Source organism: Podarcis cretensis (genome assembly GCF_951804945.1).
Source record: "Podarcis cretensis genome assembly, chromosome: Z".
Lineage (NCBI taxonomy): Eukaryota > Metazoa > Chordata > Lepidosauria > Squamata > Lacertidae > Podarcis > Podarcis cretensis.
The window spans coordinates 2,589,782-2,703,098 of NC_137184.1; the positions used below are offsets into that span (position 1 = coordinate 2,589,782).

General features: G+C 46.3%; 1 protein-coding gene across 3 annotated transcripts; it reads left to right on the forward strand.

Annotated features, from left to right (window-relative positions):
• Window positions 1-4,081: 4,081 nt before the first annotated feature.
• On the forward strand, window positions 4,082-112,995 carry ABCA2 (ATP binding cassette subfamily A member 2). Of its 3 annotated transcripts, XM_079961864.1 has the most exons (50): window positions 4,082-4,193; window positions 4,431-4,703; window positions 35,137-35,230; window positions 40,594-40,705; window positions 41,934-42,100; window positions 43,562-43,689; window positions 45,349-45,447; window positions 46,149-46,334; window positions 48,357-48,575; window positions 50,653-50,981; window positions 53,241-53,400; window positions 54,065-54,193; window positions 55,467-55,634; window positions 56,945-57,041; window positions 58,673-58,846; window positions 59,883-59,985; window positions 61,110-61,224; window positions 65,242-65,432; window positions 66,787-66,937; window positions 67,741-67,945; window positions 68,737-68,901; window positions 69,508-69,688; window positions 70,867-71,079; window positions 71,990-72,186; window positions 73,211-73,393; window positions 74,620-74,804; window positions 80,040-80,160; window positions 80,797-81,087; window positions 82,371-82,583; window positions 83,590-83,692; window positions 84,245-84,573; window positions 85,309-85,522; window positions 86,143-86,248; window positions 87,191-87,302; window positions 87,884-87,944; window positions 89,886-90,060; window positions 91,374-91,489; window positions 92,476-92,623; window positions 93,120-93,243; window positions 94,203-94,335; window positions 95,971-96,088; window positions 97,452-97,630; window positions 99,376-99,517; window positions 100,238-100,372; window positions 100,808-100,911; window positions 101,127-101,219; window positions 101,860-101,962; window positions 102,794-102,931; window positions 107,839-108,045; window positions 109,829-112,995. In XM_079961864.1, exons 2-50 carry the CDS (start codon window positions 4,638-4,640, stop codon window positions 109,862-109,864), a joined length of 7,518 nt encoding a protein of 2,505 aa, XP_079817990.1. In that variant the 5' UTR covers window positions 4,082-4,193; window positions 4,431-4,637; the 3' UTR covers window positions 109,865-112,995. The 3 variants fall into 3 exon arrangements, with proteins under 3 accessions (XP_079817990.1, XP_079817992.1, XP_079817991.1); XM_079961866.1 differs by having other exon boundaries at window positions 4,145-4,703; window positions 80,797-81,006; XM_079961865.1 differs by lacking the exons at window positions 4,082-4,193; window positions 4,431-4,703 and adding an exon at window positions 20,292-20,402.
• The last annotated feature ends 322 nt before the right edge of the window (window positions 112,996-113,317 follow it).

Below are 113,317 nucleotides of genomic sequence, written 5' to 3' on the forward strand. Positions count from 1 at the left end.
GTTGGAATATGCACTGTGTGAAGAAGGACTTCTATCTGTCCTGAACTTCCCCTTTTCAGCTTCATTGGTTGACCATGGTTTCTAGCATGGAGAGGGAGAAAAGCTTTTTTCTGTCCACTTTCTTCATGCCACATTTAATTATACACACTCCTATCAGGTCACATTTTACTCACCTTTTCTCTAAACTAAAAAAAGGTCCAAATTCATTTCCCCATAGGGGTGTCATTCCATCTTCTTGATATTTTTGTTTACCCATTTTGTTTACCTTTTCTAACTCTACAATATCCATTCTGCGGTACCTCTGATCATGGACATGAAGGCCTAAATAACTGTCCTTGTTTGAAGGAACTGAAGGAAGGGATTGAAGGAATTGTTGTCTGCACCACAAAATACCCATTTCACAGAAGGAAAAATGGTGATGGCCAGGATGCTGTAATGGTTAGAGTGTCAGATGATGACCTGGGAGACCAGGGTTCAGATCCCCACAGCCATGGAGCTTACTGGGTGACCTTGAGGGACCAGTCATTGCCTCTCAGCCTAACCTACCTCACAGGGTTATTATGGGGATTAAATGAGGAGGGGGAGAACCATGTGCGCCACCTTGAGCTCATTGAAAATGCAATGCAATGGTGCTCAGAACGCCTCCCTTACAGCAGGCAAAACACCCCACACCTCCAAAACAAATAGACAGCAGCAAACACAGGGGAAACAAGAACACCTTCCTCTTCCTTCCCCCCCAAAAAAGAGGGACTCAGGCCAAACCACACACCAACCTACTCAATTAAGAAGAAATAGTGTTGGGCAGAGGGTTTTTGTGGGTCCCCAAAAGCTATATGTGAGGTCACTGTAGTACCCAATGGGTGCCACGTTGGAGGCTACAGAACTAGAGGCTGTACACTGCTGTCATGACTAGTAACCATCTCAAATCTGGCAGTTCTCGACTGGGAGAGAGTTGTGACAGTGAATCTGGTTTAATACCAGGTTGCTTTTCATAGTACAGACAGAGCTTGAATGTTCTCCCCCTGCAGCAGTGGGGGAGAGTTTGACTTTTAGAAAAGGATGCCAGCGTCACTTAGCTGTGAAGAGCCTCAAATGCCTCTGTTTTGGAAGTGCAAGGCAGTCCATAAATCCCCAAATGACAATAATATCAGGAACAAATAACTTTTTACCTTTTTCCTCCATCATCATTTTGTGAATGTTTATTGCTGAATTTTGTTCTTCCTCTCTGCTGCGTTGAGGATAAGCATCTGTAGACACAAGTGAGAAGCAAATAATGAATTGGACTAATAGATAGGAAGGCAGAGATATTCCCACACTTCCAATAGCTTGGTTCTTCCAGTGCAGAGTGTGAGCAGGTTGCTATGAGGCATGTGGATGCTACATTTATTTTCATGCTGGCTGGGATTTGGTTCTGCTTTCGGTTTTAAATTAATATTTATAATGGGTGCAGTTTTTCGAAAGGTTCCCCCCCCCCAGAAAAAGAACTCCCTTTTAGAGTATTATTAATTTAGAATTCCTAATAAAATAAACATTAACCAGTATTATAAATATAAATTATCATCCTTATCAATTAAACAACAATTGCAGAGGGTTGGACGGGATAATCCTTGGGTAAATTCAACTCAACAGTTACATGATTCTAATTTAAAAGTACAGAACATTAAGAATGAGCTGTGTATGCAACCCAGCTATATTTAAAAGTAAACCCACTGAAAATAAATAGATATTAAAAAATTAAAAAATGTCCAGTAGCACCTTGTTGTTGTTGTTGTTTAGTCATTTAGTCATGTCCGACTCTTCGTGACCCCATGGACCAGAGCACGCCAGGCACTTCTGTCTTCCACTGCCTCCCGCAGTTTGGTCAAACTCATGCTGGTAGCTTCGAGAACACTGTCCAACCATCTTGTCCTCTGTCGTCCCCTTCTCCTTGTGCCCTCCGTCTTTCCCAACATCAGGGTCTTTTCCAGGGAGTCTTCTCTTCTCATGAGGTGGCCAAAGTATTGGAGCCTCAGCTTCAGGATCCGTCCTTCCACTGAGCACTCAGGGCTGATTTCCTTTAGAATGGAGAGGTTTGATCTTCTTGCAGTCCATGGGACTCTCAAGAATCTCCCCCAGCACCATAATTCACAAGCTTCCATTATTCAGTGATCAGCCTTCTTTATGGTCCAGCTCTCACTTCCATACATCACTACTGGGAAAACCATAGCTTTAACTATACGCACCTTTGTTGGCAAGCTGATGTCTCTGCTTTTTAAGATGCTGTCTAGGTTTGTCATTGCTTTTCTCCCAAGAAGCAGGCGTCTTTTAATTTCGTGGCTGCTGTCACCATGGAACCCAAGAAAGTAAAATCTCTCACTGCCTCCATTTCTTCCCATTCTATTTGCCAGGAGGTGTTGGGACCAGCGGCTATTCTCTTAGTTTTTTTTTGATGTTGAGCTTCAGACCATATTTTGCACTCTCCTCTTTCACCTTCATTCAGTAGCACCTTAGAGACCAACTAAGTTTGTTCTGGGTCTAAGCTTTTGTGTGCATGCACACTTCTTCAGATATACTGAAACAGAAGTCACTAGACCCTTATATATAGTGGGAGGGTGGCGTGGGGTTTTCTCAGGAGGGTAGTGGGAGATGGGTGGTTGACTCAATGGTTATGGTAAACCTGTTGAAGACTGTTAAGCACTGCAATTAGTCCTACAGGAAAAAGCAAGGGATCATATGCAGATGACTAGCATATGAGACAGGAATCCAGTATCTCTATTCAGACCAGGTCTCTCCATAGTTTTCAGTTTAGTGAAAAGTTGTAATTCTCTTTCAAGTCTGTTTCTGAAATTAATAATAATAATGATAAATTTTATTTATATCCCGCCCTCCCCAGCTGAAGCTGGGCTCAGGGCGGCTAACAACAATCAAAATAATCCAACGGTTCTAAAAACATTTCATTATAAAAATTAATTAAAATCAAATTGATGGCAACTATTAAGCAAAATTCTGTGCAGATTGCCAGAGGAGGGGGGTCAGGCTGCGCCCTGACCAAAGGCCTGGTGGAACAGCTCTGTTTTGCAGGCCCTGCGGAAAGATGTCAAGTCCCGCAGGGCCCTAGTCTCTTGTGACAGAGCGTTCCACCAGATTGGAGCCACGGCCGAGAAGGCCCTGGCTGTAGTTGAGGCTAGCCTAACCTCTCTTATTTTGTCCTAAGAACCCCAAGTGAATCATGCCCATTCAATGGGTCTACTCTGAGCAACACTATCATGTACCACACACCCAAACCTGCACAGAAGCTTAAATATGGATCTGAACATTAAATTCAAAGCACAAGTCTCTGCTCCCCCCCCCCACCAACCCTGGAAACTGTACAGTGGTACCTCGGGTTAAGAACTTAATTCGTTCTGGAGGTGTGTTCTTAACCTGAAACTGTTCTTAACCTGAAGCACCACTTCAGCTAATGGGGCCTCCTGCTGCCGCTGCGCTGCCGGAGCCCGATTTCTGTTCTCATCCTGAAGCAAAGTTCTTAACCGGAGGTACTATTTCTGGGTTAGCGGAGTCTGTAAACTGAAGCATCTGTAACCCGAGGTACCACTGTATGTGCTTCGTTAAGGATGTTGGGAATTGTAGCTCTGTGGATGGAGAAACTAGAGTTCCCAGGATTCTTTGGAAGGCGATGAGGAGTCCTGGTACTTTATACAGGGGCCGTGGTTCTACCTCAACAACCTAAAAAGGTTCTAGCACCTTAAATGCGAACTCATTCCCTATTAGGGCAGAAGCTTCCTTGTGCAGCAGCCCACGCCATCAGAAGCAGGATGGGTTATTTAATTAGCAGATTAATTGTGACATATAATCTTTCAGGAGAGAGGGAGAAGCGGGCGGCGGAGCAGCGGGTATCTGCAGGAAATGCTTTTTAAACAGGGCTGCAGAGTGAGAGTCAATCTGTTCCTCTCCCGCCACCAGGTCTTTGTCGGGGCGGAGGGGGGTGACGCCGGCTAGTAATCCATTCGGTGATCCAGGAGCGCAAATCTTCCTTTATCCCTCCCCCGGAGTCCGTGCCCCCGCCCAGCTGAGCCGGAGCTGCTGCTGCCTCTTTAAGAGGCCGGGGCCTGGCGCTGGGATAGGGGCGGGCTAAGAGGCTTGCAAGGCAATGCAGCAACAGCAACAGCAGAAAACCGGAGACTGGCAGGCACAGGCAGGCAGATGTGTGCTCGGTAATGAAAAGGGGAGATAGCCAGGGGCCCCGCTTCCTTGCAAAGCGAAATGGACCGGCAGTTTCTCAATTGCATGTTAGCGGGGTCGTCTGTTTGGGTTGTTGTTGTTGTTGCTGCTGCTGCTGCCGCCTTGCACCGGGTTGCAAAAGGCTGATTCCCAGTCCTCCCAGCCCCGCTCCATTTTTTTAAAAAGGGTGCCTGATAATATCCGCTTTCCTTCCCACCCCTGATCTGCAGGAGACAAAGCCGAAAGCTCGCCAGGCCGCCGCTATTGCCGCTGAATCAAAAGCCGGCTTTTATTTCAATTTCGGGCGGGGGGAGCCGGGGAGCGACGGCTCAGAAGACCTCTCGGTAGGCCGGGCTGTGCCCCCAACTTCTCTCCCCACCGATTTGCCTCCGCTGCCCGCAATGCTTTGCAGCTGATGCCTCGCCGGAGCAGCCAAGATGGGGTTTTTGCACCAGTTGTATCTCTTGCTATGGAAGAATGTTACCCTCAAGCGACGGAGTCCGGTTAGTAGAGGGGGGGCCCGGGGGTTGTGCGGGTGGAGTTGGCTGAAATGTTTTCTTTTCTTTTGGGGGGGGGGGGGGGGAAGAGTTATCTTCAAAGACCTGGGACTCGAATGCTGGTGGGAGTGGGCGGGCAGGATTGGAACTCACCCCCCGCAACACCGTTCCTTTTATTTTTAAGCACCGGGGCTGCAAAGCCCCCGGAGGACCGGGCAGGCTGTGAGCACGTATGGTTTGCTTTTTTCTTTAAAAAAGACAATTTTCTACTGGGGTTAGGAAAGACCCTTCCCCTAAAAAAGCCACAACTCTATTAAGGCCGCAAGTGGGGTAATGGGGTGCTGAGAGAAAGCCACCCCTTCTGATTAGTCTGTGTTTGGGACAGGGGTTTCTCACCTTCCGCCCCCCCCCCGCCCCCCCAATTCTGGTTTGACTACAAGAAATGAAATTTGTAATGATGCTTCCATCTCCATGCTGCTTTAGATGCTCCTGTTTTAAAATGAGAGGGGGTGAAGTGATAAGGGAAGGACCCCCCCCTTAATTGGGAGGTGGTTAGGAGCTCAGTGCTGTTTTGGGTGTTCTGGGGGGGGGGGCTTCTTGCTTCCTCAATAGACCCTGCCTCCCCCCACTAATTTTTAGTTATTTCTTGCAGTTGTTGTGGATTAACCTGCAAAAGGTTGGTGAGGTTGAATCTTCCAGTTTCGGAATGTGGTCATTCAACATTGCATCCACATTTGGGGTGTGATTTCTCCTTGCTTCTCCCCCCCCCCCCACACACACTTTTCACCTCCTGAATGTGAGGCAGAAAGGTGAACAGGGCTGAAGAAAGCTTTTCCTTGCACCACACATTGTTAACCTGTGGAACAGCTTGCCCCATCGTGCTTACGTGGCTCAAAAGAAGGGATAGATGGGGTTATTTTGGGGAGGGGTATCTACTAACTGCACAGTTCAAAATGTATCTCTCTTAAAATATTTGTGGGTTAAAAAAAAAAAACATCGTATCCAACCATTTTTACCCCACTCTCCTATGTAAAAGGTATGAGAACCATTTAATGGGTGCATTCCAGTTACTTAGCTCAGTTGGTTAGAGCTTGGTGCTGATGATGCCAAGGTTGTAGGTTCGATCCTCATTTGGGAAAGCTGCATATTCCTGCATTACGGGGTTGGACTATATGATCCTCGGCATCCCTTCCAACTCTAGGATTCTGCTTATTTTTTGGGCAGTGCCACCCCCTGTGTGTGTGGCAAGAATAAGTTTTAATTTTTTAGGAAGGCTGTAGGGCTGCCCTATAACATTTTGCCTCCTTAAAGAGTCTGGCAGTGTCTGAATGGGGCTCTTTGGGTCCCTCATATTGTCTTGAAGAATACTGGGGTGCACCATTCAGATAGCTTCACTGACACCTTTAAAAGTTGGGTCATTTTAGGAGGATGGAGGCTAAGGTGAGATTTAAATCCAGTTTCCCCCCTGGACTGGGTCTATATTTAGACTCGCTGGCATGCAGAACTCATTGCCACAGGAATTCTTGATTGCTTGTAAAATTCATGTGTCTCTTTAAATAAAGGTTAAAAGGAATAGTCATATCAGCAGCCGCTGGTTATGGTAACCTTCCAGCCTCCTTTACCAGAGAGAGTAAATTTTCTAGTTACTAGTTGCTGGGCATCAACAGCAGCATGGGATGGATATTCCCATCATGCTTTGCTTGTGAGCCTCCCTGGGACATTTGATTGGCCAGTGTCTGTTGGCAGAATACCGATCAGATGGACTGCTGATCTGGCTTAAGAGTGCCTTTTTTTAATGAGGGATATATAATTCTCCCTCTTTCGTTTACAACTCAGAGTTGCCTGGCCTTCTAAAAATAAAAAATATAAAAATATGGAGGCATAGGTTCTGTGGTTTCCTTTCCAAAAGTGAAGCACAACCAGCCCAGATCCCAGGCAGTTGCCCTGTCCCTAGACAGAGCAGGATAGCGCAAGGCTATGGAAATTTTCCTGTGGCACGCCATGGCCGCCTTGGTTGAGATTTTGGCTGCGATCTGTTTCCCTCCCTCTGACGGCACAGCGGCCTGGTGGCTGCTTGGCCTCCAAAGCCTGGCAGGTGGTCTATTTATAAACAATATAGGATAAAGAGTGGGGGCAGGGAGGCTGCTAGCACCCATCCATCCATCCCAGTCTCTGCTGTGGGCACCACCTTTGCAAAAAAGCTCCTGCAGCTCTCACCTGTGCATAGCCATGGTCCAGGTGTGCCCCTCCTCAGATTTATCAACAACCTCTTCCATATGTTGTTTGGAGAGAAATACTTTCTGTTGCTGCACAGATCGGGCTGGCCGTGACCAGCTGCGGGTCCCTGCTCTGGGGTTCCTCTTAACTGCCTCATCTCCCACGTGCCACCTGCCCAAGCAGCCAGGTCTCATTGCTCCGCCGCTCCCCCCCCCCCAAATTCCCTGACTGTGACAATCTTATGTGGGTCAGGTCTGTCTCCCTCCCTCCCTTTCCATTTATTTTTTAAAGTCTCTTCTTTCCCTACTTGTCAAACCATCCAGTGCAGCTTTGCTTGATGTTAGATATGAGAAAGATTGAGAGAGAGGTATGAAATGATTGGGGCTTTATCCTGACCCTTGCTAGATTCCTCCTTCCTTTCGCCCCCACGCCGCCAAGTGTATGGATTCACAATACTTTAGCCGGCAACCAGATTTGCTGGAAGGCTGTTTTGTTGATACCTCTGAGTTGGCGCCACCAATGCCTTTTAAAGGGGCTGGAATTGTCTGAAGAGTTTTTGACCTTTCATTTCATCCAAAGTATGGGGGTCTCAGGGGTTAGGAAGAAGAGCTCTCTGCATCTGCACTGGGCACTCGAATAACAGGGCAGGGCTCAGGTGTTGGCCTTTCTTCCCGTGGTTTCTACCTGCGTCCTGTATGAGTCTGGGGTATTGCCACATTTCCTAGTTCAGCTCTCTTGTCACTGCGCTGGAATCCTCTGCTGAAGCAAGGCAGCAAGGGGCATTGATTTTCCTTTCTTCCCTTTAATATATGTGCATTCTAATGAAGGACTTTTGCAGGATGAACCCAGATCTTCCTAGGTAGCCAGTGTAATATTTTGCTTCTGGGGTGATTAACTCTGCAGAGAGCTTGTTAACAAAACAAAAGTAGACTGGGGCCAGGCCCTCAGGGTTGGAATCTGTTTCTGGGGGCTGGATGGTACAGAGAAAGTACCTCTGAGCATGTTCTGAGTACCTTGGTTTTGTCGCTGAATAACTCCACACAGCTAGAATGTGGAAATGGTGCTTGTGAGTCTGACTGCGGCTTCCAGGAGGGTTTGATCATAGAATTGTAGAGTTGGAAGGGACCATGAGGGCAATCTAGACCAACCCACAACAATGCAGGAATCTTTTTGTCCCATGTGGGGCTCAAACCCACAACCCTGATACTAAGTCTCATGCTCCGCTGACTGAACTATTCCCATAATTTATTCTCTTGGAATAAACCAGTGGTCATAATTGCCCAGTGATGTTCAAGCTTGCCCATGTTGTTAGATAAAGAGGCATTATCACCGAAAGAGGTTCAATTTCTGCTTCAGCTAAGAATACATGGTGGCCTTGTTGCCCAGAGATCTGATTTCTTATGATTTTTGACTTCTTCATAAATGATCCAGAGTTAGGGGTGAGCAGTGCAGTGGCCAGGTTTCCTGGTGGTACCAAATAGTTCGTGGTGGTTAAAGCAAAAAGGATTTGTGAGGTGGTCTTATCTCTCCAAACTGGGTGAATGAGTCGTAGAATGGCAAATGCAATTCATTGTAAGCAAGTGTAAAGTTATGCACATTAAGACACACAAAAAATCCCTAATTTCACTTACACACTTGTGGGGTCTGAACTGGTGGTGACTGACCAGGAACGAGACCTGCCAGTATCAGAATTATATAAATCTAAATAATTGCACTTGGAATGCTGCATACAGTTCTGGTTGCCCTGCATCAAAAATGAGATTGTAGGAAAGAGCGAGCAAAATTATTCAGGGGGAATGTTTGACGCTTTTCGGTTTAGGTGTTGGGTGTAGAATGTTGAGTAAGCCTGCGGTGGAAGGTTGGAGGTGCATGATGTAAGTAAAACGATGCATTGTGTGGAGAAAGCCAAGAGGGATAATATTAAAACCTAGCTGGGGCATCAATGAAATCAGTTAGCAGTCAATTCAGGACAGGTGAGAGGAAGTTCCTCTTCACACAACACATAACTACAACTACAAGTAGAATGTGAAGATGCCCTTTTGCCCACGTTGTGTGTTTTTGTGTGTGTGGCAAGGTGTATTTACCAGCAGTGTAGAAATTGAGCCTTCCTGTGCAACACATTGCCTTTGTGGGTGCAATGGCGGCCTACTGCTATATTGGGTTTTCTGCCTATTGGTAGGTTTTTATTCTGTTTGCTGACTTGGTGCGTTATTGCATTCGCGAGACGTGGTGCGCTCTCCTTCCGTGGAGGTTTTTAAGCAGAGGTTGGATGGCCACCTGCCATGCAAGATCTAGTTGAGATTTCTGCATTGCAGGGGGTTGGAACTGATGACCCTCAGGGTACCTTCCAACTCTACAGTTCTGTGGTTCTGTTCTTCCTCCTGCGGTTTCCAGGAACTGGCATTCAGAAGCGCTACTGCAGGGGTCAGCAAACTTTTCCAGCAGGGGGGCGGTCCACTGTCCCTCAGACCTTGTGGAGGGCCGGACTATATTTGGGGGGGGGGATGAAGGAATTCCTATGCCCCACAAATAACCCAGAGGTGCATTTTAAATAAAAGGACACATTCCACTCATGTAAAAACACACTGATCATCTGCAGGCTGGATTTAGAAGGCAGTTGGGCCGGATCTGGCCACCGGGCCTTAGGTTGCCTACCCATGTGCTACTGCCTCTGACTTCAGAGGCAGAGCACAGCTATTGTGGCTAGAAGCCATGGCTAGCCTTCTCAGTGAAATTGTGCAATCCTCTCTTACAACCATCTGAATTGGTGGCCTTCACTGCTTCCTGTGGGAGTTCCATCGTTTAACTATGTGCTGCGTAAAGAAGTCCTTTCTTTTGCCTGTCCAAGATTCAGTTGCTTCATTGGATGTCCCTGAGTTCCAGCGTTAGGAGAGATGGACAAAAACTCCTTTCTAGCTCCCCACTTTTTCATACGAATGCTTATCTGTATTCATCTCTCTCGTGCTTTCTGCACCTGGCTTTGCTTTTTTTATTTTCCCTTAGCTAAAAAGGCCCAAATTTTGTAACCTTTCCTCATCGGGGAGTTATTTCTGCCCCTCATATCATTTGGGCTGCCCTTTTCTGCACCTTTTCCAGCTCTATGATGTCTACAAATCCAGCTAATTGTGTGTGTTTGCAGTTTGGCTTAGGTGCTAATTAATTTCTGTGTGAGATATTTTTGCTGGTAAACGTGTGGTGGAGTTAGCATTGCAGGGTTGGGCACTAGCCAAGTAACAGCTACACCCCAGCAGGGGGGCCTTTTTTTGCAAGAGTCCCTGGGATCTGCTTCAAAGAGCGCATTGACCCCCTGAGAGACAACACTGACCCCCAGGGAGTGGGACCTCTCGCAGGGGTCCTCCAAGCATGAGTGAACAGTGTTATGCAGCAGCAAAAAAAGCCAGTGCTATTCTAGGCAGCATCAATAGAAGTCTAGCACCCAGGACAAGGGAAGTAATAGCGCTGCTCTATTCTGCCTTGGCCGGATCACACCTGGAGTTCTGTGTCCAGTTCTGGGTGCCACAGTTTAAGAAGGATATTGACAAGCTGCCAGAGGAGGGAGGCCAGGATAACCCAAGGGTCTGGAAACCAAGCCTTAAGAGCCACGGTTGAGGGAGTTGGATTTTGTTTAGCCTGGAGAAGAGGAGACGGAGAGGCGAGGGGATAGCCATCTTCAAATACCTGAAGGACTTGTCACATAGATGATGGAGCAAGCCTGTTTTCTTTTGCTACAGAGGGTATGATCTGAACCAGTGGATTCAAGTTAGAAGAAAGGCAATTCCGGTTAAACAGTAGGAAGAACCTTACTACAGCAAGAGCTGTTTGACTGTGGGCTCCCTTGGAAGCTAGTGGCCTCGTCAGTGATTCTTTGGCTGTGAATTATTGCATTGCAAGGGGTTGGGCTAGATGACTCTGTGGGTGCCGTCCAACTCTACACGACTGTATGGAATGCTGGAGCCGCCACTGGAAAGGAGCCAGTATGCCCTGAGAGCAGGTGAATGTAATGGGGCCCCTCCCGAGAGAGTGCCTGGTTGCAGCAGGGGGAGTCCAGCCTGAGCTTCTGATGCCTTTTGAAGGGAGCACCTAGGGCCTTGCCCAGCCTGGCCCTGCATCCCAGAGGTGAGATGGCTGTGACCTTGCTGTGCTGTCACTGTTTGTGCTGCCTCCTCTCCCAGAAGGACCCTGGGGCTCACTCCACAGTGAATTCAGCCACGCATCCTACTGCGACAGCCGTGTCCTCTCTCTCTCCTCCAGCACCGAGGTGCAGCACTGAATCCATCAGGACAGGACAGGCTGTAGCAGCAACAGCCAGGCCACACAGCAGCTTCAGCTTGGAGACTTTTCAGGGGTTTCTTTATACTTGAGAAATCAAGGAGTCAGGACGCCTGATTTAAGTGCAAGAAGAGGCTGTAGTGGTAGCAGCAGTAATGGAATAATATTTTTTAAAAGAATTTTTATATTGCTGTTTCAGAAAATACCAAAGAAGTTTACATTAGAGCAGCAACAAAATTCAAATAAAAGCAAAAGCTCTTAATAACACCAAGGGCGATGGCAGAGGTTGGGTGGCCATCTGCAAGGGATTCTTCAGTTGTGGTTTCTGCATTGCAGGGGGTTGGGCTAGATGACCCTTTGAGTCCCTTCCAACGCTATGATTCTGTGATTTTAGGAGCCTGCAGGAGTGGGTCAAGGGGAAGAATGCTGGTTGAATAGAGGAGATTTTAGTGAGTGGCTAAACACCCAGCTGATGGTGCTAGCTGAATCCCAGTACGGAGTATGTTCTGTGTGGCAGGGGCCACGAAAGACAAGGCCCTTCTCCAGCTTCCCACCCAGTGGACACCTGCTTAGGCGCAGTCAGGGAGGGCACCTGCAGACTGTAGTGGATAATTTAGTCTTCCCCTGTCTCACTGCTCCTACTCTCTAGAAGTTCACAGCATCATGCAGAAAAGCAGGGAGATGCTGAGAGGTGTCCCTGGAGACCAGAGAGCGACTAGAGGCTCAGGGAGCTAAGTGGGGCTACGATGAGTTTGGTCTGGAGGCTGTAGCATCTGGTACAAAATACAGAGGCAAGGTTGATTGTGGGGCCCTACTATCACCAGCATAATAAACCATTGCTTGTAGATTTTCAATGGCTGCCAGTGTGCAACCGGGCCAAGTTCAAGGTGTTGTTACTAACATACAAGGCCCTAAACAACTCAGGTTGCTTGAGAGAGAGCCTTCTCCCTTTATGCACCCAGTGAATGGCTGTGGTCTGTGGGAGAGTTTCTCCTGCAAGCTCCAAAGACCTCAGGAGCCAACTCTGCAGTAACTCGGAGCAGGGCTTTTAGTGTGGCTGCCCCTGTCCTGTGGAATGGCATTCCTGTTTGAGATACTGCAGGTGCCCACTATCTGCACTCGCGAGAAGAAGTGGGACAGATTTTTGCCCCATCAGGTTTTCATCCCAGCTGCATGAATGGGTCTTCACCATGAGTGTCCTCTGGTTATGGTTTTAGCCTTGGTTGAAATGTATTTGTTCTTGTGTTTTTAACTGTTTTTAATAATCCCATGTGTTAATTCAGGCATGTCCTAATCCGGCCCGCCAGTCGATTTAATCTAGCCCCCGTGGCAGTCTACCTCCTGGGGTAAAATCCTAAAAAAAGCTTAAGAACTTTGGTCGGCCCTCATGCATGTTCACTTCATCAAATCTGGCCCCCTTTGAAAAAAGTTTGGGCACCCCTGTGTTAATTACATTGAGAAGTTTAGAAAGCCATTATTAAATTAATTGTAATAATAGCTTTTAACAGGAGCTACAAGGAATGGCAAATGTGCCTTCCTGACTCTTAAAATCCCTTTCTCTCCGTAAAAATAGTTATCAGCTATATCCCTGACCTTGCCAATGGCCCCCCACACTCCCACTTTTAAAGTGGGGGGCGGCACTATGAAAAGATACGTATTGCAAACTCTAAGCACTTCTGGGCACCACAGTTCAAGAAGGACACTGACAAACTGGAACGTGTCCGGAGGAGGGCAACCAAAATGGTCAAAGGCCTGGAAACGATGCCTTATGATGGAGAAGAGGAGGTTAAGGGGTGATATGATAGCCATGTTCAAATATATAAAAGGATGTCACATAGAGGAGGGAGAAAGGTTGTTTTCTGCTGCTCCAGGGAAGCGGACACGGAGCAATGGATCCAAACGACAAGAAAGAAGATTCCACCTAAACATTAGGAAGAACTTCCTGACAGTAAGAGCTGTTCGACAGTGGAATTTGCTGCCAAGGAGTGTGGTGGAGTCTCCTTCTTTGGAGGTCTTTAAGCAGAGGCTTGACAACCATATGTCAGGAGTGCTCTGATGGTGTTTCCTGCTTGGCAGGGGCTTGGACTCGATGGCCCTTGTGGTCTCTTCCAACTCTATGATTCTATGATTCTATAAGATTAAGGAGTTTCTGCACCATCTGCTTTTGACTTTGATAGGGGAAGCTGAGAGCAGGGTCTTGGTACAAGCAGCCCCTCCACTCCACTCAGTGTTCTCCTCCTTCTTCTTCTGTTCTTACAAAGCCTGTTTTTATTCCAATAGCCAGAATTTGGTAAGCTGGTGCTAGATGTTTAATAAGCTTGCGACCCAGGACCATGACACAGATTGGTTTTGAAAAAATTTTAGATGAAAAAATAGGTTGAATTTTGGGGAAGGGGATAAAGCCAAGATCTGGCTAGCAGAGCTTACTCTGATGAGATGCCAAGAGGATTTTCTGGACCCAGTATGCTGTATGTGGTGGATTGGGCCCCCTGCCCCGCAGTCACTCTTTTAGCCAGAACTACTAGATACGTCTACAGAGTTCCTCTGGGCAATCCAGAGGTCTCAGTGGGCATCACTTTTCATTTGCAATGCATCTAGTTACCCTGGAAGCATCTCACAGATGCCCACCCAACCTCTGTTCAAAAGCTTCTAATGAGGGAGAGTTCACCACCTTCAAAGCACCAGAAAGTTCTTTCTAACATTTAGTCAGAATCTCTTTTCTTGTAATTTGAATCCATTGGTTCGGGTCATACCCACCAGAGCAGCAGGAAACTAGCTTTCTCCATCTTCCATGTGACAACCCTTCAGATATTTGGAAATGGCTAGCATATCACCTCTCAGTCTCCCGTTTTCCTGGCTAAACAGACCCAGCTGCCTTGACTGTTTCTCTTAAGACTTTGTCTCCAGACCCTTGATCATCTTGGTTTCCTTCCTCTGCACACCTTCCAGCTTGTCAATATCCTCCTTAAACTGTGGTGCTCAGAACCAGACACAGGACTGCAGGTGGGCCTGACCAAGGTGGAAGAAGGTGATACTATTTCTTACCTTGAAAGTATTTGCTTCCTACCTGAACGTACTTAAGGATTAAACCTGGGGTTCTTTGCATGCAAATTGTATGCTCTTACAATGCACTTTGGCCCTTGCACGTCCATGTATGTTATGTGTTGCTGTTTTGCATGCAACCTCTGAAAAGTGCCCTAGAAATAAATAGCAAAGATGGTAGAGATTTGAAAGTATTCACCAGCTTGAAATGAGTCCCTTTGTTTGGTTATTGTTTTTATGAAGGTGTGTGTGCGGGTGTTTGCTAAAGTTGGCTTGGCAGCAAGGACAAAAGAGGATTTGTTTTTACTTGAGGCAGCAGTAACTGCAGCAATGGGTCCTGCCCAGTTCTGCCAGGGCAGCTCGTGTGGGTTGTTGAAGGCACACTGTGTGTTTGTTCCGTGGGCTATCTTCCCAGTCAGAAAGCCGAAAGCATGAGGTTTTGAAGCCATTAAGTGGAGTTCCTCTGTGTGGTCGCTGCCTGGTGAATTGTTATTTATTTAAGGGGTGTTCGAAATTAGCCAGCGCCAGGTGCATTTGCGACAAAGTGAAGATGCCTGGGTGTCAGGATGGTGCCTGACATCTCCACCATCTGGGGATCATTGGATCCGGAGTGTTTCCAAACACTAGCGACACATGCTGTAGAATTCTATCAGTTCTGTTTTATCTGCACAATCAGAATGAATTTTTGGAACCAAAATGCTTTTTCCGTGCAGCCTGAGCAGGAGCAATCACCATTAAGAAAAAGAGGTCGAAATAGGCCAATATATATGCAGACTGGCTCTGGATCAAGTGACTTTAAGTTCTCAAAGTTCTCAGCCTAGCTCAAGCTTGTCATCTGAACTAGCCAAGTGTTTAACTCAGTACACCGAGCATCAGAAACAGCTCTCTGCCCTGAGGAGCATCCAATCTAAGCTCTGGTTTGAGGTGGGGGCGGGTGGGGCAAGTGCAAATTCGTGTTTCATCTGAGGGTGATGAATATGGGGTTAATTCATTGGTCCCCTAACTTTTTCAGGCCATCAGCCTCTCGGTTCCATGAACTCATCCCTAATGTCCCCTACTTTATAAAAAGCGTTGTTCAGAATACAGTCGTACATTGGTTGACGAACACCTAGTGACTCAAACGTTTTGCCTCCTGAACGCCGCAAACCCAGAAATGAATGTTCCAGTTTGCGAACTTTCTTTGGAACCCGAACGTCTGACACGTTGGTTTCCAAACGTTTTGGAACTTGAACGGACTTCCGGAACAGATTCCGTTCGACTTCCGAGGTACAACCTTGCCTCTTAGCCCCCCCCCCCACCCGCAATTATTCCCCTGCCCACTTTGGAAAGCACTGGATTAACATATGTACAGTAACTGTCTTTAACCAGATCAAGCCAATTCACTTCTTTAGCCTGGTATTTTGTACCCTGACTGGCTGTGACATTCCAGGACGACAGGCAGAGAAGGGTCTATTCCTCCCCCACAATCTTTTTACCTGGAGTTGCCAGGAATTGAAACAGGGACCGTCTGCTTGCACAACAGGTGCTTTGCCTCTGAGCTACAAGCCAACTTCCTTACGACCACATTTAAAAGGTGGGGGGTTCTGAAGCAGGAGAAACAGTGGCAAACCATTTCTGGTCAGTGCACAACTGGGGCAGATCGCTGGTTCATTCTCTCTCTCTTTCCCCCTGCAACCCGCTTCCCCAATTGCAGGAGCAAGTCACACCAGCGCTGGGCCCTATTGCCATCTGAATGGTTTGACTTCCCTTGCTGGTAATGAACCAGAAGGTTGAAGGCAGTTTTAAAAACAAACAAAGGAATTTATTCATAACTCTTGGAGAGTTGATTGTGACGATACTTGGTCCCTGTGAAATAGAGGCACTGATTTCTGTGTGGCATACGTGTGCGGTGTCACACATGCAACATGTGTGATGTCTCACACATCAGAAGGAGGTTGTGAGGCCCAACAAGTCCCTCTGCTGCAGTGGGAAGGCCCGACAGGACCCGGCACCTCAAAATTTGGGGTGGTCTCAGCCCTGTCCCCACATACTGGGGGGACAGATGGACTGAGCTGTCCTCAGCCCCATAGAGTTGTCCTGTATGCTGTGAAATGTCCTTAGGGCTCCAACTGAACTTGCTTTATTAAATTGCTAGTGACACCCTTCTTGAGTTCAGCTGAAGTTGGTAGTCAGATGGGTTAGAGAACATTTCCTTAATGGTTTTGAAGACTGGAAAGCAGTGCACAGGGCTGACTTGTGGGCTCTGGAGCAGGGGAAGCTGCCTTATACCAAGTCTGACCAATAGTTTACAGTGTGCACCGACTGCCAGTGATTCTTAAAAGGTTTCAGGCAGGGTTCTCTCCCAGCCTGGAAATGACTGGGGTTGAAGCTGTAACCTCCTGCATGGAAAGCAAATGTTCTACCACTGTACCACCGAGCTGCAGCTCAGGTTTTGGGTTACTGGGCAGGCAGCTGGAGGCGCTGTTTTGGAAGAGAAAATCCTTAAGCTGCATTTCCCCACCGGGGTCTACTCCTCACAAAACTTTTGTTTAGGCTGAATTATTCTTGAGACATGCAGCAGCAGCACCACCACATACACAAGAATCCTTGCATGTAGAAAATTAGCCTTTAAGAGGAAATGGATTGCGTCCAGTGTTAGTCCTCCGAGTAGACCCATTGGAGTTTATGGATGTGACTAACCGAGGTTCATTAATTTCAGTGGTTCTACTCTGAGTCGAGAACTTAGTTGGAGACAACGGAATGTTTTTGTTATTTTTTATGTATATGAAGAATTATTTAGTTGTGTGAACCCCCACCTAAGAACACAGCCTGGCTGAATCAAGCCAAAAGGGGTCTATCTAGATGAGTATCTTGTTCCCTCAGTGGCTAACCAGCTGTCCCAATGGCAAGCCCACAAGCAGGACCTGAGTGGGACAACAGTGCACTTCCCACTGATGTCCATTCCCCGTCTGCAGCCTGAAATTGCGCGACTCAGGCCACATTCACACCATGTACATAATTCACTATGTTGCCCCTTTAAACAGCCATGGCTTCTCCCAAAGAATTCTGGGAGCTGTAGTTTGTTGAGAGTGCTGAGAGTTCTGGGGCGACACCTGTTCTGTTCCCAGAACTACACTTTCAAAGTTACCCATGAAGAGAGATTGATTGTTACACTATTCTTCCAAACTGGAGTCACCAAACAACTCTCAGCACCCTTAACAAACTGCAGTTCCCATAATTCTTTGGGAGAAACCATGGCTGTTTAAAGTGGTATCATAATGCTTTGTGAATGTGGTCCCAGAGGGGGAGTATAGTCGACTGAGTGCTGCTCATTGAAATTTAATGGATCTAAGTTGGCCATGCCCATTACGCAAGAGGTTTGCTCTTGAGTAGGACTCGCACTGTTTGAGCCAACCGCTTTCTGCTTTCGCACAAAAGAGCCATTAACTTTTATTACCGTATTGGCCCGAATATAAGTTGCACCTTTAAAATTGTGGGGGCGGGGGGGAGAAAAAAATACCCAAACTCCTGGTGCTGTTTGCCCCATACTCCTAGCTGCATACTGTAAGGTTGCGAATATAAGCTGCATTTTAACTTTCCATGGTCGGAATCTGGGGGGAAAGTGAGGCTATAAGCCAGGCCAATACAGTACTTTAAAAACCCGAACTGTTTCTAGGTCGGGGTTCCAGCTAAAAGGCATTGAACACCTGACTTGTTCAGAGGAACAGGTGGCCTAGGGTGGGCACCACTCTCCCCATGCTGTTCCCATGGAGATGTGAGAGGGAGTTTTGAAAAAAACTGTCACTTAGTAGACGTCCATCTCTTCTCCTCCTCCCATCTGTGTGGGAGCTTTGAAACCATTTCCGCACCTCACAACAAAAGTGGAACAGGTGCCGACTCTGGGCGTTGGTTGAGGGAGCAAAGGTGATGTTGTTTTGATAGGAGGGGGTTTTCCCTGGGCGTGAACTGGCTTAGGAACAAGGAAGGGAATGTTTATCACAGCCCTGTCTGCAAGCAAAACGGGGTGAAAAGGCATGCTCATATTGCAAAAGGGCGACCTTTCTCCGAGTAGAGGTGACATATTGAAAATCAGGCCTTTGCCTTTGCCATGCATGTAACATCCACTAGAAAATACTTAAACGGAAACAAAAACCACTCAGCTGGATGAGACCAGCATATCTTGTTTCTCACTGCTATGAACTTTGAACCTCTGGGGAGCCCAGAAGCAGAGCAAAAAGGCATGGTCTCTTTTCTTGCTGTTACCCCTTCTGCACCTGGCATTCTGAAGTAGACCACCTCTGAACCTGGAAGTCTCATTTTCTCATAACAGCTATTTTCTTGTCTGTATCATTCTTTATTGAATTTATATCTCACCTTTGCTCCTCTTGAAGGCACACAACTATTACAAAGCAAAGACAAAGCAAAATCATTCTAAAACAGATCAAGAGGTTCTAAAAACAGTTACAGATATCAGGGTTGGCTGGAACACGCTTTTTCAGCTACCAAATGCCTGGGAGTCTTTTTAACACTCTACTCCTGGAAGTTAATAATGATGGGGACAGACACGCAGACCTCACTAGGGGAGGGCATTCCACAACTAGGGAGCCACCACTGAACAGGCCCTGCCATGGGTCAGTGACAACCTGGCAGCCTCCAGTGGTACCTCCACCAAAAAGCCTCATCTGCTGATTGAAGGGTCCAAGGCGGTTGGTATTGAGAAAAGTGCTCTTTTAGGTATCGCTACAGATAAAGACTTCCTCCTCGGTTTGAATGTGTCCTGCTCCTTTGCCAAAGCAGTGTGTTCCGTAAGAACTGGAAAGGCCTCTCTCTTGGTTTGCCCTAAATCTACTGCAGGTAAATCTTGCTGGTGCTGAGCCACTAGTTACAGTATTGCAAGTTTCCCCAGGTGGATCTGTCTGGCCCTTGATGGGGGACGAATGCAGAGCTAGATGAGCTTTTGCTTTAATTCCAGTGAATTACAGTACTACTATTATTATTTAACCACAGAGCCACCCTACCTCCTGTAGCCTCAGAAGGGGAGGGGGAGGCAGAGGAAATACCGCAAATCCTGCTATTTTCCTCCCCACCTTTCATTTTTTGTTTTGTCTTCAGAAATAGAATCCTGTCTAGAAGGGTTTCATCCTGCACCCACCTATAGGGTTGACAACTTTTTACTGGCCACTGCTCCTGTGTAGTTAAACAGCACCACCATCTACAGCCATTATCCAGGCATGGTGGCATCTCTCTATGTGCCAAGAACAGCTTCACCTGAATTTGCACAATTCAAGCAGCTGTTGCAGGCACAAGAACAAGCCTGGTCAGTAAATCTTTTGGCTGGTTGACAACCGTGCCCACCTCTCTTCTCTGCCCTCCTTTTTTGCCTTACAGATTTTTTTCTTAGTCGTAATACCAACTTGACACACCATGTGACTTTGTGCGTGTGTGTGGTTGTGTTGTTGGTGATGAGTGTTGTGTGCTTGTGTGCTGCTTGCAATTCTAAACCGGATTCTGTTGCTATGGAAACGCAGCAAAGAATATCTTCTTTATAAGGCTGGGGCTTGTTTTGCAGTGGGAGCCAGCAAGAAAAAGGGCTGGGGGGGGTGGGGAGAGACTGGTGGGATGGGGAAGAAAACAGGGTCAAGAGTTGCTGTGACCTGAAACAGACACTTTTTTTGTCTGGAAGGTGTATTTGTGTCCATTCCCTGCCAAAACAGTTTCACTTGAACATAGACAGCAATTATCAAAGTTAATCAATAAGATGATGGAAAATTCTTAGCTTTGGGTTTATGCAAAGCTCTACTTTTTCACATTTAAAAAAAAAAAATATGAAAAAGTTTCCATTCTCCCTCCCCCCTGGTTTGGTCCTTGTAGTGCAGTTTATTTTGGGGGAGGGGGTCAAAGAAGCCCAATTCCAAACAAACAAACAAACCCCCAACCAGACAAAGATCCCAAACACATCTAAATTCCAAAAACACACCTTATGTGTTTGTTTTTAGAAGTAAAATATTTATGGAAAGAACTGCACAATGTGGTGTTTTTCTTTTGTTAAAGCAGCCTTTATGAAAACTTGACACACATTTTGAGGTTGGCCTACTTGTTCTCTCTTTTGGTGCAGTGAAATGGCCTTTGTGGAGAACTGACATGTTTTCAAACATGGGTCCTAAATTGGCGATCTTTCCATGTAGATTTATGGAGTGGGTGGGTATTTGTACATATGCGTGTATCCACAAGTCCAGTTTTACCACATGGCTTTTGAAGGCTGGATTTGCCTCAAGGTTGGGAATGTGGTTGGGAACGATTGCTCCTCTTCACAGTTTTTTTTCTTCTCCCCATCAATGGTTGTGATAAGCCAGTCCTCAGGCATCCATTTTAAGGTGTAAAAATCATGTGAAATTAAACACATTCATGAGCTGCGACACGGTTTCCACATCCTGTGGAAATATTGCCTTGTGGTTTCTTCAATGTTTTAGTTGCCATTTCAAAAATTGTACCTGAATCCTCCGCATTAAGAATGCCACAGATTTAAAACTGATTTAATAGTCATTTCTTCTTCTTTGAGAACTGTATCTTTGGGGGGGGGGAGAGATTTCTGCCAGAAGAGTCTCATCAGCCTCATCACGAGGGTTGCCTTTTACATTCCCAGAATCCTTTGGGGTGGAAGCCATGTTTTCCTCCCTCTTTTTATTTGTTTGACACATAGAGACATTGCTTTATGAGGGGTCCCATAAATATGAAAAGTGCCATTGGAGCTGGCAAGGCATCTTTTGTGAACATTTTGGCAACTTGTTTTTCACTGCCCATGGCAGCCATTTCGTGCTGGCACCCACACCACTTTTATCAATACATGAGTACTGGCATCTCAAACCCCCACCCCCCAAAAAAGCATAGGGAGCCTAGTATAAAAAGTACCAGCTGCACATAACTCTTTACTCATAACCACTACTTGTATTTTAATAGATTTGTTTGTGCCTAGTGCTTTGCCAGCAGAATTTTATCATGTGCTCGTTAAAGGGTTGACATAGTAAAAGCGGGAAATGCTGTATCAATATATTTAGTTATATATGGACGGGGTCAGATAATAAAGTTGTGAAGAAGACAAAAATGATATTGGACAATGTGAACCATAAATAGCTTTCTGTATAAACTGTTACTTCATATAAACATTGTTTAAATTGCTCATGCATCTGTGCTTAACAAATCTCCCCGTAGTCGTTAGATCCAGCAAATTGTTAAACTTAAATCTATATTTTTCTTTTCTTCCTGTATTTGGGGGGTGGGGATAAGAGATAAAAGCTTAAATTGTTTTAATTGTCTAGATGTGTTAAAATTTTCCTTCTCTGAATCTCAGATAAATTATGTCACTCCTAATCACTTCATTTCTCTTTTCACTTCCATGTAACAGGAATTTTTCAAGTACTGAGTTGATATTATTAAATGCTCAGCTTGGTTATCTCTGTTCCTTGCTAGGATGTTGCAAGGAATAGAGATATGTGATATGAGGCCATGATTATCCCCATATCACAGCTGAAGCTGACCCAAGAGGGGTTTGTGCCAGCAAACACACAGATTCAAGGCCTTTGCAGGTCATACTGCTTTGCAACTCCAGCTCTGGGGAAGCAGATCAAACCTTGCTTGCCACGTTGCAGTATATGGCAGATGACCCCATGGGGACTGTAACTACGTACACTCTGGGAAGTGTGCAGTTGGTTTGTTGATTTTGTTTATACCCCACCTTTTTCCAAGAACCAGGTCTCAAGGAGGCTTACAAAGAATTAAAACGAGCATGGCTAAAACGCAGAAACATATAAAATATGGTTGTTTAAAAGTAATTAAGCTACAGTGGAATTAACATATAATGTAAAGCCTTCTCCCACAAATATATTAAAATACAGATAATAAAAACAAGTGGTGGACATTGCTTTACTGACCATCTGCAACAACCAACATAATCCCCTCCAGATGAATGTTTATTTATTATTTATTCATTGCATTTATAACCCCCCTCTTTCTCCAAGGAGCTCAAGTTGGCGTACATGGTCCTTCCCCTCCTTGTTTAATCCCCCAACAACCCTGTGAGGTGAGTTAGACTGAGAGGTGGTGGCCAGCCCAAGGCTACCCAGTCAGCTTCATGGCTGAGTGGGGATTTGAACCCTGGCCTCTCCCAGGCCCTATTCCAACACTCTTAACAACTACACCACACTGGGCTACAACTCCCATTAACCCCAGCCATTATGATCAATGGTTGGGGGGGGGGGAGTTGTAGACCACTGAAACTTTCTCTGTCCTTCCAATATCATTTCCGTGTCCAGATTATGGTTCCTTGTGGGCGTGTTGCTGGGTGCTTTCAAGACATGGGAGCAACATGCCTGTGGCGTATTCTAGTTTATATGAGAAGGTGCAAGTTTTGGCTGAAGCTTCTATTTATTTTTATTCCATAAAATTTATATACGAATTGATTATAACACACGCAAACACCGACCGCTGCCAAAGAAAAACGCAGAGTGGTTTATGGAAAGAATTTTCGTGAGAAAGAAAATGAGAAACCCTGGCTTGTTGCTACCAACACATACCATTCAGTGAGAGGTGCTTTCAGGATTTTCTAGGTACACTGTAGTGGATTGGGCCCTCTCCCCCACCCACAATTTGTTGACAATAACCTGTTCCTTGTGCACAAGTTAAAGCTGGAAGTCTTGCCTGGCATCTTAGCATGATTCCTTTCTCACTCAAGCTCTGCCTACCCCCTGCACCCAGCTATTGCACACTCAGTATTTACAAGGCTCCTGTGTACAGCAACCACAAACCAACATGGCCAGAAAGCAAATTTAGGTGGTGTGCAGTCCAGCCACCTTGTAAGCCATGCTGTTGTTGCTTTAAAAGTTGAGGGGCGAAGGGACAGGATATCCAGAGCTCCACACAAAAGAATGGGGCACCCCCTGCATTGGCCCTGTCTCCCTGCATCTTGTGACTGTGTAGTGAATTGGTTCTTCTTCCTTATACACCTGCCTGGACCCTTAAAGCCAAAGAAGGTAGGAGGTGAGGGAGGGCCTTTTCAGTAGTGGCCCATGATTACAGGGTGGCCTCCCCAGAGAAACTTGCTTGGTGTTCACATTGTTGTCTTTTGGGTGCCTGGTGAAGATCTTTGTATCCCACCACACATTTTACTGAGGGTTTTTAAAAATTATTTGCACTGTTCTTGTTTTCTGTTTTAAGATTTCACAGGGAACCTTTTGTTAATGAGTAATGAATAACAGTGGGTAGGAAGAAAAACCTCTTCGGTCAGTGAATGAGGCTGTCCTTACATGACTAATCACAGATGCAGCCACTGTATTATAAAGGATGGTGTTTGCAGTTCTGGTGACTAGGGGTAACCTTTTCCCAGTTATTCTGTGCTCTTTGTCTGTAAAATATTGGTCTGCCTCACAGGCTTGTGGATAAGTTGTTATCATTATTAGTCTTGGTGAAACCTTCTTTCTTGCTTTTTCCAAAGCTAGAGCAGAAATGCTAGTGACATGAAATCTCTGAAATCTCAAAGCAAAACAAGTTTACCCCACCCTGAACTTGACACCGCCTGGCAGAAGCTGGCAAAGAAAATGGGTGTTAATGTTTCATGGCACAGAGTGGCAATTGTCAGAGAACTCTCCCCTCCAACAACAAGTAAACAAGGGGAGGGGCAATCTCCAAGAACAATGGTTAACACCCAAGCTGGGCTGGTTGCAGAGAGGAGCAGATTCTGCTTCCCTGGAGGAGACTTTGGAATCATAGAATCATAGAATAGAATCATAGAATCATAGAATCATAGAGTTGGAAGAGACCACAAGGGCCATCGAGTCCAAGCCCCTGCCAAGCAGGAAACACCATCAGAGCACTCCTGACATATGGTTGTCAAGCCTCTGCTTAAAGACCTCCAAAGAAGGAGACTCCACCACACTCTTTGGCAGCAAATTCCACTGTCGAACAGTTCTTACTGTCAGGAAGTTCTTCCTAATGTTTAGGTGGAATCTTTTTTCTTGTAGTTTGGAACCATTGCTCCGTGTCCGCTTCTCTGGAGCAGCAGAAAACAACCTTTCTCCCTCCTCTATGTGACATCCTTTTATATATTTGAACATGGCTATCATATCACCCCTTAACCTCCTCTTCTCCAGGCTAAACATGCCCAGCTCCCTTAGCCGTTCTTCATAAGGCATCGTTTCCAGGCCTTTGACCATTTTGGTTGCCCTCCTCTGGACACTTTCCAGTTTGTCAGTGTCCTTCTTGAACTGTGGTGTCCAGAACTGGACACAGTACTCCAGGTGAGGTCTGACCAGAGCAGAATACAGTGGCACTATTACTTCCCTTGATCTAGATGCAATACTCCTATTGATGCAGCCCAGAATTGCATTGGCTTTTTTAGCTGCCGCGTCACACTGTTGGCTCATGTCAAGTTTGTGGTCAACCAAGACTCCTAGATCCTTTTCACATGTACTGCTCTCAAGCCAGGTGTCACCCATCTTGTATTTGTGCCTCTCATTTTTTTTGCCCAAGTGCAATACTTTACATTTCTCCCTATTAAAATTCATCTTGTTTGTTTTGGCCCAGTTCTCTAATCTGTCAAGGTCGTTTTGAAGTGTGATCCTGTCCTCTGGGGTGTTAGCCACCCCTCCCAGTTTGGTGTCATCTGCAAATTTGATCAGGATGCCCTTGAGTCCATCATCCAAGTCGTTGATAAAGATGTTGAATAAGACCGGGCCCAAGACAGAACCCTGTGGCACCCCACTAGTCACTCTTCTCCAGGCTGAAGAGGAACCATTGATGAGCACCCTTTGGGTTCGGTCAGTCAGCCAGTTACAAATCCACTGAGTGGTAGCATAGTCAAGACCACATTTTACCAGCTTCTTTACAAGAATATCATGGGGCACCTTGTCAAATGCCTTGCTGAAATCAAGGTAGGCTACATCCACTGTGTTCCCTTCATCTACCAGGCTTGTAATTCTGTCAAAAAACGAGATCAGGTTAATCTGACACGACTTATTTTTCAGAAATCCATGCTGACTATTGGTGATCACAGTATTCCTTTCTAGGTGCTAACAACTGTTTGCTTAATGATCTGCTCCAGAATCTTCCCTGGTATTGATGTCAGACTGACTGGGCGGTAATTATTTGGGTCCTCTCTTTTCCCCTTTTTGAAAATAGGGACAACATTTGCCCTCCTCCAGTCTGCCGGGACTTCGCCTGTTCTCCAGGAATTCTCAAAGATGACTGCCAGTGGTTCTGAGATCACATCTGCCAGTTCTTTTAATACTCTTGGATGCAGTTCATCTGGCCCTGGAGACTTGAATACATCTAAACTAGCCAAGTATTCTTGTACTATCTCCTTAGTTATTCTGGGCTGTGTTTCCTTTGCTGAATCATTTGCTCCAAATTCTTCAGGTCGGGCATTGTTTTCTTTATCAGAGAAGACTGAGGCAAAGAAGGCATTGAGGAGTTCAGCCCTTTCTGTGTCCCCTGTTTGCATTTCACCATCTTCTCCTCTGAGTGACCCCACTGTTTCTTTGTTCTTCCTTTTGCTACAAACATACCCATAAAAGCCTTTTTTGTTGCTCTTAACCTCTCTAGCAAGCCTGAGTTCATTCTGTGCTTTAGCTTTTCTGACTTTGTGTCTACACGTGCTGGCTATTTGTTTGAACTCCTCTTTGGTGATTTCCCCCCTTTTCCATTTTTTGTACACATCCTTTTTTAATCTTAACTCAGTTAAAAGTTCTTTAGATAGCCACCCTGGCTTCTTTAGGCACCTTCCATGTTTCCGTCTCATTGGTATTGCCTGAAGTTGTGCTTTTACTATCTCCCTCTTAACAAACTCCCAGCCATCATGAACTCCCTTTCCTTTTAGTATTACTGTCCATGGGATCTCACCCAGAAGGAGTTTGCCTCTTAGGATGAAGGCCAGTTTAATTATGCCAACCAATCTGCATGACTTCTGAGTACAGTTTGCTCCAAAACTAGCGTAATGAACACCAATAGGTACAAATGTAAGGTTCTATGTTTAGGCAGGAATAACCGGCTGCACAAATATAAGATGAGGGACACCTGGCTTGACACCAGTGTGTGTGAAAAGGATCTAGGGGTCTTCACAGGTCACAGTCTTGACCTGAGTCAACAGTGTGATGCAGCAGTAGAAAAAGCTGATGCTATTCTAGCTGCATCAACAGAAGTCTAGTGTCCAAATCAAGGGAAGGAATACTATCACTCTCTTCTCCCTTGTTCAGACCACACCTGGAGTCCTGTGTCCAGTTCTGGGTACTGTAATTTAAGAAGGATGTTGACAAGCTGGAAGGTGTGCAGAGGAGGGCGACCAAGATGATCAAAGGTCTGGAGACAAAGTCTTAAGAGGTATACAAGATGGGGGAACACCTGGCTTGTCAGTTGTACATGAGAGAAGGATCTAGGGGTCTTGATGGACCACAAGCTTAACATGAATCAACAGTGTGATGCTGTAGCAAAAAAACCCCATGCTGTTCTAGTCTGCATCAACAAAAGTATAGTGTCCATATCAAAGAAAGTAATACTACCCCTCTATTCTGGTCAGACCACACCTGGAGTCATGTGTCCAGTTCTGGGCACCACAGTTTAAAAGGATACCGACAAGCTGGAAGGTGTGCAGAGGAGGGAGGCCAGGATAATCAAGGGTCTGGAAACCAAGCCTTATGAGGAATGGTTGAGGGAGTTGAGGATGTTTAGCCTGGAGAAGAGAGGACTGAGTGGGGATATGATAGCCATCTTCAAAACTGAAAGGCAATCCCATGAAAGATGGAACAAGTTTGTTTTCTGCTGCTCTGTGGGGTAGGACCCAAACCAATGGATTCAAATGAAAAGAAAGGAGATTTCAGCTAAACATTAGGAAGAACTCTCTGATGGTAAGAGCTACTCAGCAGTGGAACAGACTATCTTGGAAGACTTTCCTTAATTGGAGGTTTTTAAGTAGATGTTGGATGGGCAGCTCTCGTGGATTCTTTAGATGCAATTCCTGCATTACAGGGGGTTGGACTAGAATACTTTTGGTATCCCTTCCAGCTTTACAATTCTATAATCATATTCTATAATTATTCTATAAATATATTCTCCATGCACACATCTACTTTGTAATCTCCTAGATGCACAAAACATTTCCTCAGAGATGAATCAGGAAGAGATGGCTTTCTTGCGGCATTCTGCCCTTGCCTGTGCCCCTGCCCTTGCCCTCTGGCTGAACCTCACAATGATTGCATTGGCGTGGAGGGCAGCATATAAGATAATGCATCCCTTCCAGGCAGGAGGGGGAAATCTCCACCTGTGCGTTGCATCTGCACATGGGAGTACGAGGTCAGGGCAAGGAACAAAGTCACACGCAAAGATTCCACTAGCTGCTAATCTGGCAGATGTTTCAGAACAAGCATGCAAGGGTTTCTGGTAATTTATCTTCCTGTCTCTGGCAAAGTCCTCTCAGATAAGAGATCACAGCACTTCAGTTGTCTTCCAGGATGGATAATTCCTTTACTCCCTCACAAGTACTGACTCAGAGGATGGGCAATGTGGTTTCCTGTGCCAGCTGTGTCATCAGTGGGAGGCTCCCAGATTTGCCATATTGTTGGACATCTGCCTTTCTTTACTATCCATCTTAACAAGTGCCCCTTCAACTGCCTCATGAAACTTGGCCAGATAAGAAAATAGGAAGCGAATTCGCCCTCTGTGCTATTGGTTTACATATTCCTGGAGTTTAGATGGCAAATTATTGCAGCACCTTATACATAGGGCTTCCTTTGAAGATGGTTCAGAAAGTTCAGCTAGTGCAGGATTTGGCAGCCAGGTTGCTCACCAGGGCAAGACGGGTTGAACATATGACACAGATCCTGGCCTGACTGCACTGGCTGGCAGTGAGTTTCCAGGCCCAATTCGAAGGTTTTGACCAATGAAGCCTTCAATGGCTCAGGACCACAGTACCGCAAGGACTGCCTCTCTGCATGTGAATCTACCCAGATCCTGCAATCATCCTCTGAGGCCCTTCTTTGTGTGCCCCCTCCCTAAGAGGTCCAGAGGGTGGCAACATGAGAAGGGATCTTTTCAGCACTGGCTCCCCATTTGTGGAATGCTTTCCCTAGGGAGGTTCGGCTGGCGCCTCCATTGTACACCTTTAGGCACCAAGCGAAAACGTTCCTCTTTAACCAGGCCTTTGACTGATTAAACAGTCTGTGGACTAGGGGCGGGGTGTTATTGTTTTTATTTGTTACTAGGTTACATATTTTTCTGCTTTTATATTGTAAACCACCCTGTGAACCTCTGGTGAAAGGTGGTATAATTTTTTATTATTATTAATAATAATAATAATAATAATAATAATAATAATAATAGCTGTCACCTGCCAGCAGTCATTCCTTCAGCTCTGCTGAAAGACCAGCTCCATCAGACACCTCCTTTCCCCCTAAATGTTTTTATACCACCTGTTCATTATAAGTACTACTGTTTAAGAACTGGAGCCTGAGCTTGCTTTTTTCCTCTTCCTTCTCTGCTCCCTTTTCCTTGTGTGTTGTGCTGCTTTAGATTATAAACCTGCAGGCAGGGAATGCCTTGTTTTAACTTGACTACACTTTAAGCCACTCTGAAAGCCTTTTTGACTGAGGGGGGGGGGAGGCGTGTTGGCTGACTCAGTGTCTCTCCTGAGAGTACCTGTAGGTGTATGGGAGGGGATGCAATGTCTTGAAAAGAAAGCTATCTTTCAAAGTTAATCCAACAACCAACCCTGGCGGATCCCCCAATGTCTCTTCACCCCACACACATACATATTTCCAGAAGGCATATTAAAATCACCACCTGCTGGGAAGTGGAGCAGCACTGGGAGGGTTGGGAGAGAACTTTCTGTATTAATTACAGCAAATAATTCTGTGGCACTCTTAGAGACAAAAGTTTATGCTATCATGAAATCTCTAAAGACTGCTTCCCAGCTGCTGCAGCTGCTTTGCAGGTTGGATTCAAACTCACACCGGCAAAATCAGAGTGCCCAGCTGAAGTGCATCAAGCACTCTTTAAACTAAATCCATTATTTTTAAATTTGCACTTGTAACAGAAAAACCCCTGATATAATAATTGTGATAAAAATAATGATTGACAAAAAGCCATTACCAGCTGACGTTAACCAGAAAATGTTCCATCAGTTACGTGAGAGCAATAGAACTTTTGAGTTGGAAGGTACTCAAAAAGATTGTCTAGCCCAATGCAATGCAATGTAGGAATTGCAGCTAAATAATCCCTGATAAATGGTGGTCCAATTTCTGTTTAGAAAGTTCTAAATAGGAGAGTGCATGACCTTCCAATGTGGTCTGTTCCACTGCTGAACAGCTCTTACGTTAGAAAGCTCTTCCTAGTCTCAATCTTCTTTTCTTTTGTGTGTGTGTGTGCAGGAAATTGGGTTTGGGAGGGTGCAATTTAGAGGCTCCATTTTTCAAATGAATAGAGAGCAGTAGATGTAGAAAACACACAATGAAAACAAATTTTTGTCGTTCAGTGTGGGAAGAGAGTTTTGTACAGTATATCTGAATTTGATGTGTAAGAAAAGAAACCCCTCCAAATGGCTTAGAAACGTTCCGAGTCTTCCTTACCCTTAGAAATGTGTGATTTGTGAGTTGTTTTCATTGCGGTAAATCAGAGTCCACATATTCTTTCACTGCACCGAGACCTTTTAAAGTCCTGCAGTGCTTTCCAATTACGGAGTGAAGAGGTTCTCTCATTATAGCCAACACCCACGTAAGAAGTTCCTTAGGAACATTGCTGTTTGATCATCCCACAAGTTGAGAAGGGCAAGTTGTGGGAGGCTTGAACGGGGCATATAAAAGTTCATGATAAAGTAAAGGTAAAGGTACCCCTGCCCGTAAGGGCCAGTCTTGACAGACTCTGGGGTTGTGCACCCATCTCACTTAAGAGGCCAGGGGCCAGCGCTGTCCGGAGACACTTCCGGGTCACGTGGCCAGCATGACATCGCTGCTCTGGCCAGAGCCAGAGCCAGAGCCGCACACGGAAACGCCGTTTACCTTCCCGCTGGTAAGCGGTCCCTATTTATCTACTTGCACCCGGAGGTGCTTTCGAACTGCTAGGTTGGCAGGCGCTGGGACCGAGCAGCGGGAGCGCACCCCGCCGCAGGGATTCGAACCGCCGACCTTTCGATCGGCAAGCCCTAGGCGCTGAGGCTTTAACCCACAGCGCCACCTGCGTCCCATGATACCTCTTCAGAAACAGCAGCCCCAAATTTGCATGCCAGAGGACATTCTTTCCGTAAGTGGAAACGGGTCCTCTGCAGGGAATCATTTTGTCCAAAGCAGCACCCCTTGCATTTAGAAATCGGAATTCTGAATCTCAGTAGGCCTTGATAGGAAAGTGTTCTGGATTGCAGTGCAGAGATGGAGGACACCCAAATTTATCAGGTTGACAGTCTTATGCCAGGGTGTGGCTGATTGTTGTGAACCCCCACTCCCGGGGCATATATAGTTGCTTTTTAAATGAAAAAAAAAAGAGGTGCTGGTACTCCTTACTTGGTGAGTACTGTCACAATCTGGATATATGGTGGTGGTTCTTTGACGCTGTGCCTTGGCAGCACGAAGTGATTTGGATAAATGTGCTGAGTCATCACGGCAGTGCTCTTTAATGTGTCAGGATATTCTCCTCCTCCGCCTTCTGCAAAACATGCTCTGAATTATTTGGCCTGTGCCACACACAACACCTCGTTTACTTATTTATTTTAAAAACGTATTCTTTCCCCCTCTGTTGCGACACTAGCTTCTCTGTTGTGGCTGGGCAGGGCCCCAAAACTGACCCACTTAACCAGTAGCTGTCATCATCCATTTAAAAACCACCCAAGATTAAAAGAAAACACAAAAGCCACATAGCCAGTGTCAAAGTGTGGGTCTTTTTTTCTTTTTTGCTGTGTTTCTTCTTGTCCAGTATTGTACACATCTGGAGATACCACTGAAGTCATGGGCATCCAAGGAAGCAGAATATTGGAAGATTCGGGAGAGATAAAAGCCGTGCAGAGTTGAACTGTCAAACTGGCTTCTTCAGGAGGCAGTGATGGCCACCAACTTGGATGGCTTTAAAAGAGGATTGAACAGATTCTTGGATGAGGATAATAATAATAATAATAATAATAATAATAATAATAATAGTAGTAGTAGTAGTAGTAGTAGTTTATTTATACCCCACCCTCCCCGGCCAGAGCCAGAGCCAGGCTCAGGGCAGCTAACACCAGTAAAATTACAATAAAATAGGGGGGAAAGGGGGAGAACCAAATACGGGTTAAAATACAGTTTAAAATGCAGCCTCATTTTAATAGTAGCCTATAGATCAAAACCATAAAGGGAGGGAAACATAAGGGTCAGACTGAGTCCAAACCAAAGGACAGGCGGAAGAGCTCTGTATTGCAGGCCCTGCGGAAAGATGTCAAGTCCCGCAGGGCCCTAGTCTCTTGGGACAGAGCGTTCCACCAAGTCAGGGCTAGTACTGAAAAAGCCCTGGCCCTAGTTGAGACCAATCTTAACTACCTTGCGACTTGGGACCTCCAAAGTGTTGTCATTTATGGACTTAAGGTCCTCCGTGGGGCATACCAGGAGAGGCGGTCCCGTTGGTACGTGGGTCCTAGGCCGTGTAGGGCTTTAAAGGTCAAAACCAGCACCTTAAACCTGACCCTGGAGTCCTCTGGGAGCCAGTGCAGCTGGTAAAGCACTGGATGAATGTGATCCCGCGGCAAGGACACTGTAAGGAGCCTTGCCGTGGCATTCTGCACCCGTTGGTTGTGCTGTTGGTGGCTCCTAACCATGATGGCTCTGTTCTGCCACAGTGGCTGGAGGCAGCAATGCTTCTGAATACTAGTTGCTTGAAGCCACAGGAGGGGGGAGGGCTCTTGAGCTCGATTCTAGCCTGTAGGCTTCCTATAAGGGCATCTGGTTGGCCACAGAAAGGATCCTGGACTAGGTGGGAGATGGCGTGGTGACATACTGTGCACTCTGGCCATTGCATGTTCTTGGTGGGATGCAAATAGGGGTGATTAATTGCTGGCGGAGTTTAGGAGTGGTTGTGGCGATGCACTTGCCAAGCATTTTAATTTCAATAAGTAAATGAAAGGAAGGAAAGAAAGAAAGTTGACAGAGTTTTCATTTTAGCTCAAAACAAAAGCTTTCTATCTTATTGGTTACCTTTGAATGTGTTGATCCTGCTTTGGGGCTGCATAAACGATATGTCAGAAGCTTCAGGCTGGGAATTGAGATGGGATCTGTTAATTACAGCACAATTAAAATTAGCACTTAAGCGGGAGCTTCTGATGGTCCCAGCGGCTCAGGACTAGCTGGCGAAGCTTCGGTAGATGGCAAAAGAAGTGAAATCAGAACCACCGAGTTGGAAAAAGAAGAGACCAGGGTTTGATTGTCCTTGTACTGTGCGTGGACTTAGCTGTATCTGTGGGGGCAAGGGAACCTGGGGGGCTGCCTCACACTGAATCAGAGCATTGGTCAGCCAAGGTCAGTATTGTCTACACTGAGCGGCCGTGGCTCTCCTAGGTTTCAGATGAGGAGGATCTTACAGTCCTACTTGGAGATGCCAGGGATTGAATCGGTGACCTTCTTCATGCAAAGTGGACATTCTACCACTCAGCTATGGCTCTTCCCCATAGGAGGGGCTTGCTTGCTATAGCAGCCACCATAAAGCTAAGGAAAAAGGGTAAAGATAGTAGATGAGTTCACCAAAGATCTGTCTAGCCCGATGTCCCAATTCCTGTAGTGGTCAGCCAGTTGAGTTGGGGAAGACAGAAACTGGGCAGGGGAAGCAACAGCCCTTTTCTCCAGCATCCGCTATTAGGCGATAGACCGCTCCTGAAAAGGGAGGCTCCATACAGCAGTGAAGCCTAATACTCACAGATAGATAGATCCTTCCTTCCTCCCTCTTTGAATTTGTTTAATTTCTGTGAGCCAAAGGCCTTCACCATGACTTATGTCACTGAGTTTTGCAAGTTAACAGTTTGCATTGTGTGGAGCAATTCAGTGATTTACTTAAAAAAAACAAAACATTTTTATTGGTTTTTAAACAAATGCAAATTAGTTGTATTAAACACTTATCCATCAGTACATCTAATGATGCTTGTTCTATCCATTCCCCCCCCCAAAAAAAAATTATTCATTTTATAACATTTTATAACACAAATAAAAAAAACAAACAGAAAAGACAAACCATACAAACAAATTCTTGTCATAGCCTTATTTTTCTAAACATTGTTAAGTGGGCTTCCCCAAGTCCCACCTATCTGATTTTCATTTTACTTCATCTTTAGCAGTTTACATATATCATAATTTCTAACCACCTTTTTTTTATCACACTTAAAATAACTTTTATCACATCACTTACAAATAATACTATTTTAAAATACCCTATCTTCTACTTCTAACCCTACAGCCTATATCCACTTCCAAAGCTATTCTAAGCTTGTTCTATCCCTTGACTTTGACATACACATTCAGTGTTCAAAGATATTACCGGTACTTAACCACTCCACTGGAGGAGGGTAGTGGTCCAGATCCCCTCCCATTTGTGATCTTCAATTGGGTGGCCTAATTCTGTTTCCCATACAATTCAAAGGCCATGAGCACCCACTGCTTCATGATCAATTAGATTGCTCTATATTAGGAAAGTGACCTGCTTCATAAGGATTCAAAGAAAGCAAGTGCCCTAGACCATGTCCCCTGCTCTTCAAACGCTGTGCAAGAGAATGAGCCTGAGCTACCTGAACCCAGGTAGTATGAGTGCCTTTTAATTTACCTTGTAGTTCCTCTTTGAAATTGCTTTCCCTTTGGGAAGCAGGTCACAGATGGTGTGAATGCCTATGTCTTACCAATCCTAGAACTGTTGATATTTGTCTGTGTGTCTGAAAGCTGGATGATTCAGGAACAAGAACAGTGGTGAAGGGTCAGGGACCAGTGTTTTGCTCCATGTTTCCCATGCCATCACCATTGATCTTGTAAACAGATTGTCTGCTTTCCTTACCTCATTCAAGGACAAATGTGAGAGTGGGTGGCCTCTTATTGAAGGTGTGGAAGGGACCATTTTGAGTTGGGCCCAATAGTCCTCTGTTCTTCTCCTGAGGGATGGGATCAAGTATATTTGATTTGAAAAGCAGCATAATATAACATTAAGTTAGGCATTCCCATCCCTCCTTTTGCTTTGTCTATAGAGAGTTTTGTTGCTTATCCTAGAATGCAATTGTTTACTTGAGATATTGTTGTTGTTTAGTCGTTTAGTCATGTCCGACTCTTCGTGGCCCCCTGGACCAGAGCACGCCAGGCACTCCTGTCTTCCACTGCCTCCCGCAGTTTGGTCAAACTCATGCTGGTAGCTTCGAGAACACTGTCCAACCATCTTGTCCTCTGTCGTCCCCTTCTCCTTGTGCCCTCCATCTTTCCCAACATCAGGGTCTTTTCCAGGGAGTCTTCTCTTCTCATGAGGTGGCCAAAGTATTGGAGCCTCAGCTTCAGGATCTGTCCTTCCAGTGAGCACTCAGGGCTGATTTCATTCAGAATGGATAGTTTTGATCTTCTTGCAGTCCATGGGACTTGAGATATAGGTATCTGCTATTTCTGGGGGTTTTTAACTGTTTTCGGTTACTGCATCTTATGTGTAAATCCCCTCTACAATTAATAAATTAATTATTAATAGTAATTAAAAATAATGAATGAATAATGCTTTCATTTGTCTTCTTCCAGGCAGTTTCACTGAATGAAAGTTATAATACTGTATATGAGCTGGGGGGGGGGAGAGAAACCTGGCTGTGTATCTCTTTTGTACAGACTTGTGCTGGTGGTGGTTGGGGGGAAGGCCCTGGCAAAGTTTTGGGTGCTGCTGCTCCTGCTTCTGGGTGTCTCTGACTTATTTCTCCTCCTCCTCCTTTCCTCAGTGGGTGCTGGCTTTCGAGATCTTCATCCCTTTGGTCCTCTTCTTCATTCTGCTGGGGCTACGACAGAAGAAACCCACCATCCCTGTGAAAGAAGGTAAGCAGCCCTCTGGTGCTGGGGTCAGCAGACTTTTTCAGCAGGGGTCCGGTCCACTGTCCCTCAGACCTTGTGGGGGCCGGACTATATTTTGAAGGGAAAAAATGAATGAATTCCTGTGCCCCACAAATAACCCAGAGATGCATTTTAAATAAAAGCACACATTCTACTCATGTAAAAACACTAGGCAGGCCCACAAATAACCCAGAGGTGCATTTTAAATAAAAGCACACATTCTACTCATGTAAAAACACCAGGCAGGCCCCAGAAATAACCCAGAGATGCATTTTAAATAAAAGCACACATTCTACTCATGTAAAAACATGCTGATTCCCGGACCATCCACGGGCCAGATTGAGAAGGTGATTGGGCCGCATCTGGCCCCCGGTCCTTAGTTTGCCTACCCATGCTCTGTGGACCTGGAAAGAGACCCCCACATGCCAGCCTTGTAAGGTTAACCACCCCCATGTAGAGCCCATAACCCTCAATGAATTTGGAGTGAAATTTGACGCCTTTCCATTTTCTCAGATCCAGCTAATCCCTTAATCCACAGGTGCAGTTTGCCTTGAATGTAGCAATGGATAAATCAGCAGGATAAACCTTTCTCACCTGCTTGCTGGAGGGAGATGTGCACTTCATGGCTCCTTTGTGCATATGCAGTGGAGCTGTGCCAAAGTTGCCTGGTTATGAGAGCGAGATATTTGTAGGAAGTAACAGAAAATGCTGGGCTGTAAAAACAACCACCACACGAAATAGCATTGTTAGCAGTTGCTGGAAGCCCAAACCTTTGTGCTCGGGTCCTGCTTGTGGGTTTCCCATAATGGGAATCTGGCTGGCCACTGTGAGAACAGAGTGCTGGACTAGATGGGACAGAAACTTGATCCAGAAGGGCTCTTGTTATATATTCTTTCTTTAGGTATATTCAGTAGAAACAGCCAAAGGTTTATGATGGGAAATGTTTAGTGGGTTACATATTCACGGCAGCAGGAATACAGATGGTTGGAAATTAGTGGGGGGGCACCAAAGGCTTTAAATGTACAAATAAAATGCTACTATGTAATTTGGGAGAGAGCACTTTATGTGAAACTGACTCAAAAACTTCATGTGGCTGTAGGGCAGAAAAGCTTTTGCGGCTGACTTGTGGCCGCTTATCCAGCATGCAAACAAAGACTCTGCAGGACAAACTACACCTGCTGCATTGCCTAATAGATGGTTGTGGTCATGTCTTCCTTTATATTGACATCAACAGTGTTCAGGTTCCCTCCCTGTGAAGTTTATTATTATTATTATTTAGATCTGAAATATGCCTTCAGATTGGACAAAAGGGTGGGCTGTTTGGTCATTTTTCTTTTTCAATATGTAACACAAAGCGGCGTGGGTTTTCTTGCAACCATAAAACTCAATAAATGTATTTAAAAAGAAACTCCAGGGGTAAACACTTTTTCACAGTGCTACCTCTGTGAAAGGTTTCACACCTGTTCAGTGTTTGCCTGCAAAAGCCCAAGTTTGCCCAAGGAGGGGAGAGGAGGTGTCAGTAGCAGCCTGAAGACAGAGCAGCTTGCAGGTTCCTGAATTTTGGTTGGAGAGGCGTTCTCAATCTCTCTTCTGGAATGCTAAAACTGATGAGGCACCTCTCTCGATTCATCTGCACAAGTTAACGGCCCTGGGCCTAGATACTGAATAGAGAAGAGTGGGCAGCAACTCACACAGAGGCATAATGATCAGCCTTCTCCAAGAGCGGCTTGTCGAGCTGGTTCAACGTCTCATCATTCCACAGAGGGAACAGAAACACCCACTCTGCTTGAAGTGGACTGGAAACTGAGAGCACAGAGAAGGCATGAGAAGAGCCCTGCAGCTTGATCAGGCCCAAGGCTTCCCCTACTGTCACAGTGTGGTGCAGGAAATTATAAAACTACGCAAGGCAAGGAGAGAGTGGATGGATAAAAGTTTTTCTCCCTCTCTCACAACTTCATTGTTAACATCCAGTGACGCTGAATGTTGGAAGATTCAGAACACTTTTTTTTTTTTTTAAGGACTTATTGGTTGGTACAGTGCATAGTTAAACTATGGAACTCACTCCCTCAGGAGGCTGTGATGGCCACCAGCTTGGATGACTTTAAATGAGGATTGAACAAATCCATAGGAATGTTTGGTTCTTGCCGCCTGGTATGTTTGCAGACCACTAGAGCAGTTGCCAGACCCTCAGGATGTCTGTTGCTTTCAGAGACCATAACATGCCAAGAAGCCAAACCAAATCGTGGAAGGTCATAACTTGGCAGTAGAGGCCCAGCTGTGCAGGCCCTCCACTTAAAAAGAATATCGTATAGCAGGTGACCAGGAGGAGCTCGGAGCTTTTGCCAGCTGAAACTGATCAGATGCTGGACCAGAAGAGCTCAGAGGTCTGACTTCCCAGAAAGAGTCGCGCATCAGTAGAAATCTCTTCATGTCTCAAGATCAGCATGGTGGCAACCACAGCTGTAACGGTTGTCCTTACATGGAGTAAGGAGCCCCTTTGAGTTTAAGTAACGGCTTTGCAACAAATCTTTTTGGCACTACCTTCCATGCTTCAGTTGCTTGGAGAGCTGCTTTGCCAGAAAGCTACACATGCAGATACTCTGAGGTCAAGCAGGAGGGCTAGCTAATATCTCATAAGGTGGAACCAGGGTTCAGTATGACCATAACAGATTGGACAAAATGAATTTAAATAGGGACAAATGTACAATTGCACATTAGGATGGGGAATTCCTGACTTGACAGCAGGACATGTGAAAAGGATCCAGGGGTCTTAGTAGACCATGAGCTTAACATGAGTCAACATTGTCATGCAACAGCAAAAAAAAGGAATACTATTCTAAGCTGCATCAACAGAAATCTTGTGTAGTAATAGTATCACTCTCTTCTGCCTTGGTCAGACGACACTTGTAGTACTGTGCCATTCTACTTTTCTAGAAAAAGAGGAGCTGGAACTCACAGTGAACACCTCTCTTGTTCTCTTATAATGGCAATGCCGCCCACCTGAGAGGTACTGGAACTGAGTTCCGGCTGAAAACTATCCCTGGTACTGTGTCTCATTGTGGGCACCACAGTTTAAGAAGGATATTAACAAGCTGGAATGTGTGCAGAGGAGGGCGACCAAGATGACCAAGGGTTTGGAAACCAAGCCTTAGGAGGAACAGTTGAGTGAGGTGGGTACGTTTAGCCTGGAAAAGAGGAGACTGAGAAGAGATACGATAGCCATCTTCAGATATCTGAAAGGCTGTCACATCACATGGAAGATGGAGCAACTTTGTTTTCTGCTGCCCCAGAGAGTAGGACCTGAACAAATCGATTCAAGTTACAAGAAAGGAGATTCCGACTAAACTTTAAGAATAACTTTCTTAGAGTTAAGAAAGTTTGTTAGAGAGTGGGATGGACTCTCTCGGAAGGTGATGGACCCTTCTTCTTTGGAGGTTTGTAAGCAGAGGTTGGAGGCTGTCTATCAGGGATTATTTAGCTATTGCTTGCACTGCAGGGGGTTGGAATAGATGACCGTGGGGTACCTTCCAGCTCTGCAATCTATGTTTCTAAGCAGCCATTGTCACCTTTCAGTTGTATCTCCATAAAGCCATTATTGTGATGTTTATGTTTTAGGATGTTTTACTTTATCTCATACATTTTTTTCTCTCCTCCCCACCCTCATTTTTTCTTTCTCCCCATCTTTGAAATATGCTTTGTGTCTCCTCTAGTCTGTAAGTTGAGTTTCCCTTTTCTTTTTCTCTCCTGCCCCTCCTTTTGCTTTGCCCAAATTGTTCTGGGGAAATGTGGACATATTTACTCAACCCAGCTTTCACCAACCTGGTGTTCTCCAGATGTTTTGGACTAGAACTCCTATCAGCCTCTCCAAGCACACCCATGCTTCCAGCATCATCTAGCTGTGCTGCCTGAGGCTGATGGAAGTTGTGCTTCAAAACATCTGGATGGCACCAGATTGGCATGAGCTCATCTAACCCTTTGGACTTCTGCAACTAATATATAACTCAATTTAACCCTCATTTTTCTCACCCTTCCACTTCCTTCTTAACTTGTTGGGATGCTATTGAAATCATAGTGCTGTAAATTGTGCTCCAAAGGTCTCTGCAGATTTTAATCTGCAGCAAAGCCAGATTCAGTCATCGGTTTGCAACAGTTTGATACCAAAGAGCCTTAAAAGTCTGAGTTGATGGGATACCATCAACAATGGTATCCCATTGTTCACAATGCGGTTTGCTCACCATACTCTAGATCCACCAGCCTTTTAGTTCCATTTGTGACAGCTTTCCTTCCTTGCTTTGCATTCCCCATCCCTCCTGTTTTCTCTCCTGACTAGCTGCTGTTTGGGGAACTAAATACATATACAGATCTACAAGTGATGGGCCAAAGGCTATACGGAAGGCATAGGGTGGTTTGTGGTGTGCTTATTCGTCTCTTGCTACTCACCAACCTTCTTTCTCTTTCCTTCTAACATACCTTCACCCTAGGATGTTTTTAACTGGCCAGCCAGAGAGTAATTCTCCTTTGAAAGGGATGGAAGGTCATTGGTTGCCTCACTCTCCACAAAAGCAAACAGGATTTAAATTCATTAGGCTTCAGGGATCTTCTTTGACTTTAAACCTAGAGAGTAGCAAGTAAACTTAGTGTTGAGCTCCTAAACACGCTCAGTCAGAAGTAGTTGCAGACTGGAGCTACCAAACTTGATGCCGTCAGTGCTGTCTGGTGAGTGGATCTGTGCACATTGGCACAATGGCATCCCTTAATCCTCCTTTTCTTCCTTTGCGTCATGCTTGCTGGCATCATTTGGCAGTTTGAGGATTGTGTGCTATTAGTTGAATTGCCCTGTGGATGCCTATAATCCAGCAAGTTTTTAAAATAATCAGTTTTGACATCAATTTCAAACATTTGGGGGCTGCAAATACTCTTCCATTATGACTCAGAAATAAAGAGGTTTTGGAGAAATGTTAACCTTTGAAATTTGGAGAGCAATGGGCTTAGCATCTGAATAAGCACTGAATTCTGAAACGCAAGGGAGAATTTTGTCTTGATTCTATGCCCCACTTTGTAATGAGTTTGCACCGTCACGCCACATGGGTTTTGTATGTGGGTGTGGGTGCAAATAGCCATTCAGTATCGGCTTCTATCTGTTGACTTTATATCATGAGCAAAGTGGAGAGGATGACTTCTGACCCTTCAACCCTCTGAGCTGCACTCTCTGAATACTGTTTAACTTAACTGAAGAAACTTAACTAGCTGGTACTGATCCAGCACGTGCGCTTCTCTGTGAACTACTTGTGGGTCTCCCTGCCCTATAAATTCCCGCCTCCCCTCCTCTTTCTTCTCCCCTTCTCTAGCATACTACACAGCAGCCCCTCTCACCTCTGCTGGGATCTTGCCAGTGATGCAATCCCTGTGTCCCGATGGACAGCGAGATGAATTTGGCTTCTTGCAATATTCCAACTCCACGTGAGTCCACCTCTTTGTTTCCTAACCTACGCGGGAGTCGTCTTCCATCTGAAGGGGGCACCATGTTGGCAAAGACTGCATTATACAGTGGCTTGCTCAAATAAGAGAGAAAGGCTACATATATATAGCAGATGCACCTTCTCTGATGCCAATAGGCAGGGAGTTCCAAAGTTTGGGTGCTGCCGCATTAAAATATTCGATTTCTTACAACTGCAGGACAGTATTGTGTGTCACCTGTAAGAGTGTCCGTTCCACTGATTTATACATTTGAGTGGGCACATAGCCAATAAAGTTATCCTGCAATGATGGTCTTTTAGGCGGGGCATTTAAAATTCCATGTGCATAATGCAAAGTCTGTGTGCATACACACACGCGCCTTTTAGAGGAGTATTGACATAAGCAGCCAGGTGTCTGGTAGGTAGCAGCAGAAGGTTTCATGGGCATGGACTTTGTGCTACCAGATGCATGGCCTGTTTTCCTAAGTTGACACATATGGGTGCAGAAGGTGGAAAAATCATAAAAGGCCGGATTAAATGATGATAAAAGGCAATGGTGATAAAATGTAAACAGCACAGTCTGTGCTAATTTGATGAAAGGTTAAATGCATGCAAATTAAACACAGTGATGATTCGTAACAGCAGTTCTTGGAAGTAACATTATTATTGCTAAGCTGATCACCACCTGTAATCAGCGGCGTAGCTAGCAGCTAGGGCACCTGGAGCGGCACACATGCCGAGCACCTAGGGGCCGCCCATGGGGGCGATCAGCGCCCAAGGGGGATTTTGTCACCCCCCTCAGCGATGGCACCCGGGGCGCACCACACCCACCACACCCCCCTTTCTACGCCTCTGCCTCTGCCTGTAATGGAGCAGGAAGCCACTGGTGTTTTTTATCCAGTGGTAGCCCTGCTCAGAGTAGACCCACTGAAGTTAATTGGCATCACTAACAGGCTCATTATTTACAACAAGTCTACTGTGAATGAAATTTAGTCACACACAACCCATTGTCTCAGTTCAGGCCTGAACACCCAGAACAAAATTTTATCATTCTTAGTTCCAAGCCAGCTGAATTCCTCTGTTAGAGAAAGCTGCAGTGTTGCAAAGAGTTGCAGCCCAGCTGATTTGCTCCAGGTGCACCTGTTGGAGGTGTGGTGTTGACACTTCCTCCTTCCCTGCTCAGTGCCTTCTGCAGCTGTGATAACTCTTGGTTGGTTGGTCCTTTCTCTTAGAGTAACGCAGTTGCTGGAGCGGCTCAACGAAGTGGTGGAGAAGAGTAACCTGTTTGATCCAGATCATGCTGGCCTGGAGGAGGAGCTGGAGTCCTTACGACGCCACCTGGAGTCTCTCAGCAGCAGTGAACCCAACACCATGGAGACTCATTTCAGCAACCGGGCAGGTGAGGTCCGAGGCTGGACCTTGCAGGGGGAATATCTGTAGCTCAGTGGCAAAGCACATGACTGAACCTAGATTACTGTAACATGTTATTAGATTTCGGAAACTTCCGCTAGTGCAGAATTTGGCACCCAGGTTGCTCACCGGGGCATGATGCTTTGAGCTAATTGCACCAATCCTGGTCCGATTGCACTGGCTTCCAGTTACTTTCCAGGACCGACTCAAAGTGCTGGTTTTGACCTGTAAAGCCTTAAAGAGCTCAGGACCACAATACCTGGGGAGAAAATAGTAAAGACCTGGTGAAGAGAGCACAGCAGAGGTTATATTTTCTGAGAATCCTCTGGAAAAATAATCTCTCAGAGGACCTGTTGATGGCATTTTACCATTGTACTGTTGAGAGTGTATTAACTTATGGTCTCTGTGTGTGGTTTGGGAGCTGCACGGTCAGGGGAAAAACAATGCTGTCCAGGGTTGTAAAGACTGCGGAGAGAATAATTGGGTGCACTCTTCCCACCTTGGATCAAATCTACGCTTCCAGGTGTCATTAGAAAGCTGCAGAGATAGTGAATAATAGTACACACCCTGAAAATGATCTATTTCAGCTTCTGCCTTCTGGAAGAAGGTCCAGGGTTATAAAGACTAGGACTAGCCACCTGAGAAACAGTTTCTATCCAAATGCAATTTTGGTTTTAAACGCAGTGTAAGGTAGTCTTTATGGGAGTACAGTCATACCTCGGGATAAATATGTTTCAGGATAAGTATTTTCGGGTTGCGCTCCGCGGCAACCCAGAAGTAATGGAGCGCGTTACTTCCGAGTTTCGCCACTTGCACAAACGGTCAAAATGACGTCACACGCATGCGTTGAAACGACAAAACGGGACCCGCACACGCGCAGATGCATCTTACATTCCATTCGGGATGCGAACGGGGCTCTGGAGCTGATCCCATTCGCATCCCGCGGTACCACTGTATATTGTATTTAATTATGGGGTATCAGAATTTTTAGGGGGTTAACCAGGCTGGGATAGCTGGGTTAGCAGGCTTGTTGGTTTTTGAATGTCTGATGTAGATTTTTTTGGGCTGGTTAACATTCTATGGCCTTTTAAATGTGTTGTAGAAACGGGGATTATTGGTTTGTGTTTGTTCTTATTTTTATTGTGTATTTTCTGTTTTTTATATTGTAATTTTTTGTGGTGAGCTGCCCTGAGATCTAAGGATGAAGGGCGGAATACAAATATAATAATTTAATAATATATAATAAAATAACAACCTGAAAAATCTGCAGGTTCAGTCCCCACCATCTCCCATTAAAAGGGTCAAGTAGCAGATTAGAGGGAGGTGCTTGGGGTGGAACCCACAATGCCCTGCATACAAAGCTGGTGCCCGACAGCTGAGTGACAACCCACCGGTGACAATCCCTGCCTTCAACTTCATCATTTTTTCTTTTCCTCCCCTGACCCTGCAGCCCCCGGCTTCACGCTGGACTCGACTGCCAAGGACAAGCTGGAGTTCCAGCGGTTCCTCATGCAGAACCTTTCTCTATCCAACGAGACTGCTGAGCTGTTGGCAGGGTCCAAAATTAACCTCAAAGAGGTATGTGATTATTATTTGGCAGTGGGTGGGGAGGAGGTACCTGGGGGGGGGGGAGTTGCAGTTCCTGAAACCAGAGCTTGGCACAGTGTTTGGCTGCATGTTAGGGTTGGTCAGGCAGTTAGAGCTGCACCTTAAATTATTGGCTGTTGTAATTATCCAGTGTGTTCATGTCCCACATTTCTCCCAAGTTGGGATTCAAGGCAGCTGGAGAACATTTTTAAAAAGGTAATAAAAACAAAATGGTTAAAAGTGATAGTTAAAATGCATTAAACACATACATTAAAACATTTAGGTGGGTATATTTCTTCTTCTCTTGTACTCTTTTTTTTCTGATCCCTTGATTTGAAATTTTGTTATCCCACCCTTGTTTGCTTTGGTTGTTTTGCTATTGTTCCGTTGGTTTGATTTGTTCTACTTTTACGTACATTGTACACAATGATGTAAAAACTTAATACATTAAAAAAGGAATTCTGTTTAAAAACGAAACAAAGCAAACATTAAAACACATTTGGAAGCAGATTTGAAATAGAATTTGGCCTGACAGCAGCCCAGTGTTCAGCATGGTCTGCACCTTAATTTTCAAACATCCGTCTGAATAAGAAGATCTTAGACTGCCAGACTGAGCTTTAGATAATTTTTGGCTTTAAATTTGGTATATTTATGGCCACCCCCTTAGCTTACTTTGCTGCTGCTGCCTACATTACGGCCCTGCTAGGAATGGCAGACATTGTTTCCTCTCTTCCCCCAGGATTTCCCCCCTCCCCCAGCAGCCTTCCCCAACCAGCTGCAACTCCAGTCAGTGGTCAGGGATGTTGGAAGTCCAGCCACATTTTAAGGAAAGGAGGATGAGGGAGGCTGCCTCAGAGGAAGGGCCTGTGATGATAGAGTGTTGGTTCTGAACACCGTCTGAGTGAGAGTGGCGCTTCCTGTCTTCACTCTAGCATGACCAGCAGGTGACAAAAGCAAGAAAAAGGGCAGTTGCCACAACTGTCTTCAGTGAAAGGGTAGCATTGGGATAGTTTGGCCAACCTTATCCAATCCTTGCCTGTGAATTTTGGCTCTGCCTTACTTTCTTATTATTACTACATTTATATCCCACCTTTCCTCCAAGGAGCTCAAGGTGGTGTCTGTAGTCCCCGCCTTTCTATTCTACCCTCACAGCAACCCTGTGAGGTAGGCGAGGCTATGCTCTGTCTCTAGAGTCATGTCTCTGCAGCTGCAAAATTGATTCTATGCTCTCATCTTGGACACAGATTCTCTGCCAGAAGAGCAAGAACAACAGTTGCAAACCCCAGAACACCCTGATGTAGCAGTGGAAGGCGCAGTGTACAGAACAATTCCTGTCACCCCCTAGAGAAGAAAGAGACATGTATGGAGTGTATGGAGCAATGATTCATTGTTTCAGTAGTCTCTATACTAATGCACAGCATATGAGAAACAAACAAGAAGAATTCAAGCTCTTAGTACTGGATGACAAATATGACCTAATAGGCATTACTGAAATCTGGTGGAATGAGACTCATGAATGGAATGTAGAAATTGAGGGGTATTACCTATTCAAAAGGAGGAGAGAGGAGGGGAGACTACCCCTGTTGGAATGCCAGCTCTGCCAAGAATGTAAGGTGCCAGAATGATCAGCTAACTATTTCTCCACTCCAGGTTTACCGACTGTTTTTTGGCACCTCTCCGGTCTCCGCAGAGGGTTTCCATGAGCCATGGGACCAATTCAGCACAGCTGAGAAGCTTCTTCACCTGGAGGTGAGATGGTTGCCCTGTGGTCTGGAGTAGACAGGAACAGACCACAGTGGGTTGCCAGTTGATTTTGGATGAGTCACATTCTGCCTGCCAGCTACCGGGGTTCTTACATAGAAGGTTGGGCTATCTGGGCCCTTTGGGGCCCCTCTGGGTGTCTGAAGCGCGTAGCCAAGATCCACTCAATGAGTTAAAGGCACAGTGATGGGGAACTATTTTCAGCCTAAGACCCGCATTCCATCACAGACAAGCTTCCAGAGTGGTTGCATGAGAGTGCTGGGTGCGGCCAGAGGCAAGAATGGGCAGGGCCAGAGGCAAAAATACGAGCAGAAACAGATGTGGCTCTTAACCATATTCAGTAGCCTGCATTTCAGCCATGCAAAAGTCAGATCCACCTCTATCCAAGCGAACAAGCTACATGTTCACAATTGAAGGGCCCATTCCAGCAAGGCAAAAGCTCTCAAGGATGTTGTGGAACAAGGCCGGTGAAAAGTGTGGTCCTGGGGGCCAGATAGGGAGGCTTGAATGGCCTCATTCAGTCCCTGGGATAACCCAGCAGCCTCAGCTTTTGCAACTGGAGTCCATCCGTCTGTCCATCTGTCTGGGACCCTCCCTCCCCAGCCAAGTGAAAAGGAACAAGCAAGGCAGGGAGCCTTTGAGGCTTTTTTCTTCCTGATCATCTCCCTCGCCTCTTTTCTCTCTACCAGGAAAGTCTTCTCGGCAGCTGGAGGACCGTGGAAGATGGGCTGGTCCGCCAGGCCTTACGCCATCCTCAGAAGGGCTCCCACAAGCAGGCCTTCCTGCACCTCCTTTCTCACGCCTTGGGCCTTGCTAGCCCTACTACAGAGTCTTCCAGTACCTACAGCCCCCAAACCTTTGTAAAGGACATGGAGGTGAGAGACTGAGGCAGGACTTTGTGTTGGTTGGTGGGAGGTAGTCAGGGGTGGGGACTACTGGTATCTCCCGGGCAGGATAACCCAACGACCTACCATGGGCTGAAATTGAGTGGTAGATCCAAATTGGTGGTTTCTTATTGGTGCGTATTCCACATAATTCAGTGTGGTTTCAGCCACTCTTGTAAACTGCTTTTTCATTTTCATGTAACCTGTTGCAAGGCCTGCCTTCCTTCCTTGTTTGTTTGTTTGTTTGTTGAGGTGCTTATTTATACCTTGTCCTTGGGCTCCCCAATGTGGAGGTGCTCAAGACAGCTTTATGTGAGAAACAAGTGAAAATGACAGCGAAAGAAATAAAGATATGACCCCTGATAACGTGCGACTGGTTGTGATTTATCTTCCTCCAGAACAGAGTGAAAACAGTTTTTGTTTTCAAGTTTCCTGCATTTAGGGAACTTGAAGATCAGTGGTGTTTTAGTTGAATACACAGAAAGGACAAAAGAGATTCATCTGCAAAAATGTCATCACCGTAGAAACACCTTTGTTTAAAGCAACCTTTTTCAACCCGTTGTCCTACAGATACTTCGGAGTATAACTCCCACCTGCCCCACCTTCACACACAGACCAGGACTGATTGGAATTGTAGTCCAAAGCTACACCAGATTTGGCAGGTGCTGCTAGACAGCCAAATAATTGCAATAAAAAAATAAAATATTTGTTGCTCTATTTTTGCTATTACTGTATTTTTAGGGGGGGGGTGTTAATTGGATGGTATGCAGCGAAGTTTTACTTATTGAAATTATTGGACCTAAACATAGTCATGCTCATTAATTGCAGTGGGTCCATTCTGAGTAAAACTTCGTAGAATACCACCCCATCTATGGGCTCTTTGCAATGTAGTCACCCACTGCTTCCATACACACAGGTCTTTTTTACCCAACACAATGTGTTTCTTGGAAATGGTTTGTTAGATGAACGTTCACTTAAAGAGTTGACAATTTCCTTTTACTCTGATGGGGAAATTTCTAATGCATTGCCAGCCACACAATTTGAGCCCCAAAAGAACACACCCAGGAAAACCCAGGGAAAAAATGCTCTCTGATTTGTCTGATAGTTCCCCCTCCTCCCTCCATTCCTCAGCCAGCCAGCCAAAAGCAAACAAGGAAGTAAGAAATGTTCTCTCTTTGAATATCAGAATCTATGGTGTGTACTGTATTGTGAGCTTTGGGTACTAATTCATCATGTTTGGAGAAGTGAATTTTAACTTAGCAAACATTTATAAAGCAGGATCTGGATGTATTTACTTAATCATTCATTCACATTGTTTTCATTACATAGCTAATTATTTTTTAAACCATAATCTTTTATATGTCATTAGTTCTGCGTGTTTCATCTGCATTTCTTTTATTTTTTCTTAACCTGCCTTGAGTCCCAGTTCTGAGAAAAAGCCAGGCTATCAAGAAATAGCAGCAGCAGCAACAACAACAAATAATTTATTAATATCCCTCCTTTCTCCCAAGCTGGGACTCATAGCAGCTGTTCTGTAAGCCTTCCCTGGCTCACCCTTCCCCAAATTTAAAAAGAACCTCACTGACATTCTGCGACATGACTGCCATTCTGTCAGGGCGGACCCTCCCATTGGATAGAGTGGGATAGCTGTATCAGGCAATAGACATGGGAGTGGGCAGGGATCAGCTGCAAGGTGTTGGGAGAATTAGATTTGTGTGTGCCATGCATCTCCTGTTCCTTATCTCCTAAGCTAGCGTTCTTTCTGCCTTTGGGTGTGACGGAGGGCACTGTCCTGACTTCAGCACTGACATTCAGCCGCCAGCCTAGTTGGCTTCTGTATACTGGCAAGTTAGCAACGTGGGCCAGCCCTGAATCTTACTATTGTCTTCAGCTGAGGAGTTAAGGCCCAGGTTGTGTTGAGGGCTCAAGGTGGCATTATGTCCAAGTGGGGCAGACCAGAAATGGTTACCGGCATTGCAGGTAAAGATGTCCTTCATCTCTTCCCTTTCCCAGAGCATCCTTTTCACGGCTGCTGTGCTGGAGAGCCTCACCTGCCAGCAGAACCAGGATGAGCTGAGGCGCATCCTGATTGTTCCAGAGAGCCGGCTCCCCCTTCTGCGAGCATACCAAGCCACCGTCTGCAATAAGAGCACCAGCCTGCGCAAGGAGTATTTTGGACAGCTGGCTGCCGAGTTGAAGGAGCAGCTGGATGCTCACAAGATCATCAGCCAGGTGGGTGCAGGATTGAGAGGGATGCTCATACATACACCATCCCAGGTTTCTGGCAGCTGTAACAACATGGGTCTGTGCCCACGTGGATGAGGTGCTCAGTATTTGGTATCTCATGCAACTTTTCTGCTTGTCAGCGCAGATGCTTGATTTCCAGTGTGTTTTGTCCAGGAGGTTGCCTTCAAGCCGAACTGCAAACCACTGGGAAATTGTTAAGATCTGTTAGCTTGATTCTTGTTCCTGGCAGCCACTGGCACTGTGGTCCAAGGCTCTTCAGGTTTCATACATGCGCATTAATGCTCCATTTAAAAATAAACATGTGCTGCATGGATAGCAGCGTGCTGGTGATCGGGCCAGTGGCCTGTCTTGTCTGACACCCTCTTTTCACACAGGCCAAACAGATGCCCCAATGGGAAGCCTGTAAGCAGGGCCCCAGTGCAACAACACGCTCACTTCCTGTGGCTTCCAGCAACTGGTATTGAAAAGCATTGCTGCCTCTGAGTATGGAAGCAGATCATGGCCATTGTGGCTAGTAGTCACCGACAGCCCTCCTCCAAGAATTTGCCTCATTCTCTTTTAAAGCCACCCAAAGTAGGTAGTTATTGCTGCCTCCTGTGGGAGGGAGTTCCATAGTTTATGCACTGCGTGAATTTTCCACTATTCGGCTTCATTGAATGTCCATGACTTCTAGTGTTATGAGAGAGGAAGAAACCCCTTTTTCTATCCACTTCTTCTATGCCATGCATAATTTTATGAATTTCAATCATGATCGCCTCTTTCCCCCAAACTATAAAGTCCCAAATACTGCAACCTTTCTTTATAGAAGGGTCACTATATCCCTCTCAGATGCTGCTTAACTCCTATCCACCGTGACCAGCATGGGCAAGGACTGCGGGAGTTGCAGTCTAATTTGGCTAATCTGGAGGGCCACAGATCACCCACCCCTGTTTTACACTATCCAGCAGGATATCCCTGAGCAACACATGAGCAGGGCATGGAGGCAGCAATTTCCCCTCCACAGACCTTGTTCCCAGCACCTGATGCTTGAAGGTATAATGTTACCATATGTGGAAGTCCCATTAGCTCTCACAGTTAATAGCCACTGGCTAGAACTCTCCTCAATTAATTTGTGTAATCCTTTTATATCATAAAATGTATATATGGCTTGATTGTAAAAAAAAAACAAAAAACCTCAAAGCAGTTTACAAAAAGAATTGAATGATAAAATTATCAGTGAAAACAGTTAAAAAGAACTGTTTAAAACATTCAAAATACAGTGGTACCTCTGGTTGCGAACGGGATCCGTTCCGGAGCCCCGTTCACAACCTGAAAGGAACGCAACCCGCATCTGCACGTCTGTGCATGTGCAGGTTGTGATTCGCCGCTTCTGCGCATGCGCGTGACGTCATTTTGCGTGTCCACACGAGCGACGTAACACTTTCCAGTACTTCCAGGTTGCCACGGGACGCAACCTGAAAAAACGTATCATGAAGCAAACGTAACAAGAGGTATGACTGTATAATTAAAATCAGCAATAAACTAAAACAGATTCAAATGCACAACAGCATTCTCTATGCCTGGGTAGGCCTGTCTAATGAAAAATGTCTTGGGCAAGTGCTGAAAAGGGTAACAGTGAAGAGTCTGCCTGATGTCAGCAGGCAGGGAGTTCCAAAGTGTGGGTGATGCCATACTAAAAGATCAATTTCTTACAAATGCAGAACAAGTATTATGTGGCACCTGTGACAATATGCCAGTTAACATAAATCAAAGCAGTCTAGTGGGCACACATGGGGTAAAGCGATCCATTGACAGATTTGTGAAGGATATGCCCATCAATGGCTATGTGGAACATCCCACGTTTAGAGGCAGTCTATTGCTAGCGCACTGGCAGAGGCTTAAAATAGTCCTGGTTACGGGCTGTCTGTCAAGTGGTGGTGGTCTGTGGGTAATGTCTGCTGCTCAATAGGGCCCCATGAAGCCCTGCTGAGCTCTTGTGGGATGGAGCGGGGCAGGAATCTGCTCTGTGAAAAGGCCAAAATCCCGTGGCGATGCTGACTCCTCCCTTGCCCTTCTCACGCAGCTGAAACTTGACGAGGTGAACAGCACGGCGGCCAGAAACCGTCTCCACACTGTGCTGGAGGACCTGATGGAGATGGAGAACGTCTTGAAGGACGTGGACATCCTCTCGGCGCTTGCCAAGCTCCTCCCCAAGGGGGCCTGCACCTCCAAAGCACCCACCACCACCTCCAACAGCACCAGCTCCACCGGGAACTTCACCTCCAGCACCAATTCCAGCGCTGAGGAGGGCAAGGGGGAGAGTGAGGCACCCACAGAGAACCCCCAAGGGCAGTGCTCGGCCTTCGTCCAGCTCTGGGCCGGCCTGCAGCCCATCCTCTGCGGCAACAACCGGTAAGGCCAAGTGGCCCGGAGACTGGCAAGACTTTTCACAGGCTTCTAGAGGATCTGTTCTTGCCGGTTCTTCAGCCCCACCTGTCAGCACAGCTGTTTCGTTTATTTTATTTAAAGGGCAATTGCAAGTTGTGCAAGGGTTACGTTATATCCCCAGGGGTTGCTCGTAAAGGAAAGTCTGAACAACCCCTGGAAAAGCCCTTCTATACTGAACGGCCCCAGTCTCGCAAGACCTCAAGACAGCCCCATGAGATCTCACAAAAGCCTCCCAGAGCCTTTGTATGACTGTCCAAAGAACCTCATAAGCAAGGTGGAGGGCTTAAGAACAGCCCTTGGCAGAAGCAGGTATTGAAGCCCCTCTGCCTTACTTTACCCAGGCTCTGGGACAGTTATGCAAGGCCTTTGGAGGCTTCTGCGAGATCTCATGGGGCCATCTGGGATCCTGCAAGAGTCTCCAGAAGCCAGTAAGCTCCATGCCCCCTTTCTGTTGATCGAGTGAGTGATGATCTGTGTAAAGTTGTGATTGCGTAAGTAAATGCATTTCATAAAATTTAAATGCCACTTGATTATAAAAGGAGCAACCTCAAAGTGGTTCATGAAACAGAATAAAACAATGACATTGTCAGTTTAAAAAAGAGTTAGATATTTTAAAGCATTAAAAGCCACGTCTGTTAATTTCAGTGGTTCTGCTCTGAGTAGGACTAGCGTTGGTTACAGCCCTTAAATTGTTGGAACCCTATGGGCTGTGATATGCCGCTGAAATTGCTGCACACACGTATTATTATTATTATTATTAACAATTAATGTATTATCTACCTTCAAAACCACTGTCTCAAGGCGTTGTACACGTAAGATAATTAAACACTGTTATTCAGTATGGCAACCATTTCATTTTCGCTGCATGAAGACCAAAGAAGAAAGCCACCTCAAACTCACAGGAACCTATGGAGAGATCCACTGGATTAAGAACTCAGGTTATTATTGTGTCTGCCTTTCACATGTCTATGGAGATACCAGGTTGCCTATTGTGATATTTTCATCAGAATGCCCAATCAGTCGCTTCTGTTTGGTTACATGGTTTGTGCTTATTTGTTATTGCACATATGTGAAAATGCAGCAGCAGCAACAACAACAGACGTTCCTGATAAAGACCCATTCATCCAGCTGGGATCAAAGCCTGTTGGAACCAAAATGTCTGCATCCATAAAATACAGTTAGTTGGTGCCTGCAGTAGGGTTGCCATCTTTACGGGTTTTCCTGGACACGTCCTCATTTTTAGGCCCAGCATGCCATCCGGGGGGGATTTTTTCATTTTAGATGAAATGTCTGGGTTTGGGGAGGGGGTTAATTCTTTAAAAATTAATTAATTAAATTTGGTGTGGCACAGCGCACGTTTGGGAGGGCGCTGTACCCCAGAAGTGGAAGCGCTACAACAGGGTCTTGGAGCGGCCTGCCAGGAGCCGCTCTAGTCCTCACATTGTCTCCGGCAACCACTGTGCCAAGCTAGGCCTCGCGCAGTTGCCAGGGCTGTGCAAGGCCTCACAATGCTTCCGCTGGATGCGCTAGGCCTTGGGCCGTTTCCACTGGGTGCAAGGGCTCCGCAGCCGAAGACAGCAAAAGTAAGAGGGGGGTGAGCAGGGGGATGAGGACGGGGTCACTGGCAGGGAGGAGGCAAGTGAGGGAGATGCAGCATAGTGGTGGTAGGAGTCCAGGTTTTGACTCTTTAAAATATGGCAACCCTAGACTGCAGAATCTCAAACAGAAACATCATTCCACAGGACAGGGGCAGCCACACTTAAAGCCCTGCTCCGAGTTACTGCAAAGTTGGCTCCTGAGGTCTTTGGAGCTTGTTCTTTGCTGCTCAGCGGCAGCCGTTTTCAGCAGCCATAGAGAGACGGAGTGGGGAGAGAGATTGGGCAAAGCTGTTTTTCCTTCATTTTTCTTTTGCTGGTTAACGTAACCAGTTTTTGGAATAAGCCATGATGGGAGGGGGAGAGATCACAGATTAGAAATCACCGATAGGAATCAGTAGAAATTGTTGACTTATTAGGCAAACGCTCACTGAGGAATGCATTTTGTGTGGAAAATGGGACCTGCATGTACAGCTTAATTTGCAGTTCTGGGGGAATAAAGTGTGAATGCATGATAAAAATGCGACAACAGCAGCAAAGTTCCCATGGTTTGCCTCCGTTTTCCTCCTTGGCAGCACATTTGTCAGCAAGAGTAAATTTCGATGTCTTTTTCCTCTTCCCTGTGCAGGACCATTGAGCCAGAGGCCCTCAAACAGGGCAACATGAGCTCTCTGGGATTCACCAGCAAAGAGCAGCGGAATCTGGGCCTTCTCGTTCACCTCATGACCAGCAACCCCAAGATCCTCTACGCTCCCGTGGGCACAGAAGTGGACAAGGTCATTCTGAAGGTGAGGCTTTGAGGGAAGCTGGCATTGGGTGTGCTACTGAACGTCCCTCATTTCCTCCCCTGCCCTTTCCTTGTTAGGAAGCCTGGGGCTCATCTGCGTTGTAAGCCTGCATCGCTTGCATCCCAGTTTAACTGCCTTGTGGCTTTCCCCCATAAAATCCTGGGGAATTTGGAATTTGGCCAGGGTGCTGAGATCGTTTTCCTGATCTAGCAGGCTGTTCTTACATGGCAAAATATCTGGAGTTTCCTGGATCTCCTACCTCCCAACATGGCTTAACAAAAGTCTTATTGGGACTTTTGTTGAAAGTACTTTTTCACGTGGAACTCATAGGGGTGTGTGTCTTTAAACACCTGGCTGTGGGGCACCTCCTTTTCCTTTCCTGAGAGCCAGTGTGGTGTAGTGGTTAAGAGCAGTGGACTCGTAATCTGGTGAACCGGGTTCACTTCCCTGCTCCTCCACATGCAGCTGCTGGGTGACCTTGGGCTAGTCACACTTCTTTGAAGTCTCTCAGCCCCACTCACCTCACAGAGTGTCTGCTGTGGGGGAGGAAGGGAAAGGAGATGGTTAGCCGCTTTGAGACTGCTTAAGGGGAGTGATAAAGCGGGATATCAAGTCCAAATCCAAACTCTTTGCTTACTCTTTGCTTACTCTGGTTGTTCTGCAGGCCAACGAGACCTTTGCCTTCGTCGGGAACGTGACTCACTATGCCCAAGTGTGGATGAACATGTCAGCGGAGATCCGCAGTTTCCTGGAAGAGGGCAGGTTGCAGCAACGGATTAGCAGGCTGCAGCAGGTACGCTGTTAGAGTGTATGGGGTGGGACAGTGGAACAGGCAAGAAGTGTACCCATTCCACAGCTGGAGCAAAAAGGTTTAAAAAGGGCTAGACCCAGATGAGAGGACAGAGCAGTTCAGGGGGAACAGTGGTGCAAGCTCTGCTACGGTCCCAGGATTCTGGTGCAGCTTGTAGAAAAAGGTGCTTCCTCCAGGGTCTGCATAGGTTTTATCGCTGCAGCCACAGGCAGGTCTGTGGTGGGGCTGGTTTGTCCCCCCCCCCCCCCCGTGTGTGTGTGTGTGTGTTTCTGTTCAGCCTGCTCCCACTTTTTGCATCCTGTCCTGGGATATCTGGGAAACCTTCTGGCGCTCAGTTGTATTTAAGGCAGTTAAAAGGAAAAGTTGTCACCAACCAAGTTCCAATCAGAGTAGACCCATTGAAATAGATGGATCATAATTATACACGTAAAACTCAGTGGATGGAACTGATGTTGGAATGTACCCAGAGCTACTAATTTGACTTCTGCAGATTCCAATCTCTTCTATGTTGCCAGGAGCATTGGAAGCTGCTTTCAACCAGGGCAAACTATTTGCTCTTTTAGCCCTGCTTTAACACTTGTCTGGCAGCGGCCCTTCAAGGTCTCAGGAAACGAAAGACTTGTCACCAACTTGCTGCTCAGTCCTTGTCACTGGAGAAGCCAGGAATTGAACCTGCGACCTTCTGCTTGCCAAGCTTCTGCTTTGCTCTGTTGAGCTACAGTCCTTCTCCAATAGAATCTCTTCTGAGACACCAGATGATGGACTCCAAGTACCTGCGGGGAGTCTCTCCCCAAAGGATGCTACTGTTAGAGCCTCTACAGGGGCTGGGCTTCATGCTGTGCTTCTGAGTGTAGCATGGGTGAATGGGAGCGCCAAAAATGCAAGTGGAGCCCATGGCAGAGCTTCTCATAAGCCCCCTGGTCAACCAGTGAAGCTCTGCTCACTGGGCTATCATTTCTAGAGACCAGGTTGTCCTCTGCTAAGAGCAGGGCCTCTTCTGCAGTGGCACCAGGACTAAAGGATAAATTGTCATCCCACAATGGCACATGTGTGTATGTGCAAGCACCAAAGTCTAAGAAGCATGCTGCTCTGCATCTACATCATACTTGGACAACAATTCCCATCACCCCATTGGCAGTGCTGGCTTGGGGCTGGTGGGAACTATAGCCCTACAGGACCAGAGTGGCAAAGGCTGGCCTAGAGGTGGAAGCTCCTCATCACCCCTCTCCTTCCCATGTTTGTCCATTACCCACAGATCGCTGCAGATCTTCGCAGGCACCCCGAAATCCTGAACGTGTCAGATGGTGACCTGCTTCACAACTTCTTGGACAGTAACTTCTCTTTGCCCAATGCCAGTGTGCTTCTGCAGCAGCTGGACACCATTGACAATGCAGCCTGTGGCTGGATTCAGTTCATGTCCAAGGTGAGTGTCCCTGCTGCCCTCTTGGGAAGAGAGAGAAACGGCAGGAACTTAGGGGGCTCATGGAACCCACTTCTTCCAGATTCCGCTCTGGACCTTGAAGTTCTGCTTTACTGGAGCAGCACCTAAAAGTGTTAGAAACCAGGGGCTTTCAAGAGATAATTTTCAGGACTAAAATCTCCCTTGCTTTTCATTTTTAAACTTTAACAGACTTACTTCTCAAAATTGCAACCTGGTGGCTGTTTATCCAGTACACAGACAAAGAATCTACAGACACAGTACCTGCCACATTCCACAATAAATTATTGTGCTAACATCTTCACATCAGCAAATTCCAGGCTCTCTCCACCTCAGCGCTCATACAAACTGTACTATCGTTATTTAGAATTGTAATATGCCTTCAGATTGGGCAAAAGGGTTGGCGGATGGAACATTTGTCATTTTTCTCTTTTAAACATGTAACTCAAATGTACTTTTTTCTTTTTTTGCAACTGTAAAACTCAGCAGATATATTTCTTAAATTGTTTTTTAATACTATTAAATACCAGAAATAGAGCATTTATTTCTCCATTTAAAAAAAGAAGAGTGGTTTGTTTTTTTCCTTTATCAAAGTGAGGGAGCATGCATATCATTCCTTACCAACATTGCAAAATCCATTGTTCCTGCCAGCATTCAAACAGGCTGGAACTGAAGAGATACTGGAAAGTTGGAAGAGCACCAGAGTGGGGCTGAGGCAGTCAACCATAGAAATGTAGAACCGGAAGGTACCACAAGGGTCATCTAGTCCAACCCCCCAACTGAGCTATCCCACGTACCTCAAGCTGGATCCACGTAGCCTGGTCCCCAGTTTCTCTTGCTCTAGCTACTCTCCAAGGCAGCCACATACCTGAGATTGTCACTTGTTAGGAAAAAGGAGGTTCTACATTATAGAAGCCACTAGGAGATTTTCAAAAATGCTTTATACAGTGGTACCTTGGGTTAAGTACTTAATTCGTTCCGGAGGTCCGTTCTTAACCTGAAACTTCTTAACCTGAAACACCACTTTAGCTAATGGGGCCTCCCACTGCCGCCCCCCAATTTCTGTTCTCACCCTGAAGCAAAATTCTTAATCCGAGGTACTATTTCTGGGTTAGCAGAATCTGTAACCTGAAGCGTATGTAACCTGAAGTGTATGTAACCTGAGGTACCACTGTATATTGTTTATAAATGCTTTAAAATAAAACCGTGACAGAAGCAGGGCTTAAGATGATATGATGTCTGCAGTTCTAAGCTGCTTTCCCTGATGAAATCTCTCTCTTTTTCCCCACCACCAGGTCAGCGTGGACATTTTTAAGGGCTTTCCAGATGAGGAGAGCATTGTCAACTACACTCTCAATCAAGCCTACCAAGACAACGTCACTGTTTTTGCCAGTAAGCTTCCTTTTAAAAAAAAAAAAAAAAAAAAAAACATTTTATTAATTTCCCAAAAATAACAAAAAGAAAAAAGAAAATAACACCAGAAACCAATTTTTGAACCATAATTTTCTGGTTGACTTCCCTCCACTCCCCCTCTTGGTTCCATTATTTAATCCTTGTTCATGCACGTCCATAAAACTTTATATTCCTAACAATCCAATTTTTAAACCTTATTCATCTTTTTACAAATGCGTTTTAAAAGTTATACTAATGTAGAAGTCTATACACAAAGCTTGAAGAATATACAGTAACCTTTACCCCTTCTTCTTGGGTTTCAAATTAGCTAATTTGTCCTGCATATCAATAATTGATTTTGCCAGTCTTCTTCTTCTCTGGCGGAGGTTTCTTCCTTCTTAGGAGCTAGCTGGTCTTGACCTGGGCCAGTAAGCTTCCATCACCTCTGCATCTGTTCAGACAGGGCCCAGACTGGTACTCAGACCACTACTGCTTTTTGCCTGACCTGCTACTCTGGAGGCAGCTCCCAGAACTGTATGGGTATACTCTTGCACACATTACTCTTATTTTGTATAGTTGTGCAAAAAAAAATTTAAAAAATATTTTTGCATATTTTAAACCGGCTTTGCTATCCTGAGTGAAACATGGATGACTGCCTCACCCCCAAAACTACTGCAAATATTTTTTCCCCACCCCAACAGGCATTTGTTGCCTGCAGATTTTCCATCTTATCATTTGGGACTAAAAATTATGGGGCTAAGGGCTATAATCTTGATTTTTCTTACAAAAACAGTAAGTTCTGTGTCCAACACCACATTCTGTGTTTTTCCTCGGCTCCTGCAGAGATCACAAGCCCTTGTTATCAAGCAACATTCACAAAGAATTTCAAGCTGTTAGAACTAGAAACCTGACATTCTAAGCAATTCGCACCCTGGTCCAATTGCTGGAAAACCACAGTGGGAGAGAGGGCTGTTGTACTCATGCCCTACGGGGATCTGGCTGGCCACTGTGAGATACAGGTTGCTGTCTGAGATGGGCCTTTGGTCTGATGCAGCAGCCTGGCCCATCTCATGTACCATGCGGCCTAGGACCCACGTACCTACAGGACCGCCTCTCCTGGTATGCCCTGCAAAGGACCTTAAGTTCCACAAATAACAATACTTTGGAGGTCCCAAGCCTCAAGGAGGTTAGATTGGTTTCAACCAGGGCCTTTTCAGCACTGGCCCCGACGTAGTGGAATGCTCTGTCACAAGAGACTAGGGCCCTGTGGGACTTGACATCTTTCCGCAGGGCCTGCAAGACAGAGCTGTTCCGCCTGGCCTTTGGTTTGGACTTGGTCTGACCCTTATGTTTCCCTCCCCTTATGGTCTTGATTTATCGGCTACTTTGAAATGAGGCTGCATTTTAAATTGCATTTTAAATTGGTTCCCCCCTCCCTTTTTCTCCCTATTATGTTTTTACTGTGATTTTATTGGTGTTAGCCACCCTGAGCCCAGCTCTGGCTGGGGAAGGCGGGGTATAAATAAAATGTATTATTATTATATTAATCTGGTCAGATGTATCACTGCTGGTTTTTGTGTCTCTTATTATGCATTCTTTTCTGTCCTGTCATTCCCCCCCACCCAATAAAGGTGTGATCTTCCAAACAAACAAGGATGGCACCCTCCCTCCTCACGTCATGTACAAGATCCGGCAAAATTCCAGCTTTACGGAAAAGACCAATGAGATCCGCCGTGCGTATTGGCGGCCTGGCCCAAACACCGGGGGCCGTTTCTACTTCCTTTACGGCTTTGTCTGGATCCAGGGTGAGCACATTCCCAGCCTCCCTATTTCCCGTTCCCATCCATCCTTGGGCCACAGACATGCCCTGTTCTCTCCTCTGCCCTCAAGCAAAGCTGCTTCTCATTAGATCATATGCCCTGTGCATGCGGCTGCAAGGTGGCGATTTATATCTCGCCCTTCCTCCCAAAGGGGGTCTCAGGGCAGCAAACCCATCACTAATAAAATATAGCTTAAGAACTTATTTATTGATTATTGCATTTATAGCCCACAATTTTCTCGTAGGGAGTTCAAGATGATGTACATAGTTATTCGTCCCCTCTTCATGGCTAATAATTTCAGGGTTTCCAGGAGCAAACCTTTTGGACATCAAATGTCCGACTCAACACAGATTTTTTAGGTTTTTCCTGAATAATGAGTGTGACAGACTCACTTTCAGAAACAGGGAGCCACCACCAAGAAGGCCCTGCCATGAATCATTGGCAACCTGAAAACGCTCAGTGGCAGGGCCACCAACAGGACCTCCGCTGCTGACTATAAATCAACAGGAGGGAATGGCTCACTGAACCTTTGCTTTGTACTCTGCACCTTGAAGAGGCGGTCCACTTCTCTGGGCCAGCTGCAGTGCAGACTGCCTTTGTCAGCAGCAGAAGTAACCACGGTGGAAATGGCAAAACAGAAAACACAACATTTTTGGATGTGGTCAAGTTTATGTGATGGTTGGACCACAGCCTCAAGAGGCAAATGCAGAGGGTCAGGTGAAGCTGCATTGGCCCCTTGACACCACCTGGTCCCACCTGAGCCCCTCTTTGCAATATTGCCCACTAGCCATCTGCAGTGGTGTGGCTGAAGAGCCAGCAGACCAGCAGCTCCTGCCCCCTGGCCAAGTGGCCACAATGGTGGTCGAGAGCAGAGCAAAACCCTCTGGTCTCCCTGCCTGAATGCCCTGGGTGCCAGGACCTCTTCTATGTCTTAAGCCTGGCTTGTATGAGGTGACAGCCGAGAGGTGCCGTGAGCAAAGTGGGTGACAGATATTTGGGGTCTTTCTCTCTCCCTCGCTAGATATGATGGAGCGAGCCATCATCAACACCTTTGTGGGCCACGATGTGGTCGAACCCGGAAACTACGTGCAGATGTTTCCATACCCGTGTTACACCCGCGATGAGTGAGTCCTTAGAAGTGTGTTTGTGTGTGAGCAAAAGAGACAGAAAAGTCCGCTTTGTTTTGTTTTGTGTTTATTCTGGCCTCTTAATAACTCTCCTGTGTTGTGATAGGTACTCAGAAAGAGCCAAATCTCAAACTTCCCCCTTGCCATCCCATCAGAGATGGCCTTTTGGTCTTTCCAGGGCAGGGTGTGTGTGTCGGTGTGTGATCTCTGAATAGTTGGTTCTGTATGTACAAGGGGAATGGTCCAGATCGCCCTCTATTGGCAGAAGGGCCAAAGCAAAGTTTGGGTCCAGTGGTTGACCAATAATGTTGGAAACAATGTCATAAATGTCTCATACTCTCACTGTCAGGGTATGAGGGTCCCTCTCTTCTTACGGCACTGGGGTGAAGTTGCAAGCGTGATGCTAGAGGTCCTCTTATCCCAAGGTCAAACTGAAGCCTGACTTTCTTCCTAACTTTGGGAGAAACTTTGAGTAGAGTCAGGAGGCTGTGTTGCCCTAAGGGCAGAATCATAAGCTGCTTCTGCTGGCTTGACTATAGCTTTCCTGCTATTATTATTATTATTATTATTATTATTATTATTATTAAAAAACTGCCCTTCACCTTAAGGTCCCAGGGTGGGTTATAACACTAAAACACAATATTAGAAACAGTTTAAAACAGCTCACAATCGCCAAAATAAGGTAGGGTCTAAAAATATGCACCACTCAAATATCAAACGCCAGGGTAAAGAGGTGCACCTTTAGCATTCTCCAGAAGCTGTGCAATGAAGGTTCCAGATGCACCTCCATGGAGAGAGTTCCACAGATTAGGAACTGCTACAGAGAAGACCCTCTCCTGACCTACTGCTACCCTCAAAATTCAGAGGGGAGTGCAAAAACCAAGAGGGCCCTTACTGCCAATCTTAGCACCTGGGGGGTCTGTAGGGAAGGAGGCAGAATTTCCTTGACCAACAGGATACCTCGAGGACCCTTTTCCTGCTTTTATGTGTCAGGCTTTACCAGCCTGGTGCCCTCCAAATGTTTTGGACAGCATCTCCCAGTAGCCCCAGGGAAGCTGGAAGGCACCCAGTTGGTGAAACCTGTGGTAGGTTACTTTCCCCCTTCCTCTTCCTCCCTGCAGCTTTCTGTTCGTCATTGAGCACATGATGCCCCTCTGCATGGTCATCTCCTGGGTTTACTCAGTGGCAATGATGATTCAGCATATTGTGGCAGAGAAGGAGCACCGCTTGAAAGAGGTAAGCCCGCAGAGTTTGTTTCTCTGGTGGGTGGGCTGTGCCTTTTGCCAGGGCCTGGCCCCAGTGGTAGCCGTAGTGGCTAATATTGAGCTTACATGTTCAGAAGCTGTAGCACCCTGCTTGTGGTTAACGCTTAGCTGGAATGAAATATTCAACGCAGCAATAGAGAAATTAAAATAATAATTTATTTGTCAGACAAATAAATGATAGGCACAGTGGTATATGGTTACCAAAGCTCTGCCCCCTCCAGCCCTGATGGCCAGCACTTATATTTCCTCAACCCAGCCCCCTTGCTCCTCCTTTGGCTGCCTCTGTCCAATCAGCCTGGTTGAAATTCCTATTGGCTGTTTGCTAGAACCAATCATAAAAGATACACCCATTTCCTATTACCTTTTATGGGAGACAAAGAGCTATATTTCCTTCTATCCATAAATGGCAGACAAGTAGCCATATATCTTACATTTGCCTCGACAAGGCACCTTAATTACCAGATCACCTTTTGCCCCTGTTGCCCTGCATTCCAAAACAAATGGCTAAAACAAATGGCTCGTGGTATTAAATTCTATCTAAACAGAGATCTTGGGTGCACATTCTCACACACCATCAATGAAATAAGAATCTAACATAAGAATCTAACATTTCTTACTTTCTAAATCCTTTGCCTAATTACATTAAGCCAACAAATTTCATACATAACATAGATAGCTTTTTAGAAGAAAAGGCCTTTGCAAAGTAAAAGGAACTCAGTAAAAAAACAGCTTCAAAAGAAGCCTCTTCAGTTTACACCCCCCTTTCCCAGCCAGCTGCTTTTCCCATTAGCTCTTCCCAAAATTTATTGCCCTTTAACTCTAGGAAAATATGGCTAGAGTCTGATGGGAGGCACATGGTATTATTTTCTGTTAAACAATAAATCTTACTATTTACCAACTCTTAATTAGTGTTTTTGCAGCTTGATTGTATTCTGTAATATGTAGGGTCAGTGTAACATTTGCTCCCAGCCTGTAATTCCCTTTTACGACTTTGAGAAACTTGTCTCCTGCTACTGCTATAAATCACGGGGGCCCTTGTCCAGGAGAGCAGAAAGATAAACAACTGAAAAAAGTACTTAGCCAGCTGGTTTCTGCCTGGCATGAATTATTTGCAAATATATCTTTAAGCTCATTTTAAAATACAGGCCTTGATCAGATGCCTCAAAGCAGTGTACCTTTGGCCACCAGATGCTGCAGGCAGTTGCCTTCACTCCCTCCTTGAGGAGAGGCAGGATTGAGATTTGGTGATATGCTTCAAGGTCCAGAATATGGGAAGCCCCCAAAAATTAATAATTATAATTTGGATGATAATTTGGTCTTTTTATTTTAGTTTTTTATTTTAATTGGATTATGATTTGATAAGTTAACTGGATGGTTTTATTGGAAAATAATAAAAATGATTTAACCATATTTTCCACATCTGAATTTTAACGCTTTAAAGTTCTCCATCTCTGGCTCTACAATTCTCAATCATGTATCCTTTTATCCATCGAGTACAGCTTTATTTGTATATATATCTTTTTTCAACTGTCTTTTTGTCAGCGCAGCTTCCTCTGGCTCCATTCCAATCCGGGCTGTTATCCAACTCTGTTATCTAAAATTTCTGAAGTTTAATGACGCAGCAACTCTCAAATCGTTAATCCTTCCAATCTGGGCTGTTGTCCAAACCTCCTTTTGAGCTTTAATGTTAACATGAAAGTGTTTTTCTCATAAGGATGTGTTTTTTAAAAGAAAGGAAAAAAGAAATCCTGCAACTTAAGACAGCAGAATAAATGGCACCAACTGTGAAATTGTGGAAGCCTTGGGCTACAGAGAGACAGTAGAGGGTTGTTGCTTTTCCCAGGGGCAGTTTGGAAGGATTGCTCTTTGCTCTTTGCCCTCCTCCCACTCTTGTCTCTGGAGAAGCATATTTGGCGGGACTCTCATCTTCTGAACCAGGGAGGGCGGGTACCAGGGGTCCTTCAGCATCTTCCTTCACCCCTGACCATTGGCCATGCATGCAGGGGGTGGGGGTGGGAGCCCAACAGCAGCTGAAGGGCCACAGAAATCCCGCACCCCTGTTTTCAAGCCACTGTCAGTGCCCCCAAATAGCTCTTGGAGCAGTAAGTTCAAGCAGGTTCTCTGTGGCCGGCCGTGAAAACATCCATCGAGGCTGGATTGTTTTTGCAGTATATATGTCCTATTTTTATGGCAAACGCCAACTCAGCTGTGCTCCAGCAGAACACCCCGTCTCCTGCTAAGGAACTGCTGAGCTCAGCCACTGGAAGAGAAAATTAGGTGAGATCAAGAAGGGGGAGGTGGCAGACACGGACGCAGGTGGTCAGTATAACAAATGGTAGGTTAATGGCCTAGATTAGGATTTTTAGACAGCATTTCCCTTGGGATGGCAGAGCAAGGCTGAGCTGCGAATGCAATGCTGTGGCTTACAAATCTTGATTCCTCCTGGCTGAGAAAGTCAGGGATGCCTTGCTGGTGATAGCAGCACTCAGCACTTGCTTCACAGATGTTAGATGTCTGTTCCTGCAGCAGCCCTGGTCAGTATTACTATTCCCATATTACCTATCTGGGGGACTGAGACTGAAACAGCTGCTAGCCTAAGTGTGGTTCTGCCTCCTTGGTGAGGCAAGTGGTGACCTGCTTCCCATGTGGCACCTACTCTAATCTCACTTTGGCATCCAGCAAAAACCTTCTTTATTCTCCTAGGCTTTAAAACAACCAAGCAAACAAATCTGCTTAAAGCCACCATGGGAGTTGCGTGTTTATCTGTTGTGCTGTTATTTATCATCTTTTTCTTGCTGTTTTTCTGTTTCTTAAGTCTCTTTATTGCATGTAACTGTAATAAATGAATAGTTCTTTTTTAAAAAATAATATTTATTAAAGTTTCAAAAAAGTTACAAGGAAAAAAAAGAAAAGAAAAATAAACATAAAATACAAAATACAAAAAAGTAAAAACCATTAAAAACAAATCAACCTTTCCAAATCTTGACTTTCATTTACTTGTTTCCCTGACCTCCTCACACCTCCCTTTTTTGTATTCTAGTTCAATTAGTTATTTCAGCAAATCCTTTCCATTTTTGCTTTTATCTTAATAATTTATCTTAATATATTATAACTTTACATTCTCACCTGTTAATAATCCATCTTTAAATACTCCTTTATAACATTACTGCTAAAACCACATAGCTTCATTCCAACATAAATGAATAGTTCTACGATATATCTCAACTCTCTCCCAAGGAGTTCAAGGTGGCATACAAGGTTCTGGCCCCCATATTATCTTCACAGCAACTCTGTGAAGTAGATTAGGCTGATGAGAGAGTGACTGGCTCAGGGTCACCCAGCAAACTTCAAGATTAAGCAGGAATTTGAATCCTGGTCTGCCAGCTCCTAATCCCAACCCTTTTAACCACTCACACCATGCAGGCTGATTTGGAATCAGCGCTCCCTGGTGGTGAATATACTGTACATGCCTGCTGCCACATAACTGGAAGGTGCAGAAAGTGGCATGCAAGAATTAGAATGCCTAAGCAGAATAATAAAGTAAATATCCAAACTATAATAAATTCAGTTAAATACCAATACAGTGGTACCTCGGGTTAAGTACTTAATTTGTTCCGAAGGTCCGTACTTAACCTGAAACTGTTCTTAACCTGAAGCACCACTTTAGCTAATGGGGCCTCCTGCTGCTGCCATGCCGCCGGAGCACGATTTCTGTTCTCATCCTGAAGCAAAGTTCTTAGCCTGAAGCACTATTTCTGGGTTAGCGGAGTCTGTAACCTGAAGCGTATGTAACCTGAAGCGTATGTAACCCGAGGTACCACTGTATTGCAAAAAATAACTGCTCTGGTATTGCACACATATTGTGTGTGCGCAGTACATGCTGTGTTTCACTAAACAGGAAAGGAGGATAAATGGTGGTCGTGGTTCCTGTCTAGGGGCCATGGAATCTGGCCTCTTGGGCTGACACTGTCCCCTTTCTCCCTCACAGGTGATGAAAATGATGGGGCTGAACAACGCGGTGCATTGGGTGGCCTGGTTTATCACAGGGTTTGTCCAGCTTTCCATCTCCGTCACGGCGCTGACTGCCATTCTCAAGTACGGGAAGGTTCTGATGCACAGTGACGTCTTCATAATTTGGCTGTTCCTTGCCATCTATGCTGTGGCCACCATCATGTTCTGGTGAGTTAAGGGAGGGAAGGAAAGCGGAGGCGGAGGATGAAAACTAGATTTGAACAGGGGGCTTCCTGATTCACAGTTCTGTTTCTCAAGTGGGCAATGGGACATAACCAGGCTGGTTGATTTCTCCCACTTGCTTGAAGGAGGCAGAAAAATGACCAGATGTGGGCTCCTCCCCTACCATGGGGGCTCAGATCGTTTTTCTGCCTCACCTGTTTCTTCTACCACTCTTCTGGCCTTAGTAATAAAAATCCCTGTGCATTTAAAAACTATCAGGCTAGGGAGAAGGTGATATGCTAGTTTTCTATAGGCAGGTGTGGTTTTTCTTAATTTGCGGTGGAGGTATAAAGAAGCCTTTAGGCATGAAAGTCCCATGCACAGTCAAAAAGTGGTGTGGTCCAGGCACCTCAGTAAGAACGAGGCCTCTCCCAGTATGCCACACTTGTTCTCAACCCTGTAACCCTGGTGAGACTGATCAGGGCTGCTGATAGTTTAAGAAACTATGCTTCAGAGGTCTTCATACAGCCCTTTGACATAATATGTGAATGTGTGTATATATTTTCTATGTGTGTGTGTGTTTTTGTGTGCGTACGTACGTACACACACACAATTTGCACAAGTAACTTTTAAATTATTAATTTTAATTTTAATTGCACAAATTTATCCATGTCTTGAATTCACCCCATGGGTTTGTTACATCCCGGCGTGGCCACCATGGAGAGGCAGGGCTGGTGCCTCAAGTGGGTGACAGGAGCTCCTGGATTTCAGCTGTGCAGCTCCAGTCAGGCCCCTTAACCTGGGCATGCAAGTGGAGAGTCCCTTTCTGCTGTCTTGGGCATCCTTTCTAAAAGTAGAATCAAGGGCATCTTCCTTGGGACATCTCAGAGGTGTACCTAGGCTCCCTTGCACCCTTGGCAAGGAGATATTTCAGTACCCCCACCTTGCTCCTTCGCCAGAGGGGCCTGTGTGTGTCGCCCAGCCACCCAGAACAGCAGAGGAGTGGCCCAGGGAGTGCATGGACTTTCAGATGGGCTGACTCCTAGCCACACTGAGCCAGAGGCAAGAGGCACGATTTCCCAGGATCAACCTGACCAAGCCATATTTATGCCCCTGGGGCGCATGATGGCATCCAGCAAATGCCCAGCCTCACTTCCTTTTGAGGCCAGCCTCAGCAATCTCAGGTGCTCTGCTGTGCCACGCAGGGTGCTGGAACAGCGGCGCAGCTTTGCCACCCGTTCTGATGGCTTGGCTCAGCTTCTGTGGTTGGTGAACCATCCCTGAGACTGTTCACTTGCCATTTTCCATTCAGTGGGAGAATGCAGATTTGTGTTGCATGCCCGTCTCTTTCTTCCCTCAGCTTCCTGGTGTCAGTGCTGTATTCCAAAGCCAAGCTGGCTTCGGCCTGTGGAGGCATCATCTACTTTCTCAGCTACGTCCCTTACATGTACGTCGCCATCCGGGAAGAGGTGGCGCATGACAAGATTACCGCATTTGAGAAGTGCATTGCTGTGAGTAGCTAATGTGGTAGCCACCCAGACAGGGGCGGTGGCGGTGGTGATAGCATCTGTGGTCATGTAACTTGCTGGCAACCAGGGGAAGGGAAAGTGAGTCACACATGGTTATGCCTGTCAGCCCCATATGTGCTGAGAATGCCTTTCTAGTTGCTGGCTAGATTCACAGGCCATTGTTTGCTATGCAGGACATCTTCCAATTCAGACAATTATTTGGGGGGTGGGGAGTATACAGGTGTTTGTTCCTGGCCAGCTTCCTTGTTTCTTAAGGAATTACTGTCCTGTTTTCCAAACCTGACCTTCCTGCAAGCAGATTTTGATGCTGGCCCCAGTAATTTTGTTTCTTGAGAACAGCTTTGCCATTATACTCTTTTTAATTGGTTTTCTAACTCTTACAATGGTGAGATTGAAATCTCTGTGGCAACTGCTGCTGAAACCTGCTGAAGAGTGGGACTGATCTGTATTTCCAAAAATTTCAGCCCAGGGTGGACTTCAGTGACCTCTTTACTCCCACTCCTGAAGCATAAAGAGGAGGATTAATTATGCAGACATGTGCATGATTTATGCTGGCTTCCACATTTCAGTTTTCAGTGCTGGTGTAGAATTCTGACTATAGTGTGGATGCAGCCTAGCACATCATATATCCTGGCTTAGCGGATGCCTCCTAACTCATTAATTGTTGTGAGTTACTATGAGCTCCATTTAGTTGTTGGGAAAGCAGCGTGCAAATATTTAATCCAATAAAACCCTGCAGCATCTCTTTGTCTCTTCTCCCTCTTCCCTCCCCTGTTCTCCTCCAGTCTCTGATGTCCACCACTGCCTTTGGTCTGGGCTCTAAGTACTTCGCCCTCTACGAGGTGGCTGGTGTGGGTATCCAGTGGCACACCTTCAGCCAGTCGCCCGTGGAAGGGGATGACTTCAACCTTCTCCTTTCCATGATGATGTTGATCATTGACGCCGTAGTCTATGGGGTTCTGACATGGTACATTGAGGCTGTACACCCAGGTATGTGCGGGGGTAAGGGGTGAGGAGACCCGGTTTTGCTGGGTTGCTCAGCCTCCTGCTGAGAGGAGGGTTGAGATCTGTCAGTCTCCTACTGCCATTGACTTAGGCTAACATACAGGCTCACTTTCAAATCTTCCTCTGTTCATCCCATTTTATTGCATTTGCCCTCCACCATTTCCCCCCAAGGAGCTCAAAAAGGTGTGCATGGTCCCCCGCCCTCCCATTTTTTTCCCACACAACAATCCTGTCAGGTAGGTTAAAGGTAAAGGTAAAGGAACCACTGACCATTAGGTCCAGTTGTGACTGACTCTGGGGTTGCGGCGCTCATCTCGCTTTATTGGCCGAGGGAGCCGGTGTACAGCTTCCGGGTCATGTGGCCAGCATGATTAAGCCGCTTCTGGCAAACGAGAGCAGCACACAGAAACGCCATTTACCTTCCCGCCGGAGTGGTACCTATTTATCTACTTGCACTTGACATGCTTTCGAACTGTCAGGTTGGCAGGAGCTGAGACGGAGCAATGGGAGCTCACCCCTTCACGGGGATTTGAATCTCCGACCTTCTGATCGGCAAGCCCTAGGCTCTGTAGTTTAACCCACAGTGCCACCCGTGTCCCATGTGAGGTAGGTTAGGCTGACCCAAAATCACCAGTGAGCTTCACAGCTGAGAGGGGATTTGAACCTGGTTCTTCTCCAGTCCTATTCTGGTCACATCTCCACATCATTCTGCAGCACACAGTTTCTGCCCCAGTCCTAGCTCCAGTTTCATGCCAATTCTTCTTCCTTCCCTATAGGAATGTATGGACTTCCCAGGCCCTGGTACTTCCCCTTTCAGAAATCCTACTGGCTGGGAAATGGGCGCACAGAGACATGGGAATGGACATGGCCGTGGTCACGAACCACCCGCCTGAGCGTCATGGAGGAAGACCAAGCTTGTGCCATGGAGAACAGGAGGCTGGGTGAGACAGAGAAGCAGAACCTCCCCGTTGGATGGCTGGGGACAGTGTGGAAACATAGAATACAGTACAATCACAACCTCAGCTTATGCAATTTAACTTGCATGGTTGAAGGCCGATCAGTTGAAACTGCACAAGCCAAATGTGTGCAGAGAACTTAAAAACCATTTCCATCCCAAGGAAACCTGGTGCTAAATAGCTCTTAAGCTCTCCACCTTGCCTACCATGCAAGGTCCTCTCAGCACACCAGCTCTAGAAGATTTTACAGAAACTCGGTCACCCTGCGAGATTTCGCAAGAGCCCATGTGCTGAGTGGGCCTTTCCCAAATAAGCAAAGTGGAGAGCTCAAAAGCTTCAAAAAGTAAGGATGCTCACACGGGGTGGTTCTGGGGAAGGGGGCTTTGAGTATATGTGTTTTTCAGTATACATATCATCCCTGAAACATAACCCCCACATAAAATGTGATCGTACTGTACCAGCTAGTATTTTGTTGTTGTAGTTGCTATTTGCAAGCTTGCAACTCATGTTGGGGTGGTCTTAGCACTCTGTGTTTTGTGGCATGTTGGCTAGTAACCAGCACACACACCAACGTTTTGGCTTTGCATACAGACGAGACTCGTGGGATTGAGGAGGAGCCGACCCACCTTCCACTGGTGGTTTGTGTGGACAAACTGACCAAGATCTACAAGACAGACAAGAAGTTGGCTTTGAACAAGCTGAGCCTCTACCTCTACGAGAACCAGGTGGTCTCTTTCCTGGGCCACAATGGAGCTGGCAAGACCACAACCATGTAAGTGTGTCAGCTTGGGTTTTGGTGAGCACCTAAATCACAAAACTGCAGGATGGCAGGGGCTGGGTGGCAGGGAGAGGCCAAAGTCCATCAGATACCTTGCTAAATCTGTGCAGATTCTGCCAGTGAGAAAGGAAACTGCCCCAATTATCTTTCTCCTCCAGAGCCTTCACCAGTGTGGCTCATCTCTGCCTCTTGGCCTCCCTCTTCTCCTGCTTCAGCTTCTGCCTCTGATTCTGGACTTCTCTCTGCCACAGACTCTCACCTCTCACTAAACCCTGTTACCCCTTCAGCTTCCAATACTTCCCCTTGCCTCTTTTTTCTCCCTGTGACCACTCATTGTTGTCCTACCACCAATCCCTGGACTCTAAGCCTTCCTCTGGTGGTTCCCCAGCTGGTTCCTGTTAGGGAATCATTCTTCCAGAAACAAGTAGAAAGTTTCTAAAAGGTTCCAGAGTTTTCCTGTACATATGGGAGTGGCACTCTGAGCCTAATTAGCATCAGCTGGAAGTGCCAATAAGAAGAAGACCACTCGGCTTCGTTTTTGCAGACGCCTGATGGCAGGTGTCTGACGAAAGAGTGCTGCCTGTAAAATCTGTTGAAGGACCGTTCCTGTAATTTACGAAGTGTGGGAGATAAGAGAGACTTTTGTTTGAAAGTGTGCTGTTAATTGCTGTTTATTTTAACCATCGAAAATGTATTTGCTACCATAATGCTTGTACCCGGTCTGGGAATAACATCTCTTGACCGAGACTTCACAGAGTTTGTGAGTCATCTTTAGAACAACTTTTGTTATTGTCCACTGCTTCCAGGAAGATTGCTCTGCTAAACAGTTTAAAAGAGTATCTGTGCAGCGAAAGTGTGTGGACAGTAACCTCTAATAGTTCCTTCCACCACTCCTGCATCCAGCCAGTCCATGACATGCAAATACCAATAATAACAACAATATTAACAGCAGTAGCCCTTTCCAGTCCGCTCCCAAAGGCCTGTTGAAATAAAAAAGTCTTCACCTGCCGGCAGAAGGACAGCAAGGAGAGAGCCAGCCTAATTTATCAAATACAATGAAATGAAATAATGAAATGAAATGAAATAATGAATGACCTTGTGGCTTTGCCCCTGTGTTGATGGGCTGCAGGTGGGTGTGGCTTGATGATGTCTCTCCCTCCCTTCCCTCTTAGGTCCATCCTGACAGGCCTCTTCCCTCCAACCTCTGGCTCGGCTACCATTTATGGCCACGACATCCGGACGGAGATGGATGAGATCCGGAAGAACCTGGGCATGTGCCCGCAGCACAACGTGCTTTTTGACAAGCTGACTGTGGAGGAGCACCTGTGGTTCTACTCGCAGCTCAAAGGCATGGCAGAAGAGGAGATACGCAAGGAGATGGACAAGTAGGCAGGCTCAGCCCATCCCTCTCCTCTGCACCAGACACTTCCTCTGCTGTCAACAGACCATTATAACATTTTATAGCAATTAATAGATTTAATGAAAAATATACATTAATTCAACTAAAAATGATGATAATGCTAAGCAGTATAATATATATATGTATATATATATATATATATGGCATATATATATGGCAATCATGGGTAGTCTAATGATAACGGCTGTATCCAAAAACATTGCCACTTGCTCTGGGATTGGCTAATTGAAGCAGAGCGAGCCTAAGAGATTCAGCAGAGCAGTAAGGGAGGGAATGTGTAATGGGATATATATATATATATATAGACCTTAGAATTCCTATAACAGACTAGATGACCCTTGGTATCCCTTCCAACTCTGCGATTCTATGATTCTATCTCATGTTTAGCAATCGACCCTGGCAGGGGAGGGAACCACAGTGGCTGGCAGGAACAGTGTCCCATGGCTATGTAGGTTGGGGTTGAAGACCTGCACATGCACCCAGAATTCAGAAATGGTGCACATATGGTTAACCTCATCTTCAGGTCTCCCATATTATTATTTGTACAACCCCAGACATTAATCCTGTCTGCCCCAACCCAGTGCCCTTGATGAGGACGCAGATGTTTTGGCGTGCCATTCCCACCAGCCAGTTAGCGTGGCCATTTTGTAGCCTGAAACACCAGGTTATGGGGCGGGGAGACACAAACCAGGTTGGGATAGGCTCAATTAATCATACTTTGGGGTGGAAAGAGGGGAGGACAGCATTTGGGAGGGGGGCAAAGGGAATGCTATCCTCCTCCCATCCCTTTGTGGAGGAGCCTACAAAGTTCTAGGGTCGGACTTGGCCACTTTGGAAGACTAAACCCCCCTACCCATGTCATTGTGTTCCTCCAGGATGATTGAAGACCTGGAGCTGACCCACAAGTGCCACTCCCTGGTGCAGACGCTGTCAGGAGGGATGAAGAGGAAGCTGTCGGTGGCCATTGCCTTTGTCGGAGGGTCCCGGGCTGTCATCTTGGATGAGCCCACTGCTGGCGTGGACCCCTATGCACGGAGAGCTATTTGGGACCTCATCCTCAAATACAAACAAGGTAAGCAAGATAAATAGGTGCTGCCTCACTCTGCTGGGGCTTGACAGGTGGGGTGTACCAGCTACCAAGCCACATCGTTTAAAGCCCTATGCGGCCTAGGACCCACGTACCTACGGGGCCGCCTCCCCTGGTATGCCCCACGGAGGACCTTAAGGTCCACAAATGACAACACTTTGGAGGTCCCAAGCCGCAAGGAGGTTAGATTGGTCTCAACTAGGGCCAGGGCCTTTTCAGTACTGGCCCTGACTTGGTGGAACGCTCTGTCCCAAGAGACCAGGGCCCTGCGGGACTTGACATCTTTCTGCAGGGCCTGCAAGACAGAGCTGTTCCGCCTGGCCTTTGATTCAGTCTGACCCTTACGTTTCCCTCCCCTTACGATTTTGATCCATGGGCTACTTTTAAAATGAGGCTGCATTTGAAATTGCATTTTAACTTGTATTTTAAATTGTCTTGTTGTCTTTTTCCCCTATTATGTTTTTATTGTAATTTTACTGGTGTTAGCCACCCTGAGCCCGGCTCTGGCCGGGGAGGGCGGGGTATAAATAAAAATTATTATTATTATTATTATTATTATTATTATTATTATTATTATCATCATCCTTTTTCCTTCCCTTGTGTCAGTTCGGCTGACCTTTCTGGAATGGGGTGGGGTGGGTTGGAGCCAACACTGCAAAGCGTCTTGGCACTGCTTTAAATGCACAGTGTGAATGTGAGCCTTGGGGTGGACAACTAGTTCATATTTGTATCAGTAAGGATCTTAGAGTCAATCTTAGAGTTGGAAGGGACCCTGAGGGTCACCTAGTCCAACCCCGTGCATTTTAGGACTCTCAGCTAAAACATCCCTGACAGATGGCCATCCAACCTCTGCTTAAAAACCTCTAGTGAAGGTGAGTGCATGATGCAGAAGATTGTATTTCTCCAGAACATTGTGGTTAAGGAATGTGTCCGTTTGTGAGGGGCTGTTGCCCTGTCCTTTGTGACTCTGTGACAGCCCCTTTATCTAACCCTCACCCTTTCCCCACAGGAAGGACTATCCTCCTGTCCACGCACCACATGGATGAGGCTGACCTCCTGGGTGACCGCATCGCCATCATCTCTCATGGGAAGCTGAAGTGCTGTGGGTCCCCCCTCTTTCTGAAGAGCACCTACGGTGACGGGTACAAGCTTACCGTCGTTAAGAAGCAGTCGGACGCCCGAGCCAATGCTGGTCAGTGTTGGGCATCGTGGTTTCAGGGGCTCCAGAACCAGACAACCATTATTTGTTTAAAGAGCAATTTGACTCTGGCCACCCTTGTTTGTTTGTGCTCAGTTTCTAATACTTGGGTGCAGACTGCCCCTATACATGGAGGTTCCATATAGCAGTTTGCATCAGTGGTTGTTGATAGGCTGCTCCTCCTCATCTTCCTGTCCCACATCTTTGTCTAGTTTCCACTTAAAGCCACCTCAGATGGAGGTCTTTATTGGACCACGCAAATCCCATCAGGCTTTTCTGTGTTGTGTGAGGAAGTACTTATTTTTATCTTTCCTGGTTTTATATGCCATCAGTTTTTTATTGGGTGACACTCCCCAACTCTTCTGGGCCCACCAACCCATAAGGATGGAAAGCCATACTTTGCGATGGTTAACTATCTCTAAATATAGGAAGCCTTCCTCTTTGGCCAGGTTTAATTGATTAGATGGAAGATGCAGTAAAAACCCAATGGCTGCTGCCCTTGTGACAACTGTTCTATCTAGCATGTCCATTTCTACTGTAGTTTCTGTCAAGGGGCTAGGAAAGACCTAATACACCCCATCAAACACTCCCTCCCCTGTTGCTCTGCTGAGTCTCTTATGGTCACTCTGCTTCAGGGTCAACCACAGTGCAGGTGACAATGTTTTTGGATTAGAGAAAGTGAATAGAGAAGAGTTTTCTCCCTCCCTCATGACACTAGAACTTGTGGACATCAAATGAGGTTGAATGTTGGACCATTCATGTCGGAAGAAAGTACTTATTCACGCAGCACATCGTTGTAAACTGTGGAACTCCCTCCTGCAGGGGACAGTGATGGCCACCAACTTGGATGGCTTTAAAAGAGGATTCATGGAGGAGAGCAATGCTATGAATGACTACTAGCCACGATGGCTCTGCTCTGCTTCCATGGTCAGAGGCAATAAATGCTTCTGAATCCCGGTTTCTGGAAACCACAGGAGGGGAGGGAGAGGGCTCTTGTGCTCGCGGGTATCCCATTGAAGAATCTGCTTGACCACCATGAAAACAGGATGCCGGACTAGATGTGCCACTGGCCAGATCCAACAGGCTATTCTTATGTCCTTACGTGCTTATGATATGCATATGTGTATTTTTGTTAATGTTCCTGGTTGTAAACTGATATAAGGTGACAGCAAATAAATAATCTTTTTCTACTTCTCCCCTGCCCCCTCCTCTTTGTTTAGACTCTGGGCAGACCCACAGCTCTCCCTGCCAGTCTTCCATCAGCCCTTGCTCTGAAGCCCGAGTCACACAGTTCATCAAGAAGTATGTTGCTTCCTGCCTCCTCATCTCTAACACCAACACAGAGCTCTCCTACATCCTCCCCAGTGAAGCAGTCAAGAAGGGCTGTTTCGAAAGGCTCTTCCAGGTACCAGGCAGCTGGTGAATAAACAAAAGGGGGGTGGACAGGACTGGTTGTCTGGCATCCATCTGTCTCATGGGCCAATGGAGGAGTGCACTTTTGGGGGTGAAGTCAAACTGTTGAAGAGTTGCAGCGCCTGCTGTGGCTGTGGAGACTGATATGGGAGAGACATGTTTTGTTGCAGCTGGGACAATGGAAGGTGCCCAGGTGTGCTGCTGCAGATGCACCATGGCGTTTATTCTTTCTGTGTTCCTCCCAGCTGTCATTCCTCCTCTGGACACTGCTGTGGATGCACGACCTGATTGTCTGTCTCCAGGCACTGTGGTCGTTTGCTAGTGATTCCTATATGGGGGGGGGCATTAATGTTGCCAGCCTTCATGTCCCATTTGCAGACATCTTTAAATTGGGGCCCAAAGGGTTTGGTTTAAATTTTGGATCTGTAGTGACACCCTCAAAGGCCTGGGCATGTGAATTACAGGGCTTTGGCGGTTGTTTGGTAAGCACTTAAGAAATGTTTTAAAACAATAATGGATTGTTCGTTGGTTTTCTTGTTTGCTTATTGCATAAAACCTAGATGCCGCTTGATTGCAAAAAAAAAGCACCCCTCAAAGCATTTTTTTAAAGATAATAAAATTATCAATGACAAAGATTAACTGCTATAAATCAAAGCTTTCAAAAAATTAAAACAGTAGACTAGAAACAGAATTAAACTCACCTCAACTTTCTAAACATCTGGGTAGGCTTATTTTAACAAGAATGTTTTTGGTAGGAACCGAAAAGAGTACATACAGTGAAGGTGTCTGATCTCTGCATTCCTGCGTTGAGATCTCCACTTCTTTCTCCAGCAAACAGAAATTTGCCTTCGAGATTGCCTTGTCCCATGCCCACTCAACCACTTCTATTTGCAGAACCAGCACAGTTACAGTTCCCACATAATATTCATTCCGCACTTGCAAGAAAGTGATCTTTTAGTGTGGCAGCACCCACACACTTCGGAACTCCCTGCCTGTTGACATCCGGCAGACTCCTCCACTGTACTTGTTTTTGGCACTCACTAACATCTTTTGTTTAGATGAGTCTACCCAAATATGTAGAACATTGACATGTGTCTTAATGCAGTTTTTAGAGTATCAGTAATTTTAATTATTTTTTGAATGTTTCAAATAGATGTTTTATTCTTTTTGTGAACTGTTTTACAAGCTGCCTATGTGAACCCAATAATTAGGTCATGGACAATAGCTCATCCCCTCTGTTACTCTCCCCAGCAACTGATACTCGGAGGTAGACTGGCTCTGAATGTGGAATACTCTATAGCTATCATGACTAGGAGCCATTGATAGCCTTCTCATCCGTGATTTATTTTATTTTTTAGCACTCAGTGCTTTTTTTATAGAAAAAAGGTACCAGTTCTCACTATGAAGTTGTTAGATTAAGTGCCACACCTTTAACATGGGGCGGGGGTGTGGGTACTGCATACCCTCAAGTACCCCAAAAAGAAGAAGAAAAAGCACTGCTAGCACCCTTTAAATCAGTGGCTATCAGCACATCTTGTGGCTGTGAATTCCAAAAGGTAGTTGTGCATTGTCTGAAGAACGTGGAAGGCAAGATCAGGGCCTGCTCCAGTCAGGCTTTCCCCTCTTTCTGCAGAGCCAACTGCTACCATATTAAATGTGGAAAGGAGCATCTGGTGGCAGCCAACATCTGCTTCAGTGTTCACTTTTGTGAACGTGTGGTGCCTGATGCATCTGTTGCATTTTTCCTAAATGTAGTTTTTTAAAAAATATATTTTATTAAGGGTTTTCTTGTTTTACAGTGTAAGTGTAATGCCTCGTATTTATTTTTTTTCCCCGTGTAACATTTTTACAAATCCATTTCATTTGTTGAGGCATTAGGGGGAGAAGAAAAAAGAAAAGAAGAAAAAAAAAGAAGAAGAAAGGAGGGTGGAAGGAGGGGAGATGGATGGGGGTGGGGTGGGGTAGCGGTGTTTCTATTATGCTTAATGTATGTAGTTTGGTGTCAGCGTGCTTGTGTTGTTCACTTGTGTTCCTTTGGTGGTGAGAGAGGTTGGGGTTGGCCTAGGATGTGATTGTTTGTTTGTGATTGGCTGTGGTGACCTTTGTTTTCGTGTGTGAGTGAGGTGGGTGGGTGTTTTGGATCAAGTTAGCCATATTGATTTGTATGCTGTTGGTGGATTATTGTCATTGTCCTGTTGGGCTGTGTATGTGATAAAGGGGAGCCATACCGGGGTGAAGGTGTCTTCTTCTGTTTGTCCCCGTGTCAGTTTCAGTTTGTTAGTTAATTTTTCTAGTAGGGCTGTTTCCCATACTATTTGGTACCATTGGTCCATGCTTACTCCTGACAGGTCTCTCCAGTGTCTGGTTATGGTGTTTCTGGCTGCTGAAAGTAGGTGGGTTATGAGTTCTTTGTGGTGTAAATGGGCATTGTTGTCTTGGAAGATGTTTAGTAGGGCCAATTCTGGGGTGAAGTCTAATACTTGCTTTGTTATTTTACATATTTCTTGCATGGCTGTTGTCCAGAATAGTTGGATTTTGGGACACTCCCACCACATGTGGAGGTATGTGCCTGTGGAGGTGCACCCTCTCCAGCATTTTGGTGAGGTTCCTGGGTGTATTAGCGCTAGTTTCCTTGGTGTTAGGTACCACCTGTAGGTGAGTTTCAGTGTGAGTTCTTTTCTTTTCGTTGATATGGATTTAAAGGGGGGTTTAGACCACATTCTGGTCCATTGAGTGGGGTTAATCTCATAGCCTATGTCATTCTCCCATTGTTTTTTGATTGCGTCTAGGGGATTTGCGGGATTTTGGAGTAGTATTTTGTATATTGCGGATACCGTCCCTTTACCATTTCCCTTTGTTGTTGGGAGGAGGTTTTCAAAGGTTGTCAGGGGCCTAGTTGCTGCTGATTTTACTGTTGGGTTGTTTAAGAGGGCATGTAGTTGGTGTTGTGTTAACCAGGGCATTTGGGTGTCTTCTAGTTTGTCTTGTATTTCTTGTGTTGACAAGGGTTTGTTATTTTTATAAAAGTCTATTAGGCGATATAAGCCTTTGGTTCGCCAGGCTTTTATCTGGAGGTTTTGTGCTGCATGGTGGAATAATGGGTGGTACGCCAGGGGGATTAGTGGGGATGGGGTTGGGGATAGTTTGCCTATTTGTGTTTTCCATGATTTGAGCATGGTCTGTGTGTACCTGTTAAGTGTTGTGGGAATTTTCTTTAGTTTGTTTGGGAGGAGTGGGTATGTTGTGGTGCAGGTATTTTCAATTGTGTCCCTCTCTAGGTGTACCCATTGTTTTGTCTCATCTTCTAGTATGTATGGAATTATATGACGTATTTGGTTGGCAATGTAATATGCTTCTATGTTGGGGATTCCCCATCCTCCTTCTGAGGTGGGGAGGTGCAGGTATTTGGGGCTTATTCTTGGTTTTTTATGTGAGAAGATGAAAGAGTGTAGTTTTCTCTGCCAACTGCGGAGTTGGGTTGAGGGGATCCAGATTGGGAGGGTTTGGAATAGGTAGGTTAGTTTTGGGAGTGTGATCATTTTGATCATGGCTATTTTGTCTGAGAGAGTGAAATTCGTGTTATTCCATCTCTTTAGGTCTTTGTTAATTTGCCGCCACAGGGGCTTGTAGTTGTGGAGGTACAACCTGTTGAGGTTTCTGGTTATTTGTACCCCTAGGTATCTGAACTTGGTGTGGCAGAGTTTTATTTTGGTGACCTTCGTGAGCTCTTTTTGGGTGTGAGGAGGGGTGTTGAAGCACATAGCTTCTGACTTTGTAAAATTTACCTGTAGGCCCGACACCATTGCAAATTTGTTGAGTTCTCTGATTAGGCAGGTTGCTGTGCTTATGGGGTCTGGTGTTGTCACCATTAGGTCATCTGCAAAGAGCCCTAATTTATAGGTTCTGCCTTTTATTTCCACTCCCTTGATGTCTGTGGCTGCTCGGATGCGGATTGCTAAGGGTTCCAGAGCCAGGATAAATAAGAAGGGAGACAGTGGGCATCCTTGTTTCGTGCCTCTTTGGATAGCTATAGTATTAGAATCCATATTGTTAATTCTGCATTTTGCTGAGGCTTGGGAGTATATTTGTTTGAGGATTTGTAGGAGGTTGGGGCCAAATTTCATGTTAGTTAGTACTGCTAATATGTATTTCCACTCTAAGCAATCAAAGGCTTTGAGGATGTCTAGGGACATAATTGTCAATGGGAGTTTCGTTGCCTTGCTGTGTTCGATCAGGTTCAGTAGTTTCCTGATGGGGTCTGTTATATTGCGGCCAGGGACAAAGCCAGTCTGGTCTGGGGCTATTAACTTGTGTAGGAAGATTTTTAGGCGGTTGGCCAAGATTGATGTGAATATCTTGTAGTCTTGGTTTATTAATGAGATTGGGCGGTATGATTCTACTTTGAGGCTGTCTTTTAGTGGTTTTGGGATGGAGACTATTTTGGAGTGGGTCCAGGTTTTGGGGATGGGGCCCCCTTTTATGATGTCGTTGAATAGGCGGGTCATGTAGGGCATCAAGGGTTCTTTGAATTTCCTATAGAATTCTGCTGTGAAGCCGTCTGGGCCTGGGGCTTTGTGTGGTTTCAGGTTTTTGAGGACCACATCTATTTCCTCTGGGGTGATAGGGCTGTCCATGAATTCCTGTTCCTCATAAGTTAGGGTAGGCATGGTCAGTCCTGCTAGAAATGTTCTGATTTCCTTCTCTTCTGGGTTATGGGAGGTGTATAGGTTGGAGTAGAATTCTGCAAATTCTGAGGTTATTTCTTCAGGGGAGAATGTTATGTTGCCGTCTTTTTTGGTGATGCAGTGTATTCTTGTTTTGAGTGCTTTTTTCCTACATCTATTTGCTAGTAATCTGGAGTTTTTCCCTCCATATTCATAGAAACGTTGTTTAGAATATAGAATGCTGATCATTGTTTTGTTAATTTCTAGGGAGTCTAGTTCTCTTTTCCTAAATGTAGTTAGCTGCTTTGGAAGGCTCTAGTTGAAAAGCAGGATACAAATCTGCTAAATAAATGAATGTGTAACTTCATTTTGCCCATCCCAACAGGACAGGTGTTCCACAAATAACATCATACCATGACATGGAAACTTTGTGCCTGGGTGGTGTGCTCAAAGAAGGATGCTCAGAATATTTTGACTATTAGCAGTGTGTGGTGTCTAGTGGAGGTTAGATGGACACACCTGTGCTGACTCCCCTCCCCTTGCCTCCCATTCTGTTTCTTTAGCACCTGGAGCACAGTTTGGATGACCTAGACCTGACCAGTTTTGGGCTGATGGACACCACCCTGGAAGAGGTTTTCCTCAAGGTCTCAGAGGAAGACCAGTCTCTGGAGAACAGTGATGTTGGTAAGAATCATAGAATTGTAGAGTTGGAATGGACCCTGGGGGTCATCTCATGCAACCCCCTGCAATGCAAAATCTCAACTAATGCGTCCATGACAGATGGCCTCCAAACCTCTGCTTAAAAACCTCCAAGGAAGGACACAACCTCCCGAGGGAGAACGTTCCACTGTGAGAACATTAATCTTGTTTTCTTATCTGGCTTTAGACTGAACCTCTTCATGTTTCAATGTCACATCCAAGCACATACTGTGGACCTGTAATAGCAAGTCTCTACCTGATGCTTTGCTTTGTTTTGTTGTAAAGTATTTCAATTACTTTGTGAACTTAAGAAAGGTTTAAGAAAAAGGAACCTGCTCATTTTGAACAAACTGTAAAACCAAATAAAAAGGTTACTGAACTGTAGCTCATAAAATTGACTTTGTACATACTGTTGGGCTCAAACCAAACCCTATTTTCCACTACTCCGCTGTAATCTGAGCTTTTTTTTTTTTTTTTTTTTTTTGGTTGGTAATCCATCAGAGCAAATTTTGTCTCTTAAGGGCAGGGGGGGAAGCGAGCAGTTGTCTTGAGAGCCTCTCGGGGCATGCTTCTGTGACTGCACTGAATAAATAACCTTCACTCTTTCTCCATCCCTTACAGATGTGAAAGAGTCCCAAAAGGACAGCTTCCCTCTGCCTGACTCCCAACTGGGCCCCAAGGCTGAGGCTAACGGGGAACTCCTCCTAGGGGCAGAGACGCTCGAGAAGCCTGAGGCAGACCAGGGGAACCTGCGGGCCTGCTCCCAACTCACCCAGTCTCAGACGTCACTGCAGTCATCGTCCTCAGCCGGCTCTGTGAGAGGCGATGAAGGTGGGGCTTATTCGGAGTTCTATGGGGATTACTCTCCGTTGTTTGATAACCCGCAAGACCCTGATAACGTCAGTCTGCAAGGTTTGTAACACGTGAGAGACCTTGCGTGTTCCCCACCCCGGGAGGAGGGCACCGTGGTGTGGCGGGGTGGGGGTGGGGAAGAGATCCTACACTGTGGCTGCAGAGGTGTGAGGGGAGAATGTCTCACCTGGAAACCTTAAGGATTTGGGGCCGTGGGCCTAGAATCATAGAACCATAGAAGAGACCCCAAGGGTCATCCAGCCCAACCAATGCAGGAATCTCAGCTAAAGCAATGGAATTTTCCAGTTACCGTATTTTTCGCTCTATAAGATGCACCTAGTTTTTGGAGGAGGAAAACAAGGGAAAAAATATTCTGAATCCCTCGCCATACAGCTTTTGGGGAATGCTAAAGGTGCAGCTCTGAACCCTGGCCTTTGACATTTGAGATGTGTTTTTTTCAGAACCCACCCTGTTTATGTAAATGCAAAGTGTTATAACTGTGTGTGTGTGTGTGTGTGTGTGTTTATTCTGGATTTTAAATTGCTGTAATCCACCATGGGGCCTGCTGGGAAGTGGTAGGTGACAAATAAAAGTAATACTAATACTACTACTACTACTACTAATAATAATAATAATAATAATGCTGCAGCCAACTCACATCTTATGCGGGGGTTACATTTCAGGGATGGCATTTAAGGCCAAAATTGTTCAGTATCAAAGCACCCACTTGGAACTGACCCTGCACAAGCAGACTTGCCTTCTGGAGCCAGTGACCCAAACAAGTATTAACTTCCCCAGCAAGGCATGTAGCTTTTACGTTCCCTGCCTCGCTTACTGGGCTCTTGGAGGCTCTTGCGGAAACTCAGATAGACCCTTGAGATCTGACAAGAGCTGACCATAGTCTTGTAAGCAAGGAGTAGATCTTAAAAGCTCTTTCTTCGCTGGGAAAACCCTGCACAAAAGAGCTTTTAAAGCTCTCCGCCTTCTGTGCATTTAACCTTTGTGATTTTGACCGGTCAGCCGTCCACCGCGTAAAGTCGAAATTGCACGAATTAAATGTGTGTTAAGTTGTATTAAGTAAAGCATTTTGACAGTGGGGAAGACTGCAGGAGGTGAGGGGGGGCAGGAGAAGGCGCAGGACTCAAAGCACCACATGAATGCCACTCTATGGGGTACCACTCCTATAGGCTACGTGTCTCTGGGACTTCCATGTGGGCTCCTCTTCTGCCTGTTTTCGGTAGGTGGGGGTCATATATCTGCCTGCATCCTGTTGTTTTTGGACCCCACCCTACAAGAGAGAGAAAGAGAAGCCTCAGTCTCCCCTCTGCTCTTTCCTGCTGCAGACCCAGAGGCGGACCTGGATGAACATGCGCTGGTGGGTCAGGGAAGCATCAAGCTGGAGGGCTCTTGGCTCAAGCTGCGCCAATTCCACGGGCTCATCGTCAAGCGGTTCCACTGTGCCAAGCGGAACACCAAGGCCCTCTTCTCCCAGATCCTGCTGCCTGCGTTCTTCGTCTGTGTAGCCATGACAGTGGCGCTCTCCGTGCCCGAGATAGGTAGGCGCACTTCATTCTGAAGCAGGCTGTGCCCCCAGCGGTCTCCCAAAATACAGAAGGCCAGATTATTAATTGATTGATTATTTCATTTAGTTTCATTTCATAATATTTATATGCCGCTTGATTGTAGAAGACCTTAAAGCAGTTCACACACAAAAAAAGAACAGAACACAGTAAGTTTCTCCACTAAAAAACAACGTTTTTAAAATAAGCACACCAGCATTCTAAATCTCTGGCTAGGCTTGCCTAAACAAAAATATTTTTAAGCAAGTACCAGAAAGGTACAGTGGCAGGGAGTTCCAAAGTGTAGGTGCTGCCACACTGAAGATTAAGCCTGGTATACTGTAGAGATGAGAGCACTGGGCTGTTTTAACAGTGGCACCTAGACTGTGGATCTCAGTCCCTTGGAGTAATATGGCTTCCATTGTTCATATTTCTTTTTGGATCTGTTTCAGTTTCAGTGGGCCCTTTGAATTATTGCTACCCTGGTGTTCTAGTTCAGCTGCATGGTCGTCATATTTGTTGTTTGGACTCTGGATTTTAAAACACTTTTACATAAGCTACTTTGAAGGTCTTTGGGATGGGTGTACAGTGTATCTTCTGTTAAAACATCTGCCTTAGATGCTGATATGCTCCTGGGCCAGGTTCAAGGCTCCTGTGTTGATACACAAAGCCCTTGATATGCAAAGCCTTGGGTCCAGGGTCCCTTGAGCACCACCTGGCTGCCAAATTCTACACCAGCTGAAGTTTCTGAACCTTCTTCAAAGGCAGCCCCACATAGACCATGTTGCAGTAAGACTGAGAGTTTAAAAATGAAAAGATGGTGTGCTTTGTGGAAAAACTGGAAGAGATCATGAAGGGACCAAGAGGTGTTTAGGAGTGGAGGGAATCCATAGAATATTGGGGGAAGGATTCATATATCCCCACCCCATGCATTTTAGTGCTTAAATTGGGCGTATCTCTTAGAGCTTCAAAGCAGCTGTAACAAATGTTGTTTGTTTCACAGGAGACCTACCTCCTCTCATCCTCTCGCCATCCCAGTACCACAACTACACCCAACCCAAAGGCAACTTCATCCCATATGCCAACGAGGAACGGCGCGAATACCGGTGAGAGCTCTGTCATTCCACCTTTTCCAGATCTGGACCCAGAAGCCATAGGGACTCTGGTGACGCTTTATTTTTCTGAAAGGTTGCATGCAGAGAAAGAAGAATTTTTTTCCAGCTACAACTTTGTGATGGGAAAAGAAGCCTGAGTAGGATTTCACATGGGAGTCACCAAGGCAGTAAACATTCCGAGGCTAGAATATCCAACAGATATTCACTAAATTTTTGTACATCTTAGATAGTCCTGAGGGGGTGAGGTACCATCTGTTCTGCATCTTTAATATATTTTCCTTGATGTTATAACACGCCGTAAATTTCATATTTGTTCTCCAAAGATTTCCCCATTCGGTCATGATTATTGGGTGGCCAATATCCTGTGCCCATCTAATCATTGTTTTAAAAGATCTTCAGCTCTCCCCCCCACCCACCTTGCTTTCTAACTGATATTACTCTTTTCTGTGAAGCGCCCTGAGACCTCCGGGTACAGGGTGTAATAATAATAATAATAATAATAATAATAATAATAATAATAATAATAATACTCTCCTCTGGCAGGTTCAAGCAGTCAGCAGATGCGAAGCCCCAGCAGTTGGTTGAGACCTTCTACCGTCCCTCGGGGGTGGGGGCCACCTGTGTGCTCAAGACAGCTTTCAACAGCACATTGGACCAGCTGGTGCAGTCCCTGAACCTCAACAGCAACGAGTCGAAGATGCTGGCAGCAAAGTACTTTGATGCTATGTGTGTGGATTCCTTCACCCAGGGCCTGCCCCTCTCCAATTTTGTGCCGCCCCCTCCGTCACCTGCCCCTTCCGACTACCCCTTCTCCCTGGACGAGGACTTGCTGAGGGCCTGGAACTCCACCACTTACCCCTCCGCTGTCAGAGGTAAAGTTTGGGAATCTGCCATGTTGGGTTGAAGCTTTGGGTTGAAGATTCAAATTGAGCGGTAGCACTATTAGGGTACCTGGAAGCAGGAGTAGAAAAGGGATTTCAGAGCATGTTGCCAACTGCAGCTAAAATGCCTTACTTACTGGCAAGGCCAGCTCTGGGAGATCTTGTGGGGCCATGCCAGAGCCAACACGCCACAAAAGTCTTGCTCAATAAGCCAGGGTGGGCTCTTAAAAGCTCTTTTTGTGCCAGGAAGATCTTCCATGGATTTAATTTGCACGGTTTCGACAGCCTTCAACCGCACAAGGTTGGAATTGCACAAGTTAAATGCTCATAGTTGTCATCGTACTATATAGATACAGATACAGTGGTACCGCTGGTTGCGAACGGGATCCGTTCCGGAGGCCCATTCACAACATGAATAAAACGCAACCCGCAGCGGTGCATCTGCACACACGCGGGTTGTGATTTGCCGCTTCTGCACATGCGCATGACGTCATTTTGCATGTATGCGCGAGCAGCGAAACCCGGAAGTAACCCTTTCTGTTACTTCCGGGTCGCTGCAGGACACAACCTGAAAAAACATATCATGAAGCAAACGTAACATGAGATATGACTGTATAGCTATTTTTAAAAGAATGCATGGAGGTCCCTTCGTTCTTCAGTTGGGTCCCAGCACAGGAAGGAATAATCCTTGTTCATAACCCGGCTTCTTTGCTCTTCCTCTCACAGAGACGGTCACTTCTGCCCCATCACTGGCCAGCATCATCCACGAGCCCATCAAATGCACTTGCTCTATGCAGGGCACCGGCTTTTCCTGCCCCAGTGGAGTCGGGGGCCACCCACCGCAGAGGAAGGTTGTGACAGGCGACATTCTGGTGGACATCACTGGGCGCAACGTCTCAGAGTACTTGCTGTATACGTCAGACCGCTTTCGGCTGCATCGGTAGGGGTGGCTGTGTTGGGGAGGGAGGGGAAGTGAGGCAGCTGTCTGTCTCAAGACAGGGCCTTTTCTGTGGCTGCTCCCATATGGCAGGATCCCCTTCCAAAGGAGGCCAGATTGGCTCCCTCCTTGTTATCCTCCCACCTGGCAGGCTAAGGTGTTGACAGTCAGAGCAAACAGCATTTAAATGCTGGTTTTAAATGTGTTTGAGTGTAATTGTTTTGGCAAATGTGCTTTTTTTGCTTTGCATTTTGCAATGATGTTTTTAAATACTAGAAGGCACCTTGAATTCCAACTTAGGAGAAGAGTGAGGTATAAATGCAATAAATAATAGTAATCTGTCTCTGCCATTTTGTTTTGGTTTGCTCAGTCTGAGGGCAGCCTAGGCAGCAGTGGAGGCTGGTCCATGAGGTCCACCAGCTTTAGTCTGCCCTCACCTAGCTCCTCACCTGCCTGCCTTTTCACAACTTGCCAAAGGGTCGTTTTGGCCCTGGCGTCACCGCTTTTGACCCTACCAGTCCCAATAGGCCACATGGCCCCACTGCGCCTCAGTTTTGCAAAATTTAAACCCTTTGTACTGGTGTGAGCTCTGCATTTCTGCTCTCCTGTCTGTTCTCGCACAGGTACGGAGCAATGACCTTTGGCAATCTCCTGAAATCCATACCAGCATCCTTTGGGGCTAAAGCTCCTCCCATGGTGCAGAAGATTGCTGTTCGGAGAGCTGCCCAGGTATTCGCTTTTTAAAATAAAAATATTTCTATAGCCTGCCTTTCATCGATGCAAATACTCGATAAAGTAGCAACCACCACCATGAAATAAATAAAGCAGCTGCAGCCAGCAGAGCAGGCTAAACGTGGAACCAAAGGTAGGAGGACCCTAGTTGTCCTTCTGTTTCATTTTGATCAGAATAGAGATCCATCTTCAGTATAGTAGATAAGGATGTTGGGCCAGAACCTGGTGCATCCCAGAGGTTTTGGACTACAACTCCCAGGCAGCACAGCCATGCTGGAGTAGATAATACAGCTTTACTTGTTGGAGGGTGATGGGAATTGTAGTCCAAAGGCATCAGGTTGGAGAAGGCTGTAGTTGTGTGTGTGTGTGTGTGTGTGTGTGTGTGTGTGTGTGTGGTTTGGGAGCTGCACGGCCAGGGGAAAAACAATGCTGTCCAGGGTTGTAAAGACTGCAGAGAGAATAATTGGGTGCACTCTTCCCACCTTGGATCAAATCTATGCTGTCAGGTGCCATAAAAAAGCTGCAGAGATAGTGCAGGATAGTGCGCACCCCAGAAATGATCTCTTTCAGCAATTCTGGTTCTAAACGCAATATAAGGAGCCTCTATAGTATATTGTATTTTAAAATGGGGTTTCAGAGTTTTTAGGGGTTTTTGAATATCTTACGTAGATTTTTCAATTTCATTGTTCTGTATGGGACAATGACAATAAAGATATCGTATCGTATTGTATTGTAGAGCCAGGATGGTTTGGGTTCAAATCTCAGATCAGCCATGAAGCTAATTGGGAGGCTTTAGGGCAATCACAATATTTTGCATAACCTACCCCTCCAGATTGCTGCGTAGATAAAATGTGGCTGCTGGTCTGTTCTCCTGTTAACAGAAGAGCAGCTTTGCTCAGAAATATTTAATCTCTCTCCCCCATATCTCTCTTTGCCCAGGTTTATTACAACAACAAGGGCTACCACAGCATGCCTACATACCTCAACACCCTCAACAATGCCATCCTCCGTGCCAACCTGCCCAAGACCAGGGGGAACCCCGCTGCCTATGGTGAGCCAGTCAGCCCTTGTGTGTTGAAATTGGGGAGCAAGTTGAAAGGCAGAAGATAGGGCTGTATTTAAACTTCTGGACGTAGCTAGATTTCGTTTTATTTGTTGATTTCCACTTGGTTACTCTTAACACTGCGATGGTAAAGGTCTGTTTAATATTTTAGGAGGCCTCTTGCAAGTGTGCCTCTCTGCTCCTTACATCGGTTTTGGATGGTCCATCTGTGGAAGATGCTCTTTGATCAGAAAGATGTTGAAAAGAAAAGATTCTAGGAAAAGAAGCTTGTGCCTGCAGGGGCTTACTCGAATGGCTCTTACTTTGCGGAATGGGAGCACAATGTCAAAGGAGTGTCTTGCTTGTAGGCCTTTCACAGCCTGGTGCTCCGCCCCCCCCCAAAAAAATGTTTTGGACCACAGATCCCATCAGCCCCAGCCAGAATTTCCTGGTTGGGGCTGATGGGAATTGTAGTCCAAAACATCTGAAAAGCGCCAGATTGGAGATGGCTGGTTTTGGCTACAGCTTCTTGCCATTCTGGAGTGCAAAGCAGTTCATCCAATTCCTGTTCTTCTTCTCATACATTCCAGGTATCACCTTGACCAACCACCCGATGAACAAAACCAGTGCCAGCCTCTCCTTGGATTACCTGTAGGTATCCATTTATTTACCTTTGCTTCAAATTTTAAAATGAAATTGGGAGTGAGTGGGTTTGGTTCTTTAAACCGAGAGTGTGCTACGTGCTTTTTCTTTCCTTTTTAAAAAGAGAATAATAATTTTATCATTTATACCCTGCCAATCTGGTTGGGTTTCCCCAGCAGAATAATATAAACAAATGGGTAAGAGGAAGAGATGGCAGAGTTGCCTTCATCCTCTCCTTTGTTTATATTATTCTGCAGCTCCTCACAGCCCTAGTCAACATGGCTGTGGTCCCCTCAGCCATATTATCCTATGGCCATGTTGACTCATGAGAGTTGTGGTCCAAAACGTCTGGAGGATACTAGGTTGGGAAAGGCTGAATTGAAGGGGTCAGCTCAGGAGTATACATGCTTTGTTTGCAGAAGGACATGGGTCCCATCGCCAGCAAAGTCTCTTGGATAGCAGGCAACAGGAAGACTCTTCTTTCTTCCTGAGACCCTAGAGCAGGGTAGTCCAACCCATGAGGCCTTTTTTTGGCAGCTCTTGGTGGGTGTGGAGGACTCCCTGGCCCTGAATGGGGTAATTGTGCCCCTGAAGGACCAGGTGCGGAGCCTGGGAGTCATTCTGGACTCACAGCTGTCCATGGAGGCACAGGTCAATTCTGTGTCCAGGGCAGCTGTTTATCAGCTCCATCTGGTATGCAGGCTGAGACCCTACCAGCCCGTGGACTGTCTCGCCAGAGTGGTGCATGCTCTGGTTATCTCTCGCTTGGACTACTGCAATACACACTATGTGGGGATACCTTTGAAGATGACCTGGAAACTACAACTAATCCAGAATGCGGTAGCTAGACTGGTGACTGGGAGCAGCCGCCGAGACCATATAACAGTGGTCTTGAAAGACCTACGTGGCTCCTAGTACGTTTCTGAGCACAATTCAAAGTGTTGGTGCTGACCTTTAAAGCCCTAAATGGCCTCGGTCCAGTATACCTGAAGTATCCACCTCCATCGTTCTGCCCGGACACTGAGGTCCAGCGCCGAGGGCCTTCTGGCGGTTCCCTCGCTGCGAGAAGCCAAGTTACAGGGAACCAGGCAGAGGGCCTTCTCAGGAGTGGCACCCACCCTTTGGAATGCCCTCCCACCATAACTACCAAACTTTTAGAAGACATATGAAGGCAGCCCTTTTTAGGGAAGCTTTTAACGTTTAATAGGTTATTGTATTTTAGTGTTTTGTTGGAAGCCGCCCAGAGTAGCTGGGGAAACCCAGCCAGATGGGCGGGGTATAAATAATAAATTATTATTATAAAAAACATCTTAAAGCCTTAAACATTTACTTTTTGTGTCATGTGTTGTTAACAAAGCACATACATCTGTTTGTGCATTAAATTTGTTAAATAATTGATTATATTAAATCTATTACTAGTGTGTTTAGTTATACATATTTAACTAAATATATTGTGTATATTAAATAGTATTAAATATATTGTGAACACTTTAATTTACAATATGGATGTTTAACTCAGTGTGTGGCCTCTACAGGTTCTATGTCAAAGTATTCTTACAGCCCACTTAGTATGAAAAGTTGGACCGCCCTGCCCTAGAGAGATTTGCTGCCAGCCAAAGTAGATTATCATGGGGTAGATGGACAAATAGTCTGGCCTGGTCTAAGGCAGCTTCTGGTGTTGCTTAGCAGGTTGGCCCCCATCAAATAAACTACCTTTAGTCTGCAGTGCCAGTCACACGTATTGGAACTCATTGGGGCTTGCCCCTGTGTTGATGGGCAGGGCTTTGCACTATAGATTTGTCCTACCAGTTAAGCAGATCAGAGGCCGTCACACTCATTTAGAAACGCAGGTTTCTTGCTACCTAGTCCCCACAGCCTATAGCAGATTGCATAATGGTGCCTGGATTTATTGCCCTGTGTCTTTTTCCTCCTTTCTCTGGCCAACCATAGCCTGCAGGGCACCGACGTGGTTATCGCCATCTTCATCATTGTGGCCATGTCCTTTGTGCCGGCCAGCTTCGTGGTCTTCCTGGTGGCAGAGAAGTCCACAAAAGCCAAGCACCTCCAGTTTGTGAGCGGCTGTGACCCAGTGATCTACTGGCTGGCCAATTACGTCTGGGACATGGTATCTTCATAAAGCTTTTGTTGTTGTTGTTATTTTAAATCTGATCCAGAAAAGCAGTTCGTGTTCTTGGTTGGTTGGTTGGTTGGTTGGTTGGTTGGTTGGTTGGTTGTAGCATTTCTACTCTGCTGTTCAGCCATAAAGACTCCTTAAGTGCCTTATATACAATCAGTTGAAACAAGAAAGTCCCTGCCCCGGCAGGCTTACAGTTTTAAAAAGGGGGGAAAGCACAACACACGAGGGGAAAGGGGCAGGGAGAGAAGGTGGGGGGATTAAGCTCAGACACTAATTCAGGGTTTACCTCGCCTGGGCCAGTTCACTCCAGCAGAGATCCCTCCATGGGCCGGATTGCGCATGCGATTTCTAGCGTCTGCGCAGATGTGGTTTTTGGCACCATGGAAGCGAGTCCCCGTGCCGTGCTGCACCGGTTTAGCGCAGTGCACTGAGACTCACTGAGCGAGTGGCTCGGTTCGGGGGCAGCTCGTGGGCTGGTTAAACAATCCCTATGGGCCGCTTGTGGCCCATGGGCATTAGGTTGCCGGCCCCTGCACTAATTCTTCAACAGTTGTTCTTACAATGACCAGCTGGCACAGTTCAGCGGCAAGAGGTGTCTGGTGGAGCTGGGCTTTTGGCAAAGCTGATGAAAGGAAACTTCTGCTTCCTATTCCTCCTGCTGAGGAAGCCTGATAGAGTGGCTGCCCCCAGGTGACAAGTCAGGGGAGAGGAGCTGGCCTCTCACATCAGAGCCAATTCTTGTGTAGCCAGGTTGGGGAAAGCCTTCTCCTGGTATGTCTTGAAGTTGCTGTGAATCAGACTAATATTGTTATTTAATTTGTATGCTGCCCTTTGTCAGAAAGCCAGAGGCCAGTTTATAAAATGCAACACAAACGTTGCCACATAATATCTGTGCAGCTTAAAACCCAGGGCAATTATATAAACACAATTTATAGCAGTAAGAAATGTATTGTGAAATACAGATTCTCTTCAAAAGCAGCATAAAAATTAAGGGATCAGAAAATCAGCAGCAGGGTATCTAAAATACAAAAAACAGTTGCACAAATACATAATCTCCTTTCTATGCAAAAGCGGCTCTTGGTTCTGGCTGCCCACAGAAAATGAGAGACCCTCCCGGCCTCTCACCCTGGGAAATATTCACTTCTTTGACTCTCACTCGGGGTCCTTCTGCTTTCTGTCTGCTGTTTTCATGTCAGAAAACGCAGGATTGAATAGCAGGGGTTGTGGTGGTGATGCAAAGCCTTCAGCTTCTAGAGACTCTCTGTTCTCATGCTTTCCTTACCTTTTCTTCCCTCCTGCAGTTGAATTACCTGGTCCCAGCAACCTGCTGCATTATCATCCTCTTTGTGTTTGACCTGCCAGCATACACCTCGCCCACCAACTTTCCAGCTGTGCTCTCTCTCTTCCTGCTTTATGGGTACGTTGGCACAAACAGCAAAACTGGGGCCTTGCGTTGTCCTTGTGGGTATCCAGAATGATCTTCAGAGAGAGGGAAGATGAGAGGTTATGCCTGTTCCATCTGTTGTGGTGGCACTACCATGTTGAGGGGCAGTCTACCTTAGAGAACCAGATATTGGGAACATGCTAGGGAAGGCAATTGCCTTCCTGCCTTGCTCACAGGCTTCCCATTGGGGCATCTGGTTGGCCACAGTGGGAAGCAGGATGGACTTGCTTTGGTCCGATTGAACGGTGCAAATACTTAAGCTTTTTGGCCAGACTCTGCCTCTGTATACAGTGGTGCCTCGCAAGACGAAATTAATCCGTTCCGTGAGGCTCTTCGTATAGCGGTTTTTTCGTCTTGCGAAGCAAGCCCATTGACAGCTTAGCGGATTAGCGCTATTAGCGGCTTAGCAGCTTTTAGCGGATCAGCTGATAAGCAGCTTAGGGCTTAGGAAAAGGGGGGGGGAGGGAAAAATCCCCGCAGGAACTCGCAAGACATTTTCGTCTTGCGAAGCAAGCCCATAGGGAAATTCGTTTTGCGAAGCGCCTCCAAAACGGAAAACCCTTTCGTCTAGCGGGTTTTCCGTCTTGCGAGGCATTCATCTTGTGGGCACCACTGTATATGATTTCCAGTTGTACAAAAATATCATTACGACCAGGTTTCTCTGGCTGCATAAACGAAATGTTTATCAGATTATCTGAGGGTCTGCAATGAATAAAATCATCAGCAGTGATTTAGATTGAATCTCCTTTTTCGATCCATTAAATGATGGTAATAAAAACAGGGCAGACACATATGCAGTCAGCTACTTTCCTATTTGAGAGAGTTCTTTATGGACCCAGAAAGGCTGTATATAGCAGTGCTCCTGCCAGAGATAAAAAATTGCCTCCTTAACGGCACCACTTCTCAATTTGCCTCTTAGTGATCTCTCTCTCTTTCCACTCTGCCCCACCACCCTCCAGCTGGTCCATCACCCCCATCATGTACCCAGCATCCTTCTGGTTTGAGGTGCCCAGCTCAGCTTACGTCTTCCTGATCGTCATCAACCTGTTCATTGGCATCACTGCCACCGTGGCCACGTTCCTGCTGCAGCTTTTTGAGCATGACAAGGTGAGCGGGACTTGGGCGAGAGGTGGTGGAAAAGTTATAGCCTTGGCTCTCCCATGAGGCTGCCTTGGGGAGCCATTTTGAACAGGGAAACTCTGAACTACTCTCATACTTGCTCTTCGTTTGTAAGAAATTGATCTTTTAATGCAGCAGCACCCAGACTTTGGAATTCCCTGCCTGTTGACATCAGGCAAGCACGTTCATTGTGCCCTTTGGTGCCTGCTAAAAACATTTTTGTTTAGGGAAGCCAACCCAGATATGTAGAACATTGATTGATGTGTGTTTTAGTCTGGTTTCACTTTATCGCTGGTTTAACTTTTTTTAAGTTCTAAATAGTTGTTCTTAACTCTTTTTACTGATAATTTTGTTGTGAATTTTATGAAATGAATAAATAGATATACAAAGCATGATGGGTGGCTTTAAAAGTTATTGTTTACGGATTAGATACGCATTTGTTCTGACCCGTCTCCGGCGACCTTCTTATGTCTTCTTTCCGTAGGACCTGAAAGTAGTGAACAGCTACTTAAAAAGCTGCTTCCTGATTTTCCCAAACTACAACCTGGGCCATGGGCTGATGGAGATGGCCTACAACGAATACATCAACGAATACTATGCTAAGATTGGTAAATTTCCCAGCCTGCTTAAGCACCCTTTGCTTAGTTTTTTTATATGGATTAGTCCAGCCTTTGCTAACCTGGTGCCCTACAGATGTTTTAGACAATAACTTCCAACAGCCAGCACCCAGTGCAGACATTGTTGGGTGATGGGAGTGGTAGCCCAAAATGCCTGGAGGTCAACAGTTTGCAAAAGATGGCTTGGCACCTTTTACAGCCATGACTTAGTCCTGGGACATGTGGACCTCTAGTGGAGGGAGAAAGAGTTTATGAACAGGTGCAGAGCGTCTTGTCTATCTGCCACCAATCAAGTAACTACAACCAGCATCGAAAGAGGGGCTTCCCATGAGCACATCCTTGCCACTGATTGCTTTTTAAGGAATAAAGCAGGGGGCTTTTGCTAATCAAAGCCCTAAACAGGCCAGAACAGTTGTTTGGCTTGAGAGCGGCTGAACAGAAACAGGAACTGCTATATCTGATGTTACTCAGAAGAACATAAGAAAAGCCTATTAGATCAGGCTATCTAGTACAACCAGATGCTTGTGGAAATGGGCAAGTAGGACCCAAGCACAAGACCCTCTCCCCTCCTGTGGCAACTGGTATTTAGAAGCATTCATCATGGCTACTGGCCATTGAAAGCTTTTTCTACATTTCGCCCCCAATGCTCTTTTAAAGCCATCCAGGTTGGTTGGTGGCCATCATTGTCTCCTCCGAGAGCAAGTTCCAAAGTTTTAGCTATGTGCTGTGTGAAGAAGTCTTTCATTTTATCCATCCTGAATAAGAAGTGGACCCACTGAATTGGGTGGGGGTGTCTAACTTAGGACCATTGTTTTCAGTAGGCCTTGAGTAAAATTCAGATGGGGATAAACCAGGGAGTGTTACTTCTCAGATGATTGTGTCCAGCAAGAGGGAATTTTTTGGTGCATCTTCAGCCATTAGCTCTGCTTTTGTGTGTCCCCTCACCTTAGGGCAATTTGACAAAATGAAGTCACCATTCGAGTGGGACATCGTGACCAGGGGCTTGGTTGCCATGACAATTGAAGGCTTTGTGGGCTTCTTCATCACCATCATGTGCCAGTATAATTTCTTCCGGAAACCACAGTAAGCATGGAGGGGGTGGGATGGGCCACTGGTGGCATCATCAATATGCCAAAGGTTTTTATTGTTGGTATTATGGGACATCACCCATAACCTGTTTGGGTTTGTGCTAAGCAGGCAAACCACCTGTTGGGTTTCTTTACAGCAAAACTCCTGTCTTTGGGTCCAGCATGTTTCCAGACACCCAGTTAAGCAGAGTAAACACACAGCAGCAAAACGTGTAGGAGCTTCCAATTCAGGCATGGAGCAATAATTCCATTACAGACAGCAATACTTTTACTGTCAGTTTTTAAGCATAATGGTTACAAACTGTGCAAACTTCTACTGGAGCCCCTATAGAGGTCCTCTTTGAAGTTGCAGGCCTTACCCTAGAGAGCTTCAATGCCCTCCCCTGCCTCTCTTATATCCTTCCCGTTCAAGAGACAGGATGAGACTAAATATCTCAGTCCAGTCTAGGAGCTGCACGTGTGTAAGAACAGTTTTCACAACGTTGACTTTGACACCTGCAGTAAACAGTTCAGCGTTCTGGCAGCTTCTGGAATTTTCACGAACTTGCTGTAACCTCTTGTTTCTGGGAATGATTGGATGACACTCACCCCAACACATGTGACATAATAGTTAGAGAAGGGTCCTGCCAGCTAGGGATGATGGGATTTGTAGTCCGACAACAGCTGAGGACCCAAATTTGAGAAACAATGTGTTAGAGTGTCGGACTAGAATCTGGGCAACAGGGGTTCTAGTTCCCACTCAGCCACGAAGCTCAGTGGGTGAGCTTGGGCCAACCACTGCCTCTCAGCCAAAGCTACCTCAAAGGGTTGTTTTGATGATAAAATTGGAATAGGGAGAACCATGCATTTTAATGTGACCCTATCAAATTTCTATTCCCTAAGCCAATACATGAAGCTGTCCTTTGAAATTTGCACTTCTGAAAACAGTGTGGCGTAGTTCTCTAACCTGAAAGGCCTACACAAATTGCAGGTGAAAATGTCTAGATAAGGGTGCAAGAAGCTGAACCCTCTCCTAAGTCATACTCATCTGGACACACACATACCCGATTCACTGTTACTGGCAATAATAATAATAATAATAATAATAATAATAATAATAATAATTTATTTATAACCCCCCCCCCCCATCTGGCTGGGTTTCCTCAGCCACTCTGGGCAGCTTCAAACAGAATATTAAAATACAGTTAAAAGCTTCCCTAAACAGGGCTGCCTTCAGATGTCTTCTAAAAGTCTGGTAGTTGTTCTTCTCTTTGACATCTGGTGGGACGGCGTTCCACAGGGTGGGTGCCACTACCGAGAAGGCCCTCTGCCTGGTTCCCTGTAACCTCACTTCTCGCAGTGAGGGAACTGCCAGAAGGCCCTCAGAGCTGGACCTCAGTGTCCTGGCAGATGCTCCTTCAGGTATACAGGACTGAGACCGTTCAGGGCTTTAAAGGTCAGCACCAACACTTTGAATTGTGCTCGGAAACGTACTGGGAGCCAGTGTAGGTCTTTCAAGACTGTTGTTATGTGGTCTCAGCAACTGACGTACCCACAGATTTGGTCAATGAGAAGAGCCTTATTAACAGTTCTACTCAGTTTCTGCACCCTGAGTCTCACTGCACACCCTGCTCCCTTTCCTCTGATCCAGACGCCTTCCTGTCTCAAGCAAACCTGTTGAGGATGATGTGGATGTAGCAAACGAGCGCCATCGAGTCTTGCGGGGAGATGCTGACAACGACATGCTGAAGATCGAGAACCTCACCAAGGTAGGGGATGCCTTTCCGCCAATCTTGTCGGGGCTGTGGCAAGGATTGGCTTCCAGGATCAGAGAGGGATTTAATTGGGCAGGAATTGCCGTAACACGAAAGGATCAAATTCCACAAGCAGCAAACAATGACTGCTGGGATATTCAGGACAAGTACAGGTGAAACTCGAAAAATTAGAATATCATGGAAAAGTTTATTGATTTCAACTTGAATTCAACTTGAATGGTAAAACTAATATATGAGATTGACTCATGACATGCAAAGCGAGATGTGCTTCTAGTTTTCAGAGGTCCAATCTTGCTCGATTTGCAATCCTTGTTTTGCTGATTTCCTTGAATATTCTAATTTTCTGAGATGGTTAATTTGGGGTTTTCATCAGCTGTACGCCATGACCATTACAATTAAAAGAGGATTAGGCAAATTCACAGAGGAGAAAGCTATCAGTGGCTGTTAGCCATGATGGGTATGCTCTGCCACTGTGATTGGAGGCAGTAGTGCTTCTGAAAACAACCGGAGGAGAGAGTTTTGAGTTGTTGTGAACCGACTCATGATCTTTGGATGAAGGGTGGTATTATACCCCGCCCTCCCCGGCCAGTAAACACCAATAACACCAATAAAATCACAGTAAAAACATAATGGGGGGGGCAATTTAAAATTCAGGTTAAAATGCAATTTAAAATGCAGCCTCATTTTAAAAGTAGCCAATAGATCCAGAGCATGAGGGGAGGGCAACATAAGGGTCAGACTGAGTCCAAACCAAAGGCCAGGTGGAACAGCTCAGTCTTGCAGGCCCTGCAAAAAGATATCAAGTCCCGCAGGGCCCTGGTCTCTTGGGACAGAGCGTTCCACCAAGTTGGGGCCAGTACTGAAAAGGCCCTGGCCCTAGTTGAGACCAATCTAACCACCTTGTGACTTGGGACCTCCAAAGTGTTGTCATTTGTGGATCTTAAGGTCCTCCGCGGGGCATCCCAGGAGAGGCGGTCCCGTAGGTATGAGGGTCCTAGGCCGCATAGGACTTTAAAGGTCTTTAAAGATATACAAATTGATGATGATGATGATGATGATGATGATGATGATAGTAATTTGTGTGACTCCACAAGTTCAAAATCCGGGAAGGAGAGCTGCTGCTGCATCAGGCGAATGGCCCATCTAGTCCAGCATCCTGACCTTGCAGTAGCCAGCCAGGTGCATGTGGGAAACCGGCAAACAGGATTTGAGGTCAAGAGCACTCTCGCCTCCTATGGTTGCCAGCTAGGAAAAACAGGCCATTTTGCCAGTTTGCTACAAGCCCTACTAATAGTACACCAGGTGACTGATGACGTCACTCCTTTACTGATGACTTCACTCCTTCACTGGGTTCCAGGTATACAAATCCCGCAAGATTGGACGCATCCTGGCCGTGGACCGACTGTGTGTGGGCGTCCGCCCAGGAGAGTGTTTTGGCTTGCTGGGTGTCAATGGGGCTGGGAAGACTACCACCTTCAAAATGCTCACAGGGGACGAGAGCACAACTGGTGGCGAGGCCTTCATCAATGGACACAGGTACGTCCATGGGGCAGGTGGTTGGGGGGTAGGTGGCACTTGGTTCTGGCACAAGGTTGCTGTGCCACCTGTTCTGTTGTAAGAGCCAGGCAAAAAGTCGCAGTTGGTTCTGCGCAAGCCTGACCCGTTCATGTACACTTGTGTGAACATTCCCGAGAGGTTCACAAGCACTGCTTTTGGGGAAAGAGAATTAAAACTTGCTCAGAGCAGCCTCTCAGTTGCATCTCACCCAGATAGATTAGGTAAGATAGGCCCAGCTTGTACTAATAAATACTGGGCTTCAGTTCTGTTAAGGCAGAGTTCCTGCATCTGTTCTGGAGGATATCATGTGCAGGTGTTTTGGAATGATAGCCTACATGAAATTAAATAAATGACGGGATATGATGTTCCCTTTGATGCCTTGGGATACTTAAAGGGGTTGGTAGACTCGTATTGATAAACCCTTTACAGTGGACACTCGGGTTACGAACGTGCAGGAGGCACGTTTGCAACCCGTAACGCCATGTCTGTCCATGCACGGGTTGCGATTCGGCGCTTATGTGCAAAGCGCGATTTAGTACCACTGCACATGCGCGAGCACCAAAACCCAGAAGTAACCTGTTCCAGTACTTCCAGGTTTCGGTGCGTCCATAACCCGAAAACACACAACCTGAAGCGTCTGTAACCCAAGGTATGACTGTACTTGCAATTGCAAGCATTTTTATTGATGGGCCCTCACAAATTCCAGCACTCTTGGAGTGATTAAAAACAAGAAAAATCTGGGAGACTGTTTTGTCAGTTGAAACAAACTTGACTTCCCATGAAGTTACAACTAGTTGCCAATTCTAAACATGATCTGGCATATTTTAGTGATTGTTTTTAACTAGTTTGTTTTTATTACCTTGTGTTTTATTACATTGTTTTAAAAGTGGGTAAAGTGCCAGACTAGGGCCTGGAAGACCCGGGTTCAAATTCCCGCTCAGCTATGAGGCTCACTGGGTGACCTTGGGCTGGGCACACTGCTTCTCGGCCTACCTCACAGGGGGTGTTGTGAGGATAAAGTTTGTGCCACCTTAGAGGGAAGAAGGTGGGATATAATTGCAGTTAACAGCAACAACTTGGGGGACAGGTGGGAAATAAATACATTAAATAATAGCAATAATTGGGTGTCAAGGACTGGTTGAGCGCAGTGGAATGGTGGGAGGAACCAGCAGAAAAACTCTCAGGGGGGAAAAGGCTCTGAGCCTGGGGATTGGTGGTGGAATGATGATGAGTGGTCAGAGGGAGAAGACTGAAAGGAGGAGATGTCAGAAACTGAAGAGGTAACAGGGCCTAGTGAGCAGAGAGAGTCTGTGGCAGAGAAAAGCCCAGAATCAGAAGCTGATGCAGGAGAGCAGGGAGGGCAAGAGGCGGAGATTAGTCCAGCTGGTGGAGAGGTGCAAGTGTCTCCCCATCGTCCTGCAACAAGGCCCTCTCCCCACTGGGTCTCCCAGAACCAGAAGAGGTATGAAGTGGGAGGGGCAAAGACAGGCATGCAGCTGGGGTGTCAGATAACCTGGGGACTTCAGTCTCTGCAACTGCTTCATAGGGGCAAGATGTACTGAAGAGTTCCTACGCGCATTAGGCCTGACACTCCTGTGTCTTTCTAATAAAGAGTTGACTCCACTTGCTTGGTACGATTTACTGCTGGCTCGCTCCTGACATCAGGGCTCCTCAGAGGAACTGACTACTTTGCTTTGCCCCATTGTTCCTCTCTGTCTCTCTAGCATCTTGAAGGACATTCTGCAGGTGCAGCAGAGCTTGGGCTACTGTCCACAGTTTGATGCTCTCTTTGATGAGTTGACGGCGCAAGAACACCTGGAGCTGTACACCCGACTGCGCGGCATTCCATGGAAGGATGAGGAGCGGGTGAGCAAGCGTGTTGTGGAGGGGCTGCTTCCTCTGGGGGCAGTAGCGGAGAGGAAGAAGGTCGGGATGACTCTGGCCTCTTCTTTCCCATGGACCTCCACCGGGTGGCTGGTTTGCTGGTCAGCCTGGACTCCTAATGATTGGGGCAATGGCTAAGCTGTGCATCACAGCTTTTGAGCAGCAGTAGATTCAGGGCAAACAAGGAGCTGCTGCCACTTCACACAATGCATAATTAACTTGTGGAACTCATAGCCACAAGATGTGGTGGCAGCCACTGTCGCAGATGGCTTTAAAAGAGTGTTGGAGGGATTTACAGAAGGGGTGAGAGGTTTGCTAACGGCTGTCGTCATGGCCCTGACCATCAGTTGTTGGTGGCGGGGTGTGGGGTGGTGGGAACCAGCCTTCACGCCTTGCCTAGGAAGCTTATGGCTGGCCAAAAAGTATAGGCCACGTGGGTGCTTCCACCAAATCCTGCAGGATGATTCTGATATTCTTAGGGTAGCTAAGAATGAAGCCTCCATGCCCAGAGACAGTGCGTCTCTTTTAGCATCAGTTGTTGAGGAGCAGCAGCCTGGGAGGGCCATTGCCTCGTTGCCCTGCTGAGGGAGCTGCCTGGAGGCACCTGGCTGCTGGTTTAGGTGAACCTTTGGTCTGATCCAGCAGGGCTCTTCTCATGGGGGTACCAGCTGTGTACGAGCAATTTCCTCTTTGCCTTCTCAGGTTGTGAAGTGGGCACTAAAGAAGCTTGAGTTGGCCAAATATGCTAACAAACCTGCCAGCACCTACAGTGGCGGCAACAAGAGGAAGCTATCTACAGCCATTGCCCTGATTGGCTACCCAGCCTTCATTTTCCTGGTGAGGAGAGGAGGTGGGGTTAGGGTGCGTGGCACACAAGAGCAACCACAGCTTCAGTACTGTGTAATGCTTTTTTCTGTCCCTAGGTGCCGCTATTGTGCTAGTGCTGTGTCGTGTGTGTGTGTGTGTGTGTGTGTGTGTGTGTGTGTGTGTGTGTGTATCTCAAAGCCTATAGTCCTCTAGCAGCACCTAGCAACAGAACCCTGGCAAAGAACCCAAACCAAGTCTCCAACCAAAAAAGATGACCATGTAAATTGCAGGAAATGTGTGTTAAGTTAAATTGGGTTTCCTGGGTCCCTCCTTCCCTTGATGATTTATATCCAGAATCCATGGCAACTGACAATAGGCTTGCATGGAGCCAACCCGAATGACGGTAAGGCTTAAGGATGCCCCTGTGGGCAGCTAATTCTGCCATTTGCCCCCTTTTCCTGGCAGGATGAACCAACCACTGGCATGGATCCAAAGGCCAGGCGTTTCCTGTGGAACCTTATCCTGGACATCATCAAGACGGGCCGCTCAGTGGTTTTGACATCACACAGGTTGGCGGGGCCTTGGGGTGCCCTTTTCTGCTTCATGAGACCCAGGGCAAGGGGGCGGGGCCTGAACTGAGCCAATGGATGGTTCGTTGGAGTAAGGGCTTGTGATTGCCTGCTCACTCTGTATTGGGAGAAGATCATGTGGGCGACTCAGACCCAGCGTGATCTACCCATCCAGGCTGGCTTTGTGCTGAGGCCCTCTCCTTTGTCTCCCTCAGCATGGAAGAGTGTGAGGCCCTCTGCACGCGCTTGGCAATCATGGTGAATGGGCGCCTGAAGTGCCTGGGCAGCATCCAGCACCTAAAGAACAGGTGAGCGGGAAAAGGTCAAGGGGCGCCAGAGGGTGCATCAAAGAGACGCTCTTCCAACCCCTGCTCATCCACATGAGAACTGGGCTGGTTGCTGTGAGGCTGGCTGTGGATGCAGATCCCACGGGACAGGACTGGCTCTGTAGTTGAAGGGGTCCTGGCTAAAGCGACTCCCCCTTCCTCTGCCATCAGGCTTACCTGCCTGTGGAGGCAGTGTCTTCAGCTGCATGGTGCAGCTGGGACCAGTCACTCTCATGACTTCCCACACTGCCCCAGAGGTAGAGAAGAAGGGCATTGTGGGAAATTGAAGGAGGGCTGGATGCAGCCACCTGGTCCTGTTCATAGGAGGCCATGGCAGCTTCCCAAGGGTGCTGGATCTGGCCTAGCCAGGAGGCCCTGCTTCCATGGGTACCTGATCTGAAAAGGGTCTGGATCAGGCCCTGCCTTGCCCCAGGGCCTGACAGGAAGCAGTGCCGTAAGTTTCAGCTGCACTAAACATCACTTTGAAAATTGCTTGTGAAGGTGCGTCATGGTTGCAAGCCAAGGTGTGAGAAACCAGGGCTAACTTTTGCTGGTGAGGGGCATGTGCAGAGAGAGAAATGAGAGTGGCATGGTTGGTTTCCTGATCCCTCTGTTCCTCTAGGTTTGGAGACGGCTACATGATCACAGTGCGGACCAAATCCAGCCTGAATGTCAAGGAGGTAGTGCGGTTCTTCAACAGGAACTTCCCAGAGGCTGTCCTCAAGGTTAGGCTCCTTCCAGCGTGAGAATGCCCAGAGGCCCTGCTTCCTGCAAGCTTGGCCCCTGGCTGCCTCTGTGGGGGAGGGAGCAGATGACAGAGCTTTCTTTAAAGGGGGATTTCATATCTCTGTTCCTGTATAGGGGAAATTAGGAGGTCCACTTATTGGAGGTCAATAATAACAAGATAATGAATTCAATAACATTTGTTGATTGAACGTGCAAAGAAGCAATCTCACTTGTGGAAGTTGCTACCTTGCAACCAATAACTGCTACTGAATTCAGTAAGGGAAGTTCCTAGTTTCCCCTACACCTTTCCCAACCTTTTTTTGGCAATGCATCTCTAAAATCCTGATTCCCTCCCCGCCCCTCGTGACATATGATTGTTACTATTCAAAAAGTGAACTCCTATTCACTTGGAGGAAGCCTAAAAGGCCATTAACTATTAATAACTCATTCTCGAATTGCCCCCCTTAAAAATCAAATTGCCCCCTATGGGGGGGGGGGTGCCCCACATTGGGAACCATGACCCTACACCTAAACTGCCAATAAGAGAACATAAAAAGAGCCTGAAGAAGTTTGTGTGGCATTGAAAACAGAACTATAACAAAATGACGTTCAGAGGGAGATTCAGCAGAGCCCCCACCTGACACAATCTTGGTGCCAGATGAAAAATGTGAGGAGTTTGGCATCATGCAAACTCTTCTGAGCTACTCACTCATGTGGACATAGCACTGGGTATTAAAGTCCACCAGGAGACAGATTTAGAAGGGGGTGGGGTGCAAAAAAGGGAGAGGCCATTCTGGTGCAGTGCTGATGTTTTGTCTCTGTTTTCCAAGGAGAGGCACCACACAAAGGTGCAGTACCAGCTGAAGTCAGAGCAGATCTCGCTGGCTCAGGTCTTCAGCAAGATGGAGCAAGTGGTGGACATCTTGGGCATTGAGGATTATTCCGTCAGTCAGACCACACTGGACAACGTGAGTGCAGGAGCCTCTCAGGACCATTCCCTGACCTCTTGAGGGTGGAGCCATCAAGAGCACCCTGCTGTGGGGAACCAAGGGGCTGATATTAAGTGGTTATGCCATGGAGGTTCTGTTTAGCTCTCATTCTTAATAGCCATCAATAAGGCCTCCTCCATTGACTTTTTCTATGTAGCCACCTAAGCCAGTTGGCTATTTCCACACCTCTCAGTGGAAGAGCATGCTTTGCATACAGAAGGCCCAGTTTCAGTCCATGGTTTCTGAGCTGGCAGGGGATGGGGAAGACCAGTGACCCAGAGAGTCACGGCCAGGTGGACAGAAAGCTGTCCCGATAGAAAGCAACTCCTTGTGATACATCGTACTTCCTGACAGCAAATTTCATATATCCATTATGCACTGCGTGACAATCTCAACCCAGGGGTGTTGTGGGACATAATATGAAAAACTGGTTTCTTAAAAAGTAACAGCAGCACCTTTGAGGTAAATAGCAATTAAAGGTAGGAGTGAGGAGAGGTGATTTTCAGAAGGTGCCTAATATGGGGTCCCAAGCCATACTGGGACCATTTTCCAGATCAGGGTCCCAAAAGGCTGTTTTCTTTAAATGAAAGTGGCCAATTTAAACATGTATTTGAGGGCGGGGGCATGTTCATTGAGACATGTAGTTAGTCTGCTGTTGTGTCTCTCCTGAATATCCTTGCCAATCCATTTCATGCAGAGCGGGGGCTTGGGTTCTCTTGTTAGGAGAGAGGGAGAAAAACTTCACTCTGTCCCATTCATCATGTTGCAGACTTCTGCAATTGCACTCTCCCTTTTCCCCCTAAGCTAAACAGACCCAGACTCATTATCTTTTCATCTTAGGGCAGATGATCCAGCTGCACACCAGAGATGTATGCATAGGGACATTGCAATGCAGGCAATTGTATTTTCAGTCCCTTTGCTAATAATACGCTAGCATGGAATTTGCCTTTCTCAAAGAAGTAAGTGCACTGAGTTGGCCTTCTCAATGAGTTCTCTGCCATGACCAGTTTGCACTTCTTACATCCCTGGAATTTCGGTTAAAGGGTTTTTGGGGAACAGGAGTGGAGGTGACCTCTATCCAAAATTCTGGAGATAACATGGTGGGGGTCAGGCAATTGACTCCTTGGCCTCTTTGTTCTAAAAGACAAAACAAAACAAAACCATCAAAGCAGTTTGCAAAGAAAAAGAGCAAAACGAAACAAAAAAATCAGTAAAAACAGTTATCTAAAACATTCAAATAATAATTAATATCACTGATAATGTAAACATTCCACGTGTCTGGGGAGCAAACAGAAATGTTTTTACCTGGTGCTGAAAGGAGTACCGTGAAGGTACCTGCCTGATGTCAATAAGCGCAGAGTTCCTAAGTGTAAGTGCTGCCTCACTGAAAGCCCCATTTCTTCCAAGTGTGGAACAAGAATTATGTGTCACTTGTAACTAGCACAGATTGAAGCGATTGAGTGGGCATATACAGGGTAAAGCAGTCTCATATATGGGGAGGGGATTTAAAAATTATCCAGTAGCATCTTTGTTGTTGTTGTTGTTTAGTCGTTTAGTCGTGTCCGACTCTTCGTGACCCCATGGACCAGAGAACGCCAGGCACTCCTGTCCTCCACTGCCCCCCGCAGCTTGGTCAGACTCATGCTGGTAACCTCAAAAACACTATCCAACCATCTCGTCCTCTGTCGCCCCCTTCTCCTTGTGCCCTCCATCTTTCCCAACATCAGGGTCTTCTCCAGGGAGTCTTCTCTTCTCATGAGGTGGCCAAAGTACTGGAGCCTCAGCTTCACAATCTGTCCTTCCAGTGAGCACTCAGGGCTGATTTCCTTCAGAATAGAGAGGTTTGATCTTCTTGCAGTCCATGGGACTCTCAAGAGTCTCCTCCAGCACCATAATTCAAAAGCATCAATTCTTCGGCGATCAGCCTTCTTTATGGTCCAGCTCTCACTTCCATACATCACTACTGGGAAAACCATAGCTTTAACTATATGGACCTTTGTTGGCAAGGTGATGTCTCTACTTCTCAAGATGCTATCTAGGCCTGTCATTGCCCTTCTCCCAAGAAGCAGGCGTCTTTTAATTTCGTGGCTGCTGTCACCATCTGCAGTGATCATGGAGCCCAAGAAAGTAAAATCTCTCACTGCCTCCATTTCTTCCCCTTCTATTTGCCAGGAGGTGATGGGACCAGTAGCCATGATCTTCGTTTTTTTGATGTTGAGCTTCAGACCATATTTTGCACTCTCCTCTTTCACCCTCAATAAAAGGTTCTTTAATTCCTCCTCACTTTCTGCCATCAAGGTTGTGTCATCTGCATATCTGAGGTTGTTGATATTTCTTCCGGCAATCTTAATTCCGGCTAGGGATTCATCCAGCCCAGCCTTTCGCATGATGAATTCTGCATATAAGTTAAATAAGCAGGGAGACAAAATGCAGCCTTGTCGTACTCCTTTCCCAATTTTGAACCAGTCAGTTGTTCCATATCCAGTTCTAACTGTAGCTTCTTGTCCCACATAGAGATTTCTCAGGAGACAGATGAGGTGATCAGGCACTCCCATTTCTTTAAGAACTTGCCATAGTTTGCCATGGTCGACACAGTCAAAGGCTTTTGCATAGTCAATGAAGCAGAAGTAAATGTCTTTCTGGAACTCTCTAGCTTTCTCCATAATCCAGCGCATGTTTGCAATTTGGTCTCTGGTTCCTCTGCCTCTTCTAAATCCAGCTTGCACTTCTGGGAGTTCTCGGTCCACATACTGCTTGAGCCTTCCTTGTAGAATTTTAAGCATAACCTTGCTAGCGTGAGAAATTAGTGCAATTGTGCGATAGTTGGAGCATTCTTTGGCACTGCCCTTCTTTGGGATTGGGATGTAGACTGATCTTCTCCAATCTTCTGGCCACTGCTGAGTTTTCCAAACTTGCTGGCATATTGAGTGTAGCACCTTAACAGAATCATCTTTTAAAATTTTAAATAGTTCAGCTGGAATACCATCACTTCCACTGGCCTTGTTATTTGCAGTGCTTTCTAAGGCCCATTTGACTTCACTCTCCAGGATGTCTGGCTCAAGGTCAGCAACCACACTACCTGGGGTATATGAGACATCCGTTTCTTTCTGGTATAATTCCTCTGTGTATTCTTGCCACCTCTTCTTGATGTCTTCTGCTTCTGTTAGGTCCTTTCCACTTTTGTCCTTTATTATGGAAATCTTTGTACGAAATGTTCGTTTCATATCTCCAATTTTCTTGAACAGATCTCTGGTTCTTCCCATTCTATTGCTTTCCTCTATTTCTTTGCATTGCTTGTTTAAGAAGGTCTTCTTGTCTTTCCTTGCTATTCTTTGGAAATCTGCATTCAATTTCCTGTATGTTTCACGATCTCCCTTGCATTTTGCTTGCCTTCTCTCCCCCGCTATTTGTAAGGCCTCATTGGACAGCCACTTTGCTTTCTTGCATTTCCTTTTCATTGGGATGGTTTTCGTTGCTGCCTCCTGTATAATGTTACGAGCCTCCATCCATAGTTCTTCAGGCACTCTGTCCACCAAATCTAAATCCTTAAACCTGTTCCTCACTTCCACTGTGTATTCATAAGGGATTTGACTTAGATTGTATCTTACCGGCCCAGTGGTTTTTCCTACTTTCTTCAGTTTAAGCTTGAATTTTGCTATAAGAAGCTGATGATCTGAGCCACAGTCAGCTCCAGGTCTTGTTTTTGCTGACTGTATAGAGCTTCTCCATCTTTGGCTGCAGAGAATATAATCAATCTGATTTCGATGCTGCCCATCTGGTGATGTCCATGTGTAGAGTCGTCTCTTGTGTTGTTGGAAAAGCGTGTTTGTGATGACCAGCTTGTTCTCTTGACAGAACTCTATTAGCCTTTGCCCTGCTTCGTTTTGATCTCCAAGGCCAAACTTGCCAGTTGTTCCTTTTATCTCTTGACTCCCTACTTTAGCATTCCAATCCCCTATAATGAGAAGAACATCCTTCTTTGGTGTCACTTCTATAAGGTGTTGTAAGTCTTCATAGAATTGGTCAATTTCAGTTCCTTCAGCACCAGTAGTTGGTGCATAAACTTGGATTACTGTGATGTTAAAAGGTCTGCCTTGGATTCGTATCGAGATCATTCTATCATTTTTGAGATTGCATCCCAGTACAGCTTTTGCCACTCTTTTGTTGACTATGAGGGCCACTCCATTTCTTTTACGGGTTTCTTGCCCACAGTAGTAGATATGATGGTCATCCGAACTGAATTCACCCATTCCCGTCCATTTTAGTTCACTGATGCCCAGGATGTCAATATTTATTCTTGCCATCTCATTTTTGACCACCTCCAACTTACCCATGTTCATGGTTCTTACATTCCAGGTTCCTATGCAATATTTTTCTTTACAGCATTGGACTTTCCTTTCGCTTCCAGGCATATCCGCAACTGAGCGTCCTTTCGGCTTTGGCCCAGCCGCTTCATCAGCTCTGGATCTACTTGTACTTGCCCTCCGCTCTTCCCCAGTAGCATGTTGGACGCCTTCCGACCTGAGGGGCACATCTTCCAGCGTCATAACTTTTATATGCCTGTTGTCTTTGTCCATGGAGTTTTCTTGGCAGGGATACTGGAGTGGCTTGCCGGTTCCTCCTCCAGGTGGATCACGTTTGGTCAAAACTCTCCACTATGACCTGTTCATCTTGGGTGCCCTGCTCGGCATAGTTCATAGCTTCTCTGAGTTCTTCAAGCCCCTTCGCCACGGCAACCCAGAACAAACTTAGTTGGTCTCTAAGGTGCTACTGGACAATTTGTTTATTTTTTTCGACTGCGTCAGACCAACACGGCCACCTACCTGAATCATATATATGGAGTAAGACTATCACTTTGCTCTTCTCCTCCTCCTCCCCATCCCTAGGTGTTTGTGAACTTCGCTAAGAAGCAGAGTGACAACCTAGAGCAGCAGGAGACCAGCCCGGCCTGTTCAATGGAATCGCCTCTCCAGCGCTTGCTGAACCTTCTGCGGCCCCGTGCAGCCCCAACTGAGCTGCGGGCCCTAGTGGTGGAGGAGCCCGAGGATTTGGAAACAGATGACGAGGGCCTGATCAGCTTTGAAGAGGAGCGGGTGAGAGGACTGCTCTCATGGCAGCCATGATACTATTTTCTTTTTCATTTATTCTTATTTGAAGTTTACACTTGCAAGAAGAAAGGAATTGCACTTCGAGTTACGTATTAGAAAGAGGAAAACGATAAATTAAGCATCCCCCCCCACCCCCGTATAGGTACTGATGAGAGAGTCCCTAATTTGTTGGTGTCTACAGACTGAGAGGGACGCGGGTGCTGCTGTGGGTTAAACCACAGAGCCTAGGACTTGCCAATCAGAAGGTCAGCGGTTCGAATCCCTGCAACAGGGTGAGAGCTCCCGTTGCTCAGTCCCTGCTCCTGCCAACCTAGCAGTTCGAAAGCACGTCAAAGTGCAAGTAGATCAATAGGTACCGCTCCAGCAGGAAGGTAAACAGCGTTTCTGTGCGCTGCTCTGGTTCGCCAGAAGCGGCTTAGTCATGCTGGCCACATGACCCGGAAGCTGTACACCGGCTCCCTCGGCCAGCAAAGCGAGATGAGCGCCGCAACCGCAGAGTCGGCCACAACTGGACCTAATGGTCAGGGGTCCCTTTACCTTTTTTACAGACTGAGTGAGAGGTGTGAGCGCTTGCTTTGGCTGGGTAATCTCATTTATATTAGGTCTAATTTGAGATAAAGAAAGTTTCGTCTCCTCATCAACACAAATAAGCCTTTCTCTTTTCTCATCTTTCATATTGACAGCATGCTATGGACGCAGGTGGCGCTGTGGGTTAAAGCCTCAGCGCCTAGGACTTGCCGATTGAAAGGTCGGCGGTTCGAATCCCTGCGGCGGGGTGCGCTCCCGCTGCTCGGTCCCAGCGCCTGCCAACCTAGCAGTTCGAAAGCACCTCCGGGTGCAAGTAGATAAATAGGGACCGCTTACCAGCGGGAAGGTAAACGGCGTTTCCGTGTGCGGCTCTGGCTCGCCAGATGCAGCTTTGTCATGCTGGCCACGTGACCCGGAAGTGTCTCCGGACAGCGCTGGCCCCTGGCCTCTTAAGTGAGATGGGCGCACAACCCCAGAGTCTGTCAAGACTGGCCCGTACGGGCAGGGGTACCTTTACCTTTACCTTATGTTATACTCTACTCAGTGCTTTTTTCTGGTGCTACTCAATGGTGCACAGTGCCGGCTCCCCCACCCCCAAATCTTACAATAATGTGGATGGAGGGTGGGGAGAGCCAGCATGCAACTGTGGCTAAAGGGAGGTTGCAAAAAGCAGGAGCCTGAGGTGGCAGCAGCAAGAAAAAGGTGGCACTTGTTTGGGCTTGTAGTAGCTGCACCATTTTCCTTCAGCTGCCCTGCAATGCACACTCTCCCCTTGGATGCGCTGCTATGCTGCTGCAAGCAGCCGGGTGAGCATGAGTATCACTTCCCTTTCAGTTCTGCTCGCTCTTTCTATGTTGGCAGGGGAGGAGAGAGGAGGGAAGAAGAGAGATGAAGGAGGGGAGGAGGCAGCAGTCTCTGCTGCTAGCACCACCATCCTCCTTGAATCTTCCACCACACTTGGCATCCTCTCCTGCCACTGAATTAAAGAGAGGCATTAATGCAGCCAGCTCTTATGGAATGTGGCAGATGCAGTTGGTCCTGCGATTCTTACCTGGCAAGACAGTTGGACTGCAGCATCTGGTGGATAAATGGCCACCTGTCAGCTGTAGATGCCTCTTGTGTTTTTTTCTTTTCTTTTCCCCCTCCCTCTAGCCCAGGGTTTTGCACCTGTTCTTCCGAAAGGTGCCATGTCCCAAATCATACCGTACTATTTTTGCATATCTTCCTTGTCTCCCCACAGGCTCAGCTCTCCTTCAACACCGACACGCTCTGCTGAGGAGTGGAGAAGATGCAACCCCCTCCCTCGGCTTTTGGAACCACCATGGACTCCGCCTCCCCCCACCCCCTCCTTGACATCTACCTTCCTTGGCCCTCCCCCACAACATCCATCGAACCTCTGTCTAGCGGTAGTTGACAACTGCAAGAGGCAGGTGGTGAGGGGGCCCACCTCACAAGCATCTGATCTGGGCAACTTGCTCTGGGCGGTTCCATGTTGGCGGCTGGCAAGACCTGCAGAAAAGGAACTGGCCCAGTTGTTGGGGGTGGGAAGACACACTGCCTGAGTTGTGTCTGCAAGGAGAGCAGGAGGGCTTGTGTAAGGGAGCGTTTTTCCAGAAGCAGGAGAAGAGATGGAGACCCCCTGAGCCCAGAAGTTGTCAATTGGGACAGAACTCTGGTGGGTATTTTGGCGGGGGGGGGTGTCGTTAATGGAGGGGTGTTTCCTGACTCTGAAGCAGCCAGCTAATTAAACAACTTGCCTCTGGGATCTCTGGAGGATGTTTTCAAAGAGGGCTAGCTGTTGAGGGGAGAAGCTTCATTCATCAGAATGGCACTCCAAATATGAGGGCTGTTTGGGTGGACTGTGAGGGCTGCTTTCTCGCAGGGCTTATTTGTAGGGAAGACCCTCCTTCCCCCTCTTTCTTACTTTGTCACTTAACGTGGGACATAAAAAGAGATTGGTGGCACCACTTGCTTCTTACAAAGCTGGCAAATGCTGTTGAATCAAGGGCGTGTGTGCACAGGATCACACACTCCCTCTGTCTCTGCTCACTCTAACTTAGGCCTGGATTCTTCTGGGTTTTTTACAAAATGAATGATCCTGCCGTGCTGCTCTCTACAACACCCACCCGCCCGAAGCACCCAACTAATGCTACTCCTCCTGGCTGAAAACCACCTAAAGCTTTCGAAGGCAGAAACCTCCAGTGTGGAGCTTTGCATAGTTGAGTGCTGGGGGTGCAGAGAGAGGGCTTCTTCTCAGCTGAACTTGGGCCCTGGGTCCTTCGCTGAAAACGCCCCTCTGCCTGCAGTTTTGTCTTGGGGTTTGTAGGGAGTCCTCTAGTGAACATATTCTTGAGCTGAACCTGAGCTACACACTCATTGTGGCAATAGAGCACAGAATGCAGGAAGTGTTGGACCAGCAAGTTTAGGAAGAGTTGCTGCTGGCTGTCCTTCCAGGTCTGACCTCTCTCACAGTCACGACTTATCAGTTGGAGTTTGCCTTTGAAGGATTGCAGTCCAGCCAGCTGAGTGCTGCATATTTTCTGAGTAACCAATCACACACACACACACACACACACACACACCAGCTCTCTGGTAGTGTGGGCCTTTTTATCTTGGCCAGCTTCTTGTAGTCAATCATTTCTGGCCTGATTCCCCTGGAAAGTTCACAGGCAAGGGCACATTTGAAACCATGGGGGCTTGGTTGAGCCGCCATGTCTCATAGCTATTGTCTCCTGTCTCCTCCGTGAATTCTTCATGCCCAGTGAACCATCACCACACCCTGCCTGCAGAGGGAGTGCAAGGTTCCCTTTAATTAAAATTTTGGCTTGGATAAGCGGTTGACCATACCAAAGAGAGTTGAAATAGCAAATTATGCAGGGAATATTTTCCACCTCATCCCTTGCCATGTTTCAGTGGACTTTGAAGACTGAAAGTGGGCTTCAAAGCCCTCTTGAACATGGCAAGGAATGAGGCCTGCTGCATCCCCAAAGGGGCAGAGTTCCACTGCTCTGGGGCCAACACTGAAAAGTCTCTTATTACAGCTGGCAATTCACCTGGTAAGTCTTTTTAATATGTAGATGCCTTAGCAAAAAAAAGACAGGTAGACGACACCTTAGCAAAATCTCTAGATTGATATATATAAATAGGTTCAGGTAACATCAGGGGATGGGAAAGCTCCATCTGTTCCTGAAACCCTGAAGGGCTTCAGGTCAGAGTAAATACTAGGCTAGAGGGATAACATGGCATAAGACACCTTCCTGTAAAACTCTTATTAATAGTTTAGGCGAGCACTGGAATAGAGCACACTGGGCTATACTGACTTTACTATAAAGGCACTTCATTTCCTCCCCCAAATGCTGCCCGCTGAGTCTTTACTCTCTTACACACACACACACACACACACACACACACACACACACACTATGTCTTTCTGGTTGGAGTCTGATGGCCATCCTTTTGTACCTGACAGCTTGCTGGTTCCTTACTCATTATTCACATGCATACATGTTCATCTGTCTCATTTCACTGTCCTTTCATTTTTGTCTGGTAGACCATACTGGAGAAGATGGATGGACAGTTGGGTCTGGTTTAAGGCAGCTTCTTATCCTGCACCCCAGCCCCACCCCCAAGCAGCTGAGCAGAATTTGCCAAATTGAGCCACTTGACACACGGGATGTGTTGATTTACAAACTGCATTTTGAAAAATCTGGAGGCTTTGATTTTTATAATTTATTTTTAGTGTATGTTGAGCAAGTGCAAGGTTTTTATTTATTTGTGTTATGGTTTTGTGGAAGTTTGTGTGTGTGTGTGTGTGTGTGTGTGTGTGTGTGTGTGTACACAATCTTGGCTAGGTTAAGGAGGGAAGGAAGATCCAAAGAAAGGGGACAACTGCATGCATGAGAGTTGGGGAGTGGGGCTTTTATTGCAGGTTCCCAAAACCTGAGTAGTTTCAGCTGCTACAGCTCAGGCAGCTTTTGGTTAACAACCTGATCCCTGGAAACTTCTGTTTTTGAGCTCTGCCAAGAATGCACCTTGGAAGTCTGGAGCAAAACGTGAGACTTTCACCCACATCCACGAGGAGCAGGCGAACTGAGAGACTCCTCCGGATCCTGCCCTGGGTGGGTCTGCGCTCCTGTGATTCTTGCTCTCCGGTGCTCTGCCTTAACACTCTGGGCTATCTTCTCTTTCAAGTCTCCCCCAGCCCCTTGACATGTGCCACCTCTTCATGTACTGTGCCTCACCGGGCTGGAGTCCTTCCCTTCAATTGGTTTGCATGGGAAGAACTGGCTGTTGGCGAGGGCCCTTCAAGAGCCTGTATATTGCAAGCAAAAAACAAAAAAAAACCCAACAAACCAGACAAACAAAATGTGAATATAATGTTTGTTTTAATAAAAATATAATAACCAACTGGTGGTTGATGTGTGCTTTACAGCAGGGATGGGCAGGTTTTAGGCTGGCGGGAATATGCTTTGCTTCTCATGAGAACCCTTGAGGTCTGCCAGCTGGAACTGGCATTCAGCTGATTAATTAACATTCTTCGGCTTTTTTAATGGAGGGGGTTGGGTTGTTTTGTTTCATTATGTATTTTGTATCTTCATTCCATATTTTTCTGTTGTCGAGCTCCCTGGAATCGTCGCATGAAAGGTAAACAAATTTAATAAATAATAATAATAACAATTCGGTAAGATATAGTGGCTCAGAAAGGTCGACAGTTGCAGGACAGGTTGCC

Excerpts from the sequence above, each read along its gene's own strand:
- ABCA2 (XM_079961864.1), top strand. The coding sequence starts at position 4,638 with ATGGGGTTTTTGCACCAGTTGTATCTCTTGCTATGGAAGAATGTTACC. Across the intron at positions 40,706-41,933 it reads TTGCAATATTCCAACTCCAC|AGTAACGCAGTTGCTGGAGC; the intron begins GTGAGTCCACCT and ends CCTTTCTCTTAG. Across the intron at positions 87,945-89,885 it reads AGCCTCTCCTTGGATTACCT|CCTGCAGGGCACCGACGTGG; the intron begins GTAGGTATCCAT and ends GGCCAACCATAG.